The sequence below is a fragment of the Ranitomeya variabilis genome, chromosome 8, assembly GCF_051348905.1.
Source record: "Ranitomeya variabilis isolate aRanVar5 chromosome 8, aRanVar5.hap1, whole genome shotgun sequence".
NCBI lineage: Eukaryota > Metazoa > Chordata > Amphibia > Anura > Dendrobatidae > Ranitomeya > Ranitomeya variabilis.
The window spans coordinates 21,549,148-21,671,043 of NC_135239.1; the positions used below are offsets into that span (position 1 = coordinate 21,549,148).

General features: G+C 43.9%; 4 protein-coding genes across 9 annotated transcripts; 3 read left to right on the plus strand and 1 right to left on the minus strand.

The window, feature by feature from the left end:
• The first annotated feature begins 17,485 nt into the window (after positions 1-17,485).
• Positions 17,486-20,831, plus strand: LOC143788626 (CARD- and ANK-domain containing inflammasome adapter protein-like). Its single transcript, XM_077278424.1, has one exon. It carries the CDS (start codon positions 17,649-17,651, stop codon positions 19,959-19,961), a length of 2,313 nt encoding a protein of 770 aa, XP_077134539.1. The 5' UTR covers positions 17,486-17,648; the 3' UTR covers positions 19,962-20,831.
• Positions 20,832-24,652: 3,821 nt separating this feature from the next.
• LOC143788715 (uncharacterized) lies at positions 24,653-28,477 on the plus strand. Of its 2 annotated transcripts, none has more exons than XM_077278560.1 (5): positions 24,653-24,819; positions 24,898-24,938; positions 25,972-26,046; positions 26,383-26,587; positions 27,545-28,477. In XM_077278560.1, the coding sequence occupies exons 1-5, from the start codon at positions 24,753-24,755 to the stop codon at positions 27,943-27,945; spliced, it is 789 nt and encodes a 262-aa protein (XP_077134675.1). In that variant the 5' UTR covers positions 24,653-24,752; the 3' UTR covers positions 27,946-28,477. The 2 variants fall into 2 exon arrangements, with proteins under 2 accessions (XP_077134675.1, XP_077134676.1); XM_077278561.1 differs by having other exon boundaries at positions 24,664-24,819; positions 26,383-26,581; positions 27,545-28,083.
• A 3,767-nt stretch (positions 28,478-32,244) lies between these two features.
• On the minus strand, positions 32,245-55,145 carry MYSM1 (Myb like, SWIRM and MPN domains 1). Of its 2 annotated transcripts, none has more exons than XM_077278554.1 (20): positions 54,970-55,145; positions 53,774-53,852; positions 53,123-53,193; positions 52,803-52,880; positions 52,052-52,081; positions 51,880-51,958; positions 51,487-51,585; positions 50,752-51,380; positions 50,490-50,620; positions 50,308-50,411; positions 46,368-46,445; positions 45,438-45,520; positions 45,232-45,286; positions 44,849-44,899; positions 44,690-44,764; positions 42,598-42,786; positions 42,255-42,387; positions 41,356-41,461; positions 34,784-34,841; positions 32,245-34,455 (listed from the first exon to the last, which is right to left on the minus strand). In XM_077278554.1, exons 1-20 carry the CDS (start codon positions 55,143-55,145, stop codon positions 34,291-34,293), a joined length of 2,469 nt encoding a protein of 822 aa, XP_077134669.1. In that variant the 3' UTR covers positions 32,245-34,290. The 2 variants fall into 2 exon arrangements, with proteins under 2 accessions (XP_077134669.1, XP_077134670.1); XM_077278555.1 differs by lacking the exon at positions 54,970-55,145 and adding an exon at positions 54,723-54,832.
• OMA1 (OMA1 zinc metallopeptidase) lies at positions 55,102-107,116 on the plus strand. Of its 4 annotated transcripts, none has more exons than XM_077278559.1 (9): positions 55,102-55,237; positions 70,840-71,243; positions 71,902-72,130; positions 81,601-81,777; positions 83,252-83,359; positions 86,768-86,896; positions 87,897-87,971; positions 96,677-96,826; positions 106,676-107,021. In XM_077278559.1, the coding sequence occupies exons 3-9, from the start codon at positions 72,116-72,118 to the stop codon at positions 106,859-106,861; spliced, it is 840 nt and encodes a 279-aa protein (XP_077134674.1). In that variant the 5' UTR covers positions 55,102-55,237; positions 70,840-71,243; positions 71,902-72,115; the 3' UTR covers positions 106,862-107,021. The 4 variants fall into 4 exon arrangements, with proteins under 4 accessions (XP_077134674.1, XP_077134673.1, XP_077134671.1 ...); XM_077278558.1 differs by having other exon boundaries at positions 55,104-55,495; positions 70,840-71,238; positions 106,676-107,116; XM_077278556.1 differs by having other exon boundaries at positions 55,114-55,191; positions 70,840-71,238.
• Positions 107,117-121,896: the final 14,780 nt, after the last annotated feature.

Below are 121,896 nucleotides of genomic sequence, written 5' to 3' on the forward strand. Positions count from 1 at the left end.
GGAAGCTGCCGCCTGCACGGCACACAGGCGACAGAACTACAAGGGACCCCTCGGAAGGTGAGTATATGTTTATTTTTTATTTTTTAACCTGTGACATACATGGCTGGGCAATATACTACGTAGCTGGGCAATATACTACATGGCTCTGTGGTGTATACTACGTCGCTGTGCAATATACTACGTGGCTCTGTGCTGAATACTACGTCACTGGGCAATATACTACGTCACTGGGCAATATACTACGTCGCTGGGCAATATACTACGTGGCTGGGCAATATGCTACGTGGCTGGGCAATATGCTACGTGGCTGGGCAATATGCTACGTGGCTGGGCAATATACTACGTGGCTCTGTGCTGTATACTACGTAACTGGGCAATATACTACGTGGCTGGGCAATATACTACGTGGCTCTGTGCTGTATACTACATCGCTGTGCAATATACTATGTGGCTCTGCTGTATACTACATCGCTGTGCAATATACTACGTGGCTCTGTGCTGTATACTACGTGGTTGGGCAATATACTACGTGGCTGGGCAATATACTACGTGGCTGGGCAATATACTACGTGGCTGGGCAATATACTACGCGGCTGGGCAATATACTACGCGGCTGGGCAATATACTACGTTGCTGGGCAATATACTACGTAGCTGGGCAATATACTACGTGACTGGCCAATATACTACGTGGCTGGGCAATATACTGCGTGGCTCTGTGCTGTATACTACATTGCTGTGCAATATACTACGTGGCTCTGTGCTGTATACTACATCGCTGTGCAATATACTACGTGGCTCTGTGCTGTATACTACGTCACTGGGCAATATACTACGTCACTGGGCAATATACTACGTGGCTGGGCAATATACTATGTCACTGGGCAATATACTACGTGGCTGGGCAATATACTACGTGGACATGCATATTCTAGAATACCCGATGCGTTAGAATCGGGTCACCATCTAATATAATATATACACCGCTCTATATTCCTTAACACGGTATATAATATGCCTCTGTGTATATAATAGATTGTAGTATACCGTATAAACTCATGTATAAGCCGAGTTTTTCAGCATATTTTTTTTTGTCCTGAAAACACCCCCCTCAGCTTATACACGAGTCATTGTCCCAGAAAAACGGAGGGGGAGCTGTCATGATCTCTGCAGGCAGAGATCATAGCAAGCCTATAGAGGGACAAGCTCTCGGAAGACGGAACTATACTGACCATGAACTAAGCCTGCCGCGCAACTAGAAATAGCCAGGTAGCATTTCCTATTTATTGCTAGATGCCCAGCTCTGGCCTAAGACCTAAATAGCTAGCAGAGGGAAATATAAGACCTGGCTCACCTCTAGAGAAATATTCCAAAGCAGACAGTAGCCCCCCACATATAATGACGGTGAGTTCAGATGAAACAACAAACGCAGCAGGAAAATAGTCTTTAGCAAATTTGAGGTCCGCTTACTAGATAGCAGAAGACAGATAGTATACTTTCATGGTCAGCAGAAAAACACTAACAAAACACCATCCAGAGATTACCTTAAACTCTGGCATTAACTCATAACACCAGAGTAGCAATCCCTGATCAACGAGAGCTTTCCAGACACAGTAACAAAACTTCAGCTGTGAACTGGAACAAATAGGCAAAACGAAACATGGACAAAAGTCCAACTTATCTAGTAGTTGTCAGAAGCAGGAACAAGCACTGAGAGGCATCAGATAACATTGCTGACCGGCAAGAAACCACCAGAGAAATGAGCTTAAATAGCGACACCCACTACTGATGGAAACAGGTGAAACAGGAAAGAGGATGACAAGTCCAATTCCACAAGCGGCCACCGGGGGAGCCCAGAATCCAAATTCACAACAGTACCCCCCCCTCAAGGAGGGGGCACCGAACCCTCACCAGATCCACCAGGGCGACCAGGATGAGCCCTATGGAAGGCACGAACAAGATCAGAAGCATGAACATCAGATGCATTGACCCAAGAATTATCCTCCTGGCCGTAACCCTTCCAATTGACCAGATACTGGAGTCTCCGTCTGGAAACACGAGAGTCCAAAATTTTCTCCACAACGTACTCCAACTCACCCTCCACCAACACCGGAGCAGGAGGCTCAACTGAAGGTACAACAGGTACCTCATACCTGCGCAATAACGACCGATGAAAAACGTTATGAATGGAAAAGGACGCAGGGAGGTCCAAACGGAAAGAAACAGGATTAAGAATCTCCAATATTCTATAAGGGCCGATGAACCGAGGTTTAAACTTAGGAGAAGAGACCCTCATAGGGACAAAACGAGAAGACAGCCACACTAAATCTCCAACACAAAGCCGAGAACCAACACGACGATGACGGTTGGCAAAACGCTGAGTCTTCTCCTGTGACAACTTCAAATTGTCCATAACCTGCCCCCAGATGTGATGCAATCTCTCCACCACCGCATCCACTCCAGGACAATCCGAGGATTCCACCTGACCGGAGGAAAATCGAGGGTGAAACCCCGAATTACAGAAAAACGGGGACACCAAGGTGGAAGAGCTGGCCCGATTATTGAGGGCGAACTCTGCCAATGGCAAAAAGGCAACCCAATCATCCTGGTCAGCAGAGACAAAACACCTCAGATATGTCTCCAGGGTCTGATTAGTCCGCTCGGTCTGGCCATTAGTCTGAGGGTGAAAAGCAGATGAAAAAGACAAATCTATGCCCATCCTAGCACAGAATGCCCGCCAAAATCTAGACACAAATTGGGTACCTCTGTCAGAAACAATATTCTCAGGAATACCGTGCAATCGGACAACATTCTGAAAAAACAGAGGAACCAACTCAGAAGAAGAAGGCAACTTGGGCAGAGGAACCAAATGGACCATTTTAGAGAAACGGTCACAGACCACCCAGATGACAGACATCTTCTGGGAAACAGGCAGATCTGAAATAAAATCCATCGAGATGTGTGTCCAAGGCCTCTTAGGAATAGGCAAGGGCAACAGCAGTCCGCTAGCCCGAGAACTACAAGACTTGGCCCGAGCACAAATGTCACATGACTGCACAAAGACTCGCACATCTCGTGACAGGGAAGGCCACCAGAAGGATCTTGCCACCAAATCCCTGGTACCAAAAATTCCGGGATGACCTGCCAATGCAGAAGAATGTACCTCAGAGATGACTCTACTGGTCCAATCATCCGGAACAAACAGTCTATCAGGCGGACAACGATCCGGTCTATCCGCCTGAAACTCTTGCAAGGACCGCCGCAGATCAGGAGAAACGGCCGACAAAATTACTCCCTCCCTAAGGATACCTGTGGGTTCAGCATTACCAGGAGAGTCCGGGTCAAAACTCCTAGAAAGGGCATCTGCCTTAACATTCTTAGAACCCGGTAGGTATGACACCACAAAATTAAAGCGAGAAAAAAATAAAGACCAGCGCGCCTGTCTAGGATTCAGGCGCCTGGCAGTCTCAAGATAAATCAAATTTTTGTGGTCAGTCAATACCACCACCTGATGCTTAGCCCCCTCTAGCCAATGGCGCCACTCCTCAAACGCCCACTTCATGGCCAAAAGCTCCCTATTCCCAACATCATAATTCCGCTCTGCGGGCGAAAATTTGCGAGAAAAGAAGGCACAAGGCCTAATGACGGAGCAGTCGGAACCTTTCTGCGACAACACTGCCCCAGCTCCGATCTCCGAAGCGTCAACCTCAACCTGAAAAGGCAGATTCACATCAGGCTGACGTAACACAGGGGCAGAGGCAAAACGGTGCTTAAGCTCCTGAAAGGCCTCTACAGCATGAGGGGACCAATTAGCAACATCAGCGTCATGTCTGGTCAAATCAGTCAGTGGTTTAACGACATCCGAAAAACCAGCAATAAATCGGCGGTAAAAGTTGGCAAAGCCCAAAAATCTCTGAAGACCCTTAAGAGAGGAGGGCTGAGTCCAGTCACAAATAGCTTGCACCTTGACGGGATCCATCTCAATGGAAGAGGGAGAAAAAATATACCCCAAAAAGGAAATTTTCTGGACCCCAAAAACGCACTTAGACCCCTTCACACATAAAGAATTAGACCGCAGAACCTGAAAAACTCTCCTGACCTGCTGGACATGAGAGTCCCAGTCATCAGAAAAAATCAGAATATCATCCAGATATATTATCATAAATTTATCCAGAAAATCGCGGAAAATATCATGCATAAAAGACTGGAAAACTGAAGGGGCATTAGAAAGACCAAAAGGCATGACCAAATACTCAAAGTGGCCCTCGGGCGTATTAAATGCGGTCTTCCACTCATCCCCCTGCCTGATCCGCACCAAATTATACGCCCCACGAAGATCAATTTTAGAGAACCACTTAGCACCCTCTATACGAGCAAACAAATCAGTAAGCAATGGCAATGGGTATTGGTACTTAACAGTGATCTTATTCAGAAGCCGATAATCAATACATGGTCTCAAAGAGCCGTCCTTTTTTGAGACAAAGAAAAACCCAGCTCCCAAGGGAGAAGAAGATGGACGAATATGTCCCTTTTCCAAAGACTCCTTTATATATTCCCGCATAGCAGCATGTTCCGGCACAGACAGATTAAACAAACGACCCTTTGGATATTTGCAACCCGGTATCAAATCTATGGCACAATCGCACTCACGGTGCGGAGGTAACGACCCAAGCTTGGGTTCGTCAAAGACGTCTTGATAATCAGAGAGGAACTCAGGGACTTCAGAGGGAATGGACGACGAAATAGAAACCAAAGGTAAGTCCCCATGAATACCCTTACATCCCCAGCTCAACACAGACATTGCTCTCCAGTCCAAGACTGGATTGTGAGACTGCAACCATGGCAATCCCAGTACCAAATCGTCATGTAAATTATACAGCACCAGGAAACGAATAATCTCCTGGTGATCCGGATTGATACGCATGGTTACTTGTGTCCAGTATTGTGGTTTATTATTAGCCAATGGGGTGGAGTCAATCCCCTTCAGAGGAATAAGAGTCTCCAAAGGCTCTAAATCAAAACCACAACGATTGGCAAAGGACCAATCCATAAGACTCAGAGCGGCGCCAGAGTCAACATAGGCGTCCGTGGCAATGGATGACAAAGAGCAAATCAGGGTTACAGACAAAATAAACTTAGACTGAATGGTGCCAATGGAAACAGACTTATCAAGCTTCTTTGTACGCCTAGAGCATGCTGATATAACATGAGTAGAATCCCCACAATAGAAGCACAATCCATTCTTCCGTCTAAAATTCTGTCGCTCGCTCCTGGACAGAATTCTATCACACTGCATACTTTCTGGCGTCTTTTCCATAGACACCGCCAGATGGTGCACCGGTTTGCGCTCCCGCAGACGCCTATCAATCTGAATAGCCATTGTCATGGACTCATTCAGACCTGCAGGCACAGGGAACCCCACCATAACATCCTTAACGGCATCAGAGAGACCTTCTCTGAAAGTTGCCGCCAAGGCGCACTCATTCCACTGAGTAAGCACAGACCATTTACGGAATTTTTGGCAGTAAACCTCAGCTTCGTCTTGCCCCTGAGATAGTGCCATCAAAGTTTTTTCTGCCTGAAGTTCCAAATGAGGTTCCTCATAAAGCAAGCCCAAGGCCAGAAAAAACGCATCCACATCGCGCAACGCAGGATCCCCTGCTGGCAATGAGAAGGCCCAATCTTGAGGGTCACCCCTGAGCAAGGAAATCACAATCCTAACCTGCTGAGCAGGGTCTCCAGCTGAACGAGACTTCAGGGACAAATACAGCTTACAATTATTTCGGAAATTCTGGAAGCTAGCTCTATTCCCTGTGAAGAACTCCGGCAAAGGAATTCTCGGCTCAGATACTGGAGCATGTACCACAAAATCTTGTAAATTTTGTACTTTCGTGATGAGATTATTCAAACCCGCAGTTACACTCTGAAGATCCATTATTGTCAGGTGCACACAGAGCCATACAGAGATTAGGAGGAGAGAGAGAAAAAAGACTGCAGCAAGGCAAACTGGAGGACAAAAAAAAAAAAAAAAAAAAAAAATTCCAGCAGACTTCTTAAAACTCTCCTTTCTCAACCTGGGTCTTTAACACTTTATTGTCCGGTCAAACTGTCATGATCTCTGCAGGCAGAGATCATAGCAAGCCTATAGAGGGACAAGCTCTCGGAAGACGGAACTATACTGACCATGAACTAAGCCTGCCGCGCAACTAGAAATAGCCAGGTAGCATTTCCTATTTATTGCTAGATGCCCAGCTCTGGCCTAAGACCTAAATAGCTAGCAGAGGGAAATATAAGACCTGGCTCACCTCTAGAGAAATATTCCAAAGCAGACAGTAGCCCCCCACATATAATGACGGTGAGTTCAGATGAAACAACAAACGCAGCAGGAAAATAGTCTTTAGCAAATTTGAGGTCCGCTTACTAGATAGCAGAAGACAGATAGTATACTTTCATGGTCAGCAGAAAAACACTAACAAAACACCATCCAGAGATTACCTTAAACTCTGGCATTAACTCATAACACCAGAGTAGCAATCCCTGATCAACGAGAGCTTTCCAGACACAGTAACAAAACTTCAGCTGTGAACTGGAACAAATAGGCAAAACGAAACATGGACAAAAGTCCAACTTATCTAGTAGTTGTCAGAAGCAGGAACAAGCACTGAGAGGCATCAGATAACATTGCTGACCGGCAAGAAACCACCAGAGAAATGAGCTTAAATAGCGACACCCACTACTGATGGAAACAGGTGAAACAGGAAAGAGGATGACAAGTCCAATTCCACAAGCGGCCACCGGGGGAGCCCAGAATCCAAATTCACAACAGGGAGCAGCGAGTCACAGAATATTCCAGTGCCGTGAATATTCATTTCTCTTATAGGGTTCACAGCCACAGCTGCTGGCTTCCAGCACACATCCTACTTACCTTCCCTGCGCTCCCTCGCTGCATCTTGTTCTGGCGCCAGCAGCTCTTCAGACCGAGCGATCATGTGTCTGCCTCTCATTAAGGTAATGAGTATTCACCCCTCTCCACTCCCATAGGCGTGGGTAAAGGCCGGAGACACACTGGTGCGAGATACGGCCGAGTCTCGCTGGTTAAAAGCAAGCTGTGGCACCTGCACTCCGGAGCGGAGCGTGCGGCTCCATGTATTGCTATGCAGCTGCACGCTCCGCTCCGGAGTGCAGGTGCCACAGCTTGCTTTTAACCAGCGAGACTTGGCCATATCTCGCAGCAGTGTGTCTCCGGCCTAAATATTCATTATCTTAATGAGTGGGGGACACGTGATCACCCAGCCACAGGAGCTGCTGGCACCAAAACGAGATGCTGCGAGGGCATGCAGGGAAGGTAAGTAGGATGTGTTTTTTTTTTTTTTATCGGAACCATGCATACATGAACAAGGACGGAGCCATGCATAAAAGGACGGGGATAAGGAGCCATGCATACAAGGACGAGGATAAGGAGCCATGCATACAAAAATGGGAATAAGAGGCCCATGCATACAAGGACGGGGATAAGGAGTCATGCATACAAGGATGGGGATAAGGAGCTAAGGAGCCCATGCAGACAAGGATGGGGATAAGGAGCCATGCATACAAAGACGGGGATGAGGAGCCATGCATACAAGGACGGGGATAAGGAGCCATGCATACAAGGACTGGGATAAGGAGCTCATGCAGACAAGGATGGGGATAAGGAGCCATGCATACAAAGACGGGGATGAGGAGCCATGCGGACGGGGACGGGGGAGCCATGCAGACAAGGATGGGGATGAGGAGCCATGCATACAAGGACTGGGATAAGGAGCAATGCATACAAGGACAGGGATGGGGGGACCATGCATACAAGGACAGGGATGAGGAGCTATGCATACAAGGACGGGGATAAGGAGCCATGCATACAGGGACAGGGGAGCCATGCATACAAGGACGGGGATGTGGGGACAATGCATACCTGGCTTATACTCGACTCAATAAGCTCTCCCAGTTTTTTTCTGGCAAAATTAGGTGCCTCGGCATATACTTGGGTCGACATATACTCAAGTATATACGGTATATTGTGGAGCTGTGTATACTTCTACTGTCCTGCATAAATGGTGTAATTCTCAGTATCTATTCTTATTATGTATGTGTGTGTATCTGTCTATCTATCACTCTGATTAATTGTGAGAAAAGTAGCGTACTCCTTATTGGCCCATGTGGCAACGTTTCGGATCCGTAACTGCACATTTCTCTGATATGGAAGTGAAATGTTGCCACATGGACTAATATAGTGTATAAAAAAAATCGGTTCCATTTTCTTCCACAAAAGTGGTACGATTCTCTTCTCACTTGCTGTCCGTGTGCAGTCGTTTTTTTTTTCCTCAGCAGATGTTGCAGTCTGATACACGGCGAGTCAGACCATTGAGAAGATGGAGAAATTAATTTCTCCGTCTCCTCCACACTTGTGCTGCGAGAGCATTGGAGCACGGACACTCGGATCATGCTCACAGCAGAGCAGGAGCCAAGTATCATTGGCAGATCACATCCAATGCCATATGCTAGTGTTATTCCACCCTAATGAGCACCTGTATTAAAGGGAACCTCAACCCCCCCCCCCCCCCAGCGTTTTTAACTAAAAAAGCCACCTTGTGCAGCTCTAATGCTGCATTCTGTGAAGGTGGCTCTTTTAGTTCTGGTCCCTTCCAACGCTGAAGTAATCGTTTTTAGAATTTGCCTGTCATACCTGTAGTTTGTCAGGGGGGCATGTCTTTTCCCCCCTGACACAAACGCCTCCCTCAGTACTCTGTGTGCCAGGCGCCACCTCCTCTTCCTTCATTAGCGTCTCCAGCGCCTGCGCTGTAAGGTTTTTTTCGGGCATGCGCAGCTTGCGCTGCCCTTCCAACTTACAACGCAGGCGCCGGGGGCACTAATGAAGGAGAGGAGGAGGCGCCTGGCTCCGGAGCAGATACTGCTGGGCGGCAGGAGGAGCGCTGGTCCCCTGTGAGGGAGATGGCACCTCTGCTGTGAGTCCTCTGCAGAGCGGTCACTGGGCGCTGTGCTCCTCAGTCCTCTGCCATCCTCTGGGCTCTCCTCATCCCCAGGGTGTCCCTGATGCCTGCCTGCGGTGTAAAGAGCACCATGTAAATGGACCTGTGTTCGATCATGCGCACTGCGGCGCCATTCACATGTGGCTCTTCAAATAACGCCTTTAAGAGAAGTGTTGAAGGGCAGGACAAAGTATAGCAAAATTCACTGATCAGGATGGGGAGTGTTATAGTATGTGGGCTGGTGGGGTTTGTGTGGCAGGGCTGTTTTTTTTTTTGTCCCAGTCCGGCCCTGTGTGTGTGATTATACAGTGAGGCTGTGTGTGAGATTATACATTGGGGCTGTGCGTGTCATTATACAGTGAGGCTGTGCTTGTCATTATACAGTGGGGCTGTGCCTGTCATTATACAGTGGGGTTGTGTGTGTGACTGTCACTGTATACAGTAGGACTGTGTTTTATATATATATATATATATATATATATATATATATATATATATATATATATATATATATATATATATATATATATATATATATATACACTCACTGGCCACTTTATTAGGTACACCATGCTAGTAACGGGTTGGACCCCTTTTGCCTTCAGAACTGCCTCAATTCTTCGTGGCATAGATTCAACAAGGTGCTGGAAGCATTCCTCAGAGATTTTGGTCCATATTGACATGATGGCATCACACAGTTGCCGCAGATTTGTCGGCTGCACATCCCTGATGCGAATCTCCCGTTCCACCACATCCCAAAGATTTCATGTTGTTTACGCCAAATTCTGACCCTACCATCCGAATGTCGCAGCAGAAATCGAGACTCATCAGACCAAGCAACGTTTTTCCAATCTTCTACTGTCCAATTTCGATGAGCTTGTACAAATTGTAGCCTCAGTTTCCTGTTCTTAGCTGAAAGGAGTGGTACCCGGTGTGGTCTTCTGCTGCTGTAGCCCATCTGCCTCAAAGTTCGACGCACTGTGCGTTCAGAGATGCTCTTAGGCCTACCTTGGTTGTAACGGGTGGCGATTTGAGTCACTGTTGCCTTTCTATCAGCTCGAACCAGTCTGCCCATTCTCCTCTGACCTCTGGCATCAACAAGGCATTTCCGCCCACAGAACTGCCGCTCACTGGATTTTTTTTCTTTTTCGGACCATTCTCAGTAAACCCTAGAGATGGTTGTGCGTGAAAATCCCAGTAGATCAGCAGTTTCTGAAATACTCAGACCAGCCCTTCTGGCACCAACAACCATGCCACGTTCAAAGGCACTCAAATCCCCTTTCTTCCCCATACTGATGCTCGGTTTGAACTGCAGGAGATTGTCTTGACCATGTCTACATGCCTAAATGCACTGAGTTGCCGCCATGTGATTGGCTGATTAGAAATTAAGTGTTAACAAGAAGTTGGACAGGTGTACCTAATAAAGTGGCCAGTGAGTGTATATATATATAATATATATTCATTCGCATGCTTGCAGTCACAAGACCACCTGTTCCCGGCACCAGAGAATCCTCACAGTGTGCACGATATGGGGATTCACACACAGTGACTTTAGACATGTAGCTTAAGATCCGACAACCCCTTTAAGGATGGGCCGCGACTCATGGGCCACTGCTGTGTGGTTGCCCCCCAGGCTAAAATTTGCCAGCCAGCCCCTGCCTGTATTACACCCCAGAGCTGCACTCACTATTCTGCTGGTGCGGTCACTGTGTACATACATTACATTACTGATCCTGTGTTACATCCTGTATTATACTCCAGAGCTGCACTCACTATTCTGCTGGTGCAGTCACTGTGTACATACATTACATATCCTGAGTTACATCCTGTATTATACTCCAGAGCTGCACTCACTATTCTGCTGGTGCAGTCACTGTGTACATACATTACATATCCTGAGTTACATCCTGTATTATACTCCAGAGCTGCACTCACTATTCTGCTGGTGCAGTCACTGCGTACATACATTACATTACTGATCCTGAGTTACATCCTGTATTATACCCCAGAGCTGCACTCACTATTCTGCTGGTGCAGTCACTGTGTACATACATTACATTACTGATCCTGAGTTACATCCTGTATTATACTCCAGAGCTGCACCCACTATTCTGCTGGTCAGTCACTGTGTACATACATTACATTACTGATCCTGAGTTACATCCTGTATTATACCCCAGAGCTGCACTCACTATTCTGCTGGTGCAGTCACTGTGTACATACATTACAAAACTGATCCGGAGTTACATCCTGTATTATACTCCAGAGCTGCACTCACTATTCTGCTGGTGCAGTCACTGTGTACATACATTACATATCCTGAGTTACATCCTGTATTATACTCCAGAGCTGCACTCACTATTTTATTCTTTAATCTCACTGGTGGAAAGATTAGACAGATGGATTAATAGAGAGATGATTGAAAAAGGAAAGGGAAAAAGGAAAAAGAAACAAAGAAAGAAAGAACAGAAGAAAGAGAAAGAAAATTGGACAGTTGTCTTTTTTATTGTGGTGAGGTTCTGTGAAGGAAGAGTGAATTCCTGGATCCGTTAATCTTCTGCTGGGTAATAACAATAAACACTCCCGTTTCTTGCGGCCGCGCCCTGCACGTTCCTACAGCTGCAGCGAACCTTATTAAATCTGTGCAGTGTGTGGCACAATGCTGCCCTCTGGTGGTAGCCACCAAACACTGCGGCTTGAGGATCATAAAAATATTTTTATTTTACTATCATTATTTTAGAAGTCATCTGACTTGGAAAAAACAGGTTATTCAGTAGCAGTCTTATCATGAGAGTGTTACTTATGGGACCCTCACTCTGTCAGCTGTTGTTTCAAGAGGGAATCAAGAGGGAGCATAGTACTACGGCCAATAATATTAGTTGACATCAATACATTTAAAAAAAAAAACAACAAATAAATGCCATCCTCTCTTCCTAAGGCCGGAGTCACACATACGCGAGATACGGCCGAGTCTTGCAGGTTAAAAACAAGCTCTAGCACCGGCACTCCGGAGCGGAGCGTGCGGCTCCGTATTGCTGTGCGGCTGCACGCTCTGCTCCAGAGTGCTGGCGCCAGAGCTTGGTTTTAACCTGCGAGACTCGGCTGTATCTCGCGTATGTGTGATCCCGGCCTAATATGGATTCCTTTGACTTAATTTTATTATATTATTTTACATTATTATTGCGTTTTATACAGTGGGTACGGAAAGTATTCAGACCCCTATAATTTTTTACTCTTTGTTACATTGCAGCCATTTGGTAACTTCAAAATAGTTCATTTTATTCCTCATTAATGTTCACTCTGCACCCCATCTTCACTGAAAAAAAACAGAAATGTAGAAATTGTTGCAATCCCCAAATCCAGGTGTGAAGAACTTGTTGCATCATTCCCAAGAAGACTCATGGCTGCACTAGCTCAGAAGGGGCTTCTACTCAATACTGAGCAAAGGGGCTGAAGACTTATGACCATAGGATAGTTCAGTTTTTCTTTTTTAATAAATTTGCAAAAATTTCTACATTTTTGGGTTTTTTTTCAGTCAAGAAGGGGTGCAGAGTGTACATTAATGAGAAAAAAAATTAACTTTTTTGAATTTACCAAATGGCTGCAGTGAAACAAAAAATTGAAAGGGGTCTGAATACTTTCCGTTCCCACTGTAAAAGAAAAGCTGAGTTTTATTCCATTTCTATAATGTAAGGTCGCAGTAATGAGAGTCCCTCAAACCAGGGCGTAACTCTCGCCTGAATGCAGTCACACACAGTCAGTTGATTCCCTGGTCTTCATGTTATTTGTTCCCTTCTTCTTCTTTGACTTTTGAGCTTTGGACAATGATCCAGCGATTACTATGAAGAAAACTGCTTCTTCCCTTCTTTTGTTTTATGGATTTATTGAGATCTTTTTATGGATTTATTGAGATCATGGTTTTTGTCTATAATTACATTTGTAACACATGTATCATATTTATATATGGTATTTATGGTGATCACACTTTATTTTATTTGTTTGCATTTATTTTTATGGAATTCTGCACTTTTTATATGATCTGTTATGAATGATGCGGCTTATTTACATCTTGCAGTAAATATTTGCGGTTTTGTTATGCTTCCATACACATATTAGGGAGAGGGATTGATGTGTCATCATTAGAGTTATATACTTGCCGTTCAGCTCGCAGGTCGGCTGTGGTCCCAGTCTCACCTGGATATGGACATGGACATCCACAGCATCATAATGTGTCGTTGCTGTGCATGTGTAGTCTCACCTGACGGCTGTAAGCGAGGCAGTGTCACACAGTAGCCTTACCACACCGGGTGAAAATGGACTAATACTTATACTTACACTATTTAAAAGACAACAGGACAGTCCTCTTTATACCCCTGAGGAAGCAGACATGCGAAACGTGCATCAGGACTGTGACAAGTACTGACACTACCTCCTGATCAATACATTATGGATAAGAACTCTTTACTTAAATTCATTGAATTGGGACTAAAAATAATTTTGCCATTCAGTTTTATTACACATTTTGCATCGTTTAGTTTTCACAGGCTTTTTGTTTCTCTACACATTCAACATTGATGTGCATTGATGTGGTCTGTGGTCATACATCAGCTGCCAGAGAAAAGAAAGATAAAAGCGTTACAGCAAGCAACGAGCTCACTATCTGACTCAGAGTAAAAGGAATTGTCCAGGACCATTTTATTTTTTTTAATATGCACCTAAAAATTAACAGTTTGACCCCAAAACGAACAGAATGAATCACTGAGCAAAGATTTCATCAAATATGATAACGTTAATAATAAATATTTATAAATAACATGATCCTTAAAATATAAACAAAGAATAATAATTACAGGGGTAGTGACACCTAAGTGCCACGCTTGGTAAGGTTAGAATACAAGTACAAATAAAGTAACAAAAAATGTCCATCCAATATAAATCAAGTATATGGAGGCAAATAGCAGGGCTATATCGGATAATAGTGAGGTTTATAAGGCTGAAACGTGGCACACAGAGATATGCCGGCGCCAACTCAGAGCAATCACGGACCGCTCCTGCAAGTGATTCAGCATCTCAACATCAACAGAGTGGCTCTTCTTCTTCCGGGCTGCTCTGTTGATAGGGCGTGAATGCGAGCGTCATGCTGATTGATGGCCGGATTCCTGCAATAAGGCAGTGGGGAGCCGGCTGTCAGTCAGCATGATGTTGGCAGTTACAACCCCATCAGCAGTGCAGAGCAGAAGAGAAGCAGGTGCTCTGTCAATGTGGCATCACTGGAAGCCGCAGTATCGCCGGCAGGAGCCGTCTGTGACCACACTGTGCCTACAGAGGTTGGTGCCAGGCACAAAAGGCAGATGATTAACAACCTGCCTGTTATTTCTTAGGCCAGTAGTGAAAAAAATGTAATAATCTGCGATCTGCGATAACTCTTTAACTCATTCTACAGGGAGCGATGCACACTAATGTCAGACAGAGACTGTGGAAGAAAAACAGCGCAAAAGTTTTAATGAATCCCAGTAATAAAAATATTCTGATAGGGAATTTAGATTGTGAGCCCCATCGGGGACAGCGATGACAATGTGTGCAAAACTGTAAAGCGCTGCGGAATATGTTGGCGCTATATGAAAATAAAGATTATTATTATTATTATTATTATTAATAATAATAATAAAAATGACTTTTTCAACAAAAAAGACATGCAATTAAGTAAGGGAAATAAATTTGACCCCAAATGTGGACGACCCCTTTAGAGCTGTAATTTTGGCATGTAGGAGTAAATTGTGATGCAGCAGCACTTTTCACGCTAATTCTTCCTCGCATCTTCAGAAACAAAGCAACAAGTTTGCACAATAGGACATGTGTCCCCATTAATGGCTTATTACTCGGGGTGTCACACCTGTTTATGGCTTCCAATGATTTCACTTTACCTATATGGACCTTTCTACCTTGAAGGTTTTACAACTTATGGTGAGTTTTTCTTTTTATGATCGCCTAGTGACTCGTTTTTTTTCTGTGAGACTGCGCCCTATTGATGAGTCCCTATTAATGGCCAATTCAGATGGGTGGGCACAACAGTCCGCACTGCACGGACCGGCCGTGGTCTCATAGAAATATATGAATCTGTCAGACCCACGGTCAGTCGGCTCAATATAGAAAAGTATCCAGTGCTGCTGAATATATAAAAGTATCCAGTGCAGCTCAATATAGAAAAGTATCCAGTGCTGCTCAATATAGAAAAGTATCCAGTGCTGCTGAATATAGAAAAGTATCCAGTGCTGCTCAATATAGAAAAGTATCCAGTGCTGCTCTATATATAAAAGTATCCAGTGCTGCTGAATATATAAAAGTATCCAGTGCTGCTCAGTATAGAAAAGTATCCAGTGCTGCTCAATATATATATAAATATATAAAGTATCCGGTGCTGCTCAATATATAAAAGTATCCAGTGCTGTTCAATATATAAAGTATCCACTACTGCTGAATATATGGAAGTATCCAGTGCTGCTCAATATATAAAAGTATCCAGTGCTGCTGAATATAGAAAAGTATCCAGTGCTGCTCAATATAGAAAAGTATCCAGTGCTGCTCAATATAGAAAAGTATCCAGTGCTGCTCGATATATAAAAGTATCCAGTGCTGCTGAATATATAAAACTATTCAGTGCTGCTCAATATAGAAAAGTATCCAGTGCTGCTCAATATAGAAAACTATTCAGTGCTGCTGAATATATAAAAGTATCCAGTGCTGCTGAATATAGAAAAGTATCCAGTGCAGCTCAATATATAAAAGTATCCAGTGCTGCTGAATATAGAAAAGTATCCAGTGCAGCTCGATATATAAAAGTATCCAGTGCTGCTCAATATATAAAACTATTCAGTGCTGCTCAATATAGAAAAGTATTCAGTGCTGTTCAATATATAAAAGTATCCAGTGCTGCTCAATATAGAAAAGTATCCAGTGCTGCTCAATATAGAAAAGTATCCAGTGCTGCTCTCTATATAAAAGTATCCAGTGCTGCTGAATATAGAAAAGTATCCAGTGCTGCTCAATATATAAAAGTATCCAGTGCTGCTCAATATATAAAACTATTCAGTGCTGCTCAATATAGAAAAGTATCCAGTGCTGTTCAATATATGAAAGTATCCAGTGCTGCTCAATATATAAAAGTATCCAGTGCTGCTGAATATATAAAAGTATCCAGTGCTGCTCAATATATAAAAGTATCCAGTGCTGCTGAATATAGAAAAGTATCCAGTGCTGCTCAATATAAAAAAGTATCCAGTGCTGCTCAATATAGAAAAGTATCCAGTGCTGCTGAATATAGAAAAGTATCCAGTGCAGCTCAATATAGAAAAGTATCCAGTGCTGCTCAATATAGAAAAGTATCCAGTGCTGCTGAATATAGAAAAGTATCCAGTGCTGCTCGATATATAAAAGTATCCAGTGCTGCTCAATATAGAAAAGTATCCAGTGCTGCTGAATATAGAAAAGTATCCAGTGCTGCTCAATATAGAAAAGTATCCAGTGCTGCTGAATATAGAAAAGTATCCAGTGCTGCTCAATATAGAAAACTATTCAGTGCTGCTGAATATATAAAATTATCCAGTGCTGTTCAATATAGAAAAGTATCCAGTGCTGCTCGATATATAAAAGTATCCAGTGCTGCACGATATATAAAAGTATCCAGTGCTGCTGAATATAGAAAAGTATCCAGTGCTGCTCTATATAGAAAAGTATCCAGTGCTGCTGAATATAGAAAAGTATCCAGTGCAGCTCTATATAGAAAAGTATCCAGTGCTGCTGAATATAGAAAAGTATCCAGTGCTGCTCTATATAGAAAAGTATCCAGTGCTGCTGAATATATAAAAGTATCCAGTGCTGCTCGATATATAAAAGTATCCAGTGCTGCTCAATATAGAAAAGTATCCAGTGCTGCTCTATAGAGAAAAGTATCCAGTGCTGCTCGATATATAAAAGTATCCAGTGCTGCTGAATATATAAAAGTATCCAGTGCTGCTGAATATAGAAAATTATCCAGTGCTGCTCTATATATAAAAGTATCCAGTGCTGCTCTCTATATAAAAGTATCCAGTGCTGCTCAATATATAAAAGTATCCAGTGCTGCTCTATAAATAAAAGTATCCAGTGCTGCTCAATATATAAAAGTGTCATTTTATGGCCGTTTTTTCTGTTGTTGATTTTTGCATTATCCTCATTCCTGTGGCTTGTTCCATTGCACCCGTCTTTGCTCTGTCACTTGACTCTCTCTTTACCAAGTGCATTGTCTTCCTCGTTCCCATATATTTCAGCAGCGGCTTTGGTCCCCGTCACTTTTGTACACAGATCACCCATTTGCATTGTACTTTTTCAGTTGTTGTATTCGCAGCAACAGTCGCTAAGCTATTATTGACTTGTTTGTTAATCCGGACAAACTGCTTTACTTCCTACCCAGCACAAACAGAAGGCAACTTGTCCGACATAGGACTCCGAGGCAGTGTGTGTGATATGATTGCTGAGGATCTGCTGCTTCTTACAAGGAGCTGGGATTTACTATGATGGCACCTTGAACCATGAAGCTGCTCCAGGTCCTATAACCAAATCCTGAGGAATCTGGAACCTCGGAACCATGAGTGCCGCAAGTTCTGTGCTGTTCCCACCTATTACTCCCCAAGGACAGTTTATGAACCCATATGCTATAGATGTGCTCAAGACCATGAAAGATGAACTCATACAAGGCATCAAAAATCCAGAAGATCTCATTAACCTTCTGGTAGAACATGGGATCTTCTCTACGGATAAGAAAATGGTGATGTCTTACTACAGGACAAGGACGGAGAAGAATTCCCGGCTGGTGGACATCTTGTTGTCTAAAGGTGAGAGAGCCTGTCGCCTCTTCTTCTACCCCTGTCTCAAGCAGATGGAACCCAGCTTATACAACAGTGTTAAAAGTTACGTCAATCATGTCAATAACTCGGTTAAAGATGGGAGAAGGCAACTGGTGGGATATTTGTTGGAGAGGGATAAGGACAATCAAGCTCCTGTCCTTGAACCACCAGAAAAAATTCCCCGTAAGGAGAATTTGCTGAAGAAGGTTAAAAAGGAAACTCAAAAAACGAGTGTCCAAGTCAAGGAGAAGAAGAGAGCTAAACCGGAGACTCCAAGACAGAAGGTGGTTCAGTCATCTGATGGCGTCTTCGATGCGGTCATGAAAGGTGACCTCTCCTTGTTGGAGTCAATTCTCAAGAATTCTGATGTGAATGCTGTAAATTCTTCAGGAGAAACTCTGTTACATGTAGCTGCTTCTAATGGACATGTCCCCGTCATCGAGTTCTTGCTTTCGAAAGGAGCTAAAGTAGACGCCAAGGATAAAAAAGGGAGGACGCCGCTGCACCGAGCAGCTGAGAATGGCCACGTGGAGGCTGCAAGGGTTTTACTTCGAGCTGGGGCTAACATATACTCCCTGGATAATGACTCTCATTCTCCTCTACACTTAGCAGCTCAGAACAACCACCACCATCTGGTAAAACTCTTCCTTCAGGAAGAAGGAAAACTCTACAAAAATAGGTCCAACTTTTTACACCTGGAGGCCGCCAAGGATAATAGTCGTCTGGTGGAGATTCTTCTGAAGAACGGCGCCAATGTGGATAGTACGGATGAGAAGAAGCAAACCGCCCTATACCATGCAGTGTCCGGCGGGCACCAAGCTACCGTCAAAGTGTTACTGGAGGCTGGCGCCACTATTGACCCCAGCATTATCGATGTGGCCTTCAGTACCAATAACGAATACATTTTCGGCCTCCTTCTACAATATTCCAAGGGGCTCTCCCCCGACACCATGATCTCTGCCATGTTTAAAGCCGTCAAGCTGAACCTTTTTGGAATAATCAAAGCTTTAATTGACAAAGGCACGGACGTGAACGCAAGGAATGATATCCAGTATACGCCTCTACTGCTGGCGGCTGAGCTGGGTAAACCGGAGGCGGCACAGGCGCTTATCGAGAAAGGGGCGCACATAGAGGATCGGACGCCAAATCTGAGTACGGCTTTGCATCTGTCTGTTCAAGGGGGAGATGTTTCCACCATGAAACTGTTGCTCCGGAAGGGGATTAATGTTAATATTACGGGTCCCGGAGACCAAACTCCTCTTCACGTGGCGGCCTACCATAACAGACCGGACTTGTGTGACATTTTACTTTCAGCCGGTGCCAATGTGAACGCCGTCACCAAGGAAGCAGCGACTCCATTGCATCTTGCCAGCCAGAGGAACAATGTGGACGTTGCCCAGAATCTCATAGAACACAAAGCCAACGTAAACGCTAAAGACAAGCAGGCGAGGACACCGTTACACATGGCGGCAGAAGTGGGGGGGCTTGCTCTGGTGCAGGTACTCCTCAATAGTAAGGCAGACCCCAATATCTCAGATAAGGAAAAGAAGAGCCCACTTCATATTGCTGCAGCTGGAGGAAGCGCTGAGGTTGTGACCGCCTTGCTCAATAGCCAGGCCCGGTACGGAGCGAAGGACATGGACGGCTGCACCCCAATCCACTATGCCACCATCTCCGGCAACATGGACATTGTCAAATCTTTGCTGAAAGCTGGAAAAAATAAAAACCTAGAAGATAAAAATGTTTGGAGAAAAACGCCCCTGCACCTCGCAGCCGAACACGGACATAGCGACATCATCCAGTTGCTGTTAACCAATGGGGCGGCCATAGACCCCCTGGATAATAACCGTGACACCCCGCTGCACTGTGCTTGTAAATCCGGGCACCTGAGCTCTGTGCAGACCCTTGTGGGCTGGAGCCAAGGCCAAAAAGCCAATTTACAGGCCACCAACAGTCTGAAGAAGACACCACTGCAGGTGGCAGAAGCTGGAACTACCGACAGTCACCAGCAGGTGGTGACACTCCTGAAAAAGAAAATGTTGATAATTAAATAGAATTTTTTTTTTTTATTATTACAAGTGAAGAAGTGAGGATGTGGGGACTCCGGCTGCTACATTTAAAGGGGAATTTAAAGGGGCCTTATTGTTGTCTGCAAATAATACTTAATCATAAAAATCACCCCAACTTTCTCATGTGCTTTGTTTCAGTTGTTCAACATTTTCCAGGTCATCGCTTGGTGTCAGTGAGTAACGTTTACAAGATGAAAACCTATAGGGACCTAATATTTCACTTGTATAGACTGGAAAGAATGGTAGCAATCTCCTGTGAGTTTATAGATGTGGACAAATACATTTTACCTGCACTGATACATTGTAGTTTATTCATCTTAGTGGTTTTATTTTCCATGCATGATGGTGCCCTGACCGCGCACCGCGCAGCAGAACTACATTGAAGTCAGTGCAGGGCCGGCTGCAGCTCCCTGCACAGCAGGAGGCCGGAGTGCAGCTCTGCAGGGGAATGCAGCCGTACAGCAGCACTGTTTTTTTTATGTAATTAGGGTATTTTGAGGCTGCTGAATTAAAAAATCCCATTACTTTTGCTAAATTGGTTCTAGTTTTTGAGAGAATTCATCCATGAGAATAATGCATCCCCCAGTGCCACTTGTGTGTGATAAATGCAACATCTTTGGGTCTTTTGACTCTATCTGTGTCTTAGGTAATGAAATATCCCATATAAATATTTTGTATTTCAGTTTGTAGGCTTACGATGCTGGAAAAGCCACTTTTTGAAGCCAGAATTCTCCTGTAATTAATTATCTAATAAATATCTCAGAAACTAGAGCCAATCTGGCAAAACCGAAGTCATATTCTTAATCAGTGCAATAAACTTAATATAAAACTGTTCAGACATCGTTGGCACCAAAATCACTGGGTACCAGTAATGGGCCACGTTCACACTAGCAGTATTTGGTCAGGATTTTCCATCAGTATTTGTAGCCAAAACCAGGAGTGGAACAAATAGAGGAAAAGTATAATAGAAACATATGCACCACTTCTGCATTTATCACCCACTCCTGGTTTTGGCTACAAATACTGATGTAAAATACTGACCCTTGCGGCTGCACAGGTTGCACCAATAATATTTCTGGCCACATTATCAAATGATCACTATTTCAAGTGGTGTTCTTCTTTGAGCGCCACGGTAAGTGTTCCCCCAACGCTGATTCAGCAGAGCGCAGCAGGTGAGATGTCTTTGTCATCATCTGCTGCGCTCTGCAAGGACCAATGACTGAAATGACAAAGTACAGTGAATTGAGATTTGCCTTCTCAGTTGCTGCCTATGCAGAGCACAGCAGGCTGTAAGAAACTCATCTAGTTTACAGAGTTCTGCACAAGAAGCGACCGCAATGACAAAAGATGAGGCGACAATGGGTGAAATCAGTATTAATGTCTGTGCAGCGCCCACGATTCAGTCATTTCTTCATCCTTTACTAAGAGCTGTTTTTATATTTTTACGCTTTTTCTGACCCTAACTAGGATCAGGGATCGGGTTAGCGTTTGGTTTAGGACTTGGGTTAGCGTTAAAGCTAGGGATAGAGTCATGGCTATGGTTACAGACAGAGCTAGGGTAATAAGATTGTAATAAAAAATGTAATAAAAAATGAAAAGCAAAAATATATAGCTATATTTTTAACATAGAAAAACATCAAACCCTAAGATATAAAAGAACAAACCATAATTACATCAGTATTTTCTCAAATTACAATACTGGAGTGGTGGCAGCGAGTCTTGGAGTGCTGACCGTCAGCTCACGGGTTATGGCGGGCAAAATACTTGCATTGCATTGGCAATCCGCGCTGTGCCACTGATTTACAAAATAGGCATAGTCCTTTAAATTAAAATGTAGTATGAAATATCTTAGGTAATAATAAACCTAACTTCCATCTCCTTCTATGTACTGTGGAGTTAAATGAAATATACTGTTTTCTGTTATCAGCCAATTTTATGCAGCGTACTTTAATGAGAACTGTTTACTGCAGCATTGCTACTATTTATCAAAAGTATTTCTTTAAAATGTCTGCTTCCAAAATATTCCACGCTGAGCAAAAAGTCACTAAGGCTAGGTTCCCATTGCGTTAATGGGTGAGCGCTAACGGACAATGTTGCACGGCGAAATTAACGCCGTTCAACGCGTCTGTTAGCGCTCCCATTGCCAGCAATGTTTAAGCGCATTGCTAGCGCGTGTCATTTTCGGCACGCGCTAGCGATGTGCCGTTCTTTTGTAGCGCGCCTCGGACGCTGCTTGCAACGTCCGCGGCGCACCCGAGGTCCGTTCCCCGCTCTCGCAGATCGGTGATCTGCGCTAGCGGGGACGTTTAACGCGACCCCTTAAAAGACATTGCGTTAGCGCAATCCGCTAGCACTTAGCGGATTGCCCTAACGCAATCTGAACCTAGCCTAAGAAACTGATAAAATAACTAAAAAAAAATGCTTACACTTTTATTTATGGCTTCTTTATTCAGCGATCAATACCCGTCAACGACCAGCAGGGGTCACTGTTGCCATTGACATTTCCTACATTGTGTACTATAGTACAATGGTAACAGTGACACCTGCAGGTCAGGACAAGTTATTACATGTGGTCTGATATATGCTGGTGCAGGACAGTTGTGTTTACATTATTATATGTATATTAAAGTTCTATTAATCTAAACATTGTGTAATTGATTTCTCACTTTGCCTATATGTGTAGTTTACCATATACATATAATTTATATATTGTACAATGCTCACATTGCTATACATGGAAGGATTCACTTGTGTGAATCTGCGGTGCAGTCGCTGCTCCCACGTCAGGGATAAAGCCTCAGATTTCTGTAGGGAAACCGTGATCCACAATGGGACAAACAGCAGACGGACATGGGAGAGGAACGACAGACCTCGTCCTATGAGAGCAGAGACATCTGCAGGGTCCGGAGGAAAGAAAACACAAGCAGGTTAGTACCAGTGGAGCTTCCCTATAAATGCATCAGTGCCGGAGGCCATGATCAGGGGCCGACGTATCATTGGGGCAGCCGCAGGGGCCACTACCACCTTCAAAGCAGGATGTGCATTATCAGGAGCTATTGGTCTGTAAAGGGCCCATATACTGTTCCTGCACAGGGGCCTCTTCTGCCAGTGCCCCCCAATAGCCATGATGGCTCTGTACTGGAGGCTGTGGGGGTCTGACGTCACTGTGTTAGAGGCTGGAGGTTATTATTTCATGATGTCTCTGGTCTCTGTTTGGAATACACGGACATTCTACTTTATTATCTTCAGCAGAGAGGTAATTTATTACTATCTTACTTATGTAGCGCCATTAATTCCACAGCGCTATACAGTCATTATCATCACTGTCCCCATTGGGGCTCACAATCTATATTCCCTATCAGTATGTCTTTGGAATGTGGGAGGAAACCGGAGAACCCGGAGGAAACCCAAGCAAACACGGGGAGAACATACAAACTCTTTGCAGATGTTGTCCTGGGTGGGAGTTGAACCCAGGACTAGAGATGGGCAAACCCGACCAGTAAAGTGTGGAAGGTGTATGTCCAATTACAGCTGGCGTAGAAGTAACACAGTATTTCAGAAAAGGAACATCATACCAACAGTAAAATATGGTGGTGGTAGTGTGATGGTCTGGAGCTGTTTTGCTGCTTCAGGACCTGGAAGATTTGCTGTGCTAAATGGAACCATGAGTTCTGCTGTCTACCAAAAAATCCTGAAGGAGAATGTCCGGCCGTCTGTTCACGATCTCAAGCTGAAGCGCACTTGGGTTATGCAGCAGGACAAGGATCCAAAACACAGCAGCAAGTCTACTTCTGAATGGCTTAAGAGAAGCAAAATTAAGACTTTGGAGCGGCCTAGTCATAGTCCTGACCTTAATCTGATTGAGATGCTGTGACCTTAAGGCTGCGTGCACACGTTGCATATTGACCGCTGCAGATTCGTAGCAGTTTTCCATGCGGTATACAGTACCATGTAAACCTATGGAAAACAAAATCCGCAGTGCACATGCTGCAGAAAATACTGCTTGGAAACGCTGCGTTGTTTATTCCGCAGCATGTCGATTCTTTGCGCGGATTCTGCAGCGGTTTACACCTGCTCCATAATAGGAATCCACACAAAAAATGCAGCAATTCCGTGGTAAATCCGCAGGTAAAATGCAGTGTGTTTGCCAATCACTACCCAGGACCTCAGCACTGCAAAACAACAGTACTAACCACTGAGCCACCTTACAGTGCTAACTACTGAGCAACCATACAGTGCTAACCACTGAGCCACCGTACAATGATAACCACTGAGCCACCGTACAATGATAACCACTGAGCAACCATACAGTGCTAACCACTGAGCCACCATACAATGATAACCACTGAGCCACCGTACAGTGCTAGCCAGTGATCCACTATGCTGTCCTAAAATTTTTCATAGGATACCATGAGGACAGGAGTGAAGACACCATTATGAGAAAATGCATGAAGTGGTCCTGTATGAGGGGATCCATGATCTGAGGGGGTAGTGGTCCTGTATGAGGGGATCCATGATCTGAGGGGGTAGTGGTCCTGTATGAGGGGATAAGTCCGTCTCCATGGTGATACATTAGCACCGCAGTCAGCACACAGCCGCCTCCCAGTTGATCAGGTGACCGCTCTCCCCTTATGCGCATGATTTACAGGTAGCTCCACCCCCTCACTGCTTATTGGTGGAGAGACTAGAGAAGCTTTCTGTCAGCGTGACAACCATCCATCCGCCCATCTCACATCATGTGACCATGGTGTCAGCTGACCGGAAGTAAATGTAAACATGGCGAGAAACGAGGAGAAGCAGCAGGGGAGGCTGAACCGCCTGTGGCTGCAGAAGGAGAAGGCAGGTGAGAAGAGGAGGCGGCGCCGCCATGTGTGCGCCCTCCCCGGTGTCACCGCTCTCATCTGTTTTTTTTTCTCTGCAGAGGGACGTGTGCGGGATGTGACAGGGAAGCGTCCACGTCTGGTGAGTGCTGCCGGGGAGGAGGGCGGTGATCTCCCCGGAGCCCCCTCCCCCCCCTGCGTTCTGGGTCCTGACCCCCCTCCGTTCTGGGTCCTGACCCCCCTCCCCCCCTGCGTTCTGGGTCCTGACCTCCCTCCCTCCCTGCGTTCTGGGTCCTGACCCCCCTCCCTCCCTGCGTTCTGGGTCCTGACCCCCCTCCCCCCCTGCGTTCTGGGTCCTGACCCCCCTCCCCCCCTGCGTTCTGGGTCCTGACCCCCCTCCCCCCCTGCGTTCTGGGTCCTGACCCCCCTCCCCCCCTGCGTTCTGGGTCCTGACCCCCCTCCCCCCCTGCGTTCTGGGTCCTGACCCCCCTCCCCCCCTGCGTTCTGGGTCCTGACCCCCTCCCCCCCTGCGTTCTGGGTCCTGACCCCCCTCCTCCCCTGCGTTCTGGGTCCTGACCCCCCTCCTCCCCTGTGTTCTGGGTCCTGACCCCCCTCCTCCCCTGTGTTCTGGGTCCTGACCCCCCCTCTTCCCCTGTGTTCTGGGTCCTGATCCCCCTCTTCCCCCGTGTTCTGGGTCCGGACCCCCTCTTCTCCCCCCCCCCCCCCCCCCCGTGTTCTGGGTCCGGACCCCCTCTTCTCCCCCCCCCCCCCATGTTCTGGGTCCTGATCCCCTCTTCTCCCCCCCCCCCCTTGTTCTGGGTCCTGACCCCCATCTTCTGACCCCCTCTCTCCCCCAGTCTCCTGGGTCCTGACCCCCTCTCTCCCCCCCCCCCTAGTTCTGGGTCCTGACCCCCTCTCCCCCCCCCCCCACGTCTCCTGACCCCCTCTCTCCCCCCCCTAGTTCTGGGTCCTGACCCCCTCTCTCCCCCCCACGTCTCCTGACCCCCTCTCTCCCCCCGTCTCTTGGGTCCTGACCCCCTCTTCTCCCCCCCCCCCCTGGTTCTGGGTCCTGACCCCCTCTTCTCCCCCCCCCCCCCCCCCGGTTCTGGGTCCTGACCCCCCCTCCTCCCTCCCGTGTTCTGGGTCTTGACCCTCTCCCCCTTTGTTCTATGCAGGCTGCACTACACACGGCGGCTGAGATCAGGAGGTGGATCCCCAGTATAAAGAGTGACATGGAATATTACCTGGAGGTGAGGCATCGGGCTCAGGGGTATAAGGAGTGCGGGGGTGGGGGGTTCCATGGCATTGCCGTATAGAGTGCAGACGATTGTAGGTTAATGTCCCCTATGAAGACTGAGGGGAAAAAAAGGGTTTAAAAAATTTGAATCCCCCCTGCCCCACATATTTGGTATCATTCATAATATCTGATCTAAGAAAACATTAAATTAATAGTAGCGAAAAAAAGATTAAAACTGTCAAAATTACTGTCACCTCTCCCTAAAAAGATCCACCACCCTGCGGCTGGGCCGGACCACCACCCTGCGGCGGACCACTGTCCACTGATGGATCTGACCTCTCTCTTGCAGCAATCTCAGCTTATTCACTATTCAGACAGAAAGATTGAAGAATTCCAGGAGAAGCTCGAAGTGCTGAAGAAAGAGTATCAGAGCCATCTGTGGAAGTTACGCCGTCTGGATCCATCGTGCAAGGAGCATCCATGGAAACTGCGGGGATACACGAGGAAGAGGACGGTCGACGGGAAGGTGCCCTCATGGGTGCAATCAGGTGCAGGTACTAATGCATCAGGAGTGGTTTAGATGAGCGATAAATAATATGGGGGCGTCATTCAGCTCTGCCACAATGCACTGATGCATGCAGTCATCTCTCCCTGCTCCTGTATCAGTAACCAGATTTTATACTTTCAATTATTGAAAAACTGTGGTAGCCCCTGTTGGGGCATATTAGAGCCCCCTGCTCAGGATCACTTCCCCATTGGAATAGGGTGGTTGGTGCAAATGTGAACCTCCTGTTCTTCATTGTCTATGGAAGTGCTGGATAAGCCAAACATTCTGCTCCGCCATCTCCAGGAGTCCTGTAGAGAACAGATAGAGCAGCGGTGTGCATTGGGGATCGGTGGAAGTCCCAGACGTCGGACCCCTACTGATCCTGGAAATGGGGGATAGCTGTTAAATATTGAGAATAACACAATAATGATTAACTTGAAATTTGTGATGATTTTCATATTATTGTTAGTGATGAGAGAATATACTTGTCACTCGAGATTTCTTGAGCACGCTCGGGTGTCCTCCGAGTATTTTTTTAGTGTTCGGAGATTTAGTTTTCCTCACCTCGGCTGAATGATTTACAGCTATTAGCCAGCTTGATTACATGTGGGGATTCCCTAGCAACCAGGCAACCCCCACATGTACTTATGCTGGCTAACAGATGTAAATCATTCAGCTGCGGCGAAGAAAACAAAATCTCCAAGCACTAACAAATACTCGGAGGACCCCCGAGCGTACTCTGGAAATCTTGAGTAACGAGTATATTCGCTCATCACTAATTATTGTTGCTTATGCCCTGAGCGCTTAACTTCCATAAACTATATTTAACCCTTTCCCCCAGGAGTAAAAAAAAAAAAAAGTTTAATAAAGTGCAAAGAAAATGTCCAAAATAAGAGAAAACCCTTTTTTGCCCACAGGACTGAAGTAGCAAAGTTCTGCTGATAACCTATGTTTTCTTTGATAGGTGAACGCCCTGGGGATGCGCTGCTCTCAACTGTCCTATCGGATAACATTGATGAAGAGCTCAGTAACCCTGAGGAAGATGGTGATGGGAGTAGCACCAAAGAAAGCAAGGCGGCTGTGCTGGATCTCCCTATCAATCCTCAAGGTCAGGATGAGCCTTTACAGTTCAGCAATGCGAATTCTCACCCCAAAGACGTCTGGCTGAGGTCGTCCTATAATACAGGGGGTGACGCTGCCAATAAACTGAAAGATATTCTACTGTCAAAGCAGACGGAACCAAAGGGAAACAGTGCTGCAGGGAAGAGCATGGTGAACAGGACTGAGGACCAAGCTGCTGGGGGAGGGGATAGCAAAGGGATCCTGGGATTAAGTTGTTACTCGTCTTCTGAGGATGATGAGTGACATTAACATTGTCTGGACTCAGACATTTAGGGCACATTCACATGCGGTCACTGTAGCTCTTTTTAAGAAAAAAAAAATCTGTGAAATAAGTGTCAGAAAGCAGAAATTGAGGACACTCTTCTGTGTCATAGCTGCCATTGTACAATCCAGAGAGGTTGTGGCTCCACTCAGTGTCCCCATCAGAACATGACATTAGTGAGCGCAGCTCTGGAGTATAATACAGAAGTAATGCAATTCTCAACTATTTTTTTTTCTTATGTACAGTACTGTGCACAAGTTTTAGGCAGGTGTTTAAAAAACACTACATGCTACAAAATAGAAATGATTTCAACAGAAAAATTAATTTATCAATTCACAAAGTGAAAAGAGAAAAGTAAATCATATTTGGTGACTGGTCTTTTCCTTCAAAACAGCATCAATTCTTGTAGGTATAATTGTACAAAGTCAAGTATTTTGTCAAATTTATATGGTCCCCAATGCTACCAGACAGGTAATAATGAGCATACATATTACTCCATATAAACCTTATCACAAAAAAAAAAAAAAAATCACACTCCGTGAAAAACATGAGCAAAACCAGATAAAATGGAGTGTATATATCACAATTTGAAGTATACAATTATTTATTTGGAAATCATGACAAAAACAGTACTTTAATATAAAATTAAAAAAATGATTAACTTCAATTCATATGAATGTGTACTCAGGATAATCATATGCATAAGTATTGATCACGTCAAGTGCTATATACTGCAAAGGTTGGGAAAATATCACAAACCACAAGATCATGGATAGCAAAAGTATATATATCAAAATTGGAACAGCATCACATATTACTGCAGTTGTCGTGCAGCGCTCTCCCAACCAATGTCCAATTGGCCTCCAATAATAAAGATAAAAAAGGAAAACAGCACAAAAATTAAAGAAAAAACAGGCTTTAATGCCTGAACGGCGTGGCCACGCCATTCAGGCATTAAAGCCCGTTTTTTCTTTAATTTTTGTGCTGTTTTCCTTTTTTATCTGTATAATATATGGACGAGCACTTAAAACTCAAATTCGACAATAAAGTGCCTCAGTGCATATCTTCAGAGACTAATTGTATCTTCATTATTCAAAGGGGCTTTAAAGTAGAAAGTTAAAATTGATATAATTGATGCAAAAGGAGCCCTGTTGTGAATTCCGTTCTCGGGCTCCCTCCTGTGGTCGTGAATGGTACTTTGGTGAGTTCTGTCCTTGGACACCCTCTGGTGGCTTTGAGTGGAACTGCTGATCTTTGAGGTTGGCTTTCTCAGCTGCTCTCGTTTATTGCTTCTGCTAGCTTCCCTATTTAACTCTGCCCAGGTCGTTAGTTCATGCCAGCTGTCAATGTCTCAGTACTGGTTCAGATCTCTCTTGGAATTCTTAGATGACCTGACTACTCCAGCAGAAGCTAAGTCCTTGCTAATCATTTGCTGTTCATTGGTTTTTTGAATATATTTTTCAGTACATGTTATGTTTCAGTCCAGCCTGCTATTAAGATACTTCCTTGCTAGCTGGAAGCTCTGGGGGTGCAGAGCTGCACCTCCACACCGTGAGTCGGTGTGGAGGTCTTTTTGCACACTCTGCGTGGTTTTTGTAGTTTTTATACTGACCGCATAGTTCCCTTTCCTATCCTCTGTCTTTCTAGAGAAGATTCGGCCTACTTTGCTAAAATCTGTTTCATTCCTGTGTTTGTCACTTCCCTCTTAACTCACAGTTAATATTTGTGGGGGGCTACCTTTACTTTGGGGAATTTCTCTGAGGCAAGGTAGGCTGCTATTTCTATCTTTAGGGGTAGTTAGCTCTTAGGCTGTGAAGAGGCGTCTAGGGAGAGTTAGGTACGCTCCACGGCTATTTCTAGTGTGTGATAGGATTAGGGATTGCGGTCAGTAGAGTTACCACCTCCTCAGAGCTTGTCCCAGGTTTTCTGTTTTAACCATCAGGTCACTTCGGGTGCTCCTAACCACCAGGTCATAACAGAGCCCCGACCAAGTATTGAGTGCATTTACTGAACGTACATTTCAGTAGGACATTTCGGACTTTAAAATCATTTTTGAAGCTTGTGTTATAAAGTATTCTAATTTACTGAGATAATGACTTTTGGGTTTTCATTGACTGTAAGCCATAATCATCAACATTAACAGAAATAAACACGTGAAATAGATCACTCTGTTTGTAATGACTATGTAATATGAAATTCACTTTTTGTATTTAAGAACTGAAATAAATTAACACTTTGATGATATTCTAATTGTGTGAGAACCACCTGTATAGATGCAACTTTTGCTATCCATGATCCTGTGGTTTGTGATATTTTCCCATTCTTTGCAGTATAAGGCACTGAGCCTGAAACTTTACAATAGCTGAGGTGACTGAAATACGTATGCATGATTATCCTGAGTATGCTTTCATATGAATTGATGTTAATCATTTTTTTTCCGCTCTTTGACACGAGGCATCCATTTGTTAATTTCATATTAAAATACTGTTATTAGTAGGTTGAAACACATGAATTACGGTAACAAACAGCTGTGGAGGAGGCTTAAACTGGGTTGAAATGGCCACACTGGTAAAAAGGTGAGGTTGTGGAAGACATTTTCATATCACCGGTCAAACACAATGGCATGACTGAGAACAACAAGACACAAGGCAGTTATACTGCAGCAGCGAGGTCTCTAAACAGACTTCATAGCAGACTGGGTGTCATGATGTGCTGTTCACGCTGTTTTGTAGAAACTACTGGGACATAAAACGATTTAAATATATTCATTATAAGTTAAGTTTTAACAAAGACCAATATTATCAAATGCATAAAAAAACAACAAAACCGTCCTCCTCGGGTGCTGCCATGTACTATTTGTAGTACACAAATCTTGGTACAAGCCTGTGCTTTGTGGAAGGGTCCCAATAGGTTAGCACTCCTTCTATATCAAGACTGGGGTAACATCTCTCCCTACGTAAGGTTTTGTGCTAACATTGTCTTTTGTAGAAACACCACAAAACGGGCAACATTGGTGGAGATGGAAGACACAATAATCACTTACCTTCATATCTGCAAGCGTCCAGCAGTGCCATCAGCTCAGAACTGGCATAGGCCAGAGGGACCCAACTAGAACCATCTACTGTTTCGAGAAGTCTGGCCAGAATTGGTGGTCATGGAATAATCGCAGCTGGAAAACCCAGACCTTTCACATGGAATCAAGGCCAAGCGACTCAACTATGCACCAAAACATAGGAACTGGGGAGCAGAAAAAAATGGCAGCAGCCGCTCTGGACTGATGAGTCACAATGTGAAATATATGGCTGTAATGGAAGCAGACTGAGAAGTGTTGGATAGCAGTAAAATAATGAGCGCCTTTCAACAACTGGAGTTGGGGATTTGGTCAGGATTGACGGTGTCGTCAGTGCTGACATATACAGATGCTTATCCATCATGTAATTCCATCAGGAGGCGTCTGATCGGCTCCAAATAACGCCCCCACACATCCAGCCAATGTTAGGAAGAACGAGGAGTCCTGGAGGTGATGATCCGGCCGCACGGAGCCCTGATCTCACATCATCCAGTCCGTCGGGGATCACATGAAGGAACAGAAGGATCCGCTCAAGCCTCATACACAGGAGATCTGGGGTCAGTTCTCCAAGATATCGGGAACAACCCCCTGCTAAAGTAGTAATGATCAACAGCCACTGACGGGATTTGGATTTCTCATTTGTTCATTCGCTTTACAATAAGTGATGAGCGAATATACTCATTACTCGAGATTTCCTGAGTATGCTCGGGTGTCCGAGTATTTTTTAGTGCTCTGAGTTTTAGTTTTTATTGCCGCAGCTGAATGATTTACATCTGTTAGCCAGCATAAGTACATGTGGGGGTTGCCTGGTTGCTAGGGAACCTCCACATGTACTTATGCTGGCTAGCAGATGTAAATCATTCAGCTGCGGCAATAAAAACTAAATTTCCGAGCACTAAAAAAATACTCAGAGGACACCCGAGCATGCTTGAGAAATCTCGAGTAACGAGTATATTCGCTCATCACGATTTACAAAATGTTCATTGATCAAATTAATCTAGTAATACTTACAAGGTAGGAGAAAAAGCACAATAGGGTCTTACCTGGGTAGATGTTTTGGGAAATTGTATGCACTATCGTGCTCTCCTGATTGGTGTGCACACAACCCCTGAAATAGTCTTAGGCCGCTACAGACCCACGGGGGAGGAATCAAAAGCCCCGCAAACAAAATGGGAGGTGCTGTGCTGCCATCAAAGGATGTTGAAAAAAATCAGTTTCTGCGGTTTATTGGTCAACATGATTCGAACTTCATCAAGAGAAAACCACTGTAATAGACACGTCAAAATATACGGTATATACACAGCTCAAAAAAAATAAAGGGAACACTTAAAGAACAGAATACAACTCCAAGTAAGTCAAACTTCTGTGAAATCAAACCGTCCACTTAGGAAGCAACACTGACAATTTCACACGCTGTTGTACAAATGGAATAAACAGATGGAAATTATTGCCAATTATCAAGACACCCTCAATAAAGGAGTGGTTCTGCAGGTGGGGACCACAGACCACATCTCAGTACCAATGCTTTCTGGCTGATGTTTTGGTCACTTTTGAATGTTGGTTGTGCTTTCACACTCGTGGTAGCATGAGACGGATTCTACAACCCACACAAGTGGCTCAGGTAGTGCAGCTCATCCAGGATGGCACATCAATGCGAGCTGTGGCAAGGTTTGCTGTGTGTCAGCATAGTGTCCAGAGGCTGGAGGCGCTATCAGGAGACAGGCCAGTACACCAGGAGACGTGGAGGGGGCCGTAGGAGGGCAACAACCCAGCAGCAGGACCGCTACCTCAGCCTTTGTGCAGGAGGAACAGGAAGAGCACTGCCAGAGCCCTGCAAAATGACCTCCAGCTGGTCACAAATGTGGATGTGTCTGCACAAATGGTTAGAAACTGACTCCATGAGGATGGTCTGAGTGCCTGACGTCCACAGATGGGTGTTGTGCTCACAGCCCAACACCGTGCAGGACGCTTGGCATTTACCACAGAACACCAGGATTGGCAAATTCACCACTGGAGCCCTGTGCTCTTCACAGATGAAAGCAGGTTCACACTGAGCACATGTGACAGACGTGACAGAGTCTGGAGACACCGTGGAGAGAGATCTGCTGCCTGCAACATCCTTCAGCATGACCGGTTTGGCTTTGGGTCAGTAATGGTGTGGAGTGGCATTTCTTTGGAGGGCCGCACAGCCCTCCATGTGCTCGCCAGAGGTAGCCTGACTGCCATTAGGTACCGAGATGAGATCCTCAGACCTCTTGTGAGACCATATGCTGGTGCGGTTGGCCCTGGGTTCCTCCTAATGCAGGACAATACCAGACCTCATGTGGCTGGAGTGTGTCAGCAGGTCCTGCAAGATGAAGGCATTGAAGCTATGGACTGGACCGCCTGTTCCCCAGACCTGAATCCGATTGAACACATCTGGGACGTCATGTCTTGCTCTATCCACCAACGTCATGTTGTACCACAGACTGTCCAGGAGTTGGCGGATACTTTAGTCCAGCTCTGTGAGATCCCTCAGGAGACCATCCGCCGCCTCATCAGGAGCACGCCCAGGCGTTGTAGGGAGGTCATACAGGCACGTGGAGGCCACACACACTACTGAGCATCATTTCCTTGTCTTGAGGCATTTCCACTGAAGCTGGATCAGCCTGTAACTTCATTTTCCACTTTGATTTTGAGCATCGTTCCAACTCCAGACCTCCGTGGGATATTAGTTGTGATTTATGTTGATAATTTTTAGGTTTTATTGTTCTCAACACATTCCGCTATGTAATGAATAAAGATTTACAACTGGAATATTTAATTCAGTGATATCTAGGATGTGGGATTTTAGTGTTCCCTTTATTTTTTTGGAAGCATTGTATATATACATATATATACACACACTTGAATCTGTTCCCCTCCGGCACACTTCCGTTTGTTTTATCTCCTATTCGCATCACTAAGAAAGATGGCACATGGGTGTCTCTTATTTTGGGGGAGCCGAGATAACAAGCGGTTGTATATATATAAGACTGGATAGGTCTCGGCTGGAACGTCACGCGCTTAGTGAAAGTGCATTTCAGAGAACCTCCTTGTAGGATACAATATAAGGAGATCTTGAGATAGACAGGGAAGCCCCCTACTGAGAACTCATAGCCCAGGTCCCCCACAAGTCCAGGGGAATGACCTCGGGTCCAGGTCTCCAGTCATTGATGAACTGTTCATAAAGGGTTAATCTAAAGTCTGAATGTTCATTATCCATGAGCCTCGCAGTTCACTCCCCTCCAGTGTCCTCGGGGGGCAGCACTTCCCCTGGCTCCTGCTCATCCGCCATATTTATACAGCTGTTGAGGAAATAATCCTCGATCCTGCTCAGGAATTCATCAGCAAACAGCGTGCACGCCGAATGGACCAGCGTCCTCCTCAGACACAACAGGAGCTGAAAACGGAGAGGAGATGGTTAATCTAGGAACATGCATATCATGGGAAACCAAAGTACAATAATCAGGTCTTATTCTCTAGTCACAGCCAAAGCTGCACTTGTCAGGTGGATAGACTATACTCATTTGGATTGCATTCTGGAAAAATGGCTTCAAAGCTACAGGGAGTGTGAAAACACAAAGAACAATCCAACACACTGCTGAATGCAGCTCTGGATGTTATTGGAGTCGTTACAGCTGGCCAGAAGTTTTTATGAATGCAGCTCTGGCTGTGACTGGAGTATAAGATTGGGAGATCCCAGGGCGGCAGAGCTGCATAACACCCACCTTCTGTAAGCACGTCAGGTCGCAGTCTTGTCGAAAGCGTCTGGTCATCGGAACACTGCTGCATATTAAGGGGAAAAAGAAAATAATTCATAAATGCGTCTTGTCGCCGAGTCCGGGGAACACAATCCATCAGCGATCACCTGTGCGGATCCGAGCTCGATTACAACAAGTGAGATATAACGACTAATCCAATATCCCATTAAGTCTGCGCCCCGCGATCAATGTCCTGTTCTCACCTGACGACGCGGTAAAAGGAAAAATAATTAACCCACAAATTGAATTAGGATCCATTAACCGCCTGCAAATTAAGGGAGCGTAAAAAAAAAAAAAAAAAAAGTGGCGGCTGAGAGTGTTCTATGCAAGGAAATGGGATCGGAAGACATCGCTTGTGCTGTAGCTGAAAGACTTTGGAAAATGAACTACTGGGGGAGAGTTTCCTCAATCGGGGCCCCTCATATTAGTGCTACCTGTGCGGTACTATAGGAGCCAGTTGTCAGGGGGTTTGTATACTGGAGACAGAACGCTGCTTCCGCTATTGATCCTCTGGGCCTCATCCAGTCTCTTGCGGACCACCCATCTGACTAGGGGTCTCTAAGCAGTTAGCAGACCGTTATTATTCCCATGTCTGCCTTCCTGACCGCTGTATATCAGTGCCATCTAAGCAGTTTAGGAAGTGGCCACGCAGCTCCCTGCTCCCGTCCAGCTGATGACGTGATCATTGGGTAGTTACAGTACCTGCGGGGTCTTCGCTGGCACTTATCAAGCTTGGCAAAATTATATGTCCACCCCTGTAACGGGGCAAATGTGTCTGCTCCAAATACAGAAGAAAATAGAATTATTCTTACCGTTAATTCGGTTTCTAGTAACCCACCACGACAGCACACCTGGAGGATGTTACCCCTTTCCTAATAGGGACAGGAAATGACAAGAGGTTAAATAACCCCTCCCTCATCCTCCCCTCAGTGTTATTATAAAGGACCACAGGAGAATGAATGCTTCAAATTATATTTATTCTTTTCAGAACGTATATTAAGCAAAGGGAGGGATTACTCCTGCTGTCGTGGTGGGTTACTAGAAACCGAATTAACGGTAAGAATAATTCTATTTTCTCTAGTAACCCCCCACGACAGCACACCTGGAGCAGTACCCAAGAGTAATTATTAGGGAGGGACTACAGCACTAAGGACTTTTTCTCCGAAGGCTAAGTCTTCTTTTGACATCAGGTCAAGCCTGTAATGTTTGGAGAACGTGTGGACCGAGGACCACGTAGCCGCTCTGCAAATTTGCTCGATGGAAGCACTGGCTTTCTCGGCCCAGGAGACAGCTGTTGCTCTAGTAGAATGGGCTGTGAGCTTTCTTGGTGGTGGAAGGCCCTGAATTTGATAAGCCTCCAGGATTGCTCTTTTGATCGAATTTGCAATTGTGGATCTGGAAGTCTTCTTCCCTTTATTCTGGCCGAGGAGATGAACAAACAGATTTTGATCCTTTCTAATCTTCTCTGATGCATGAAGATAATAGAGTACTATTCTTCGAACATCCAAAGTATGGAAATGTTCTTCTTCCTCATTCTTTGGTTCTTGATAGAATGATGGAAGAATTATCTCTTGCGATTTGTGGAAATCGGAGACGACCTTTGGGAGAAAGGATGGGTCTAATCGCAGGATAAGCCTGTCCTGAAGAATCTTCATGTAGGGCTCATTGATTGACAGGGCTTGTAGTTCACCCACTCTTCTGGCTGTTGTTATGGCTACCAGGAAGGTGGTTTTCCAAGCGAGTTTATCCATGGTTATGGAAGATAAGGGTTCAAATGGTGGCAGTGTAAGTCCTTTCAGGACTATATTCAGGTCCCAGGATGGAACTATATTTATGGGTCTTGGAGATATGCGGGAAGCCGCCGTCATGAATCTTCTTACCCATCTATGGTCAGCTAAAGACTGGTCAAAATAAGAGCTTAAGGCTGCCACTTGTACCTTGAGGGTGCTGGGTCTGAGACCCTTCTCCAGCCCATCTTGTAGAAAATCCAGGATTTTGGCTAGGTTTGGTTTATCTGGGTTAGGTTGTTCAGGAGCACACCATGTGATGAACGTCTTCCAGATCTTATGGTAAATAGAATTAGTAACCGTTTTGCGGCTTTTTTGTAATGTTTTAATTACCCTCTTTGATAGTCCTCTAGTTCTCAAAATTGAGAATTCAGAAGCCAGGCATTTAGGTGTAGCCTTTCGGGATCTGGATGCAGTATTGGCCCCTGGTAGAGAAGGTCTTTGATCGGTGGAAGTGCTATTGGCCCATCTATCTTTAGACTGATGAGGGCCCCAAACCAACCTCTTTTGGGCCAAAGTGGAGCCACTAGGATCACCTTGAGTTTTTCTGCCCTTATCTTCTGCAGGACTCTTGGTAGGAGTGGCAATGGCGGGAACGCGTATGCTAGCGTGAATGTCCATGGCTGGACCAATGCGTCCACAGCTAACCCCGGATATATCGGATCTAGTGAGAAGAACTGGTTTACCTTTGTGTTCTGGCTGTTCGCGAACAAGTCTACTTCTGGCTGACCCCATCTTTTGACTAGTATCTGAAAGACTTCCGGGTTTAGGCTCCATTCTCCTGGATGGACCTCTCTTCTGCTCAAGAAGTCGGCTTGTACGTTTATTTCCCCTTTTATGTGTAGGGCGGATATGGAGAGAACATGTTCCTCGGCCCACGAAAATATTCTTGCCGATATTGTTTTTAGATCTTCGTGTCTTGTACTTCCCTGGTGGCGAAGGTGAGCGACTGTTGTCATGTTGTCTGAGTATATTTTTATGTGGGAATTTTGTACAAGAGTTACCGCTGCTTTGAGGACTTCTTCCACTGCTTTTAGCTCTTTGAAATTCGAGGATTGTTGTGCTATTTCGGCTGACCAGAATCCCTGGAATATGTGCTGGTCTACCGTAGCTCCCCAACCTTTTCCACTGGCATCTACTGTTATGGTCACTGCTGGGACCTGCAACCAGGGAACTCCTCTTATTAAATTTTCTTTTTGTAGCCACCATGTTAATGAGGATTTTACATGCGGTGGTATCTGGATCTTTTTGTCTAGAGAACCTGGGGATCCGTCCCAGCTTGACAGAATATGTGTCTGAAGTATCCTGGTGTGGGCTTGAGCCCATGCCACCATCTGGATGCAAGATGTCATGGTACCTAGAACCGACATGGCCCATCTTAGAGATACTCTCTTCTTGTCCCGCAATGTTCTTATCCTTGATGTAAGCAGGGACCGTTTTTGTTCGGGCAAGAAAGAGGTTTGTCTGTGGGAGTCTAATAAGACCCCTAAAAAGATCTTCGTTGTGGACGGAACCATATCCGATTTTTTGGGGTTTATCACCCAACCCAGGGATGACAGGATCTGGACTGTTGTCTGAAGGTGTTCCTGTAGAATTGGAACCGTGGGGCCCACTACCAAGAGGTCGTCGAGGTATGGGATTATGCATATCTGCCGACTTCTGATGTACGCCATCACCTCGGACATGACCTTTGTAAAGATCCTTGGAGCTGATGATAGTCCGAATGGGAGGACATTGAACTGGAAGTGGTCTATAACTTCTCCTCTGGTGACTGCAAACCTTAGAAATTTCTGATAGGTTGGATGGACTGGGATGTGATAATATGCGTCCTGTAAGTCGATGGTTGCCATGACGAAGTCTTGCCCTATTAAGGGTACTGTCGATCTGACGGACTCCATTCTGAATCTTCTGTAGATTACATACTGATTCAGCAGTTTCAGATTGATTATCATCCGATGGGTTCCGTTTGGTTTCCTTATCAGAAATAGGCTGGAATAATGGCCCTTGTTTCTTTCGTCTTTTGGGACTGGGGAGATCACATTGCTGATTAAGAGATCTTCTATCCCAGCTATCAGGGTGGACTGTAGCTTTGGTGTTGATAATGTTGTAGTTTTCATTCTTTTTTGGGGGTATGATGTAAACTCTATTTTCATCCCCTCTTTGACCAATCTTAAGGTCCACTGATCCACCCCGATCTTTTGCCAGACTGGGAGGAAGTTCGAAATGCGACCCCCCACTATGACGGCGTCATTGCTTTCTCTGGTTTTGGGGTTGTGAAAGAAAAAGATTCCTGTCCTTCCCTCCTTTCGGATAGCTCCAGCGACCTGTCTTACCCTTTCCCCTGTATTGAGGGGTATGCTCCTGCTGAGCGCGGAAGGGTTTTTTTCTAGGGTTTCTAGGTTCCGGTAAGGTCTTTTTCTTGTCTGAAGCTTTCTCCAAAAGATCATCCAAGGCTGGTCCAAACATATACTTTCCTTTAAAGGGAATGGAACACAGCCTCATCTTGGAAGTTATATCCCCAGACCAGGATCTTAGCCAGAGTGCACGCCTTACTGAGTTTGACAGTGCGGATGATCTCGCCGTCACTCTGACGGATTCTGCAGAAGCATCTGCTAAAAAGCCTGTTGCTTTCTGGAAGATAGGCAAGGAGGCCAGAATATCTTCTCTCGGAGTACCTGAGGATAAGTGCTCCTCTAGCTGCCCCAGCCAGCGATGCATAGATCTAGCTACGCAAGTGGATACTGAATTGATGTTCAGTAAAGATGCTGACGTTTCCCACGATTTCCTTAGTAGTCCGTCCATCTTACGTTCCAGAGGGTCTCTTAGTTGAGAGGCATCCTCGAACGGTAGCGTGGTCTTCTTGGCTACTCTGGCAATCTGGACGTCCACTTTTGGGATTTCTGACCAGCATGACGCTGTTTCGGCATCCACAGGAAATCTGTCTTTAATTTCTGCTGGAGTAGTCAGCTTCTTTTCTGGGGATTCCCACTCGTCCAGAACTAAATCTCGGATGTTTTGGTGAATAGGAAATACCTGACGCTTCCTAGAACGAAGTCCTCCAAACATCTCTTCTTGCACCGACTGGGCCGTCTTTTCTTCCTCAACCTCCATAGTTTTCCTTACAGCCGTAAGGAGTTCTTCTATATCAGATGAAGAGAAGTAGTATCTCTCTTGCTGGACAGTTTCAGAGTCCAGGGATAATTCACCTTCCTCTGGGGGTTCGTCCGACGTCTCTCCCTGAGAGTCCTCCTGCTCTTCCTCCTGTGGATTGAGTTTTCTTTTCTTAGCCTCAGGAGGGGCACTAGGAGATGGTGTAGGTTGGGAAAGAGTGGCCAGAGATGTTTTAATCTCCTGCTGGATTAAGGTTTTAATCTCCTCTATCAGGGATGGCCGTTCCTCGCTGACAATTTTGTCTGTGCATTCCTTGCACAATGATTTCTTGTATGAAGAGGATAGCTTCTTCATACAAACTGCGCATTTGCAGGTCGTTTTTGTTTTACTTCCTGATGTGGATTCCCTGTCCCCCTAAAAAGGAAGGGGAGAAGGAATCATAAGACTACAACCCACATCAGGGAGTGGACAACCGGGGCCAGACTACTCACTGGGGCCGGGATGGTGCTGTGTTCTGCAGGTGCAGAGCGCGAGGAAGCAGACATTTCCATAGTCTTCACCACACAGTGGTCCTACCTGCGATGTCTTCCTGTCCAGGGCCTGAATATATAGGCGACCGGACGCAGCACCTGTCCTCCTGCATGAGGACCTCCTCCTCCGGTGTCCGGAAGTACGTGGGGGGAAAACGCCGACGTCTTCCATGCAATCTGCCTAGCGTTCCTGGCTGGAACGCACGAGGAACTTCCTGATTCAGAGAAGCCGGCCGGCGTCTGACGTCATATCCGGCCGCCGGCTTCAGACCGGAAGTACCTACACGCGCGTGTGGTACGGAGGAGGAGAAGGGCTGGAGAGCTCCGAGAGGCCTCCAGCCGAAGAACGCCCCAGACCTTACCCGCAGGCGCGGAATGGCGGCGGAGAAGAGTCCCGAGTCGGAGGAGACGGGAGCAGCGACAGGGAATGGACGTAAGTCTGATCCCAGCTGCCCGGCCAAATTATCTGTATTCCCCCCGGTGACCGCTGCCGGCACAGTGCACCTGGGATGACCTCTTCATCCCTAGTAGGGACAGGAAAGAACACTGAGGGGAGGATGAGGGAGGGGTTATTTAACCTCTTGTCACTTCCTGTCCCTATTAGGAAAGGGGTAACATCCTCCAGGTGTGCTGTCGTGGGGGGTTACTAGAGAAATTGGGAATAAAGGTCCCCTGTGAGAGGCCTTCAGAATTTTAGGCGTCCTGCAAAGGTACTCCCCTGTAAGTCAGCCATATTGGGGGTGTCCGATCTGCTTAATGCCCAGACATTATAGGGTTATTCTCCTCTGTTGTGGCGCTGCAGCCCTTGTTAGTGGCAGGACAGTCTGCTGTACAGGGAGCTGCATCTACTTGAATAGAGCGACGCGGCAGTTCCCTGCACCAGGTACTGAGCATTGTATTGTTCCTGCAGCTGGAAAAACCCCTTTAAGTTCTGCCGGAAATGTCTAAGGAAAAAGCACTAGTCTGAACAGCGCCTCTGCAGGACACGGGGGGCATTACCTCTACAATGACAGCTGTAAGGTTATCTAATAAGGCGGCCCATATCCCCACCAGTGTCACGCCTAATACCCACTGACCTCCCCATCAGCGGGCACAGGGCGGCATCTCTTACCTGTGGGAATGTCGATACTTCTCAATGATCCACCTCGTCTTCTCAAACACGATTTCCCAGCGAGGTTTCCCGGGTAAATTTTCTACATCAAACCTGTACGGTATTCCTACAAAAACGGAGATGTGATCAGCGGTGAAAGAACCACCAAAAAATAAAATATTACAACCAGCCCTAGTCATTGTTAACATATGGGTACTGGTCCCATTCAATGACAGCAAGCAGGATTATGGCTGACAGCTCTCTCATCTGACCTCCCCATACACATGCACGCTCAGTTCAGCCGATCATGCATGTGCAAAAATGTAGTAAGCTGCTGTCAGGTGCCTCTGGCTGTGGCTTATCTCCTGGGATTTATGATCCCTCTGTCCTCTGGCATCGCCTACAGGGAGACCTACCAGTCTCCCATACACATCGTCCTATTTTCAGGTGCTCTGCTTAAATGGCAGTGAATGGAAACAATTCCCAGAGGCTGAAACCTTGTTAGACCTCCTACTGCTCACAGCTGAGGGTTTGTTACAATTGTTTCAATCCTTTGTGAAGTAAACCCATCAACAGCACCAAATCATATTCCTGCCCTGATGGTTCGTCACAGTGTATCAGTGCAGAAAAAAATGTATCAGTATAAAGTTCGGAAGCTCAGTACTGTATACAATTGTAACGAACCCTCAGCTTTGAGATCTTTTAGGTCTGCACTGCTTGTCGGCTTCTGGAAGTAAACGAGAATGCCCTCATTCACCGACAATCAGCAGAGATCTTGAAATGGTGAAAACTTGAAATGAAAAATATTTGAAAGCTGCAAAAAAAAAGTTTTATTCTACGTGAAAAGTTTTTTTTTTTAACCCATCATGTTGGAAGTTTACATGCGCAGTATGTTCAGGTGATGGTCCGGTAACACTTACTGTATGCTCCATCGTCGCTGAGATCGTCACTTATCACCAGGCAGGAGAGCTGGGACTGCGGCAGGGGATTACTGCGATTATACGGACTTATAATCATCCCCAAAAACTTTGCTCCACCCCGAGAAAAATAACTCTGAATGTGGAATAAAATAAAAAGCATTCAGAAGACGAGAAAAAAAATAAATTCATATCAATCTTTTTGTGCTTATTATAACCCCCCCACCACCTTATTTCTCTGAATGTGCCTGCAGTGTAAAGCATGGAGGTTTTTATACTATACATGCAGACACACTTTCTCCTGCAGTTTTTAGTGCATTACATGCAGGAGTAGATCTCCTCTCACCTGGTACTTGGCCTGAGTATCGATATCTCGGAGTGAAGGGTTGGGGTCAAATGCCGGGTGGGAGTGATACCATCCGATGACGCTGTAGCCGCGCAGGTGCAGGGCCTCGGACGCCTGGGTCTGGGACACGGGATCCATCTCACACTGAAGTCCGGTGCTGAGACTGTTACACGGCTCCGCGGCGCAGATCTGAGAACACAGGGAGCGCACGCTGCAGAGAACTATGGGGGCATACCAGGGCCAAAAAACTCCGAATTCTCAATAGTGGGTGCCAGGATTTATAATCTAACACCTCAATATTTGCTTTACATTAACCCCTTCAAGAGCAGGCAAATTGTCGCTTTCGCATTTTCGTTTTTACCCTCTTGTCTTCCAATCAGCTTTTTTTCCCCTACGTTGCTGCACAACGTCTTTTGTTTTTTTATTGAGGCAGGACGAGTTGTAGTTTTGAATGACACCATTCACTTTACCACATAATGTACTGAAAAAGGGGAAAAAAATCCCCAAAAAGTGAAAAATAAGTGTAATTCTGACATTGCTTTTTGGGTTTTGTCTTTATGGTATTCACTGTACGGTATGAGCGACCCGATAACGCGATTCTCCAAGCCGGAGTGATTACGGCGATGCTAAATTTGTATGTATTAGAGTCAGATCAGCTAATTAAGCCACTTCTGGAGCTTGGATTTTTGCTCACATTTACTGTACAAATTAATTTCATATGTCGAACGTTTATGAATGTTGCAATACCAAATATTCTAATTTAAAATAAATGTATTTTTTGTGAATATTTTTTTTTTTTAGTCCCATTAGGAGACTTGAATTTGCTTGTAATATATATTGCAATACTTCAGTATATATGATCGGAACCATTTAAATGCTGCTGTCAATCATTTAAAGGGCCACTGTCACCCCCTCCAGCCGTTATAAACTAAAAGAGCCACCTTGTGCAGCAGTAATGCTGCATTCTAACAAGGTGGCTCTTTTAGTTTTAGGTTCAAGTATACCCAAAATAAAGCGTTTTGATACTTAGCCACAATACCGTTCTTTATCCAGGGAGGCGGGTCCTCACTCCCCAGCTTGAACCGCTACTCTGCCGTCACTCACATCTTCAGGGTCTTTCGGCGCCGCCCCCTCAGCGCTGTTTACGTTTCAAAACCGGCGCCTGCGCTGTGTACTACTGTGCTGCGCAGGCGCAGAGAGCTCTGGCCGTCTGACGTCCCAGCCAGGCTTGCAGACTGCGCCTGTGCGGCCGCCCTGCTTGTGAATCCCAGCCCCGCACTCTGCATAATACCCTGCGGGGCGGGGATTCCAAAGGTGGGTGGCCGCACTGCCCGCACAGGTGCAGTCTGCAAGCCTGGCTGGGACGTCAGACGGCCAGAGCTCTCTGCGCCTGCGCAGCACAGTAGTACACAGCGCAGGCGCCAGTTTTGAAACGTAAACAGCGCTGAGGGGGCGGCGCCGAAAGACCCTGAAGATGTGAGTGACGGCAGAGTAGCGGTTCAAGCTGGGGAGTGAGGACCCGCCTCCCTGGATAAAGACCGGTATTGTGGCTAAGTATCAAAACGCTTTATTTTGGGTATACTTGAACCTAAAACTAAAAGAGCCACCTTGTTAGAATGCAGCATTAATGCTGCACAAGGTGGCTCTTTTAGTTTATAACGGCTGGAGGGGGTGACAGTGTCCCTTTAAACAGCAGAGAACAGGGGAGCTCAGCTCTGGACGCTGCTAGCGAAAGGTGATGGCTGCATAGTGCAGCCGGCACCCGTCATGCATGCCATAGGCTCGGGTCCATCCTGAGTCAGGAAGGGGTTAATTGTCATGTACTCGTGAAGTTTAATTAGGTCTTATCCTCCAGTAACAACCAAAGCTGCATTTATAATTCTGCAGTCCTCTGCTCAAAATCAGAGTGACGGTGAAGCACGCGGGACAGCAACGGTCTCCTACACTGCAGTGCCAGACGTAAGCAGCAGGGGGCAACAGCAAGAAGGGATGAAGTCCAAAAATTTGAATGCAGCTCTGGATGTGTGTGGAGACTGAATAATAAAAGATCAGGATCAGAATCTAAAAACACACACACATTTATAGTTCTTACTTCTACAATACGCTCGGCTTCTGAATATCTCCCACCTAACAGGCCGATGACTTCCGCCATGGACACGTGAGCGTGCTGCAAGACAGAGAAGTCCATATATATCAGTCATTCAGTCCCATACAGCTGCAGTTTTAACCTTAATTTTCTTATATCACTTACCAAATCTAAAATCAACATGGCCTCCGCTGATACTTTAACGTGAAATGGCGCCTACAAACATAAGTGAAGGAAAAAAAAAAAAAAATAGATGTGTGGTTTTGGAAAATTTTAGATTATTAATTTCTGCAAATCAAAACAAGGCTAAAATTCCAGCCTGACTAATTACTGTGTCTCTATAAGGAGCTCAGATCCGATTATCTCACTAATTCCTTTGCGCCCATTCACAGCGCCATGCCTCCAGTCATCACTAGAGGGAGCTCTCTGCAATCAGACCTAAACAGCCCCTGGTAGGCTCAGTAATAAAGCTGTATGCAGTGAGCTCCCCCTAGTGGCGGCTGTAGGCAATAACTACCTGACATGACTCCAATACAAAATCTTCATACCTTTTTCTCTTCGGTGAAGTCCGAGCAGGGAATCAACTGGAAAGGGTCGAAGGAGCTGAGAAAGGAGACACCATTGTTAAAAGCAAGTCGTTCATATGATGCTCCATAAAGAGTAAAGCAGTAGCGTGTGCAGACTTATGTGTTGGGGGGCTCATTAAAAATGGTTAAACAAGCCCTCTAGGATAAAGATCTGAATGCCTCCTTACCTCTTGGATGGTCTTGATCCTTTGTGGCACTTTGACTGTTTCATCTTTTCCCGTCTGATTGCTAGCTCCTCTGCCGAGAGATGCTGACAAGTGAAAACATGGCTTATTACGGTGTGGACTCAGCGCTGGCAGGGGCATAACTACAGGGGGGACACTCTCCCAGGCCCAGCACCAAGAACTGTGCTGGGGTCCCCCACCCGCTTAGTTACACCACAGCCCTCTGGCATAATAAATTAACCCTGTAATGCCGGTTTGTCAGGCTCCGGCCCCGATTACAGGGATTGGATGTGATGACAGAGGTGTTACCGGCTTTATTACCGTATATTGTGCTATTAATGAGGTCTATGTATACACAGTACACACAGAGCTCCCCCTAGTGGTGGCTTCATTCCTCAAGACTGCACTGCCCCTCTGCCTCCAGGTTCCTCACTTTCATGAGATGCGCTCCTGAAGGTTCACAGCTCTGACCAGGGACACGGTTGCGCCGCTGGTCGGATCTGTACCCTCGCCGATCCTGCGGCTTTGGAGGAGCACAGGGCGACCATATCTGGCTGGATCCAGTGATCTGCGCCAACTTTGTGGCCGAGCCTCCCAGCTCCATAGCACACAGCTTGCAAATACGCACTTCTTTCTTAAGAAACCGACCACTTATGATGGACAGCAGAGGTAGCCGGTAACTAGGGCAACGAGTTGTAAACTAAAGCATTAAAGATCCCTATGGTCCAGAGGACTTTGAATAAGAGGAAAGTTGCTTGTTTTTAACGAGCACTTTGCAATTAACCATTAATGAGCATGGGACAACACCTTCACCTCAAACGTCTATGCAGAGGGTTTGGAGCTTTGTATCGGCAAAGTGTAACTGACCATCTATAAGGATGTGGCATTAAATCAATCAGCAGAGATCAATGTGAAAACCTCGCACCCACCGACCTCAAAAGTCTGTCCTTCCAGGTCTCTGGCATCACACCAGTTTCCCCAGGGGTCTCGGACGCGTCTTCTTCTGGTGCGCTGGTATAAAAGGAAGAAAGACACTTGTTATTGATGAGTAAGAAGCCCTGAAGTTCTGGCCGGGGATCTCAAAGGCTTTATACCGGGGACCATCAGAGAGCAGAAACCCAGACCCGAGACCACGGGGACGTCTGTAGGGGACGTCCAGACAAAAATGGACAGGAGCTCACTGTTTCCTTTCGTCTCCTGAACTTAGTAAAACATCACAAGAAGTATAAATTCCCTAAACCTGTTGGCACCACAAGTATTTATGACTCCCAAGGATGGGCGCCATGGACGGCTGGCACAGTGATGGCCCCCTGTGCCGAGATCAGAACTCCCACCTTAGCCATTTACTCACTTACATGTTACGGTTTATTTTTTTGCATTACCCCCTAATATGTAATGTTTAAAAAAAATAGCGTCTCTGTCCTTTCAGATAAAATATGTAGAAAGGTCTGGAACTGTTGCTCATTCCCAAGTGAAACGTACTTTTGGTGCAAATTTTGGTGTAATATGTCCAGGATCTGTCCCACTAATCATGTCATATAACTTTCCATCCACTCTTTTATAGTGGATGGTTTCTCTTAATTAGCATTCTGTCAGTACTATAGGTTCAAGAACGTCCCTTCATTTCACAGCATCCATTGCACCTACCACTGTACAAAACTGTTTACTGTAAACTAAAAAAAAAAAAAAAAAAAAAAAAAAAGCTGCCTCTGTCCTGCCTGAATGCAGATTGATAAGCAAGAGAACAGGAGCAGAGGGACAAGGCCCCGCCTCCCACTCACTGTAAAGACAAAGCCCCGCCCCCACTCACTGTAAAGACAAAGCCGTGCCCCCAGTCACTGTAAAGACAAAGCCCCGCCCCCCACTCACTGTAAAGACAAAGCCGTGCCCCCCACTCACTGTAAAGACAAAGCCGTGCCCCCCACTCACTGTAAAGACAAGGCCCCGCCCCCACTCACTGTAAAGACAAGGCCCCGCCCCCACTCACTGTAAAGACAAGGCCCCGCCCCCACTCACTGTAAAGACAAGGCCCCGCCCCCACTCACTGTAAAGACAAAGCCGTGCCCCCACTCACTGTAAAGACAAAGCCCCGCCCCCACTCACTGTAAAGACAAAGCCCCGCCCCCACTCACTGTAAAGACAAAGCCGTGCCCCCACTCACTGTAAAGACAAAGCCGTGCCCCCACTCACTGTAAAGACAAAGCCGTGCCCCCACTCACTGTAAAGACAAAGCCGTGCCCTTACTCCAAGCTCCACCCCACGTAGAGCAAAAAAGAACCACTCCACCCCCACAGAGCGACAAAGCCCCACCCTATAGTGTCAAAGCCCCGCCCCCGCAGAGCGACAAAGCCCTGCCCCCAGTCCATGTACCCCTTTGTAATCTCTGCAGCTAGAGACGGATTAATCTTGCCCCAGGCAGTGCAGTGCATAAAAGGGAGACCACTGGAGTGATTTTGGGGGATAAAAACATGATTTATGTATTTAGGGATTTGCAGATTGTCTTTTTATCACATTTTCTATCTGATGAGAACAAGTTATCTGAAAGCCGAGGGGATGTGTGAGCACTAAGGTTTATGTACCCAAAATGGTGATATTGAACACTACAACTCCTCACGACAACTAAAAGCCCCTCAGTCATGTAAAGCACTTATGGAAATCTCCCATTGCAGTGCTGGGCAGACGCGCTGCTTCCATAAGGGGTTAAGTCCGCAGAGCCTGTGAGGAGAGCACGCGGAGCGCCTACGGGAGCACGCGGAGCGCCTACGGGAGCACGCCGCCGCCGGTGCGCGGTATTACAGCTCTCGCAGCTTTAGTACCTGCTCCCTGCTGCAATATCGCAGTAATTCCTGGCTGCGGCGGCGACTCGGCCTGAAAACTCTCAAGGTCCACATAAAAGGCGCTCTGGCTCCGTCACCGCCCATATAAATAAGAAATGTGTTTGTTCCCGAGGAAAAACAGTAAAACATCCTTTAATCTCCATTGATTTTGTGTAAATTGCATGAAACTGGCTTCATTTTCTCTCCAAAGCCGCGAGACAGAGCAGCAGTGACGCCCGGCACATAAACATGACCCGGCGGGCGCTGGGAGAATTAACACCGAAAAAGCAATAAAGACGGCAGCTGCAAAACTGCGCTGCTGGGAAGAAAGTCGCCAAAGTTCAGCTCGTCTCTACTCGCAATACGGAAAATATCCAAAGGTGCAGGTGGAAGAGAAAGCGCCAAATCTGTAGATTAACGATCGGCAATCATCTCTTCTGCTCCAGTCACATCCAAAGCTGCATTAAGGATTGGGCAATGCAGCGATGTGTCACGTGACACTGGGATTGCAGCCTAGCGATTTCGTATGTGTCGTACTGTGACCAGAGTCGTGATGTTTCATGGCAACTTCGGCTGCGAGGTGGGCCGTGCGACCAAAGACCACTGCATCGCAACAATACAAGAGAATGGGGTCACATTGCAATGAGAAACTGGGTCCAACTATTTTGACAGCCCCCTTGGCGGACCCCACTTACTTGTACTGTGGTGCGATGCAGTGAGGAGTTACTGTTCCTGCTCGCTCCCTATAATCCTAGCATTACTGTTCCTGCTCGCTCCCTTTACTCCTATCATTACTGTTCCTGCTCGCTCCCTATAGTCCTAGCATTACTGTTCCTGCTCCCTCCCTATAGTCCTAGCATTACTGCTCCTGCTCGCTCCCTATAGTCCTAGCATTACTGCTCCTGCTCGCTCCCTATAGTCCTAGCATTACTGTTCCTGCTCGCTCCCTATAGTCCTAGCATTACTGTTCCTGCTCGCTCCCTATAGTCCTAGCATTACTGTTCCTGCTCGCTCCTTATAGTCCTAGCATTACTGTTCCTGCTCCCTCCCTATAGTCCTAGCATTACTGTTCCTGCTCGCTCCCTATAGTCCTAGCATTACTGTTCCTGCTCGCTCCCTATAGTCCTAGCATTACTGTTCCTGCTCGCTCCCTATAATCCTAGCATTACTGTTCCTGCTCGCTCCCTATAATCCTAGCATTACTGTTCCTGCTCGCTCCCTATAGTCCTAGCATTACTGTTCCTGCTCCCTCCCTATAGTCCTAGCATTACTGTTCCTGCTCGCTCCCTATAGTCCTAGCATTACTGTTCCTGCTCGCTCCCTATAGTCCTAGCATTACTGTTCCTGCTCTCTCCCTATAGTCCTAGCAATACTGTTCCTGCTCGCTCCCTATAGTCCTAGCATTATTGTTCCTGCTCCCTCCCTATAGTCCTAGCAATACTGTTCCTGCTCGCTCCCTATAGTCCTAGCATTACTGTTCCTGCTCGCTCCCTATAGTCCTAGCATTACTGCTCCTGCTCGCTCCCTATAGTCCTAGCATTACTGTTCCTGCTCGCTCCCTATACTCCTATCATTACTGTTCCTGCTCGCTCCCTATACTCCTATCATTACTGTTCCTGCTCGCTCCCTATAGTCCTAGCATTACTGTTCCTGCTCTCTCCCTATAGTCCTAGCATTACTGTTCCTGCTCGCTCCCTATACTCCTATCATTACTGTTCCTGCTCGCTCCCTATAGTCCTAGCATTACTGTTCCTGCTCGCTCCCTATAGTCCTAGCATTACTGTTCCTGCTCGCTTGCCATAGACTTGCAAGCAACTTATCTGCAGTTTGAGTAAGGCTAAGCTCGCGTGGTGCCGTGGCTTCCATTTAAAACGCTATAATGGATCCATCACACAATAGATCCAAATTGGCTGCTGTTCGAATCTGCTGACTTTTAATAGTTTTTGTTGAGGTTATCAGCGACTGCCACATACTGCGCCATAATATATCAGATTGTGCTCCAGTCACAACTAGAGCTGCATTCTCAATGCAGCTAAAATACAGGATAGTCATGGTACCATAGACTGCAGGCGATGAGCCAACTCGTAGGCTTCCAGCGCGTCCTTCCCCATTTTACACTTGCTTCTGTCCACGGGTCGCGGCCGGTTGTAGACGGCTTGCTCTGGAAATTTACATAAAGCTCAGCAAACTGGAAATCACGTTGAATTGCCAAATACAAATGCGACGTCTGGTGACTTACCGGAGCCGAAGTTAATGGCGCCAATTAATTCCAGGTAGGTGTGGATGCGCCCGATACAGTTCACATCGCCGCAGTTCTTCAGCCCCGGACGCACCGACGTTTTGTTTAGATAATTTGGTTTACAATTTTTCCTGTGGTTGAAAAAAAAAATTAAAATAATAATAAATAGTGCAGCCTCGGGCCAGCCATTGTAAGAGGACAGGTTGCATTTTAAGGAAATTCTGCAGAGGACGGTGGTGCGGCCCCATTACTCATATGTTACCATTGCTCCAAGATGTAATTACGGATCCGAAGATATCGCTCTGGAGTTTTCGCTTGCCGGCCCTCGAAGAATTCAGAGATGGCCTGCTTTTCTTCCTCCGATATAAACTCTCGCTCGATTTCCACTTCTTGCTCTGGAGGTCTCAGCTCGTCCTCTTCCTCCTGCTGTTCCTGCTCACAGGGTGGAGGAGAAGGTAATGGGGGAGGACAGGCGTTCTGGTCTGGGGCACGTGGATCCTCAGGACTTGGTGCTTCCTGCTGGGGACTGTAAACCGGAGTGTCGTGGTGGGTCACAGACACATGGGGAGAGCCGCCATCATGGCCTGTCGCCTGACACAAGCCGTCAGTCCTTGGCCCCTCTCCCTGCTCAGTGGCTATATGCTCCACGTCCTCTGTTGGAGTCTCTCGTGGGTAGTGAGGGTCCCCAATATCAGCCGGCTCCTCCTGCAGCTCGTCCGTTATATCGATTTCTTCATCATCCGATAACGTCTCGATCTTTACAGCATTGAGATTGGGGTCGGCTCGACCTCGAAACGCGGACAGCTCATCCCCTCTGGGATCCTCCAGACCGAGAAGATTAAGAAAAGGAGAACCCATCTTGGAATCTTTCTCTCCATCTTCCACTTTACACTGCACAAATACAACAAGCGTCACCGTCAGCCATGGTAATAGATGTGCAAAAGGAAGCGCAGCCCCAGTAAGACGACCGCCGCCACACTACAGAGCGGGCACGGACCTTATTCTTGTAGTATTGCCTGGCGTAGCTCTTCACTTGTAGCACGGTGCGGCTCCCGATCAGTCTGGCAATGCTGGTCCAACGTCTGCCAAACTTGGCCTAGAGGAAAGATGGAGAAACAATAAAAATTCCTAAGAGCTTGTGAATGACAAGAGGTTGGTGGTGGGGGGGCGGAATCCATTTTTCTCTAGACCATTGGAACAAAACTGCAAAGAGTAGGTAGACTACTACAACCATCCTGACCCACCTTCATTAGACAGGCCGCCCCTTCCCCAACCCATCCTCATCAGACGTGCCCCATCCATATCAGGGTGGCCGCCACAGGTCGAGGACAGACATGCAATAAGCCACCGATTACAGGTACAAAAGATGAGAAGTCGCCATAGCGCTCACCAGTCCTTGCTCGAACAGATCCTTTTCCTCCGCACTCCACTTCACGGAGCTGCTGCCGGACTTAGATGGGGATCTGGCCCTAGAAAGGAACCGCAAGAAAAGATCTGCGTGAAAAACACTGCGCAGGCCTCATTTTCCCATTACAAGAGCCAAACGCACTATCACTACTTACGGGACTCGCGTCGCTTTCTTCTGCGGACTCCTGTAGGAAAGAAGACATTGTATGTTATACCTAAGCACCAGATATCGGGGGCAAGTCACCAGGAGCCAGCATCATTGTCCCACGAGTGGGGGTCCGACTGGTGTGAGCAGTCATGTCAGATATTACCACAGGTTGTAGAATGAATGTGGAAATGTTGGGAGATATTACTGATCATGTTCTAGATTCCTCCGATCACCCATAACCTTACACCCCATCTGCCTCCGAGATCGGGGAGACAGGACCCTGGGATAGGGGGTCCATATAAAGTCAATGGAGAGAGACACATAAGGGGAGGATATGAAATAAATGTTCAATATTTAAAGGGTCAGGTCATCAATGTCTGATCGTTGGGACCAGACCCCGGCACCCGGGATGAGCTGTTACCAGCTCCAGCCGAATGTGAACAGTGTACAGAGAAGGGAAAGTGCAGCACCATACATCCTGTAGTGGTCACTCTCAGGTACTGCAGCTCAGATCACATTCACTTCAATAGGAGCTGAACTGCATTACCAGGCAGTGGCCACTACATGGTGCTGTGCTGTTCCAGCTCCATACAGTGTTTACGTGTCGCCGCTGGAGCTGAAGCAGCTGATCTACAGGGTCTCGGACCCCCACCGATCTGGTATCGATGACTTATGCATCAATATTTAAGCAGTGGACAAACCCTTTAAGGTTCACGGCCACATTAATGATTGTAAAAGATGTGAAATCCACACTCCACCTTTTGATGCAGGGTTTGTCTCCATCTTTAGCTTCAGACCAGAACTTGGCTGCAGGCGGCTTAGTAGGGAAATAATATCTGGGAGAAGCTAAGGAAAATAGAAATCCAATACGTCAGCGCAGTGCCGGCAATCCAGAATCCAATCATCTGAACCTGATAATCCGGCACAGAACGCACACAAGAGAAGGGGCCGGCAGGACGGAAAATCACCAACAAAAGCAGATTTTCTGCAAACATTTGAACTCTTATGAGTCGCTTTTCTAGTTTTCTATATCCGTCCAATAATTCAGAATTGCTCAGGAGCAACAGATAAAGGATACTCCTCTTCTAGCAGCATCTTCTCTATGACGGCGCGGTTCTCAGCGCTGATTGTGCTGTCCAGGGTCCACGGCTGGAAAAGGAAAAAAGATCAAGGATCAATTTACTACTGAAAAGGTAAAAAAAAAAAGCTCCAATTACTACAGATTAACCCTATAAAGGGCTTGTCTGGTCTTAGCGTACAAGTCTATAGAGTGCTTGATATGAAAATTTAAAAGTCTGCAGTCACAGAGCGACTGCCCGCGCGCAGAGCGACTGCCCGCGCGCAGAGCGACTGCCCGCGCACAGAGCGACTGCCCGCGCACAGAGCGACTGCCCGCGCACAGAGCGACTGCCCGCGCACAGAGCGACTGCACACTTGTACCCCAAGGACAGACAACCCCTTTAAGACTACATAAGCATTGTACCCTTGGGGGAGGACTTAAAGCGAACCTGTCAGCAGGATTGTGCTTAGTAACCTACAGACAGTGTCAGGCCGATGCCGTTATACTGATTACAATGATACCTGGTGATGAAATCCGTCTTGTGGTTGCTGTTTAATTTTTAGTTTCAGGTTTGTGGGGGCAAAAAAGCAAAGACGGCAAATGGTGGCGCAGATATGTGACACATATACATGTAGGCATAAGATTGGCGAGGGGCAGCCGGATACTCACAGTCAGGAGGTCTTCTCGCCTCCATGCGGGGTCTGGGTCAGGACCTGTGGTGATCGCTGAGCTCAGACTTTCGTGGTTTCTGCAGGAGACACAGGATCAGTGACACAGACTCTAAATATGACAATCCCTAATACGCCTGGCGGGATTCATGATGACTGATGTCCCCCCCTCACAGAGGATTGTCTATACTGACACATTGTAACAAACTATCAGGACAGGGGGAGGCTGTGTGCAGCTCACAGAGGATTGTCTATATACTGACACATTGTAACAGACTATCAGGACAGGGGAGGCTGTGTGCAGCTCACAGAGGATTGTCTATATACTGACACATTGTAACAGACTATCAGGACAGGGGGAGGCTGTGTGCAGCTCACAGAGGATTGTCTATACTGACACATTGTAACAAACTATCAGGACAGGGGAGGCTGTGTGCAGCTCACAGAGGATTGTCTATACTGACACATTGTAACAGACTATCAGGACAGGGGGAGGCTGTGTGCAGCTCACAGAGGATTGTCTATACTGACACATTGTAACAGACTATCAGGACAGGGGAGGCTGTGTGCAGCTCACAGAGGATTGTCTATATACTGACACATTGTAACAGACTATCAGGACAGGGGAGGCTGTGTGCAGCTCACAGAGGATTGTCTATATACTGACACATTGTAACAGACTATCAGGACAGGGGAGGCTGTGTGCAGCTCACAGAGGATTGTCTATACTGACACATTGTAACAAACTATCAGGACAGGGGAGGCTGTGTGCAGCTCACAGAGGATTGTCTATATACTGACACATTGTAACAGACTATCAGGACAGGGGAGGCTGTGTGCAGCTCACAGAGGATTGTCTATACTGACACATTGTAACAAACTATCAGGACAGGGGGAGGCTGTGTGCAGCTCACAGAGGATTGTCTATATACTGACACATTGTAACAAACCTCCAGCTGTGCCAGTAATGGCGTTTAGCTTATAAATGGAAACAATCATGTGCTCATTCACTGACAGAAAGCATTGGTCGTGAAGTACTAGCAATCACACTGCAGCAATGATGTGGAGTGCAGCTATTGATCTGATTGTCGGCTCTTCCGCCAGTACTCGGATATAAGAGTGCTGTGAAATAACACAGGTCCCGTAGAGAGCCAGCTCTGCCGCCCACACCCCACAGTCACCATCACATCTCCTCACCCCCTGCACGACTCAGTCACATCTCCCTCTATGTCCACATCCGCCTCCTCCGCCATCTTGTCTGCTCCTCCAACGGCCTCTGTTGACGTCATAGGGCGGCAGCCAATAAGCTTCCCCGGGAGCCACATTGGTACTCCCTCACCGATTCCCTCCATGCGCCATGTTCCTCCTCTCATTGATACGTTTGCGTCAGAAGGCGAAGAGAAAGCGACCATGTTGTTGGTAAACCCACAAAAATTTTTTTTTGCAACACCGGACTTCTTTTCGGGTGATTATTTCTTATTTCTCCTCTATATACTTGGAATAATATTTGAAAACGTGGCCTAGACAGACTCTCCGTGGTTGATGTGGGTGCACCAAGATGGCGGCGTTGTGACCCCCACGTGACAGCGGCTGCTCCCCCGGGCTGTGAGGAGTCTGTCACACGTCTCACCCGTCCTTGGCCGGTGTAGAGGTGGACGGACAGTAAATGGGAGGATTTGGCTGTGACTGGCCGTGACCCTGAGACTTGTCCCTCTTGGCTGTGGTGAGTGGGGGGGTCAGAGTCATTGTGATGGGGGAGGGGCTTCTGTGACAGCTGTAGAATGTAGGAAGTTGTGGAACTACAAACCTCAGCATGCCCTGCCAGTCAGAGCCATGCCTGGTGTATGGGAGAGTTGGGGCCACACTGTCTGCCCCCTTATATAAAGTGTAATGTCCCTGAGTCTCCAGATCTGTGCGGAGATTAAGACCCTGTACAGTTTTTATTATTATTTTATTTTAACGATTTAAAAAAAAAATAAAAAAAATTGTGAACTAGGTAAAAACAATTTAAAAAAAAATGTTTTGTTTTTTTTAAGTCCCTCTATGGACCTGTGCGAGGGCTCATTTTCCGCTCCGAGCTTTGTTCCTGTTGGTTCCATTTTGTGATAAATACGTTTTGATCACTGTTTATTGGGACGGACTAAACTGCATATTGGGATGATGGGATGATGGGATGATGGGCTGCAATACTAGACTCGACCACTAGATGGCAGCACATTTTACAAATGCAGACCAGGAAATGACTTCTTGTAATATAGCAAGAAGGGAATTCAATGGAAATACTTAAATGAATCAGAACATCCACAGGGCTGGATTAAAGTTTAATAATAGAACCAGGGAAATAAGATTGTAACTATATGGGATTATGTGTAGAATATCGGGTTACACACGCCTGGTGATATATCTCATCAACATCTCATAGGAATATGGGTATATCTATTGATCTGTATGGGGATTATGGGTGAAATATCACACATACACATGCCCAGGAACATACTTCATCTACTTCTGATAGGAATATGGGTATATCTATTGTTCTGTATGGGGATTATGGGTGAAATATCACACATACACATGCCCAGGAACATACTTCATCTACTTCTGATAGGAATATGGGTATATCTATTGTTCTGTATGGGGATTATGGGTGAAATATCCCAAATACACATGCCCAGGAACATACTTCATCTACTTCTGATAGGAATATGGGTATATCTATTGATCTGTATGGGGATTATGGGTGAAATATCCCAAATACACATGCCCAGGAACATACTTCATCTACTTCTGATAGGAATATGGGTATAATTATTGATCTGTATGGGGATTATGGGTGAAATATCCCAAATACACATGCCCAGGAACATACTTCATCTACTTCTGATAGGAATATGGGTATATCTATTGATCTGTATGGGGATTATGGGTAAAATATCACAAATACACATGCCCAGGAACATACTTCATCTACTTCTGATAGGAATATGGGTATATCTATTGATCTGTATGGGGATTATGGGTGAAATATCACACATACACATGCTCAGGAACATACTTCATCTACTTCTGATAGGAATATGGGTATATCTATTGATCTGTATAAGGATTATGGGTGAAATATCACACATACACATGCTCAGGAACATACTTCATCTACTTCTGATAGGAATATGGGTATATCTATTGATCTGTATGGGGATTATGGGTGAAATATCACACATACACATGCCCAGGAACATACTTCATCTACTTCTGATAGGAATATGGGTATATCTATTGATCTGTATGGGGATTATGGGTGAAATATCACACATACACATGCCCAGGAACATACTTCATCTACTTCTGATAGGAATATGGGTATATCTATTGATCTGTATGGGGATTATGGGTGAAATATCACACATACACATGCCCAGGAACATACTTCATCTACTTCTGATAGGAATATGGGTATATCTATTGATCTGTATGGGGATTATGGGTGAAATATCCCAAATACACATGCCCAGGAACATACTTCATCTACTTCTGATAGGAATATGGGTATATCTATTGATCTGTATGGGGATTATGGGTGAAATATCACAAATACACATGCCCAGGAACATACTTCATCTACTTCTGATAGGAATATGGGTATATCTATTGATCTGTATGGGGATTATGGGTGAAATATCCCAAATACACATGCCCAGGAACATACTTCATCTACTTCTGATAGGAATATGGGTATATCTATTGATCTGTATGGGGATTATGGGTGAAATATCACAAATACACATGCCCAGGAACATATTTTATCATTATTTTAAGAACATATATATTTATCCCAAATAGTCATGCCCAGTACCACATTTGATGAATTTCCCATAATAATATAAATAGAATTATTCACCTCCATGGTAATTCAATGTGAAATATTATATTTACAGAGGCCAAATAATTTTGCAGCTTTGTTTGAAAAAATATCTTTAAAAACTTGTGGGCACCTAAGCTCCTTAATAAATGAATGCCTATATGTACATTTATATTACAGCGTCAAATAGGCTAAGTAATTTCCTTTTACAGCTTGGTAATTCTGCATTCAATAGCGCTGTAATAAGTCAGTATAGGCTGTTTATTGTCTCTATATGACGGCTTTTCATTAATATAGCGATAACAGTTTGAACTATTAATTTGAAAATATCTGCATTGATTTCCTGGACATATGCAGTGTTTATACGCTCAAAGATGCTGAAACAGGCCTGGAAAGACGGGTTTAACAAAGTTTTTGCTTTATTTATTTTTTTTCTTCAAGATCGTGAAAACTGTCTGAAGCATTGACTTGAAAATAGCTTTTGTGACTTTATTGATATATTTTGTGGTTGGACGTCAAGGTTGCTGAAATAAGTAAATAAAGGCTGATTTAAGAGACTTTTAACTGCTTATCTTCAGTACTGAAAAAAGGCTTAAAGCTGACCTGTCATCACATTCAATGCCACCAAGCCGCAGCTATGGTGGCATAGCTGACAGGTCCAGCAGTGTGGACAGCCCTCTATCCGCCTCCCTGGTGCCTCCGCACTAAAATATTACACTTTATTCCTCTCGACGGGCACCACTGGAAGCATGAAGTGTCTGTATCGGTCCGATGGAGTGTGAACAAATCTGCGCTATCTACAATGCACTGCGTCATCAGTTGCTGGGCAGGAATTTTTTTACTGCCCAGCGACTGATGACGCGGCACAGCGCAGGGCTCAAGCACTGATTGGTTCACACTCCAAAACACCAACAGGACCACTTCTTGATTCCCGTTACGCGCGCCAAGGGGGCAATAAAGTTTAGTATTTCAATGAGGAGGCACCCAGGGAGGTGGACAAAGGTCTCTCCACACAGCTGGACCTGTCAACTATGCCACCATAGCTGCGGCTTGGTGGCATTGAATGTGATGACAGGTCCTCTTTAAAGCGTCGAGTTGAAAATAGCCAGTGTTTTCCTTGTGAAATGTAATACTTAGCTGCTCAATCGTGCATAGCGTGTGCTGTCAACCAACAAACACCTTACCCCACTAATTTCACATAAAATGTAATGTGATATGATCATCAGATGTGGATGATTATATTATTGATTATTATCAATATTCATTTATATGGGGATTATGATTTGGATAATATGGCTTCAAATCCCAACTCCCATATTTATCCTTTACCTGATAAAAATATCCAGTAGAGTCTCTTTTATCCAAGCTAAACGGGAGCAGAGGGTGCTTGGATTTGTGAAAAACTGGGATAACTCACACAACTGAATAAAATGCCCCCCTTTGTATCCTGCTGTCCCGCTTTGGGTCTTCCTGTCCCTCTTGTATCCTTCTGTCCCTCTGAGTATCCTCCTTTTGTGTCATCCTACTTCTCTTTTATGTTCTACTGTCCGCTTTAATAATTGACGCCTCTCCATTATTAATCTGGCTTAATGTCACCTTACAATAGCAAGGTGGCATTAACCCTTCATTACCCCATATCCCACCGCTACAGGGAGTGGGAAGAGAGTGGCCAAGTGCCAGAATAGGCGCATCTTCCAGATGTGCCTTTTCTGGGGTGGCTGGGGGCAGATGTTTTTAGCCACGGGGGGGCCAATAACCATGGATCCTCTCCTGGCTATTAATATCTGCCCTCAGTCACTGGCTTTACCATTCTGGCCGAGAAAATTGCGCGGGAGCCCACGCCAATTTTTTCCGCCATTTAACCCTTTATTTTAGCAGCTACAGCGCTGAAATTTTGCACATACACACTACTAACATTAGTAGTGTGGAATATGCAAAAAAAAGGGGATATGAGATGGTTTACTGTATGTAAACCATGTCTCATATCCTGTCGGGTTTGTGCAGGAGAAATGAAAAGCCGGCAATTGAATTACCGACTTTTCACTAACACCGCTGCGTATTTCTCGCCATGCACACGCATGGTCCGTGTGGAATCCGTATTTTTCTCGCCCCCATAGACTTTCATTGGCGATTTTTTTTGCACAATACGCTGACAAACGCAGCATGCTGCGATTTTGTACGGCCGTAGAAAGCCGTATAATACTGAACCGTAATATACGGCTGATAGGAGCAGCCCCATTGAGAATAATTGTGCCGTATGTTATGCGAGTTTTACGGACGTAGTTTCTGCGCTCTTACGTCTGTAAAACTCGCATGTGTGACGCCGGCCTTAGAATGAGTTAATGCAGCAAGTCAATATTTGCAGTGTTGCCCCTTCTTCTTCAAGACCTCTGAAATTCTCCCTGGCATGCTCTCAATCAACTTTTGGACCAAATCCTGACTGATAGCAGTCCATTCTTGCATAATCAATGCTTGCATTTTGCCAGAATTTGTTGGTTTTTGTTTGTCCACCCGTCTCTTGATGATTGACCACAAGTTCTCAATGGGATTAAGATCTGGGGAGTTTCCAGGCCATGGACCCAAAATCTCTATGTTTTGTTCCATGAGCCATTTAGTTATCACCTTTGCTTTATGGCAAGGTGCTCCATCATGCTGGAAAAGGCATTGTTGGGCGCCAAACTGCTCTTGGACGGTTGGGAGAAATTGCTCTTGGAGGACATTCTGGTACCATTCTTTATTCATGGCTGTGTTTTTAGGCAAGACTGAGAGTGAGCCGATTCCCTTGGCTGAGAAGCAACCCCACACATGAATGGTTTCAGGATGCTTTACAGTTGGCATGAGACAAGACTGGTGGTAGCGCTCACCTCTTCTTCTCCGAATAAGCTGTTTTCCAGATGTCCCAAACAATCGAAAAGGGGATTCATCAGAGAAAATGACTTTGCCCCAGTCCTCAGCAGTCCACTCCCTGTACCTTTTGCAGAATATCAGTCGGTCCCTGATGTTTTTTCTGGAGAGAAGTGGCTTCTTTGTTGCCCTCCTTGAAACCAGCAGCCCTTGCTCAAAGAGTCTCCACCTCACAGTGCGTGCAGAAGCACTCACACCAGCCTGCTGCCATTCCTGAGCAAGCTCGGCACTGCTGGTAGTCCGATCCCGCAGCTGAAACAGTTTTAAGATACGGTCCTGGCGCTTGCTGGTCTTTCTTGGGCGCCCTAGAGCCTTTTTGACGACAATGGAAGCTCTCTCCTTGAAGTTCTTGATGATGCGATAGATTGTTGACTGAGGTGCAATCTTTGTAGCTGCGATACTCTTCCCTGTTAGGCCATTTTTGTGCAGTGCAATGATGGCTGCACGTGTTTCTTTAGAGATAACCATGGTTAACTGAAGAGAAACAATGATACCAAGCACCAGCCTCCTTTTAAAGTGTCCAGTGATGTCATTCTTACTTAATCATGACTGATTGATCGCCAGCCCTGTCCTCATCAACACCCACACCTCTGTTAATGGATCAAGCACTAAAACGATGTTAGCTGCTCCTTTTAAGGCAGGACTGCAATGATGTTGATAGGTGTTTTGGGGGTTAAAGTTCATTTTCTGGGCAAATATTGACTTTGCAAGTACAGTAATTGCTGTTAAGCTGATCACTCTGACATTCAGGAGTATATGCAAATTGCCATTAGAAAAAATGAAGCAGTAGACTTTGGAAAAATTACTATTTGTCTCATTCTCAATAGTTTTGGCCATGACTGTACAGCACTTTGCCAGCCAATTTACTGCTTTATCCAAGCATCCAGGCGGCTGCCCAGAGCTCCCCTTTTAGACACAAAAAAGGGACAAAAGGGGACAGTAGAACATAAAAGAGAAGTAGGATGACACAAAAGGAGGATACTCAGAGGGACAGAAGGATACAAGAGGGACAGGAAGACCCAAAGCGGGACAGCAGGATACAAAGGGGGGCATTTTATTCAGTTTTTTGAGTTATCCCAGTTTTTCACAAATCCAAGCACCCTCTGCTCCCGTTTAGCTTGGATAAAAGAGACTCTACTGGATATTTTTATCAGGTAAAGGATAAATATGGGAGTTGGGATTTGAAGCCATATTATCCAAATCATAATCCCCATATAAATGAATATTGATAATAATCAATAATATAATCATCCACATCTGATGATCATATCACATTACATTTTATGTGAAATTAGTGGGGTAAGGTGTTTGTTGGTTGACAGCACACGCTATGCACGATTGAGCAGCTAAGTATTAAATTTCACAAGGAAAACACAGGCTATTTTCAACTCGACGCTTTAAAGAGGACCTGTCATCACATTCAATGCCACCAAGCCGCAGCTATGGTGGCATAGTTGACAGGTCCAGCTGTGTGGAGAGACCTTTGTCCACCTCCCTGGGTACCTCCTCATTGAAATACTAAACTTTATTGCCCCCTTGGCGCGCGTAACGGGAATCAAGAAGTGGTCCTGTTGGTGTTTTGGAGTGTGAACCAATCAGTGCTTGAGCCCTGCGCTGTGCCGCGTCATCAGTCGCTGGGCAGTAAAAAAATTCCTGCCCAGCAACTGATGACGCAGTGCATTGTAGATAGCGCAGATTTGTTCACACTCCATCGGACCGATACAGACACTTCATGCTTCCAGTGGTGCCCATCGAGAGGAATAAAGTGTAATATTTTAGTGCGGAGGCACCAGGGAGGCGGATAGAGGGCTGTCCACACTGCTGGACCTGTCAGCTATGCCACCATAGCTGCGGCTTGGTGGCATTGAATGTGATGACAGGTCAGCTTTAAGCCTTTTTTCAGTACTGAAGATAAGCAGTTAAAAGTCTCTTAAATCAGCCTTTATTTACTTATTTCAGCAACCTTGACGTCCAACCTCAAAATATATCAATAAAGTCACAAAAGCTATTTTCAAGTCAATGCTTCAGACAGTTTTCACGATCTTGAAGAAAAAAAATAAATAAAGCAAAAACTTTGTTAAACCCGTCTTTCCAGGCCTGTTTCAGCATCTTTGAGCGTATAAACACTGCATATGTCCAGGAAATCAATGCAGATATTTTCAAATTAATAGTTCAAACTGTTATCGCTATATTAATGAAAAGCCGTCATATAGAGACAATAAACAGCCTATACTGACTTATTACAGCGCTATTGAATGCAGAATTACCAAGCTGTAAAAGGAAATTACTTAGCCTATTTGACGCTGTAATATAAATGTACATATAGGCATTCATTTATTAAGGAGCTTAGGTGCCCACAAGTTTTTAAAGATATTTTTTCAAACAAAGCTGCAAAATTATTTGGCCTCTGTAAATATAATATTTCACATTGAATTACCATGGAGGTGAATAATTCTATTTATATTATTATGGGAAATTCATCAAATGTGGTACTGGGCATGACTATTTGGGATAAATATATATGTTCTTAAAATAATGATAAAATATGTTCCTGGGCATGTGTATTTGTGATATTTCACCCATAATCCCCATACAGATCAATAGATATACCCATATTCCTATCAGAAGTAGATGAAGTATGTTCCTGGGCATGTGTATTTGGGATATTTCACCCATAATCCCCATACAGATCAATAGATATACCCATATTCCTATCAGAAGTAGATGAAGTATGTTCCTGGGCATGTGTATGTGTGATATTTCACCCATAATCCCCATACAGATCAATAGATATACCCATATTCCTATCAGAAGTAGATGAAGTATGTTCCTGGGCATGTGTATTTGTGATATTTCACCCATAATCCCCATACAGAACAATAGATATACCCATATTCCTATCAGAAGTAGATGAAGTATGTTCCTGGGCATGTGTATGTGTGATATTTCACCCATAATCCCCATACAGAACAATAGATATACCCATATTCCTATCAGAAGTAGATGAAGTATGTTCCTGAGCATGTGTATTTGGCATATTTCACCCATAATCCCCATACAGATCAATAGATATACCCATATTCCTATCAGAAGTAGATGAAGTATGTTCCTGAGCATGTGTATTTGGGATATTTCACCCATAATCCCCATACAGATCAATAGATATACCCATATTCCTATCAGAAGTAGATGAAGTATGTTCCTGGGCATGTGTATTTGTGATATTTCACCCATAATCCCCATACAGAACAATAGATATACCCATATTCCTATCAGAAGTAGATGAAGTATGTTCCTGGGCATGTGTATGTGTGATATTTCACCCATAATCCCCATACAGAACAATAGTTATACCCATATTCCTATCAGAAGTAGATGAAGTATGTTCCTGGGCATGTGTATTTGTGATATTTCACCCATAATCCCCATACAGATCAATAGATATACCCATATTCCTATCAGAAGTAGATGAAGTATGTTCCTGAGCATGTGTATTTGGGATATTTCACCCATAATCCCCATACAGATCAATAGATATACCCATATTCCTATCAGAAGTAGATGAAGTATGTTCCTGGGCATGTGTATTTGTGATATTTCACCCATAATCCCCATACAGATCAATAGATATACCCATATTCCTATCAGAAGTAGATGAAGTATGTTCCTGGGCATGTGTATTTGGGATATTTCACCCATAATCCCCATACAGATCAATAGATATACCCATATTCCTATCAGAAGTAGATGAAGTATGTTCCTGGGCATGTGTATTTGTGATATTTCACCCATAATCCCCATACAGAACAATAGATATACCCATATTCCTATCAGAAGTAGATGAAGTATGTTCCTGGGCATGTGTATGTGTGATATTTCACCCATAATCCCCATACAGAACAATAGTTATACCCATATTCCTATCAGAAGTAGATGAAGTATGTTCCTGGGCATGTGTATTTGTGATATTTCACCCATAATCCCCATACAGATCAATAGATATACCCATATTCCTATCAGAAGTAGATGAAGTATGTTCCTGAGCATGTGTATTTGGGATATTTCACCCATAATCCCCATACAGATCAATAGATATACCCATATTCCTATCAGAAGTAGATGAAGTATGTTCCTGGGCATGTGTATTTGTGATATTTCACCCATAATCCCCATACAGATCAATAGATATACCCATATTCCTATCAGAAGTAGATGAAGTATGTTCCTGGGCATGTGTATTTGTGATATTTCACCCATAATCCCCATACAGATCAATAGATATACCCATATTCCTATCAGAAGTAGATGAAGTATGTTCCTGAGCATGTGTATGTGTGATATTTCACCCATAATCCCCATACAGAACAATAGATATACCCATATTCCTATCAGAAGTAGATGAAGTATGTTCCTGGGCATGTGTATTTGTGATATTTCACCCATAATCCCCATACAGATCAATAGATATACCCATATTCCTATCAGAAGTAGATGAAGTATGTTCCTGAGCATGTGTATTTGTGATATTTCACCCATAATCCCCATACAGAACAATAGATGTACCCATATTCCTATCAGAAGTAGATGAAGTATGTTCCTGGGCATGTGTATTTGTGATATTTCACCCATAATCCCCACACAGATCAATAGATATACCCATATTCCTATCAGAAGTAGATGAAGTATGTTCCTGAGCATGTGTATTTGGGATATTTCACCCATAATCCCCATACAGATCAATAGATATACCCATATTCCTATCAGAAGTAGATGAAGTATGTTCCTGGGCATGTGTATTTGTGATATTTCACCCATAATCCCCATACAGAACAATAGATGTACCCATATTCCTATCAGAAGTAGATGAAGTATGTTCCTGGGCATGTGTATGTGTGATATTTCACCCATAATCCCCATACAGAACAATAGTTATACCCATATTCCTATCAGAAGTAGATGAAGTATGTTCCTGGGCATGTGTGTGTGTGATATTTCACCCATAATCCTCATACAGAACAATAGTTATACCCATATTCCTATCAGAAGTAGATGAAGTATGTTCCTGGGCATGTGTATGTGTGATATTTCACCCAAAATCCTTATACAGATCAATAGATATACCCATATTCCTATCAGAAGTAGATGAAGTATGTTCCTGGGCATGTGTATTTGTGATATTTCACCCAAAATCCTTATACAGATCAATAGATATACCCATATTCCTATCAGAAGTAGATGAAGTATGTTCCTGGGCATGTGTATGTGTGATATTTCACCCATAATCCCCATACAGATCAATAGTTATACCCATATTCCTATCAGAAGTAGATGAAGTATGTTCCTGGGCATGTGTATTTGTGATATTTCACCCAAAATCCTTATACAGATCAATAGATATACCCATATTCCTATCAGAAGTAGATGAAGTATGTTCCTGGGCATGTGTATGTGTGATATTTCACCCATAATCCCCATACAGATCAATAGTTATACCCATATTCCTATCAGAAGTAGATGAAGTATGTTCCTGAGCATGTGTATGTGTGATATTTCACCCATAATCCCCACACAGATCAATAGATATACCCATATTCCTATCAGAAGTAGATGAAGTATGTTCCTGGGCATGTGTATGTGTGATATTTCACCCATAATCCCCATACAGAACAATAGATATACCCATATTCCTATCAGAAGTAGATGAAGTATGTTCCTGGGCATGTGTATTTGTGATATTTCACCCATAATCCCCATACAGAACAATAGATGTACCCATATTCCTATCAGAAGTAGATGAAGTATGTTCCTGGGCATGTGTATGTGTGATATTTCACCCATAATCCCCATACAGAACAATAGTTATACCCATATTCCTATCAGAAGTAGATGAAGTATGTTCCTGGGCATGTGTATTTGTGATATTTCACCCAAAATCCTTATACAGATCAATAGATATACCCATATTCCTATCAGAAGTAGATGAAGTATGTTCCTGGGCATGTGTATGTGTGATATTTCACCCATAATCCCCATACAGAACAATAGTTATACCCATATTCCTATCAGAAGTAGATGAAGTATGTTCCTGGGCATGTGTATTTGTGATATTTCACCCAAAATCTTTATACAGATCAATAGATATACCCATATTCCTATCAGAAGTAGATGAAGTATGTTCCTGAGCATGTGTATGTGTGATATTTCACCCATAATCCCCATACAGATCAATAGTTATACCCATATTCCTATCAGAAGTAGATGAAGTATGTTCCTAGGCATGTGTATGTGTGATATTTCACCCATAATCCCCATACAGATCAATAGATATACCCATATTCCTATCAGAAGTAGATGAAGTATGTTCCTGGGCATGTGTATTTGTGATATTTCACCCATAATCCCCATGCAGATCAATAGATATACCTATATTCCTATCAGAAGTAGATGAAATATGTTCCTGAGCATGTGTATGTGTGATATTTCACCCATAATCCCCATACAGAACAATAGTTATACCCATATTCCTATCAGAAGTAGATGAAGTATGTTCCTGAGCATGTGTATTTGGGATATTTCACCCATAATCCCCATACAGATCAATAGATATACCCATATTCCTATCAGAAGTAGATGAAGTATGTTCCTGGGCATGTGTATTTGGGATATTTCACCCATAATCCCCATACAGATCAATAGATATACCCATATTCCTATCAGAAGTAGATGAAGTATGTTCCTGGGCATGTGTATGTGTGATATTTCACCCATAATCCCCATACAGATCAATAGATATACCCATATTCCTATCAGAAGTAGATGAAGTATGTTCCTGGGCATGTGTATTTGTGATATTTCACCCATAATCCCCATACAGATCAATAGATATACCCATATTCCTATCAGAAGTAGATGAAGTATGTTCCTGGGCATGTGTATGTGTGATATTTCACCCATAATCCCCATACAGAACAATAGTTATACCCATATTCCTATCAGAAGTAGATGAAGTATGTTCCTGGGCATGTGTATGTGTGATATTTCACCCATAATCCCCACACAGATCAATAGATATACCCATATTCCTATCAGAAGTAGATGAAGTATGTTCCTGGGCATGTGTATTTGGGATATTTCACCCATAATCCTTATACAGAACAATAGTTATACCCATATTCCTATGAGATGTTGATGAGATATATCACCAGGCGTGTGTAACCCGATATTCTACACATAATCCCATATAGTTACAATCTTATTTCCCTGGTTCTATTATTAAACTTTAATCCAGCCCTGTGGATGTTCTGATTCATTTAAGTATTTCCATTGAATTCCCTTCTTGCTATATTACAAGTAGTAATTTCCTGGTCTGCATTTGTAAAATGTGCTGCCATCTAGTGGTCGAGTCTAGTATTGCAGCCCATCATCCCATCATCCCATCATCCCAATATGCAGTTTAGTCCGTCCCCTGTTTATTGCAGTTTTGGGGCAGAGGCGCAGCAGCTGAAAACCACAATTCTCGTTTCCTTTCCTTTTTTCTTCTATGTTTTTCCTAATTTTCCTAGTTTGGTAGGTGAGAATTTTCAATATACCTGCATTTTTATTTATTTTTCGATGTGGAAAAGGGACAAATGTACATTTTTTTTTTTTTTTTTTTCTTTATTAAAAAAAAACTTTTGTAAACTTTTCACTATATTTTTCAGTCCTAGTTTCCTTGATCCTGTGACTGATTGCTTGTACAGTATACCACTATACTTCAGACTGATGGCGGCAATGAAGTGGTTAAACAGCAGTGATCGGCGCTAGCTCTGCTCGCTGCTGTTGGAGGCAGGTGCTGGCTGTATAACACGGGCGGCACTTGCCAGGTCAGCAGCAAGCTCATGTGTGTCATTGAGCAAGGAGGAGTTAATACCTCTCCTTGCATTGTGATAAATGTATGATTGTTGGGGGTCCACTTGCTGTAAACCCACCGTTCCTGAGAATGGGGGGTCTCAAAGTCCTTTGCAGAGTGGTCCGTGCTCAATTTCTGCTTCCTTCACTTCTATAAGACCAATTTTAGCTATAATTTACCCCAATTTCAGGTGTAAATGACAAATAATCCATTACACACCTCCCCTAAAAGTCAAATTCTTGCTCAAGTTTAGCACGCACCATCATTATTCTTCTTCTCCTTCGTATTATTTATTTATATAGCACCATTAATTCCATGGTGCTGTACACGTGAAAAGGGGTTACATACAGGGTTATAGATATCGTTTACAGTAAATAAATTTACAGTGACAGACTGGTACAGAGGGGAGAGGACCCTGTCCTTGCGGACTTACATTCTATGGAATAATGGGGAAGAGACAGAAGGTTGGGGGTGCGGCAGCTCTGGTGGTTGGTGAGGCGGCAGCTCTGGTGGTTGGTGAGGCGGCAGCTCTGGTGGTTGGTGAGGCGGCAGCTCTGGTGGTTGGTGAGGCGGCAGCTCGGGTGGTTGGTGAGGCGGCAGCTCGGGTGGTTGGTGAGGCGGCAGCTGTGGTGGTTGGTGAGGCGGCAGCTGTGGTGGTTGGTGAGGCGGCAGCTCTGGTGGTTGGTGAGGCGGCAGCTCGGGTGGTTGGTGAGGCGGCAGCTCTGGTGGTTGGGGGTGCAGCAGCTGTGGTGGTTGGTGAGGCGGCAGCTCTGGTGGTTGGTGAGGCGGCAGCTCTGGCGGTGGTGAGGCAGCAGAATGGTTAATGCAGGCTGTAGGCTTTCCTGAAGAGATGGATCTGAAGGATCCGAGGGTGGTGGATAATCGGACTTGTTGAGATGTGGAATTCCAGAGGATGGGGGATATTCGGGCGAAATCTTGGAGGCGGTTGTGTGAGGAACGAATAAGTGTGGAGGGGAGAAGGAGGTCTTGGGAGGATTGAAGATACGTGAGGGAAGATATTGGGAGATTAGTTCAGAGATATAGGGAGGGGACAGGTTGTGGATGGCTTTGTAGATCAGTGTTAGTAGTTTGAACTAGATTCGTTGGGGAATTGGGAGCCAGTGGAGGGATTTGCAGAGGGGAGAAGCAGGGGAGTAGCGAGGAGAGAGGTGGATTAGCCGGGCAGCAGAGTTGAGGACAGACTGGAGAGGTGCAAGAGAGTTAGGCTACGTTCACACGATCCGGATTTTGATCCGGATCCGTAGCGGATTTTCAGCTGCGGATCCGGATCAGTTTTCCATGTTGGTTACAGTACAATGTAACCCAATGGAAAACCAAAACCGCTGTGCTAACGATCCGTTTTTCCGCTGGAAAATCCGCGCGGATTTTCCAGCGGAAAAAAGAAGTAGCATGTCAATTCTTTCAGCGGATTCCGCACCGGTTTTCCAGCAGCTCCAATAGGAAACTGCTATTGGAAACCCGCAGTGGAAAACGCTGAAGAAAAAGGATCAGAAAACGCAGCTCAAATTCACTGCGGAATTTAGCTGCCGTTTTCCAAAAACGGGCAGGAAAAAAAAAGGATGGAAATCCTGATCGTGTGAACGTAGCCTTAGCGGGGAGGCCACAGAGGAGGGTGCTGCAGTAGTCGAGGCGGGAGATGATGAGGGCATGCACAATAGTTTTGGTAGATTGTGGGCTGAGGAAGGGACGGATTCTGGCAATATTTTTGAGTTGGAGGCGACAGGAGGTGGCAAGAGTTTGGACGTGCGGTTTGAAGGACAGGGCAGAGTCGAGAGTTACCCTGAGGTAGTAGATTGCAGGTGCGGGAGAGAGCTTGATGCCATTTACCATAATAGATAGGTCAGGTAGGGGGGATACGTGAGATGGGGGAAAGATGATGAGTTCGGTTTTGTCTACATTGAGTTTTAGGAAGCGAGAGGTGAAGAAGGAGGATATGGCTGATAGACACTCCGGGATTCTGGACAGCAGAGAGGTGACATCTGGGCCAGAGAGGTAGATCTGAGGGTCGTCCGCATACAGGTGGTACTGGAATCCATGAGACTTTATGAGTTGTCCTAGGCCAAGGGTATAGATGGAAAAAAGTAGGGGGCCTAGGACAGAGCCTTGAGGGACTCCAACAGAGAGAGGGCGGGATGAGGAGGTAGTGTGGGAGTGGGAAACGCTAAATGTGCAGTCAGAAAGGTACGAGGCAATCATTTGCTACTTTTGTACTTTCTTACCATGTACAAGACCTCTGCTTGCTGTCAGTGAATGGCGATTGATGGGAATGGTTTCTCCTCACTCTGCAAGCCTGTAGAATTCTAAAGATTCACAGTAGAGAATTGCTTATGAGACAATTCCCCAATGATACATTGTATCCGATGCCTGAAACATTGTAAACCTTGTGTCTCTGCAGGAGGATGAGGATGGAGGCTGCCCGGATCCTGTGCATCTGCAGACAGAGAATCTGCTCCCTGAACAGACTCGTCTCTTCTAGATTAACCCTTCATAGTAACTTTTTAAATGCATCAAATACGAGAAGAACGGAGCACTTCCCAAGGACTGGACAATATCGGCCCTCCTGGCCATCACCCTCCATATCCCCCATAGCCAAGAGTGCGGTCTGTGGGGGGCACAGCCAAGTAGTGTATACCAGTTATATACAGAGCGCGGGGGTCTCCTCCCAGCTGCCACAGAACAACCCCTGGGGCATCAGGTCCATCCACACCACCCGCCGCCTCAGTGTCCTCCTGCCTCCGCACATCTGGCTTCTTATCAAACCTCTACAAAAGCTGCTTGCTATTATCCTTGGCAGGTCAGGTATAAGCCGTGACTTTTATTTCTTATTGCACTCCTGAAATACTCTGTGCTGTCGGCAATCCTGCTCATTATCACTTGGCCCCACAACCTCAGCCCACTCCTGAAATACTCTGTGCTGTCGGTAATCCTGCTCATTATCACTTGGCCTCACAACCTCAGCCCCTCCTGAAATGCTCTGTGCTGTCGGCAGTCCTGCTCCTTATCACTTGGCCCCACAACCTCAGCCCCTCCTGAAATACTCTGTGCTGCTGGTGTTGGCTGCTCCCTTATATTTGCAACATTCAGGCTGCAGCCTTTTCTCCTCCACATGACGACGTTACCCATGTCACATGCAATCCTGTCCTAGCACAACATTATGACGACTGGACCGCTCAGTGTGCTTCCGTGCTGTAATACTCTGTGCTGCTGTGAATCCTGCACTTGTCTCCATAATGTTTGCACAGCATGGCACTGTCCTCACTATCCCCGTTACATGAGTGAACTATACCCTAAAAGATCATCAACTTCTCTCCTGAAATACTCTGTGCTGCTGAGACACTACTGTATCCAGTATGAAACTCATTGTCACCCCCAATTGTCTATGTCCCCCCCAAATCATATTGTGGTGTGATGGGGCAGGATGTCTTGTCTTCATCTCACCTGTCTCTTGCTTTGCTAGGAGTGTGAGGAGATGGTGGAAAGCTCTTCCAGCAAACAAGCGACAGCTGTTCAAAGAGAGTGTTCGGAGGAATAAGTGGAAGCTTTCCCTCGGTGCAGGAGCCCTGGGGTGCGTCATTATTCTGTTCTACTTCACCAACCTGGAGGAGACGCCAATAACGGGGCGCAGCCGCCTCCTAGTGTTCAGGAAGGAGGACTACAACCTGCTCACCAGCATGGAGTATGAGAACGTGAGTATCACTCCGAAACCGCTGTACACAAAGTGAGTGCAGCTCTGGGGTATAATACAGGATGTAACTCAGGGTCAGTAATGTAATGTATGTACACAGTGACTGCACCAGCAGAATAGTGAGTGCAGCTCTGGGGTATAATACAGGGTGTAACTCAGGATCAGTACAGGATCAGTAATGTATGTACACAGTGACTGCACCAGCAGAATAGTGAGTGCAGCTCTGGAGTATAATACAGGATTTAACTCAGGAACAGTAATGTATGTACACAGTGACTGCACCAGCAGAATAGTGAGTGCAGCTCTGGAGTATAATACAGGATTTAACTCAGGAACAGTAATGTATGTACACAGTGACTGCACCAGCAGAATAGTGAGTGCAGCTCTGAATTATAATACAGGATATAACTCAGGATCAGTACAGGATCAGTAATGTATGTACACAGTGACTGCACCAGCAGAATAGTGAGTGCAGCTCTGGAGTATAATACAGGATGTAACTCAGGATCAGTAATGTATGTACACAGTGACTGCACCAGCAGAATAGTGAGTGCAGCTCTGAAGTATAATACAGGACGTAACTCAGGATCAGTAATGTAATGTATGTACACAGTGACTGCACCAGCAGAATAGTGAGTGCAGCTCTGGGGTATAATACAGGATACAACTCAGGATCAGTACAGGATAAATCAGGCATATACACTGCTCAAAAAAATAAAGGGAACACTTAAACAACAGAATCTAACTCCAAATCAGAATTGGAATCTAACTCCACATCTAACTTCTTGTGAAATCAAACTGTCCACTTGGGAAGCAGCACTGTTTGACAATCAATTTCACATGCTGTTGTGCAAATGGAATAGACAATAGATGGAAATTATTGGCAATTATCAAGACGCCCTCAATAAAGGAGAGGTTCTGCAGGTGGGGACCACAGACCACATCTCAGTACCAATGCTTTCTGACTGATGTTTTGGTCACTTTTGAATGTTGGTTGTGCTTTCACACTCTTGGTAGCATGAGACTGACTCTACAACCCACACAAGTGGCTCAGGTAGTGCAGCTCATCCAGGATGGCACATCAATGCGAGCTGTGACAAGAAGGTTTGCTGTGTCTGTCAGTGTAGTGTCCAGAGGCTGGAGGTGCTACCAGGAGACAGGCCAGTACACCAGGAGATGTGGAGGGGGCCATAGGATGGCAACAACCCAGCAGCACAACCGCTACCTCAGCCTTTGTGCAAGGAGGAACAGGAGGAGCACTGCTAGAGCCCTGCAAAATGACCTCCAGCAGGCCACAAATGTGCATGTGTCTGCACAAACAGTTAGAAACCGACTCCATGAGGAAGGTCTGAGGGTGTTGTGCTCACAGCCCAACACCGTGCAGGATGCTTGGCATTTGCCACAGAACACCAGGATTGGCAAATTCGCCACTGGCGCCCTGTGCTCTTCACAGATGAAAGCAGGTTCACACTGAGCACATGTGACAGACATGACAGAGTCTGGAGACGCCGTGGAGAGAGATCTGCTGCCTGCAACATCCTTCAGCATGACCGATTTGGCAGTGGGTCAGTAATGGTGTGGGGTGGCATTTCTTTGGAGGGCCGCACAGCCCTCCATGTGCTCGCTAGAGGTAGCCTGACTGCCATTAGGCACCGAGATGAGATCCTGGGTTCCTCCTAAAGCAGGACAATGCCAGACCTCATGTGGCTGGAGTGTGTGAGCAGTTCCTGCAAGATGAAGGCATTGAAGCTATGGACTGGCCCGCCCCTTCACTAGACCTGAATCTGATTGAACACATCTGGGACATCATGTCTCGCTCCATCCACCAACGTCACTTTGCATCACAGACTGTCCAGGAGTTGGCGGATGCTTTACTCCAGGTCTGGGAGGAGATCCCTCAGGAGACCATCCACCACCTCATCAAGAGCATGTCCAGGTGTTGTAGGGAGATCATACAGGCACGTGGAGGCCACACACAATACTGAGCATCATTTCCTTGTTTTGAGGCATTTCCACTGAAGTTGGATCAGCCTGCAATTTTTATTTTTCCGCTTTGATTTTGAGCGTCATTCCAACTCCAGACCTTCGTGGGATATTAGTTGTGATTTACATTGATCATTTTTAAGTTTTACTGTTCTCAACGCATTCCACTATATAATGAATAGATTTACAACTGGAATATTTCATCCAGTGATATCTAGGATGTGGGATTTTAGTGTTCCCTTTATTTTTTTGAGCAGTGTGTATTTCTAGCTCTCACATGTATGGCATGTACAAGGACCTGCGGTGTGCCACTGTCAGTGGAAAGGTGGTTGGAATTCAGAATCGCTGTATACCATGAGTATATGATATAGGACTACGCCTTTTCTTCTAATTTTCATATAGAAACTCAAAAATGTTCATGGATGGTCTGGGACATAATTAGACCAGGTTTCACTATTATGAAGTTCCCAGTGGAGGCTGATGGCAGGATATATCCGGTCTATATATTAGGAGTAGGTGGGTGCCCTTCTATGCAGTGACCATGGTGCATCCATAGTAGCAGGGATTGTAAGTTGCATGCACAGGGCATCCTCATCCGTTGCACAGGTCATCCTCATCCGTTGCACAGGGCATCCTCATCCGTTGCACAGGGCATCCTCATCCGTTGCACAGGGCATCCTCATCCGTTGCACAGGGCATCCTCATCCGTTGTATCGGGCATCCTCATCCATTGCATCGGGCATCCTCATCCGTTGCACAGGGCATCCTCATCCGTTGCACAGGGCATCCTCATCCGTTGCACAGGGCATCCTCATCCGTTGCACAGGGCATCCTCATCCGTTGCACAGGGCATCCTCATCCGTTGCACAGGGCATCCTCATCCGTTGCACAGGGCATCCTCATCCGTTGCACAGGGCATCCTCATCCGTTGCACAGGGCATCCTCATCCGTTGCACAGGGCATCCTCATCCGTTGTATCGGGCATCCTCATCCGTTGCATCGGGCATCTTCCAGTCTCACATTTTTCTTATGAATGACTACGCCGTCTACTTAAGCAACACAGATCGGATATGTTATTTGCACAGTTAAGTACCAGCTGTGAACAATTCCCCTTGAAGAAAAGCTAATGAATTTAGAAAGAACGACTTCAGAATAAAGGTACCTTCACACGAAGCGACGCTGCAGCGATAGCGACAACGATGTCGATCGCTGCAGCGTCGCTGTTTGGTCGCTGGAGAGCTGTCACACAGACCGCTCTCCAGCGATCAACTATGCCGAGGTCCCCTGGTAACCAGGGTAAACATCGGGTAACTAAGCGCAGGGCCGCGCTTAGTAACCCGATGTTTACCCTGGTTACCAGCGTAAAATCTAAAAAAAACAAACAGCACATACTTACATTCACGTCCCCCTGCGTCCACTTCCTGACTGACTGAGCGCCGTACAGTGAGAGCAGAGCGGTGACGTCACCGCTGTGCTGCTTTCACTTTCACTTTGCGGTGCTGAGTCAGAGGAGGAAGCAGGCTGCAGGGGACGCAATGTGAGTATGTGCTGTTTGTTTTTTTTACATTTTACGCTAGTAACCAGGGTAAACATCGGGTAACTAAGCGCGGCCCTGCGCTTAGTAACCCGATGTTTACCCTGGTTACCAGTGTAAAATATCGCTGGTATCGTTGCTTTTGCTTTCAAACACAACGATACACAGCGATCGGACGACCAAATAAAGTTCTGGACTTTATTCAGCGACCAGCGACATCACAGCAGGATCCTGATCGCTGCTGCGTGTCAAACGAAACGATATCGCTAGCGAGGACGCTGCAACGTCACGGATTGCTAGCGATATCGTTATAATGTCGTTTCGTGTGAAGGTACCTTAAGGAAAAGGGAAAAAAAAAAACATTTTTCAAGGCCAATCTAGTAAATCGCAGCAGGATGGTAATACGATAATAAAGACGCTGGAGGTTTCTTTGTAATATCGTCATGAGTGATTGCATCAAATTCCACTCATATTCGTTAATGTTACCGGAGAGTGCAAAGAATGAATGGTTCTAAGGGTCATAATTCAGGTATGCGGTGCAGAGGGTGCGTTCTAGGAAGCCGTACACCTACAGAGATCACCACGCTGTCCCACAGTCCTCCGTGCTGGGTAAGTCTAGGTATGGGGAAGATGGCTGCAGGGGAAATATCCTCGCATTACTGAGAAGATCTGACATGCAGTCTTGGAAAGCCAGGACATAAGTATTGTTTTTCCATTTTCCCAACGCTGACCCCCGATAACGAGCCCATAGCGTCATCCATCAAACTGTACAGCGGGCACAGTGCAGTCAGGGGGTAATGTTCTCCTCTCATTCACCAAACCCAGACTTGTCCATCAGATGCAGATAGAGAAGTGTGATCCATCACTGCACAGAACACGTCTCCTCCAGAGTCCAGTGGTGACGGCTTTACACCACTCCATCCGACGCTCGGCATTGTGCTTGGTGATGTACGGCTGCATGCAACTACTCATCCAGGAAGCTCCCGGCGGGGGCGCAGTGTTTGTGCTGATATTAATACCAGGGGAGGTCTGGAATCTGAAGTTATGGGGAGTAGTCATGACTTTTCTTTCCTGTGTCCCTCAGCTCTCGGCCCCCTGCTCTATAACATTATGGGGTCTCCTCTTCATGGCTGAGTGGCTGTGAGTCCTTCCCCTTCTCGATAATATCACTCACCGGTGATGAGGAAGATTCAGGGAGAAATGTTACTTGTTTCACCAGTCTTGTGGTTCCAATACTGGTAGCACTGGGCATTTACTGGTTTTATTTGAGGATCTGCTTGGTGAGGCCCCAGTAGAAAGTTTGAGAAGCCTTTAGTATATCCAGGACCGGCTCCAGGGTCACGCAGACCCCTCTTCTCTTCTCTTTCATGTGCTTTAGCTTTTATGTATTTTTCGGTCTATGGCGTTGCACCAGGGCTTCTTTTGGTGCGAGCTGTAGTTTTTTTCTTTACCATTTTGAGGTCAATATGTCTTTCTGATGTCTTTTCATTCTATTTTCTGTGTGTCAGTGACCTTAAAGCAGCGATTGTGCCATTTTTATAAAACAAATTTCATATGAAATAAATATATTTTTTCATTTCGGAAAGTTACGCATGTAGTGATACCAAATATGCAAATCTGTCTTCGATTTTAGTTACAGTTTTGGAAAAAGGGGGTGATAGGAGCTTGTATAAATTTTATATTTGATATGTGTGTATGTATGTGTGTGTGTGTGTATATATATATATATATTTGCCTAGAATACTACTTCCTGCAATTTGTGCCAACTTCCGTGGCTTTGTCCGGAGCTATTGTCCGGAGCTAATGTCTGTAGCTAATGTCCGGAGATAAGTGACGTCACCAGTGTCCTACACCCAGGCAGAGCACAGGGGCCCCAGGCAGAGCACAGGGGCCCCAGGCAGAGCACAGGGGCCCCAGGCAGAGCACAGGGGCCCCAGGCAGAGCACAGGGGCCCCAGGCAGCATATGGGGCCCCAGGTAGAGCACAGTGGCCCCAGGCAGAGCACACACCAAATCGGAGGCCGAGGGGCCCCGCCAACCAAATCGGAGGCCGAGGAGCCCCGCCCACCAAATCGGAGGCCGAGCGGCCCCGCCCACCATAGCGGAGGCCGAGGGGCCCCACCCACCAAAGCGGAGGCCGAGGGGCCCGGCCCCGCCCACCACATCGGAGGCCGAGGGGCCCCGCCCACCACATCGGAGGCCGAGGGGCCCCGACCACCACATCGGAGGCCGAGGGGCCCCGACCACCACATCGGAGGCCGAGGGTCCCCGCCCACCAAATCGGAGGCCGAGGGTCCCCGCCCACCAAATCGGAGGCCGAGGGTCCCCGCCCACCAAATCGGAGGCCGAGGGTCCCCGCCCACCAAATCGGAGGCCGAGGGTCCCCGCCCACCAAATCGGAGGCCGAGGGTCCCCGCCCACCAAATCGGAGGCCGAGGGTCCCCGCCCACCAAATCGGAGGCCGAGGGTCCCCGCCCACCAAATCGGAGGCCGAGGGTCCCCGCCCACCAAATCGGAGGCCGAGGGTCCCCGCCCACCAAATCGGAGGCCGAGGGGCCCCACCCACCAAATCGGAGGCTGAGGAGCCCCGCCCACCAAAAGTAAGTGCGGCCCCAAAAGTAAGTGCGCCCCCGGGTGCAAAAGTAAGTGCGCCCCCGGGTGCAAAAGTAAGTGCGCCCCCGGGTGCAAAAGTAAGTGCGCCCCCGGGTGCAAAAGTAAGTGCGCCCCCGGGTGCAAAAGTAAGTGCGCCCCCGGGTGCAAAAGTAAGTGCGCCCCCGGGTGCAAAAGTAAGCGCGCCCCCGGCCCCGGGTGCAAAAGTAAGCGCGCCCCCCAGTCCCGTGTGTGAAAAGTGCTGCTGTAAAGCTGGTAGCGCTGTTCAAGCACCATGTATTTCCTTCAGGAAATGCCCATCTAATATATAATTGCCTAGAATACTACTTCCTGCAATTTGTGCCAACTTCCGTGGCTTTGTCCGGAGCTAATGTCCGGAGCTAATGTCCGGAGCTAATGTCCGGAGATAAGTGACGTCACCAGTGTTCTACACCCAGGCAGAGCACAGGGGCCCCAGGCAGCATATGGGGCCCCAGGCAGAGCACAGTGGCCCCAGGCAGAGCACAGGGGCCCCAGGCAGCATATGGGGCCCCAGGCAGAGCACAGTGGTCCCAGGCAGAGCACAGGGGCCCCAGGCAGCCTATGGGGCCCCAGGCAGAGCACAGTGGCCCCAGGCAGAGCACAGAGGCCCCATGCAGCATATGGGGCCCCAGGCAGAGCACAGGGGCCCCAGGCAGCATATGGAGCCCCAGGCAGAGCACAGGGGCCCCAGGCAGAGCACAGGGGCCCCAGGCAGAACATGGGGCCCCAGGCAGAGCACAGGGGCCCCAGGCAGAGCACAGGGGCCCCAGGCAGCATATGGGGCCCCAGGCAGAGCACAGTGGCCCCAGGCAGAGCACAGTGGCCCCAGGCAGCATATGGGGCCCCAGGCAGAGCACAGTGGCCCCAGGCAGAGCACAGGGGCCCCAGGCAGCATATGGGGCCCCAGGCAGAGCACAGGGGCCCCAGGCAGCATATGGGGCCCCAGGCAGAGCACAGGGGCCCCAGGCAGCATATGGGGCCCCAGGCAGAGCACAGTGGCCCCAGGCAGCATATGGGGCCCCAGGCAGAGCACAGTGGCCCCAGGCAGCATATGGGGCCCCAGGCAGAGCACAGTGGCCCCAGGCAGAGCACAGGGGCCCCAGGCAGCATATGGGGCCCCAGGCAGAGCACAGTGGTCCCAGGCGGAGCACAGGGGCCCCAGGCAGCTTATGGGGCCCCAGGCAGAGCACAGTGGCCCCAGGCAGCATATGGGGCCCCAGGCAGAGCACAGCGATATTTTGGACCACTGTGCGGTATTTCAGACCCCCTGTGTGATGTCTGGGGCCCTGTTCTTAAGTATATTAAAGATTAAAGTAACGTATATTAAAGTATATTATAGATCAAATTTGACACGTTTATGAGCACCATTGAGTGATATACTCAAGAATGACATAATTTTTCAACATTTTATGGTTTCAAACTGTAAACACTCAGAGTTTTTTTTACTTCAACCAGAAAACCTTAACGGTTCATAAAAAACTTGACTGTTCAGGATATGATAAAAGTCATAGTATTCTGAATCTTTAACTTATAAAGATACCTTTACATGGGGTGATTATTGGTTCCAGAGAGGCTTTCGGCCGATAATCGTACACATGGCTGGTGACAGGACAATACAATATAAACGTTCAAAGGTAAACACTGATAACATTAAAATCTAATATATAATTGCCTAGAATACTACTTCCGGCAATTTGTGCCAACTTCCGTGGCTTTGTCCGGAGATAATGTCCGGAGATAAGTGACGTCACCAGCGTCCTACACCCGCTCAGGGTGGACAAAGATATATGCCTTCGTGGTGCGCGGCACTTTTCTGATTGGTTGCCGCCTGCCGCGAGCGACCAATCAGAAATGTGCCGTACTGTCAAGAATTGTCAAGAGCTGGTGAGTGCAGCCATTTTTTGTTCTTTCTTACTATTATTTATTAATTGTATTATTCTTACATTTGAATAAATAAAGTATATATGGATTCTAGACTCCCGATTCTTTAGAATCGGGCTGCCATCTAGTATATATATATATATATATATATATATATATATATATATATATATATATATATATATATATATATATATATATATATATATATATATATATATATATATATATATATATATATATATATATATTTATTATATGGTAACATAGTTAGTAAGGCCGAAAAAAGACATTTGTCCATCCAGTTCAGCCTATATTCCTATATTCCATCATAATAAATCCCCAGATCTACATCCTTCTACAGGATGTAGAAAATATGGTATATTTTTCTATATTAGCTCTCCTTGGGGACTTGAGTCAGCCATCCCTTGTTCAGTACCCTACAATGCTGTGATATTACTGTAAATGTACTGATCTCTGATGAGGCCCGGGAAGGCTCCTCACAGGTACAAACATGGCTGACACTGGAGCCTGCACTAGGCCTCAGCCTGCCGCCATGACAACGCCATCATCACCACAAAGTCATGTCACTAGGAGGCCAGTGGAAGCCAGAAGGGAAACCTTCCCCCTTTTCCAATCCTTTTAATGCCCTGGTGGGTTTGTCGGCAACATCTGAGAGGTTAAACTGCTTTTCTGAAAATGAGGCGGCTACCAGTACCATGCTGTAACTGTCGGCCATGCTCCCTAGAGTCCTGTACTACACACATTTGTCTGCATATTGGTGCCCGATGGGAGCAGTGATACCCGCCGTCCATGCAGTAATATGGGAGCGGGGGACTATATCTCTGCAGATTTGGACATATTCTGCCATCTGAGATCATTTTTTGGGCAACCATTGCAGACCAAAGCGTGTCCCCCAAATTTCTACATGGTGAATTTTCACACAATGAGAAACCCGCTTCCCCCTATTACTGCACAGCAAGGCCATTCAGGATGATGAGAAAGTTGTTCTTTTTTCCTTCTTTTAGTGTAAAACGGTCCTTCATTGTTCATTTCTAGAGGAATTCTGTGTTCTTCCGTGATGGCCACCTCATTGTGCCGCCTCTCTGCAGAATACCGCAGATTATCTCCTACGTCCAACAATAAAACCAATTATTTCCCTTTTTTTCTGTCGCTACGACAGAATACAGCGGATTTCTCCAAGCGCAGCAAATCTGCCGTCCTCCCTTTTTAATTTCTTGCTGAAGATAAAACGATTTTAGCAGCCCTGTATGGAATCGCCTTTCAGGGGGTCTACCCAGGTTCATGGACGTAAGCGACTCCCACCGTCCCCCCGCTGCCGAACTGATGGGACTTTTCTAATCGAAGGGAGATTAAAGCTCAAAATGTGCTGAGTTGTCGCCTTCCAGATGTGACGGCTTTTCTTGCGTTCCTTTCTTGCAGCTGATGGAGGAGTTTAAGGATGTCTTGCTCCCCGCAGAGGACGGCCGTTATCAGCTGGTGCAGAAAATTGTCGACTACCTTATCGCCTGCAACCGCGACCTGCCCGAGGTGTCGAAGATGCAGTGGACCGTGCACGTAGTGGACAAGCCGGAGGTCATCAATGCCTATGTGCTACCGGTGAGACATGGACCTACCTCCCCCCCCAAAACACAACTACAAATCCCAGCATGTCCACTTATTTTTTCCTTCCCTTTTTGCAGCAGTGATAAGTTTTTCTTCTTATGTCGGCGTAGCTCAGTATGAGGTCTTTTGCAGGATGAGTTGTAGTTGTGAATGGCACCATTCACTTTAACATATACTATACAGAAATACTAGAAATAAGTCGTGTGAAATTACAAAAACTCTCAATTACACAATTGTTTTCAGTTTAATTTTTACAGTGTTTTATTATAGGGTAAAAATGACGTGGTGGTGATTGTCCAGGTCATTACGATTTTGCCGATAATAAATATGCATAGTTTTTTAATAAAAATATTTTAGTGCAAAAAAATGAATGTTTTCATGAACCGGACTTTTACAGTTAGAACAATACCGAATTTGTTAATATTAAAATCTAAATTAATTTTATGTATTTTTTTTCCAACTTTTTTTTTATACCACTTTTTCCTATGGACTTGAATCCTCCATCGGTTTTTTTCTTGTACTATTTACTGCAGCACTATATGGGTCTACATGGGAGTTGGAACACAGCAGCGACAGGCCCCTAGTACGCCCGCTGCAGCCATTGCAAACCATCAGCAACCTGCGATCGCACCCCAGGGGCGCGATTAGTGCCAGAGCAGACGCCCCAGCGACTACACACCACTTAACTGCCACTGTGAGATATTGTTGGTGGCATTTCAATAGTTAAACAGCAGCAATCGGAGCTTGCTCTGGTCGTGTCTGTTATAGGCTAGTGCTGAGCCTGCTCTATATACCTGCAACCTATTTTACTATTTAATGATATTTTATGTAACACCACGACTTAACGTAAAATAAAAAAAAAAATACTGATTTGTTAAATTCCCCGTCCGTCCAACAGCGCTGCTCTTTTTTGAGGCATGTCTGAACTTTTGGTGACTGATGGTAACTTTTTTTTCCCCATAGTGTTGGAGACCCCTCAGCTCTTTGCACACCTCTTGTTTGTCAAATAGGAATTTTCCCCACCGACTAACCCCTGTAATTAAAGCCAAGCAAATTTATTTTTTATTAAATGGTAAACTTTTATTTGTTATTTTCTTTAAAACTTTATTGCATATCCAAAAAAAAATGAGGCTAGATGAGGTTAGCGGTCTTCATCCTTGATCCAAGACCGCAGTCACTGAAGCAAAGAGGAAATCACTTAATTCTCAAATCAGCAGAGGGGTAAGAGGGTGTAATTAGTTTTTCTGCACACCCAGGTTACTTCTGAGATGTTCCACTTCCTTAGGCACAGATTCCTTGTGCAGGTCATGCCCTAAAGAGCATCAATCTAGAATTCTGCATTCTTTAAATAGTCCCAAAATGTAACAATTGAGGCTGGGAAGTTTGTATCCCATGCTGCTGTATGTTGTACATTACGTGTCTCCATCATATTAATCAGAGCTGTGACGGCTTCTGATTTGTCTTCCAGAATGGTCAGGTGTTTGTATTCACAGGAATGCTGCAGGCAGTGGCGGACGTCGACCAGCTCTCCTTCATTTTGGGTCACGAGCTCGCACATGCCATTCTTGAACATACAGTAAGTACATAATTGTAAAAGTGGCAATTATCTAAGTAATATTAATCTCCCAACGTAAAACTGGAGGCTTCAACTTAGCTTATGCACAGCAACATAATACTGTCACCTAGGTACAAAAATATAACTGCTATAATACTGTCCCCTGGGTACTAGAATATAATTACTATAATACTGCTCCTATGTGCAAGAATATAACTACTATAATACTGTCCCTATGTACAAGAATATAACTACTATAATACTGCCCCTATGTACAAGAATATAACTACTATAATACTGCCCCCTATGTACAAGAATATAGCTACTATAATACTGTCCCTATATACAAGAATATAACTACTATAATACTGTCCCTATGTACAAGAATATAACTACTATAATACTGCTCTTATGTACAAGAATATAACTACTATAATACTGTCCCTATGTACAAGAATATAACTACTATAATACTGCCCCTATGTACAAGAATATAATTACTATAATAGTGCCCCTATGTACAAAAATATAACTACTATAATACTGCCCCTATGTACAAGAATATAACTACTATAATACTGCCCCCTATGTACAAGAATATAGCTACTATAATACTGTCCCTATATACAAGAATATAACTACTATAATACTGTCCCTATGTACAAGAATATAACTACTATAATACTGCCCCTATGTACAAGAATATAATTACTATAATACTGCCCCTATGTACAAGAATATAACTACTATAATACTGCCCCTATGTACAAGAATATAACTACTATAATACTGTCCCTATATACAAGAATATAACTACTATAATACTGTCCCTATATACAAGAATATAACTACTATAATACTGCCCCTATGTACAAGAATATAACTACTATAATACTGCCCCTATGTACAAGAGTATAACTACTATAATACTGCCCCTATGTACAAGAATATAACTACTATAATACTGCCCCTATGTACAAGAATATAACTACTATAATACTGCCCCTATGTACAAGAATATAACTACTATAATACTGCCCCTATGTACAAGAGTATAACTACTATAATACTGCCCCTATGTACAAGAGTATAACTACTATAATACTGCCCCTATGTACAAGAATATAACTACTATAATACTGTCCCTATATACAAGAATATAACTACTATAATACTGTCCCTATGTACAAGAATATAATTACTATAATACTGCCCCTATGTACAAGAATATAACTACTATAATACTGCCCCTATGTACAAGAGTATAACTACTATAATACTGCCCCTATGTACAAGAGTATAACTACTATAATACTGCCCCTATGTACAAGAATATAACTACTATAATACTGCCCCTATGTACAAGAATATAACTACTATAATACTGCCCCTATGTACAAGAGTATAACTACTATAATACTGCCCCTATGTACAAGAGTATAACTACTATAATACTGCCCCTATGTACAAGAATATAACTACTATAATACTGCTCCTATGTACAAGAATATAACTACTATAATACTGCTCCTATGTACAAGAATATAACTACTATAATACTGCCCCCTATATACAAGAATATAGCTACTATAATACTGTCCCTATATACAAGAATATAACTACTATAATACTGTCCCTATATACAAGAATATAACTACTATAATACTGTCCCTATATACAAGAATATAACTACTATAATACTGTCCCTATGTACAAGAATATAACTACTATAATACTGCCCCTATGTACAAGAGTATAACTACTATAATACTGCCCCTATGTACAAGAATATAACTACTATAATACTGCCCCTATGTACAAGAATATAACTACTATAATACTGCTCCTATGTTCAAGAATATAACTACTATAATACTGCCCCCTATGTACAATAATATAACTACTATAATACTGCCCCTATGTACAAGAATATAACTACTATAATACTGCTCCTATGTACAGGAATATAACTACGATAATACTGCTCTCTACTATAATATGACTATTATACTGCCACTTATAATAGAAAACTATGTCAACTATTTTTAAATTTACGGTAAAATTAACTGCAAAAAAAACAAAACAAAATAAACCATTATTGATGTATCCAGAAAAGAGTTTCTTAATTATCTTTATTCCTTCCAGCTCATTTCCTGATCTTTCGTGTGGATGGAGTCGCTGGGGGAGGGGGATGGTATTGGCTGCAGTTTGCTGCATTTTTCGAGCCCTGGACTTCTTACTTCGGCACTGACTATAAAACCGTAATTGGATCATTTTATAGTAATGATATATTTTCTCGCCGTCTGGCTCAGGCAAGTGCTGAATTATGAAGCTTCTGCAGATCAATACTTGCGAATTCCTCAGTTAGAATTGAAAAGCTGAGCTGGTTCTGTGAATTTCTGGGTGTGTTTCTGCCTCAAGGAGGAAGGAGTATTAGGGTGCTGTGGATCACTGGATATTTTGATGCCCATAGGTATTGAAATCCACTCCCATATGCCATCCAGGACCCTGGGAAAGCTGAGTTACTGTAGCTATTGGAAAGGAGAATAAAAGAAGCACAGTTTTAAGCTCCTGCAGCAGAATAGTGAGTGCAGCTCTGGAGGATAATACAGGATGTAACTCAGGATCAGTAATGTAATGTATGTACACAGTGACGGCACCAGCAGAATAGTGAGTGCAGCTCTGGGGTATAATACAGGATGTAACTCAGGATCAGTAATGTAATGTATGTACACAGTGACTGCACCAGCAGAATAGTGAGTGCAGCTCTGGGGTATAATACAGGAGGTAACTCAGGATCAGTACAGGATAAGTAAAGTAATGTATGTACACAGTGACTGCACCAGCAGAATAGTGAGTGCAGCTCTGGAGTATAATACAGGATGTAACTCGGGATCAGTAATGTAATGTATGTACACAGTGATTGCACCAGCAGAATAGTGAGTGCAGCTCTGGGGTATAATACAGGAGGTAACTCAGGATCAGTACAGGATAAGTAAAGTAATGTATGTACACAGTGACTGCACCAGCAGAATAGTGAGTGCAGCTCTGGAGTATAATACAGGATGTAACTCGGGATCAGTAATGTAATGTATGTACACAGTGATTGCACCAGCAGAATAGTGAGTGCAGCTCTGGTGTATAATACAGGATGTAACTCAGGATCAGTAATGTAATGTATGTACACAGTGATTGCACCAGCAGAATAGTGAGTGCAGCTCTGGGGTATAATACAGGATGTAACTCAGGATCAGTAATGTAATGTATGTTCACTGTGACTGCACCAGCAGAATAGTGAGTGCAGCTCTGGAGTACATTACATTTTCTGAATTTCTATGTAGATTATATTTATATGTAGATGTTTTTGTCCTGCACATATATTCTACAGATCAGCTGTTCCTCATACTCTACATGTCTTGATTCTTGCAGGCGGAGAAGGCCAGCATCAGCCACTTCCTGGACTTCCTCTTCCTCCTGTCCTTAGTCATGATTTGGGCTATCTGCCCCATGGACAGCATTGCCATTGTGGGTCAGTGGGTTCAGTCCAGACTACGAGAGGTGAGGGTAAAACGTTAGGAGCTCGCACCATATGTGGGTGCCTTGGAAATATGAGTCACGTGCAGCCATTGACTTACGTCTCGCTGTGGTGTTGCGATTACTTTAGGAGGAGGCAGATCTCCTCGAATCAGAAATGTTCTCATCTTTTTTTAATATGTTTTAATTCTTTTGGCTTTTAATCTGAAAAATATCTAAATTTGTGTGGGAAGATGTTCTAAGGTGCAGCAGTAGTGACGCCTCATGGCCACTAGAGGGAGCAGCTTGTCTGTGAGTGGTCAGCGCATCCTGCACAATGGAAGGATTGGCTGCTGCTTACTATAAAGGATCATTAAATGGGTTCTTGGGATCATTATTTTTTTCTTTTAATAGTAAAGAATTAGATAAGTTTTAAGTTATATGAATTATATAATCCTTCTCCCCTTTCATTCAGCACATAGTTAAGCGCCATTGGATACAAACATTACAGCAGTGTTTCGGCCCTTACATGGCCCCTCTCATCTTCAAGATCTTTGCTTATTATCATTGAAGCTTAAAATCCATCCTCACCAAATTCTCACAACTTTAGTGTAAAAAATTGCTCGTGGGCTTCACAACCTGCACTGATACATTGTTACAAAGTATAAAGACAGAACACAGATTTGTGATGCTACAATGTATCAGTGCAGGTTGTAAAGCAAATAGTCAACACAAATCTCTATTCTGCCATTGTAGTTTGTCTATGGGATTTACAGCCTGCACTGATACATTGTAACAAACTGTCAGCCAAGGAGAGAGATTCATGCTGCCGATGTTTTTAGCTCATAGAAGATTGTCAGGACTTCTAGTAAACTCTCAGCTGTGGTGGGAAGTGTTCGATCTGGAGGGGATTTCAAAGTCAGTGACTATTTGAAAAATGAAAAAAACTTACACATTTTTATAAATCTTCTCTAAAGTCCTACAAAGTTACAGAAGTTCATGATATAAAAACCAAAAAACAAATTGTACAACTCCTCTGTTCTAGTATTTGTTCCTGCGGCCGTACAGCCGAACACTGGAGGCAGAAGCGGATAAAGTTGGGCTTGAACTTGTTGCAAAGGTAAAGTAATCCTTCCGGTTATATTCTTGTACATAGGAGCAGTATTCTAGTAGTTATATTCTTGTACATAGGGGCAGTATTATAGTAGTTATATTCTTGTACATAGGAGCAGTATTATAGTAGTTATATTCTTGTACATGGGGGCAGTATTATAGTAGTTATATTCTTGTACATAGGGCAGTATTATAGTAGTTATATTCTTGTACATAGGGCAGTATTATAGTAGTTATATTCTTGTACATAGGAGGCAGTATTATAGTAGTTATATTCTTGTACATAGGAGCAGTATTATAGTAGTTATATTCTTGTACATATGGGCAGTATTATAGTAGTTATATTCTTGTACATAGGAGCAGTATTATAGTAGTTATATTCTTGTACATAGGAGGCAGTATTATAGTAGTTATATTCCTGTACATAGGAGCAGTATTATAGTAGTTATATTCTTGTACATAGGAGCAGTATTATAGTAGTTATATTCTTGTACATAGGAGCAGTATTATAGTAGTTATATTCTTGTACATAGGAGCAGTATTATAGTAGTTATATTCTTGTACATAGGAGCAGTATTATAGTAGTTATATTCTTGTACATAGGAGCAGTATTATAGTAGTTATATTCTTGTACATAGGAGCAGTATTATAGTAGTTATATTCTTGTACATAGGGGCAGTATTATAGTAGTTATATTCTTGTACATAGGGGCAGTATTATAGTAGTTATATTCTTGTACATAGGAGCAGTATTATAGTAGTTATATTCTTGTACATAGGGGCAGTATTATAGTAGTTATATTCTTGTACATAGGGGCAGTATTATAGTAGTTATATTCTTGTACATAGGGGGCAGTATTATAGTAGTTATATTCTTGTACATAGGGGGCAGTATTATAGTAGTTATATTCTTGTATATAGGGGCAGTATTATAGTAGTTATATTCTTGTATATAAGGGGCAGTATTATAGCAGTACGTAGTCCCCAGTGCCCTGCACCCAGCAGTGTGCCGGTGGTTGGGACACCTGACGTTGGGGCGTCAGCACTCGTCTCAGTGCGGTGAGGAGCAGTATTATAGTAGTTATATTCTTGTACATATGGGCAGTATTATAGTAGTTATATTCTTGTACATAGGAGCAGTATTATAGTAGTTATATTCTTGTACATAGGAGCAGTATTATAGTAGTTATATTCTTGTACATAGGAGCAGTATTATAGTAGTTATATTCTTGTATATAGGGGAAGTATTATAGTAGTTATATTCTTGTACATAGGAGCAGTATTATAGTAGTTATATTCTTGTACATAGGAGCAGTATTATAGTAGTTATATTCTTGTACATAGGGGCAGTATTATAGTAGTTATATTCTTGTACATAGGAGCATTATTATAGTAGTTATATTCCTGTATATAGGAGCAATATTATAGTAGTTATATTCTTGTACATAGGAGCAGTATTATAGTAGTTATATTCCTGTACATAGGAGCAGTATTATAGTAGTTATATTCTTGTACATAGGAGCAGTATTATAGTAGTTATATTCTTGTACATAGGAGCAGTATTATAGTAGTTATATTCCTGTACATAGGAGCAATATTATAGTAGTTATATTCTTGTACATAGGGGCAGTATTATAGTAGTTATATTCTTGTACATAGGAGGCAGTATTATAGTAGTTATATTCCTGTACATAGGAGCAATATTATAGTAGTTATATTCTTGTACATAGGGGCAGTATTATAGTAGTTATATTCTTGTACATAGGAGGCAGTATTATAGTAGTTATATTCTTGTACATAGGAGCAGTATTATAGTAGTTATATTCTTGTACATAGGAGCAGTATTATAGTAGTTATATTCTTGTACATAGGAGCAGTATTATAGTAGTTATATTCTTGTACATAGGAGCAGTATTATAGTAGTTATATTCTTGTACATAGGAGCAGTATTATAGTAGTTATATTCTTGTACATAGGAGCAGTATTATAGTAGTTATATTCCTGTACATAGGAGCAATATTATAGTAGTTATATTCTTGTACATAGGGGCAGTATTATAGTAGTTATATTCTTGTACATAGGAGGCAGTATTATAGTAGTTATATTCCTGTACATAGGAGCAGTATTATAGTAGTTATATTCTTGTACATAGGAGCAGTATTATAGTAGTTATATTCTTGTACATAGGAGCAGTATTATAGTAGTTATATTCTTGTACATAGGAGCAGTATTATAGTAGTTATATTCTTGTACATAGGAGCAGTATTATAGTAGTTATATTCTTGTACATAGGAGCAGTATTATAGTAGTTATATTCTTGTACATAGGAGCAGTATTATAGTAGTTATATTCTTGTACATAGGGGCAGTATTATAGTAGTTATATTCTTGTACATAGGGGCAGTATTATAGTAGTTATATTCTTGTACATAGGGGCAGTATTATAGTAGTTATATTCTTGTACATAGGGGCAGTATTATAGTAGTTATATTCTTGTACATAGGGGCAGTATTATAGTAGTTATATCCTTGTACATAGGGGGCAGTATTATAGTAGTTATATTCTTGTATATAGGGGCAGTATTATAGTAGTTATATTCTTGTATATAAGGGGCAGTATTATAGCAGTACGTAGTCCCCAGTGCCCTGCACCCAGCAGTGTGCCGGTGGTTGGGACACCTGACGTTGGGGCGTCAGCACTCGTCTCAGTGCGGTGAATTAGCCGCCTGTACACTACGACGGGCAGAGCCTGCATGATAATTTGTTAGCTCGACAGCTCGTCTGACTGGGATGATGATGTACAAACTGCTGCGGAGTAACCTCCTTTGTCTGGAAGCTTGTACACATGCAAATATCTCCTCCGCTTTGAATAACAGATTTCATTCCCATGAGCTTCCTCCCCGTGTTATCATCTCATGCACTGCATGCTTGGAAGTCGGCCTCAGAAATGTCAAGTCGCGAGGTGGCTGTGTACAGGATTCACATTTATGCCGGCGCTTTGATGTAATCGCTGCCACGAGATACAATTTGCTCAAAGAGAAGCAATGAGCGTCATACGAGCCTCGCAGAATTATTAGCAGCTGAATATTGCTGCATTTCTTTTCAGTCGGCGCCATCTAGTGGGCTGTAATTAAATGATATATGTGAAAGAGTTTATAACTTAATAAATACATCTTCACCAAAAATGTCTCCACTGCTCTAATGGTTTGCTACAATGTGTCAGTTCATGTAAATAGGGGAGCTCACTGACTTGAGTTCCCCCTAGTGGTGACTGTACATATCTGTCTGTTGTGAGCTCCCTCTAGTGGTGGTGGTATAAATCTGCATGTAGTGAGCTCTCCCTAGTGGTGGCTGTACACATCTGTATGTAGTGAGCTCCCTCTAGTGGTCACTATATATATCTGTAGGTAGTGTGCTCCCTCTAGTGTTGGCTGTATAAATCTATGTAGTGAGCTTCCCCTAGTGTTTACAGTGTATGTAAGGTTTTGTGGGGTGATTTTGGTATATGGTCGGTCTTATAGCTTGCTCCTGGTATATGGTGGGTATGTAGGCTGTTCCCACTATACGGTGGGTCTTGTGGGGTGTATCCAGCATACAACAGATTTTGTAAGGTGTTCCCAGTATACAGCAGGTGTTTGGAAGTGTTCCCAGTATACTGTGGGTATTGCAGAGCATTCCAAATATATTACGGGTCTTGTGGGTTGTGGGGTGTTCCTGATATACGCCGGGTCTTGTAGGGTATTTACGGTATACAGTAGGTCTTGTGGGATGTTCCCGGTATATGGCGTGTTTTGTAGGGGGTTCCCAGTATACAGCAGGTTTTGTATGAGGGTCCCAGTATACGGCGGGTCTTGTAGGGTATTTCCGGTATACGGCGGGTCTTGTGGGATGTTACTGGTATATGGCGGGTCTTGTAGGGGTTCCCGGTATATGGCGGGTCTTGTAGGGTATTTCCGGTATACTGCAGGTCTTGTGGGATGTTTCCGGTATATGGCGGGTCTTGTAGGGTATTTCCAGTATACGGCGGGTCTTGTGGGATGTTACTGGTATATGGCGAGTCTTGTAGGGGTTCCCGGTATACGGCAGGTCTTGTAGGGTATTTCCGGTATACGGCAGGTCTTGTAGGGTATTTCCAGTATACGGCGGGTCTTGTGGGATGTTACTGGTATATGGCGAGTCTTGTAGGGGTTCCCGGTATACGGCAGGTCTTGTAGGGTATTTCCGGTATACGGCGGGTCTTGTAAGGAATTTCCGGTATACGGCGGGTCTTGTAGGGTATTTCTGGTATATGGTGGGTCTTGTAGGGTATTTCTGGTATATGGCGGGTCTTGTAGGGTATTTCTGGTATATGGCGGGTCTTGTAGGGTATTTCCGGTATATGGCGGGTCTTGTAGGGTATTTCCGGTATATGGCGGGTCTTGTAGGGTATTTCCGGTATACGGCGGGTCTTGTAGGGTATTTCCTTTATATGGCGGGTCTTGTAAGGTATTTCCGGTATATGGTGGATCTTGTAGGGTATTTCTGGTATATGGCGGGTCTTGTAGGGTATTTCTGGTATATGGTGGGTCTTGTAGGGTATTTCTGGTATATGGCGGGTCTTGTAGGGTATTTCTGGTATATGGCGGGTCTTGTAGGGTATTTCCGGTATATGGCGGGTCTTGTAGGGTATTTCCGGTATATGGCGGGTCTTGTAGGGTATTTCCGGTATATGGCGGGTCTTGTAGGGTATTTCCGGTATACGGCGGGTCTTGTAGGGTATTTCCGGTATACGGCGGGTCTTGTAGGGTATTTCCGTTATATGGCGGGTCTTGTAGGGTATTTCCGGTATATGGCTTGTCTTGTAGGGTATTTCCGGTATATGGCGGGTCTTGTGGGATGTTACTGGTATATGGCGGGTCTTGTAGGGGTTCCCGGTATATGGCGGGTCTTGTAGGGTATTTCCTTTATACTGCAGGTCTTGTGGGATGTTTCCGGTAAATGGCAGGTCTTGTAGGGGTTCCCGGTATATGACGGGTCTTGTAGGGTATTTCCGGTATATGGCGGGTCTTGTAGGGTATTTCCGGTATACGGCGGGTCTTGTGGGATGTTACTGGTATATGGCGGGTCTTGTAGGGGTTCCCGGTATATGGCGGGTCTTGTATGGTATTTCCGGTATACTGCAGGTCTTGTGGGATGTTTCCGGTAATGTCGGGTCTTGTAGGGGTTCCCGGTATACGGCGGGTCTTGTAGGGTATTTCCGGTATATGGCGGGTCTTGTAGGGTATTTCCGGTATATGGCGGGTCTTGTAGGGTATTTCCGGTATATGGCGGGTCTTGTAGGGTATTTCCGGTATACGGCGGGTCTTGTAGGGTATTTCCGGTATATGACGGGTCTTGTAGGGTATTTCCGGTATATGGCGGGTCTTTTAGGGGTTCCCGGTATATGGCGGGTCTTGTAGGGGTTCCCGGTATATGGCGGGTCTTGTAGGGTATTTCCGGTATACTGCAGGTCTTGTGGGATGTTTCCGGTATATGGCGGGTCTTGTGGGATGTTACTGGTATATGGCGGGTCTTGTAGGGTATTTCTGGTATACTGCAGGTCTTGTGGGATGTTACTGGTATATGGCAGGTCTTGTTGGGGTTCCCGGTATATGGTGGGTCTTGTGGGATGTTTCCGGTATATGGCGGGTCTTGTAGGGGTTCCAGGTATATGACGGGTCTTGTATGGTATTTCCGGTATACTGCAGGTCTTGTGGGATGTTCCCGGTATATGGCGGGTCTTGTAGGGTATTTCCGGTATACGGCGGGTCCTGTGGGATGTTTCCGGTATATGGCGGGTCTTGTAGGGGTTTCCCAGTATACGGCGTTTTTTTTTTTTTAGGGTGTTCTTGGTACATGGTGGATCTTGTTCGGTATTTCCAATATGTGGCTTGTCTTGTAGGGGGTTCCTGATATACATATTCTGCTGACTTTTGTGTGACATTAGAATAGTTCTCACCATTTTCCCAGTCGGACAGATTGCAGAATATGGACAATCTCTGGGGAGCGAGGCGCTCGTCTGCTCTCCTTGCAGTCACTGGCTGCTCTCGGTACGTCTCCCGTCCACCTGCGCCGTCTGCGCTGCCGAGTGATCTGGATGTCACCTACTTCTCTCCGTCACTCCAGAAATCAATTTTAAGTCACATCCCACATTCCCATGCGGACTGTGTGCAGGTGGAACATAATGTTCTTCTTAAATTATTTTTTTTGCAGAATTTTAGATAATCGATTTCTTTTTTGTTACTTGAAGGTTCTAATGAATAACTTTGTTACTTTCCTTTTAGGCTTTATTTTATGAACCAGGAGGTTCAGGATAAATGCTTTTTCTAAAAGAAATGTTAGTTTTGCTATTTTCTTTTTGTCTTTACTGTCATCCTGGTATTCTGTTCATGAACCAGGAAGCCCAGGATGAACTGCAATGTAAATTATTTTTTTTCCTTTCTCCTTTGAAATCGTCTTACGCTGTATGATATTGAGCGTCGGGTGGTCCGGTGGGCCTTTCCAGGCCATGCTCCGTTCCCTTCAGCCCTTTCTGACACCAAATGTGTAGATGATGTAGGAGACACCATCCAGTCAGTAAAATATTTTGCCTGTGCAGAGGTTCACTTTCCAATGTCTGAACAGGGCTGGTGCCCGTTGTGCCTGATTTAGAAGGCATCCTCCAGAAGAAAAGGGAGGATGCCTCACCCCAAGAGTGGCCCGTGGGTGCCCACCACCCCAAGAGTGGCCCGTGGGTGCCCACCACCCCAAGAGTGGCCCGTGGGTGCCCACCACCCCAAGAGTGGCCCGTGGGTGCCCACCACCCCAAGAGTGGCCCGTGGGTGCCTATCACACCATTTGGGGCGCATTGTCATAGAGTGCGGGACTATTTCCAGATACAGTTGTGGAAATAAAGTTGTTTACCCAATATTTTGGAAAGGTGCCAACAATTTTGTTCTTCCCATTTTTGGGTTTTTGTGTGAAACGATGTAAAAATTGCCTTTTTTCCTCTTTTTTTGTGTTGCTCGATACACACAAAGGAAATAAACCTGTGTATAGCAAATCATGTGTAATTGTAGTAATGTTCAGGTAGGAATGCTTCATTTTCCAGGACAATTTCAAGGGTGCCCACACTTTTGGCCATGACTGTATACGGGCAGAAGAGTTTCTCTAGATGGTTGTAGTGAAAGAACGAGAAGAGTTTTATACCAAAGTGTCGCCGGCTCCTCTGTAACGAGACGCGCGCTCATCGTCATTGGCGTCTCTGGAGCTGTCCCTTTAAATCTCGCCGTTCTCTGATAATGGACTGACGGCCGTTCTGTCTTCCTGATGTGGCGGTATACTTTATCCATCGCTCCGGAGTATGATGTGCTTCTGTATTTTAATGGTGGTAAGTGCGGCACTACGTGACCATGTGTCAGTGTAATGTGCGAGCTTGTCGCAGTAAATCATGGCTGCCGTCCGCTCGCGCTTCCTGAAAACGTCACCATTTTTCTTGCCGCTCGTCACATTTCACAAGGACACTGGAAGGTCGGCTTGTGACGGCTGTCACTCCGCACCGCAGCCGCCTTGTCCTCCTTACAATACTTTTCTTTGATACTTTATGAAAACCTTTAAAGCAGAGTCACGACCCGAGGTCACATTTAAAGGGATGTCCTCATTCTAGTATTTGGTTTTAAAATTCATTATTGCCATTCAGTTTCATCAAAAAGGTGCAACTTTTTTGCTTTTTCAGGATATTTGTTTCCCTGTCAATTTCCCTTCGATGTGATATGTGGTCATAAATAACTGAGTACCTTTAAAAATAAAGCACAGATAAAAGCATTAGAAAACCCTGTCATTAGACTTGTCAGTATGTGCTTACTTATTGATTCTTAGTTCAAGGGGTATTCCTATCTCCAAGATCCTCTCCCAGTATGTAGTAGTCATAGTAATAATGTTATTAGCAAATGCCTCTAATTAGAAATGTAGTGTAGTTCTTCTGATTAGCTATGTTGTTTACCCCATGTGCAGGGCATTGCAGTAGCTTAGTCGCTAGTGGTCGCAATCATGGATACCTAACTGTCACTATATGAGTGGTCGTAACCACGGATACTTAAGCTACTGCAGTGCCCTGCACATGGGGTAAGTGTCATAGCGAATCAGAAGAACTATCCTACATTTCTAATTGGAGGTATTTTCCAATATTATCCTTATTACACCTACATATTGGGATATAATCTTGGAGATCAGAATACCCCTTTAAATATTTCAACAGTGCAACACAAAGGCTATAGACGATAAATGGTGCAAAATTGTTCATATAACCCAATTTGAAAAAAATATATATATTTTTATCCAAAAATACATGCATCTAAAGAAAAAAAAATTGTCAACCTCATTAATTCTTTAGATTTTTAGAGATCCTACATTGATTACAAAGTGTTAGCGCAGCCTTGTGATATGATAACATGAGCCTATATCTCTTGGGGTGCAAAGAATTGTAACAAACCCCCAGCTGCGAGAAGTATTCGGTCTGAGCAAGATGTCAAGTTCTGGATATAAACAAGAATGTTTAAATTCACTGAGAGCAAATATGGATACAAAAGATAAAAAAAAGTAAAAAAAAAAGTTATTAACACAGATACAAAGTTAATAAACGTCTGCAGAACTCTTCATTTGTCTTCCTGTGTGGCTGGATACAATGTGATAATGCTGTTATTGTGTTCCCCTCCCCAGGCGTGTGCTGACGTGAGAGCCAGCTCGGTCTTCTGGAAACAGATGGAACTCGTGGATTCTCTGGTGGGGCAGCCCCGCATCCCCGAGTGGCTGTCCACCCACCCGTCACACGAGAACCGAGCGGAGCGTCTGGACAGACTCATCCCCAAGGTTGGTGCAATGGAAAAGAATAGGCATTCTGTCTGAACAGCGCAGAATAGGGGGCGCTAATGAGAACTTCTGATCAGCGTCCAATCCAGCGCCCCCCTTATCCGTTATCCCGTATCCTTTTTACCCTCTTTTAGGCCCCTTTCACACATCAGTTTTTTTGCTATCAGTCGCAATCCGTCGAATTTTGAAAAAAACGGATCCGGCGACTGATGCCGCCGGATCCTTTTTTTTTCTCATAGACTTGTATTAGCGAGGGATGGCCTCACGTTTCATCCGTCGTTCGCCGGATCCGTCAAAAATAGTTTGTCCGGCGGCCGGAGACAACGGACAAAGTAACAATTTTTGTGTACGTCGAAAAAACGGACAGCGACGGATCCGTCTGCCGTTTGCTAGAATGGAAGCCTATGGGCACCGGATCCGTAAAATGACGGAATCCAGCGTCGGATTCCATTTATTTATTTTTTTTTAACTGCGCATGTTCCAATCAAATTAGCCAGATCCGCTAGTCGGATCCGTCCAAAAAACAGATCCGTCGCATCAGTTTTTCACAATCTGAGCAAAAAACTGATGTGTGAAAGGAGACTTAGGGGGAACATCTATGATGAGGTCGCTTCCACTATTCTGGTACGGAAAGGTTTCCGATTTTGCTGTTTTAGAGAACACAACCGAATCCTACAATTAAACGTGGCCTTGTCCATCCGCACAGACGCAAAAATGGTACAAAAAATTTGGGAAAGCTAAACATATATTTATTCAACAGCAATAGTAAATTCCCCTAAATATAAATACGGACCGGAGGAATAACACAAATATTTATTTTTGTTTATTATTATTGAAAATAGTAATACTTTTTAAAAACATTTGAACATTATTGAAGTAAATGTGTCATCAGGAAATGGCCTATTGTGTAATTCAGATTTTGTTTGCTAAAGGGCTGGCCTCCTATGGGTGTAATTTTTCTTTATTTTTTCTTAAATTCATGTATTTTGGGCTAAAAATAATTATTGCAATTTGGTTTCATTGCACATGTTGCGCCGTTTGGCTTTTACAGGTTCTTTGTTTTCATGCACAATAAACTTTGATGTGGTCTATGGCCATAAATCAGTGGAGAGGAGCTCAGAAAAATACACAAACTTCTGTGCATTCATCAGTCTGTAGACGCTGTATAGACAGAAGTGCTGGTCACTTATTGTGAATGGTGGATCCTGTGTCATCTACTCTATATAGAGGTGTTACCAGTCATTGTACGGGAGGGGGAGGAGGTGAGCTGTGACATCACCTATTGTGAATGGTGGATCCTGTGTTATCTACTGTATATAGAGGTGTTATCAGTCATTGTACAAGAGGAGGAGGTGAGCTGTGACATCATCTATTGTGAATGGTGGATCCTGTGTTATCTACTGTATATAGAGGTGTTATCAGTCATTGTACAGGAGGAGGAGGTGAGCTGTGATATCACCTATTGTGAATGGTGGATCCTGTGTTATCTACTGTATATAGAGGTTATCAGTCATTGTACAGGAGGAGGAGGTGAGCTGTGACATCACCTATTGTGAATGGCGGATCCTGTGTTATCTACTGTACATAGAGGTGTTATCAGTCATTGTACAGGAGGAGGAGGTGAGCTGTGACATCACCTATTGTGAATGGTGGATCCTGTGTTATCTACTGTATGTAGAGATGTTATCAGTCATTGTACAGGAGGAGGTGAGCTGTGACATCACCTATTGTGAATGGTGGATCCTGTGTCATCTACTGTATATAGAGGTGTTATCAGTCATTGTACAGGAGGAGGAGGTGAGCTGTGATATCACCTATTGTGAATGGTGGATCCTGTGTTATCTACTGTATATAGAGGTGTTATCAGTCATTGTACAGGAGGAGGAGTTGAGCTGTGATATCACCTATTGTGAATGACTCCTGTGTTGCTTTTCATTGTAATCCTGTCTGTGGTGATAATGAGACTTCTGAAAAGTCTTCTGTGCAGAAAAGGTAGCATGAGTCTATTGTAATGCCTAGTACCCAGTGTAAAAATCAGAATATTTATGATTTAATGATTTAATATTGACATAGTGAAATGGAATTCAGAATTATACCATAACAACCCATCATTATCATTGTTTAAAAAAACATTTAACATAAAGACCCGATTTAAGCAATAAATCCTTTTCTGGTGACTTTTCCCTTTTAATTCTCAGAATTGTATTGTACCCTGAAGGAGTTAAATTTGGCGGCGGCGTTAATATAGTGGTGATTACACATGGACGGGGCTTTTATTTCTCTGCCTCCAGCTGCGGCTCGAACATTTTCTTCCCTTTTTCCAGTCGTGCGGCATAACAACATGTCTCCTGTTCACTCGCACATTGTGACGCTTCCATGCTGTGTTCCTGGAGCTTCCCGCAACTCTCGGCAGCACATAATAAGTGCCGGTCCCGATCCCGTCTCCTCCCTGCACTGACTACGCGGCATCCAGGAGGCTCCGGGCCATCTCACAATGGCCAACTGTCAGTGTATTCCGCCTTCACGAATATTAGGAGGACGCACCCCTCTTCTGCTGCTGTACGGGAACACAATGGAGTTTTGCATTTAATATTTTTTTTTTAAAGGGCCGGTGCTTAGTTGTACATTTTTTATATATATATATATATATATATATATATATATATATATATATTTTTTAGAAAATATTTGTAGTTTTGCTTTGGAAGCCTCAACTCTAAAAATACAAGGGTGACCGCTAATAACCCACAATTTGCAAGGGTCCAGGAAGCTGATTCAGGGGGCCTGTATAATGGGGTCCCATCATGTTAGAGCTGTTTGTAGGGTAAATACACTTGTTTTTTTTTTTTTTTTTTTTTAGCAATCAAGTAGCTTGGGGAGAAAGTTGTGCATCAACTCCTCCAACGGCCCCCTATATCTCAGCATCCTGGACTGTGTGTTATATGGGGGCTTTTGAGTTGCTGTGATATATGTCTATATGTAAGATGTTTTCTATATGTATCTTACATAAATTTCCTTTTAACTTGTTACCTCCAGAGCTGTATTCATACTGCTGCTAGGTGCAAACAGCTTACCTGAGGTCCTACCTATCTGTTTCAACTTTGTATGTCCCCAAATTGCAGCAGACCCCAAAGCATTTGGGGGAAAGGAACGGCACCAAACTGGTTCATTCAGTCTGCGAGCAAAGAGAAAACCAGTAGAATGCAGTCGGCAGCTCTGGATGTGAATGGGGTCTGAACATACATTTTTTTTCTGCTTGCTGTGAATGAGCGATTCTTTATCCTTTGCCGTCATCTGACTACAGGAGATTGCAGCTGTTTGCATGTTATTTTTGCAGTTTTTATCCTGCAGGATCGGGAGTTTGTCATTTTCTAGCTTCAGTCGCAGATAAGAGAACCTGCAGCGCGCCGGCAGCGTGCGTAATAACAGACATTTTGCGCGGACTCAATCAGTTGTTCTTTCTTTCGGCGCGGCAGGCAAAACAGGCCTGATAATAAAATCCAGGAGCGTATCGCTGCTCCGAGTGGTTTTCCTTGTGGCTGAGCCGGGTAATGTCTGTGAATACAGATATAATTGGATGTACATGTGGATCCGCTTCAGTTGATCTGACTCCGTCCATACACTTGTGATGTGGGCACGCGGTAATCGCTTCCCTCGCAGATGCCGCTAATCTCTGCGGCTGCACACTGTCACACTCCTTCCACTCTGCTACACTAAATATGCAGAAACTTTCATGCTTCACTTACAGTCCAAGGTTCAGAGTCGAAATGTTTAATACGGGTTATTATAAGATTCATCCTTAAAGGAGGGGAAATCATTGCTGCCCGATAACGCCGTTGGTCAGCTGCACAGTACCACTTGGCTGACCCCCGGGCCGCGGCCCCTGAACGCGGATCTTGCCCTTAGTCTACCTGAAGTTTATGATCATTTTATCCCTTTCTGTAGTGTAATCATCTCTCCTCCAGTAAATGACTCATCGCCGGAATCAGGGTCTCTACATCATGCTACTCTCAGATGGGGTAGCAAAAAACTGATGATAGGGGTTGTCCCTACAACGATCTATAAAGGGAATGTGTAAGCACAAGATGACTTACTTAATAACCTAGAAACTGAATTCAAAGATATGTTTTTAGATTTCTTTATAAAATCCATGTCACTATGCCATATTAATAGAAAATACTGAAATATTGCAGCTTTTCCTTTGAACGGTGAGTCTCATAATAACTGATACATCGTGTCCTGTATAGATCACTTCTCAGCAGTCGCATCATTATAGACACGGGAACAATTATAATCACTGATAACACCTCTATATACAGCAGATAACAAAGGATCCACCATTCACAATAGGTGATGTCACAGCTCACCTCCTCCTCCTGTACAATGACTGATAACACCTCTATATACAGTAGATAACACAGTATTCACCATTCACAATAGGTGATGTCACAGCTCACCTCCTCCTCCTGTACAATGACTGATAACTCCTCTATATACAGTAGATAACACAGGATCCACCATTCACAATAGGGGATATCACAGCTCACCTCCTCCTGTACAATGACTGATAACACCTCTATATACAGTAGACAACACAGGATCCACCATTCACAATAGGTAATGTCACAGCTCACCTCCTCCTCCTGTACAATGACTGATAACACCTCTATATACAGTAGATAACACAGGATCCACCCATCATTCACAATAGGTGATGTCACAGCTCACCTCCTCCGCTGTATGACTGCTCCCTTAATCATGTTCTGAAACTAGAGTAAAACCTCTTCAATCAAAATAAAAAACAGATAAGTAAAAAGGAAAAAAAGAAAATGTATTAGTAGAAGGTTCAGTGAAATCTTCGTTCTCCATTTATTAGTCTCCTGTTCTCCTCCCTTTGCCTTCTGAAGTTATTCACCCTGAAGTAAAATCTGCCCTGCTCAAGACAAAACGGACTGACAACTCACTGATGGATCAGGTGGCAGTCTTTATGGAGGGGGTAAAACTGGAAGGCACAATGCGAGAAACACACTGCTGCTTCCTAATAAGTGTTTTATCTCACGTCAGTGCTGGATTCACAGTTACTCTGCTCAGTACTTCTGTATAATATCTTCTGCTCCACGTCTTCTGATGATCTGCTACAAAGACTAGAGGCAGGGGCTCAGAGATAACTGAAAATTAGAGCCTGCAGAGGGTGAAACTAGTGATTAATGCAGGATTCAAGTCATGCAATGGTCAGAAATGGTATCATTCCTTCTGTACACACGATAGTGTTCTTAAAAATTCTCCTGAAATTACAGGTTCCCTTTAAAAAGCTGCCCTTTCTTAGCAGAGTCCTGTTGTTTTGCTGCATCCATCCACCCCGTCCTCCTTCCACCTGGTGTAACCTCAGTGCAGGGAGCTCTCCCCGCCGCGCCTGTCACATCCATCACGTCTGGCGGCAGAATCTGCGGTCATGTATTGATATTATAAGAAGCCTTTCTTCATGCCATGTCTGCGTTCTGCATCTTTTATGTTCTTCTCGGCATTATTTAAACATGGATCCTTCTCTTGGCAACTACTGAGCTCCTAAAATAGTTTTCGGAGAAGACATTAGAGGCCGCGTCTTCGCTGCGCACAGTCTGTTCTCCGAGTGTCGGCGCACAGCGGTATTCCTGCGCACATTTTGTTCCTATCTAAGCGGAAAGTTTTCTGCTGTGCGCTTATCAGATGGACAAAAGTGTAACAAGTCACAGTTACTTCTCCAGATCTCGGCTTGCTGTCATGGAATGAAACATTCTTTGTATCTAAAGGTTGGAACCTCAAACAGAATTAATATTTCCCCTTTGCGTGTTACAATGTATCAGTCTGGGGAGGGGAGGGGGGGGGAGACCATGACACTTGTGGAAGCTGAACCAATAGACTGAAATTACTTCTGCTCAATATTAATCTTCACATATTACCTAAATAGAATTAATATAAAATAATTATGTCACTTAATATTGAGTAGAACTAAGCATGCTGACACCTCTCTATATACCGTATACGTCCATACACAGCCCCTATATACAGTATCAGCCCCTGCACAGCCCATATATACAGTATAAGTCCCCATTTAGCCCTCTATATACAGCATGAGCCCCCACGCAGCTTCTTATATACAGTATGAGTCCACACACCACTCCCTATATAAGGTATGAGTCCTTGCACAGTCCCTATATACACTATCGGCGCCCATATATACAGTATAAGTCCACACTTAGCCCCTATATACAGTATCAGCCCCCATACAGCCCATATATACAGTATAAGTCCATACTTAGCCCCTGTATACAGTATTAGTCCCTACAAAGCCTCCTGCATGCAGTATGAGCCCCCTATATACAGTATGAGGCCACTAACGGCCCCCTATTTACAGTATGAGCCCCCACTCAGCACCCCTAAATACAGTATGAGTCCCAGTCCCAACAGATACAGTATGAGCCCCACACAGGCCCCCTAAATACATTTTCCCTATATACAGTATGAGACCCCACACAGCCCCCATATATAGTATGGCCCCCTATATATAGTGTGAGCCCCCATATAGTTCCCTTATATACAGTATGAGCCCTCACCCAGTCGGGTTTCCTACAATTGATCCCGTGTGTGCAATTATACTGGTGATGATCACAAGCAGTCGGTGAAGGGTAAATGTAACTGGACTCGGTGGTGAGAAGCCCAGGAATCATTTCACTCCATGAGATCTTGAATATTGTGGGAATTGTAAACACTGCGGTCTATTCTTCACCACTGAGGTTTTATAGAAGGCTGCGCTGGGGTAAGAGGCGCCTCTTCATGAAATTGCTGCTTCCGCCAAGTAGCGGGAGCTGAAGAACATTTCCATCATAAACATTTTACTTCCATAAAATTATAATAAAATTGTCCTCCGTGTTCGGCCATGTCCCCTTCCGCTATACTTCTCAAAACTTCTCCAAAAGTTAGCAGCTTAGTTGGTGTAAAAATGCCAAAAGTCACAAAGCTAAAAAACTACAAACTGCGCAAAAGTTCAAACAGTTTTACTCCACAATTGTGGGGCAAACTGCTTGGTGAACTGGGTGCCAAAGTCTTAGATAGTTGCAGAATTGTGCATTTGTATTTCTTTTACATAATTCCCTTTAGTAAAGGGATAGTCAAGGATTTCTTTCCAAAAATTTGCCACCCCTGTGCACCGATTCTCTTTTGAAATGCACGGGTCTGAGCTGCAATACCGCGTACTACCTGTGCACAGGTGTGGCGCTGTTTCTGAAAATGGACAGCCATGTTTTACTAATCCTGGACAATCATTTTAGGCTTTTCATAGAACTCCAGGGTGTTTGCCGTCACCTTTTGGTTTGGAAAGTTCTTTATTCTATATCTTATCTATATGGGAACAGCACCATTGATATATAGCTGCAGAGGACAAGGATCCCTCCATCTAATGGGAATAGTGCAGCACCCTGTGGCTCTCAGGGAATGCTGGGAGCTGTAGTTCCACAATATATGGCGCGTCAAAGTTTGCTGATCCTTATACTTTATGCAAATAGGAAAGTTAATGGATCATGAATTGCTGTGCATAGACATATAGTATGGGCTGCACAGAGTCCAGCAGAGTTGTCATAGGGACACAGTATCTGGCCAGCGAGCATGCAGCAGGACAGTTACCGGACGGGTGAATGAGCAGATTCCCGGCGCCATGTGACGGGTTTATATTGTGTGATGCACCGTGTCGTATTTTGTTACAATATTACCGTAACCATCCCTCCCCTCCCCCTCCCGTCTGGCCGGCATTTAGCGGTAAATTGTATGTTTAGGACGACACCGGAGCCTCCAGGGATTATACATTGGGAATATTACATTTGTATCTCATCCCGGGGACGTCTGGTGACATTTTCTACCACTCGTATTATATGTTTCCCTGATTAACGTTTATTAAGCGCCATTAATATCCTATAACAGGCGGCTGAATAATCCCGCTCGCTTCAGCAGAACGTTGAAGGACATTTTGTGTTTTTTTTTTTTGTACGACCGGGATGATTTCACAGTTCATTTCTTCTTGAAAGTCTCCCATCGCTGATGCATCTGTCAGTGCAACGCTAAAAAAAAGGGAAAAAAATTACATTTTAGATCCAGCAGCTTTAACTATTAAATAGTAAGTAATCAACCTCTCCGACCGCAGCTTCTGGAACGACTCCACCCTTCCATTAATCCAAGAGGAACCTTGGGTGCAGCGATGCGCGGAGCTGAGGATGTATCACTTTTATATCTATAGTATGCAAGTAAATATTTTCTGATCTTGTTACATTATGTTCTATGCTCCAGTCACATCCAAAGCTGCATTCAGAATTCTGCACTGTCTGTGGTATGGCGTAACGTAGGAGATAAGGCGGGCTGCAGGACCTTACCTTGGATTTAATACAGGATTTGTGTCTTAATTATTAATTGTAGTTTTTTCTCCAAAATATATATATTTTTTTTTAGGAAATTCATTAAGGGCATAATGTTTTACCTTTATGGCCCAATTCATCATTTTGCTTTTTTTCTTTTAAGTCACTTTTTTTTTCTTGTTCTATTCATTGATGTTTTTTGTGCCAAATTCTTAAAAATTGTGAAAAAATCCAGCATCGGGGGTCGTCTTATAAAAACATATACGTGTTGAAAATTCTATGGTTTTAAAAGAAGACCCCTGATCCTGGATTTTTTTTTTACACAATTTGACATTCCACCTTGGGGGACTACGGGTCTCCGTGCATCAGGTCTCTTGGTGAGTGAGCCGATGTTCCTAATTTTTTTGTTTATAAATTCTTATATATAAATGCAAAAAATTTCAGATGTACAAAAAATAATTCCGAGCGGAGGTATGTGGGGGGGGGACTGAAGTGCATTTGCGTAAAAAAAAAAATGTGCTTTTGAATTAGCTGTAAACTGTAAATAGAAAATAAAGAAAAGGTGAACACATGTAAGATACACTTTAAAAAAAAAAAAAAAGTGCAAATCAAAAACAGGCAGAAAAAAGGCAAAAATATAGAGTGACTGCAGACTTGTACCCCAAGGCCGGACGGCCTTTTTAATGCACCCTAACAGGCTTATTATACAGACAGCCCTGGGGGGGTCCTTACTAGGACTGCACAGAAGACCCCTCAGTCCCCGATCATGTAACTGCCAAACCAGGTGACCTGTGAACATGCTACAGTCCCTCTTGACCACAGTGATTCCAGGATTAGACAGCCAGGATCAGAGCTTCCTCCAATCCCGGCTGTTAGAGCAGGTGCTGAGCTGTCATTAGGACATCCATGAATGTCTTATTCTACTGCACCAGATTGCTATATGACTTTCAGCTTTTGTGTAACTACAACTCCCAATATGCCCTAATAGCTGCAGATGTAGCTTAACAACTGCTGGAACACTGCAGGTTGCTGCTGTAGAAGATGGCCCCTTACCGACCACCAGAATATGCACACATGAGCAGCTGTAAAGGAGTTAAGTCCTTTCCTATACTTCAGAGCTGCATTCAGAATTCTGCTCTTGTTCGATTTCAGATTACAAGATATGAAATATCAGCAATGGACTACGTTTGGAAACCTGAGGAAGGACCATTTTTTGGGGTAGAAACGTGTTTTGTTTTATGAAAAAAAAACCACTTGGTAAAAGTTAATGAATTAATCGAGAGACTCTTGATAAGTCGTGGGAAAGCACCTGAATAGATCCGTCTTTTAACCTGCTCCCCTAGGAAATAGTAGACATGTGATTGCAGCTCTGGAGGTGACTGGAGAATAAAACCGTGGATTTTGGAGGTGAATTTTGTTTTGAAATTGTTCCTGATTTAAAGAGATATTTTCTTTTTTTCTCTTCCAGGCCATTAAGCAGCGGGAGTCCTGTAACTGCCCGGCTCTCCCTTCCGTTGACCCCAGATCAGTTTTTGAACTGTCTATGAAGCAACTACTCCAGAAATACGGAGAAAACCGAGTGATAACCGGCGCCATCCAACCTCTCCAGGTGGAGGGCGGAGTGACGCTCACCGCTGCGGTCAGAGGAGCGTAGCGGAGCACTCGCTCTATGATGAGGGGATAGGTGCATCCTTAAAATCTACCTCATTTGTATATAAAAAGGTTCAAAACAGCAGGTAGATTCATTCATAAGCTCAATACAGATCCAGGCTCCGTTTTCCAGTGCTGCCATTGAGTTAAAGGAAACTAAATGCAAAAAAGTGAAAAAAAAAAAAAATCTCATCTCCTCCTCTCTTAATTTTCTCTTTTTTTTAATCCCATTTTGTCTCATGTTGCGATTAAATCTGATAAAAATATGAACTGGCGCTCAGTCAGGTCCCCGATTCCTCCTCACTTTCCAGCGTGTAATACAACTGGCTGCAGCAGGAGCCTCTCCCCTCTGCCATGTCTGCAGTAAGACTAGAAATTCCCACCTCTTGCTTAAAATCCCGAGCTTTATATGGCCGCCTGCCGACTATGAAACCGATCATCTGATCGTCGCTTGTTCTCTGCAGGATTTTCCCAAGATTGATTATTGCACGGATCTCGCAGTAAATGCTTCAGGCAAACAGTGAGGACAACTTTAATTTCCTGTTTAATTTAAAGATTTCCAGGTTTAGCGATCAGATGAACTGTTCCTAATTTCTGCCTGAGGACTGACGCGGCTCAATACTAAGTCTGTCTGCAGTAGACTCCTGAGCTCCCTCTAGTGGTGGATGCCGGTAGCCAGATTGTTTTATACGCAGCTCTGTAGGGCGAGCCATCTAAAAGGGAAATGGAGCGCTGACCCCTATAAAGGTGTATCGTGCACAAAAGTTTCAACCTATTTAAAAAAAAATTTATATATGTATAATCATTAAAGGGCCACAAACTGATCACAAACAAATCTAAAGAAAAAATCCAGAGCGCCGCTGCCCCTTTGGCTGTGTGAAGGTGATGGGAATGATAGGGGATAAAATCCTCTGCTCAGTGACGTCACAGAGGAAGGTGCCCACATCGTTAATCCTCGAAACTTCAGCACCAGAGACTTTATATCATCATGGATCCCTGGGAATTCTTTTTGTATTACTGAAAAATCTTTTTAAATCTGTTTCTAGGGATTTAGTGTAAGGGGTAAGGTTTCTCCTAATGGAGGGATTTAGTCGAGGGTCTTCGCCTCTGTTATTTTTAGTAAGCCTTAAAACGACAACATCAAGTTCGGCCCGTCATTATTTTCTTCTTTCAGAAAAAGCAAAATCAAAATTTACTGATGTCCCAACTATGAAACTTAAATTTGCTTACGTAAAACCAGAAAAAAAAAAGGTTTTAAATCCGAATAGACAATTGGCTAATATCTGGAGGGGCCTGGGCTCGGGGCTGATACATTGTGCCAAACTGTCCAGGCAGGAGATAGAGAGAGATGTGCCGCCACCGGTGTGCGGAGCCGGCAGAGGACTGCATACATTCTAGACTCGCGGCTGATACATTGTGCCAAACTGTCCGGACAGGAGAGAGAGATGTGCTGTGCCATCACCGGTGTGCGGAGCCGGCAGAGGACTGGATGCATTCTGGACAAGGTTTGTGGTTTTCGGCTATTATCATCCGATTCATTGCGGCTTTTTAAAAGGTCACTAAGTCTTAGAGTAAATGGACTGCAGCCGCCACCTCTCCCCGGAGTCATTTCATGAACTTCTAGAATGTTTACTCCAATTTTGCAACAAAACAACTCAAAAAAAGTTAAAGATAAAAAGCATTTTTGTACAAAATTCCTGAACCACATGCACCATTTTGAAGAGTTTGGTCCGAAAAAAAAAAAAAAGTCAAGAAATAGCAAAAGACAAAAAAGAAAATTTGCCTAAAAATGCAAATAATGAATTGGGCCCCAAGAATATAGGATTGGAAAACCTCTTTGATCATTCACCACTGACCCGATCAGCCGATCTCCGCTCTGGAGCCGCACCGTCCGTCCGTTGTAGGGAGCGCCATAGTTCACCGTTTTCTGTAGTTTAGTACATTTATCTTCTTACATAATGTTTTGTGCTCTGGTTACATCCAGAGCTGCATTCAGGGTCCCCATTAGTTCCCAGATTATAGGACATCACTGCAGGGACCCGGCGGTCTGCTTGTTCAATGTCTGCACAGGCTGCCAGACTGTGAGCTGAATTCTGAATGCAGCTCCGGATGTCACTTTTTGAGATTTTCAAATGAAGGATTTGTTTTGGCCTAGTTATAGGGGGAAATCCTTGAAGGCGGCTGCTGCAGAAAGCCCTAATGTGTGAACAACACGTCATATATAACATTTCATTTTCCAGATATCTGGCTGCGGTCACTCGGCCAAAGACCGCTCTATGCGGCTGGTACATTGCAGCATAATCGGTGACATTGTGACCAGCAAGATGGAAACAGCTGAATATCTGTGACCTGCTTGTCTCTGCTGTGGTACCCTAAGGCTGTGTTCACACGTTGCATTTTTGCTGCATTTTTTATGCAAATTAAAAGCTGCGTTTTACAGCAAAAGCTGCAAGATTTCAGAAATCTCACACATATCGGTTTTTTTTTCCTGACTGAATTTGAAAACTGCAGCATGTCACTTCTTTCAGCATTTTTTCACCCGTAAAAATAAGTGCAAAAAAAAAACAGAAGAATCAGGTTTTGCTGCGTCTTTGATGCAAAAACCTCAGGAAGTTGCATCATGTTTTTCTTTTTATGCACTAAACTTACAGCTCTGGCCAAAATTAAGAGACCACTGCAAAATGTTCAGTTTGTCTGATTTTTCTCTTTATATTTTTGAGTAAAATGTAAAATGTTCTCTTATTCTATAAACTTCTGACAACGTGTCTCCGAATTAACAAGCGATAAATTTTGTATTTTTTTCCAAAAAGGAGAAATGGTCAAAATTAAAAAAATAAATAAATAACCCAGTGCTTTCAGACCTCCAATAATGCAAAGAAAACAAGTTCATAATTATTTACAAACAACATTACTAATGTTTTATCTCAGGGAGAGTTCAGAAATCAATATTTTGTGGAATAACCATGATTTGTAATCACAGCTTTCATGCATCTTGGCATGCTTTCCACCAGTCTTTCACACTGCTTCTGGCACAAAAATGTCAGCAGTTCTTCTTTGTTTGATGGCTTGTGACTATCCATCATCCTCTTGATTACATTCCAGAGGTTTCCAATGGGGTTCAGGTCTGGAGATTGGGCTGCCCATGACAGGGTCTTGATGTGGCGGTCTCTTAATTTTTGCCAGAGCTGTATATCAATGTGCCCCTGATAAAAATGTTGCAAAAAAACAGCAAAATCTGCGTTTTGTAAGCAGCTTCTTTACTGCCAAGAGAGCAGGTTTTGCCTGCAGAGAAAAATACCACTGCAAAAACAGAACGTGTGAACATAGCCTAAAGTGTTCCCATTCACTTTCACTGCGATGTAACAAAAGCAGAGCGATCTTTCGCCACCTGACCTGCGTTTGCTTTGTAGCCCCAGAATAGCTGATATATGAGGAGTATATCTTTTTTGATCCCCAGTGATGATTGTAGCACTTTTTCTATTTTTTTTAATCACTTTTATGAATTTGTTACACTGGTAATTTCATGTCTAAACTAGAGATTGAGAGGGGCTCAGTAAGTGGCCCCACCTGAGCCATACATGTGACTCCTCGTCAACAGAATTTATGTAAGGAGTTAAATAAATCAGTTTTTCCTAATCGCGATGTGTTAAATATGTGAGATTTATACCAACCTGTATACCCAGAGAGAATTTCTTCCTAAAGAAAAAGTTGTATCACCTGTCCTCAGAATAATGTATTATTGCTGGTGGCGTGTCCCCAAATCCCTTGTGTGAACGGAGCTGTACTGAGCATGTGCATCCATCACTCCTACAGACAGGAAGCGGAGCAGAGGTCGCACATGCTCAGTGCCCTGTTCTCCAGCGAGATGGAGGTGTCACTAACTTTATTTTATTTTCTTTATATATGTGTCACCCAGCTTTACAGGAACGGATACAATGTAAAAAAAAGGTTGATTATTTATATATATATATATATATATATATATATATATATATATATATATAATATTTTCACACTTGGCAGATACAATGCAGATTTTTATCTAGATTTGCGTGCAGAAAATCCGCAGTGTATAGAAGTAACGGCAAAGTGAATAAGATTACAGACAATCCTAACCACGTGCTGCGGAAACAGCCCCAACAGAAATGACCCCATGGGATGTGAATGTAAAATCTGCAGCATGCTACGGTAATTGATGCTGTGGATTTTCACTGCAGATTTTTGCCCTTTGCAATGCAAATCAGATTTTGATGGAGAATTGCAGTGGAGGAATAAACCAGGAGAAGGGTCGTCCCGTCTGGTACCAATATACCATACATATATAAGGACACATTCACACCATGGCTATTTGATGAGTTTTTGATGTTGCAGAATTTCTGCACCTAATAAATAAATTCGGAAAATTAAATTTTTTTTTTAAATGTTTTTACTGTGTTTTAGATGCTGCACTTTAAATAAAGCTGCTTTTGTTTTTTTGTTGCTTCCTGGTATTTAACTTTTGATAAAACTTTATTGATATAGTGATGTGCGAATTACATGTGGTTTTTTTTAAAAAAACAAAACGCATATGCTTATTTTTTTATCTGCAAATTTTCTGCATTGAATGCAATTCTACAGAGAAAATCTGCACATAAAACTCAGCCTATCCCAAATGGTTCAAGAAAAGAAAAAAAATCGCACCATGCACAGTTTTCCTCCTAGAATCGGATGCCACTCACCCACTCAAGTCTATGGGTTCATGAAAAAAAATCAGACTGCACTTTGATAACATCTGAGTGGGGTCTGATTTTTACTGACTGACATAATGGAGAAAGTGGAGGTGGAGAAACTTTTTTTTTTTCTCTACCTCCGAGAAAATTAGATCAAACTCTGATTAGCATAATCAGACCATTTTTGTCGAATGGAGAGAAATCGGTTATGTGACCTTAGCCTTACAGACAGTAGCCGGGTAGATATAGGGGAAAATATCTGCAGAGAGGAGGAAATCGCATAAAGAGGAAATAAGTACAGGATAGAAGCTGTGCTGGTTGAATCCAACCTGTATTACTGGCAGGGACACTCTCAATTGAAAAATCTGAAACTTCAATCAGGCTGCAGACTGCATGTTAGGGGGTCTGAAAAAAGTAATGGAATGAAGTTTACAAACCAAAACTTAGAGAAATTTTACTAACTAAAGGCAACCACTAACATTCTGCATGTGAAAATCATTTTTGTCCATGTCAAAGGTGTTCATCGTCTTTCAGCTTTTTCCAGGCACAGTCATGGTATTCAAATGATCATGCCGCTGCTTAGTGGGGATCCTGATGCAGGATTTCTTCAGATTATTTAGTAATGATCCAACCTAATAAATAGTCAAATAAAAATTAAGTACCCCCTCCCCCCACAAAAACAGATCTACTGTGCAGCCTAATTTGCACAGCAGCTTGCCATTTATCCTTCAGATGTGCGAGAAAACACAGAACCCCCACTATACATCTTTGAGGTTCAAAGGAAAACCGGAAACGCGGCTGCCGTCGCTGAGCATAATCAGACCCTGTGTGTAATCCCACTGCGACTCGTTAACGCCGAGCATCTGATCCGACAACATGACTGATCGTCGCAAAACCTCGCTGCGTATCGCCCATCCGCGAGAGCCATTAATAATGATTGTGCCGCTCTTAAGCTTAAAACACCTGTTACAAAAGAGATTTCTATTTGATCAGGAAAATGGCGTTTAATATTCATAAGGAGAAGATTCATGAATATTCACGAGGATTGCGGGTAATGAATTCTGCCGTCCCGTCCTGGACCTTCATTACGCCGCAAATGCTTCACACAAGGTTACGTGGGAGAGGGAGAAGCTCGAAAAGTTCCAGACCAATTACCATGACAATCGAGGGCGGAAGAGAAGATACTTGATATCTTCTGGCTCTACGAATCGTTGACTGTTACATTGTAGGGAAAAAAATTCTAAAAGCAAAATGCTCAAAAATCTGTGCTGTGTTCAGACTGTGCACCAGGGCTGCAGTTTTCCAAAACTTACCTTCAAAATGAATAGGATTGTTCAGTATTGTTACATCTCAGTTTAGGCTCACCTCCAGAGCTGTATTTCTCCTGTTACAGATGATTGATCACAGCTGGGACCCCAACAGTTGCCAAAATGGGGTACTTCTGTCCCCATTCCCTGCTGGTTCTCCTCTGGTCACTAGACCCCTGCCAGGAAGAGTTGGATGGAGTGGCCAGTGGATAGGTGATCACTTTTGTAGGTTGGTGTATCCCTTTAAAAAAGAGCTGTGATGGAAGCAGCTATAGGGGATGCGGGGATTTCTGACCATACTCCTATCACTTTACTCCTTCGCTGTGGTCGTGACCCGCGTCAGCCAGGCTCATGGAGATTCCCAGCCTACTTGTCTAAAAGTAGAGAGTTTGAGACATTCCTTAAACAAGAGTGGGGTAATTTTGTGGATGATAACATACAGCATTGGGATGACTCTGTACTTATGTGGGAGACGGGTAAGGCAGTTATGAGGGGGAGAATTATTGCTTATGTGGCAGGGAAAAAGCGCAAAGCGGGACAGGAGACGAGAGACCTCCAGAGATTGGCCATATTGGCCTATAGACAGTACCTGGGCTCTAATGCTCCAGAGGATTGGTCTCTTTGGCAGGATGCGTTATCGTTGTTAAATGCGCATTTGACTAAAATAGCCCAACAGAAAGTAGACTTTAACAGGCAACATTTCTTTAGATGGGGTAATAAAATAGGAACCCTGCTGGCTAGGTTGGCAAATCCGAAAGGTCCCAGACATAAAATTTCGCTTTTGGTTGATCCCATATCAGGTTCTCACTTGACTGATAGCAAAGACATAATACAGGCGGTTCATGCTCATTACACGGCTCTCTACTCTACACGGGGAGGGGACATTTCTTCTATATCACACTCTCTAAATTCCATGCAACTACCAATGTTGACGGAGTCTCAGCGTGCAACTCTGGAGACGCCTGTCACACTAATGGAAATAAGCTCTGCTATTAAAGCATTGGCAAATTTTAAGTCACCAGGACCGGATGGTTTACCTGCGGAATATTACAAATTGCTCTCTCCTGATATAGTTCCTCTTCTCAAGGACCTATTTAATCATTATTTAAATGGGGGTGCTTCTCCAACCTCTTTTAATTCTGCATTGACTTCCCTCATTTTGAAGCCAGGAAAGAACCCAACGCAGATAACATCATATAGACCTATATCCTTGTTGAACCTGGACTATAAATTGTTGACAAAGATTATGGCTAATAGAATTCAGGTGTTTCTCGCTGAGATTCTGTCACCCAACCAGTATGGCTTCACCCGAAATAGACACTCGACTATTGCTGTGCGCACGGCAATTGCGGCCACCATAGTTTCAGCTAGATATAAGAACACTTCCAATATCTTGCTGAGTCTGGACGCAGAGGCTGCGTTTGATAGTGTAGAGTGGCATTGGATACATGCGGTGTTAGAAAAGCAGGGATTTGGAGAGAGATTTGCGGCATTGATTAGGTTATTATATAATTCACCTATGTCTAAAATTATAGTCAATCAACATTTAACAGAGGGGGTGGAGCTAACTAGAGGCACTCGTCAGGGCTGCCCACTTTCCCCTATTTTATTTAACCTTGCCCTTGATCCCCTTATACGTGCGGTGGAATCCTTGCCTCTGTTTCAAGGGATACGGGTTGGGAGACTGAGTTTGAAGCTTACGGCATTTGCTGATGACATTTTGTTATACATTGCTAATCCAGAGGAGGCCCTTCCTGAGATTATGGCCCTTATAAATAAATTGGGGTCTATGTCTGGGTATTTGATTAATCCAACCAAATCTAAGGCACTCAATTTACGTGCTGGGCGCAATCCACCATGGGCAGGGTTATACACCTTTGAATGGTGTAGGGAAGCTTTGCCTTACTTGGGGGTGCTCATAACTAGGAACCCTCATGATCTTCAGAGAAGTAACCTCACTCCTCTTATCCAAAAAATTAAAAGGGAACTAGAGGGTTGGCAACATTTAACGCTTTCATACTTAGGTCGGGCATATTTGTTAAAAATGGTTGTTTTCCCGCAGATTCTATATTTTATACAGTCTCTTCCAATATTGCTTTCCTCTAGTGAACTGAGGATAATAAATGGTATGTTTCGCACTTTCATTTGGGGGAAGAAGCATCATGCTATTAGTTTGGCTGTTTTGGAACAGCGCATATCGAATGGAGGCATTAATTTTCCAAATTTGGAGAATTACAATTTAGCGGCGCTGCTTCGTTATCTGAAAGACTGGATCCAAGATACTTCCATATACACTAACACTCAATTAGACCAGAATTTGATACCTCACACTAATTTGTTATATCTCCTACATACACACAAGGAGTTGTTACCCTCATCAGTGTTGGATAATCCTTTGATAATGGTGATGTGGTCGATATGGCATAGGCTACGCCACAAATTTTTACTTAATGCACATTCTTCTCTTTTCTTACCAATATTTGGGAATCGAGACGTGGGGTTGAGATGTGGGGTTGAGAATTGGAGCACTAGGTTTAGGGCGGTGTTAGTGGGCTCCATAATGGATTCCTCGTCACGTAGACCATACTCTTGGACATATACTCGGCGATGCCTTCCTATGACAATGGGGTGTCTTGCGAATTGTGCAATTTTGGAGGATTATGCTACAGGGGTAGGAGAAAGGCTTTCGGAGCTTGATTGGGAGAACCCACTGGACACCATGTTACGAAATGGGTCCTCATTATTTCACTCTACTTCTAGGTTCTATAGCTTGTTGAGAGGGGAGATGGATTATACTAAACGTAAAACAGGCCTTCCAAGATGGCTTACTCGTTTTCCAGATTTGACATTGGATCATATCCTTAGGACAATGTCTTATATATGGAAGGCCTTACCGGCTTCTTCTTATAGAGAAATGTTGCTTAGAGTGTACCATGGCACATACATATCCCCACATCGTTCGTTTCTCATGGGCTTATCCCAAACGGCTAATTGTCTGAAGTGTGAGGCTCCTGGGGCTGATCTTTATCACCAGTTTTGGGGTTGTTCAGTGATTATGGGATTCTGGAGCGAGGTAAAGAATTTTTGTCTAGTCCGTCTCCTAAATTATTTACCTTACACGCCAGAATGGGCGATATTGGGGATTTGGCCGGGAGAGGGATCAAGAATCACAAGAGGGGCCAAACGTCTGATATCTATAGTTTCCATGGTGGGGAAAAAATGTATCTTACAACAGTGGATAACAGCGGAACCTCCTACGCTGATGATGTTTCTAAATAAATTAAAACTTGTGTTTCGCATGGAATGGATAGAGGCGCAGTTGGGTGAAGATCGTTTGGTGTCCCGCTTTTTTGATACTTGGGAGAGTTTTATTGATATGTTCTCTGAGGAGATAAAAAACCATCTTATGGCTTGCTTTAAACAGTCCTCGTGGTATATTAATAGGTTACTAGCAGGGGATCCTCCGATTTGACATGGAGGGCAGGTTAGGGTGTGACTGAAGCGACAATACACTTAATAATTGTTACCAGTAGGTTAATGTGATTCTATCAATATAAAGTTATTTGTTTGTTCTTTTATTTTTATTTGGTGTTCCGGAAAAGAAATAAAATAAGTTAAAAATGAAGGCCATTTCTTTTTGAATGTGCAATGCTGTTGTTCCTATTGTTCTCATGGATTCTGAGTGTAATGTTACATGTTTCCATTGTATAATGTCCTGGAGATGTTAAATTGTATACTAATGCATTGATTTTTGCATTGCATATGTTGTGAACATGATTATTTTATCCTTCAATAAAAAACTTCTTAAGAAAAAAAAAGAGCTGTGACTTTCTATAAAAATGTAATTGTTTTTTACCTAGTAGAAATGCCGCTGTTCTCCTGAATCCGGCGATGTTTTTCTTTTGTTCCTGCTCCTCTCTGTTCCTGAGATATAGACCCTTCTTCCCTGTGTATAAATCTAATGTTGTTAGGAAGTGGGTGTGGTCCCCAAGAACACGCCCACTGAGATTATTTGAGGATCAGTAAAGACTAAATTTACATACAAGGAAGACGGAGCCGTAGTTCAGCAACGGAGAGGCCCAGGAACAAAAAAAAAGCTACGCCAGATTCAGGAGAACAGCGGCATTCACACCAAGGGGAAAAAAAAACATATTTATGGCAAGTGACCATTCCCCTTTAATCAGCGTTTTTGGCTGTTAACCTCAGTTCCTCCCTTAATCTTCTTTCCTTTCATCTTCTCCTGTCTCAGATTTCAATCAAAGCTGTAAGAACATAAGAATGATTTTTTTTCTATATTCATGTATCATAATTTTCCCCTGGCTTTAAGACAACTGGATCTTTCAGGAGCATTCCACCATCCTGCACTAAAATATCAGGAATTGTAGTAGCCACCCCTGTGATCTGGCAGCCAAAAAGTGGATGAGATCAGTGGGAAACTAAACCCCTGTGTGTTCTTTGGAAGATTTCTACAAGATAGTGGACGGTTGACTGTACCTTTAAGACAAATTAAAGAACTCATCCTAGAGTTGTTGTGCAGTAGACTGGCAATGAGAAGCATATGTGTAGGCAAAATGTTTTAGGAGGGAGACAGAGCTAGAGAGCTGAAGCCCCCCCCCCCCCCCCTTCCATTGAGCATAGACCTCTTTGGGTGGCTAGAGTATGTAGTCATCCACTAACCATTGCAAAAAGAAAACTCCCATCATGCCAGCGGTCAAGACATGCTGGAAGTTGTAGTTTTTTGACAGTTGTAGAACAATGGCCTCACCTCGGCTTCTGCTTGTAAAGTAGGGGACACTGACAGTGACCCCCCACCCCTCCCAAATCAGAACTGACTTTAAGGGTATTAAGCTTCAGGCAGAGGAGTCAGACGTCGGGGAGATAAATGGCGCTGGGCACCGTCCGCTGCCACATCTTGTGCTCCGCAGCTAATTATATAAAGATTCAATGCATGGCACCACCGGGAGGCAGATCTATCATACTTTACCCTTACTGGAGTGTTGCAAAGTTTGACAAGCGTGTAGAGTTTACACAGGTCCAGCACTTAAATGAAAATGTTTTGTCAGATTTTTATTTTTTTTTAACTTTTGCAGTTAGAGCTGACGCCATGCTTTACAATGATGGATGAAGTCTCCGGAAAGATTTCATGTGAATCGTTTACCAATGCAAAGCAAACACAGCGGCTCCTGGAGCATTCTGTGTATAAGATCCGACGGAGGAGCAAGAAATGACAATATATGCACATTACACTGCACCAGAGAAAACCTGCCATCTACAGTGTAATGGCGCTATCACAAACGCAAACCTACACAATGACAGTATTATAGTAGTTATATTCCTGTACATAGGAGCAGTATTATAGTAGTTATATTCTTGTACATAGGAGCAGTATTATAGTAGTTATATTCTTGTATATAGGAGCAGTATTATAGTAGTTATATTCTTGTACATAGAAGTATTATAGTAGTTATATTCCTGTACATAGGAGCAGTATTATAGTAGTTATATTCCTGTACATAGGAGCAGTATTATAGTAGTTATATTCTTGTACATAGGGGCAGTATTATAGTAGTTATATTCTTGTACATAGGAGCAGTATTATAGTAGTTATATTATTGTACATAGGAGCAGTATTATAGTAGTTATATTATTGTACATAGGAGCAGTATTATAGCAGTTATATTCTTGTACATAGGAGCAATATTATAGTAGTTAAATTCTTGTACATAGGGGCAGTATTATAGTAGTTATATTCTTGTACATAGGAGCAGTATTATAGTAGTTATATTCTTGTACATAGGGGCAGTATTATAGCAGTTATATTATTGTACATAGGAGCAGTATTATAGCAGTTATATTCTTGTACATAGGAGCAATATTATAGTAGTTATATTCTTGTATATAGGGGCAGTATTATAGTAGTTATATTCTTGTACATAGGGGCAGTATTATAGTAGTTATATTCTTGTACATAGGGGCAGTATTATAGTAGTTATATTCTTGTACATAGGGGCAGTATTATAGTAGTTATATTCTTGTACATAGGAGCAGTATTATATTAGTTATATTCTTGTACAGAGGGGCAGTATTATAGTAGTTATTCTTGTACATATGGGGCAATATTATAGTAGTTATATTCATGTACATAGGGACAGTATAATAGTAGTTATATTCTTGTACATAGGAGGCAGTATTATAGTAGTTATATTCTTGTACATAGAGGGCAGTATTATAGTAGTTATAGTCTTGTACATAGGAGCAGTATTATAGTAGTTATATTCTTGTACATAGGAGCAGTATTATAGTAGTTATATTCTTGTACATAGGGGCAGTATTATAGTAGTTATATTCTTGTACATAGGAGCAGTATTATAGTAGTTATATTCTTGTATATAGGAGCAGTATTATAGTAGTTATATTCTTGTACATAGGGGCAGTATTATAGTAGTTATATTCTTGTACATAGGGGCAGTATTATAGTAGTTATATTCTTGTACATAGGAGCAGTATTATATTAGTTATATTCTTGTACAGAGGGGCAGTATTATAGTAGTTATTCTTGTACATATGGGGCAATATTATAGTAGTTATATTCATGTACATAGGGACAGTATAATAGTAGTTATATTCTTGTACATAGGAGGCAGTATTATAGTAGTTATATTCTTGTACATAGGGGCAGTATTATAGTAGTTATATTCTTGTACATAGGAGCAGTATTATAGTAGTTATATTCTTGTACATAGGGGCAGTATTATAGTAGTTATATTCTTGTACATAGGGGCAGTATTATAGTAGTTATATTCTTGTACATAGGGGCAGTATTATAGCAGTTATAATATTGTACATAGGAGCAGTATTATAGCAGTTATATTCTTGTACATAGGAGCAATATTATAGTAGTTATATTCTTGTATATAGGGGCAGTATTATAGTAGTTATATTCTTGTACATAGGGGCAGTATTATAGTAGTTATATTCTTGTACATAGGGGCAGTATTATAGTAGTTATATTCTTGTACATAGGAGCAGTATTATAGTAGTTATATTCTTGTACATAGGGGCAGTATTATAGTAGTTATATTCTTGTACATAGGGGCAGTATTATAGTAGTTATATTCTTGTACATAGGAGCAGTATTATATTAGTTATATTCTTGTACAGAGGGGCAGTATTATAGTAGTTATTCTTGTACATATGGGGCAATATTATAGTAGTTATATTCATGTACATAGGGACAGTATAATAGTAGTTATATTCTTGTACATAGGAGGCAGTATTATAGTAGTGATATTCTTGTACATAGAGGGCAGTATTATAGTAGTTATAGTCTTGTACATAGGAGCAGTATTATAGTAGTTATATTCTTGTACATAGGAGCAGTATTATAGTAGTTATATTCTTGTACATAGGGGCAGTATTATAGTAGTTATATTCTTGTACATAGGAGCAGTATTATATTAGTTATATTCTTGTACAGAGGGGCAGTATTATAGTAGTTATTGTACATATGGGGCAATATTATAGTAGTTATATTCATGTACATAGGGACAGTATAATAGTAGTTATATTGTTGTACATAGGAGGCAGTATTATAGTAGTTATATTCTTGTACATAGGGTCAGTATTATAGTAGTTATATTCTTGTACATAGGAGCAGTATTATAGTACTTATTCTTGTACATATGGGGCAATATTATAGTAGTTATATTCATGTACATAGGAGCAGTATTATAGTAGTTATATTCTTGTACATAGGGGGCAGTATTATAGTAGTTATATTCTTGTACATAGGGGCAGTATTATAGTAGTTATTTTCTTGTACATAGGAGCAGTATTATAGTAGTTATATTCTTGTACATAGGAGCAGTATTATAGTAGTTATATTCTTGTACATAGGGGCAGTATTATAGTAGTTATATTCTTGTACATAGGAGCAGTATTATAGTAGTTATATTCTTGTACATAGGAGGCAGTATTGTAGTAGTTATATTCTTGTATATAGGAGCAGCATTATAGTAGGTATATTCTTGTTCATAAGAGCAGTACTATAGTAGTTATATTCTTGTACATAGGGGCAATATTATAGTAGTTATAATCTTGTACATAGCAGTATTATAGTAGTTATATTCTTGTACATAGGGGCAGTATTATAGTAGCTATTGTACATATGGGGCAATATTATAGTAGTTATATTCATGTACATAGGGACAGTATTATAGTAGTTATATTCTTGTACATAGGGGGCAGTATTATAGTAGTCATATTCTTGTACATAAGGACAGTATTATAGTAGTTATATTCTTGTACATAGGGGCAGTATTATAGTAGTTATTCTTGTACATATGGGGCAATATTATAGTAGTTATATTCTTGTACATAGGAGGCAGTATTATAGTAGTTATATTCTTGTATATAGGAGCAGCATTATAGTAGGTATATTCTTGTTCATAAGAGCAGTATTATAGTAGTTATTCTTGTATATATGGGGCTATATTATAGTAGTTATATTCATGTACATAGGAGGCAGTATTATAGTAGTTATATTCTTGTATATAGGAGCAGCATTATAGTAGGTATATTCTTGTTCATAAGAGCAGTATTATAGTAGTTATTCTTGTATATATGGGGCAATATTATAGTAGTTATATTCTTGTACATAGGAGCAGTATTATAGTAGTTATATTCCTGTACATAGGAGCAGTATTATAGTAGTTATATTCTTGTACATATGGGGCAGTATTATAGTAGTTATATTCTTGTACATAGGGGCAGTATTATAGTAGTTATATTCATGTACATAGGAGCAGTATTATAGTAGTTATATTATTGTACATAGGGGGCAGTATTATAGTAGTTATATTCTTGTACATAGGGGCAGTATTATAGTAGTTATACGCTTGTACATAGGAGCAGTATTATAGTAGTTATATTCTTGTACATAGGGGCAGTATTATAGTAGTTATATTCTTGTACATGGGAGCAGTATTATAGTAGTTATATTCTTGTACATGGGAGCAGTATTA

Coding starts and splice junctions, on each gene's coding strand:
- LOC143788626 (XM_077278424.1), top strand. CDS start 17,649: ATGAGTGCCGCAAGTTCTGTGCTGTTCCCACCTATTACTCCCCAAGGA.
- LOC143788715 (XM_077278560.1), top strand. CDS start 24,753: ATGGCGAGAAACGAGGAGAAGCAGCAGGGGAGGCTGAACCGCCTGTGG. Junction 24,939..25,971: donor CAGGGAAGCGTCCACGTCTG/GTGAGTGCTGCC, acceptor TGTTCTATGCAG/GCTGCACTACACACGGCGGC. Junction 26,047..26,382: donor ACATGGAATATTACCTGGAG/GTGAGGCATCGG, acceptor TCTCTCTTGCAG/CAATCTCAGCTTATTCACTA.
- OMA1 (XM_077278556.1), top strand. CDS start 55,130: ATGTTCCTCCTCTCATTGATACGTTTGCGTCAGAAGGCGAAGAGAAAG. Junction 55,192..70,839: donor AGAAAGCGACCATGTTGTTG/GTAAACCCACAA, acceptor GTGTCTCTGCAG/GAGGATGAGGATGGAGGCTG. Junction 86,897..87,896: donor TTCAGTCCAGACTACGAGAG/GTGAGGGTAAAA, acceptor CCTCTGTTCTAG/TATTTGTTCCTGCGGCCGTA.
- MYSM1 (XM_077278554.1), bottom strand. CDS start 55,145: ATGAGAGGAGGAACATGGCGCATGGAGGGAATCGGTGAGGGAGTACCA. Junction 51,959..52,051: donor AAGAAAGCGACGCGAGTCCC/GTAAGTAGTGAT, acceptor GTTCCTTTCTAG/GGCCAGATCCCCATCTAAGT. Junction 42,388..42,597: donor ATACTCAGGCCAAGTACCAG/GTGAGAGGAGAT, acceptor TTCCACATTCAG/AGTTATTTTTCTCGGGGTGG.